Genomic DNA, 119143 nt, shown 5'->3' with positions numbered 1-119143 from the left:
GAAGTACAAAGGATCATAAGAGAATACTATGAAAAACTATATGCCAACAAAGTGAACAACCTAGAAGAAATGGGTAAATTCCTAGACTCATACCACCTACCCAAACTGAATCAGGAAGAAATAGAGAATCTGAATAGACCAATCACAAGTAAAGAAATAGAAACAGTAATCAAAAACCTCCCCAAAAATAAGAGTCCAGGGCCAGATGGCTTCTCTGGAGAATTCTACCAAACATTCAAAGAAGATTTAATACCTATCCTTCTCGAACTATTCCAGAAAATTGAGGAAGATGGAGCACTCCCTAATACATTCTATGAAGCCAGCATCACCCTGATCCCCAAACCTGACAAGGACAACACAAAGAAGGAAAACTACAGGCCAATATCACTGATGAACGTAGATGCAAAAATCCTCAACAAAATTTTGGCAAACTGAATACAGCAATACATCAAAAAGATTATACACCATGACCAAGTGGGATTTATACCAGGGACACAGGGATGGTTCAACATCCACAAGTCAATCAACGTGATTCACTACATTAACAAAACGAGAAACAAAAACCACATGATCATCTCAATAGATGCAGAGAAAGCATTCGACAAGATCCAACTCCGTTTATGATAAAAACCCTCAATAAAATAGGTATAGAAGGAAAGTAGCTCAACATAATAAAGGCCATATATGACAAACCCACAGCCAACATCATACTCAACGGACAAAAACTGAAACCCATCCCTCTCAGAACAGGAACAAGACAAGAGTGCCCAATTTCACCACTCTTATTCAACATAGTACTGGAGGTTTTGGCCAGAGCAATTCAGCAAGAAAAATAAATAAAAGGAATCCAAATAGGCAATGAAGAAGTAAAACTCTCGCTGTTTGCAGATGACATGATCTTATATATAGAAAACCCCAAAGAATCCATAGAAAAACTATTAGAAACAAACAACTACAGCAAACTTGCAGGGTATAAAATCAACATACATAAATCAGTAGCATTTCTATATGCTAACAATGAACTAACAGAAAAAGATCTCAAGAACTCAATCCCATTCATGATCACAACAAAAAGAATAAAATACCTTGGGATAAATTTAACCAAGGAAGTGAGAGATCTATACAACAAAAACTACAAGACCTTCTTGAAAGAAATTGATGACGACATAAAGGGATGGAAAGACATTCCATGCACATGGATGGGAAGAATAAACATAGTTAAGATGTGCATACTACCTAAAGCAATCTACAGATTCAATGCCATCCCAATCAGAATTCCAATGTCATTCTTTACAGAAATTGAACAAAGAATCATAAAATTCATATGGGGCAACAAAAGACCCTGAATTGCCAAAGCAATCCTGAGAAAGAAGAACAAAGCTGGAGGCATCACAATCCCTGACTTCAAAACATACTACAAAGCCACAGTAATCAAAACAGCATGGTACTGGTACAAAAAGAGGTGCACAGATCAATGTAACAGAAGTGAAAGCCCAGAAATAAAACCACACCTCTATGGACAGCTAATCTTTGACAAAGGAGCTGAGGGCCTACAACGGAGGAAAGAAAGTCTCTTCAACAAATGGTGCTGGGAAAACTGGACAGCCACATGTAAAAGATTGAAAATCAACCATTCTTTTTCACCATTTACTAAAATAAACTCAAAATGGATCAAAGACCTAAAGATTAGGCCTGAAACAATAAGTCTTCTAGAAGAGAACATCAGCTTCAAAAGAATCTTTTCGGACACCATAACGCCTCACATAAGGGAAACAATAGAAAGAATAAACAAATGGGACTTCATCAGACTAAAGAACTCCTTCAAGGCAGGGAAAACAGGATTGAATGAAAAAACAACACACTAATTGGGAAAAAATATTCACAAGTTATTTATCCGACAAAGGGTTAATCTCCGTAATATACAAAGAACTCACACAACTCAACAATAAAAAATCAAAAAACCCAATTACAAAATGGGCAGGGGACATGAACAGACATTTCTCCAAAGAAGATATATGGATGGCCAATAGACACATGAAAAGATGCTCGTCATCACTAATCATCAGGGAAATGCAAATCAAAACTACACTAAGATATCACCTTACACCTGTTAGAATGGCAAAAATATCCAAAACCAAGAGTGACAAATGTAGGAGAGGCTGCGGAGAAAAGGGAACCCTCATCCACTGTTGGTGGGAATGCAAACTGGTGCAGCCACTATGTAAAACAGTATGGAGATTCCTCAAAAAGTTAAAAATAGAAATACCTTATGACCCAGCCATCCCACTACTGGGTATCTATCCTAAGAACCTGAAATCAGCAATTCCAAAAGTTCCATGCACCCCTATGTTCATCGCAGCAATATTCACAATAGCCAAGTCATGGAACCAACCTAAGTGCCCAGCAACTGATGATTGGATAAAGAAGATGTGGTATATATACACAATGGAATACTACTGAGCCATAAAAAAGGACAAATTCGTCCCATTCACAACAGCATGGATAGACCTTAAGGGTATTATGTTGAGTGAAATAAGCCAGACAGAGAGAGACGAACTCTGTATGACTCCACTCATGGGTGGTAGTTAACGTATGGACAAAGAGAACTGCTTGGTGGTTGCCAGGGGAAAGGGGGGTGGGGGAAGGGCACTAGGGTTGAAGTGGTGTACCTACAACATGACTAATAATGATGTACAACTGTAATTTCACAAGGATGTTAACTTTCATAACCTTAATAAAAAAAAATCACAATGAGGGGGCCGGCCCGGTGGCCAAGTGGTTAAGTTTGCGCGCTCTGCTTTGGTGGCCCAGGATTTCGCCGGTTTGGATCCTGGGTGCAGACATGGCACCACTCGTCAGGCCACGCTGAGGCAGTGTCCCACATACCACAACTAGAAGGACCCACAACTAAAACATACAACTATGTACTGGGGGAATTTGGGGAGAAAAAGCAGAAAAAAAAAGATTGGCAACAGTTGTTAGCTCAGGTGCCAATCTTTAAAAAAAAAAAAGCACAATGAGATACGACTTCATACTCGCTTGGATAGCTAGAATGAAAAAGACGGATGATGAGTGCTGGCTCATGAGGATGTGGAAGCTTGGAATTCTCATACGCTGCTGGTGAAAGTGTAAAATGGTCCAGCTGCTTTGGAAAACAGTCTGACAGGTCCTCGAAAAGTTAAATATAGAATCAAACATGACCCAGCCATTTCACTCCTAGGACTAAACTCAGGAGAATTGAAAATATATGTTCAGAAGCTTGAACAGAAATGTTCATGGCAATATTGCTCATAATAGCCAAGAACTGGAAACAACACAATGTCCATCAAATAGTGAATTGACAAACAAAATTGGGTACGTCCATACAATGGGAAATTATTTGGCAATAAACAGAAATGAAGTTGTAATTCATGCTACAACATGGATGAATTGAAAACATTATGCTAAGTGAAAGAAGCCAGACACAAAAGACCATATATGGTGGGTTTTCACTTAGGTGATATGTTCAGAATGGACCAATCCATGGAGATTAGTGATTACCAGGGAGGAGGGGAAGGAGGAAATAGGGAGTGATGGCTGACGGGTATGGGGTTTCTTTTGGGGATGGTAGAAAGGCCCTGGAATTAGTTAGTGGAGATGGTTGCACAACCTTGTGAATATACTAAAAATCACTGAATTGTATACTTAGAAATGGTGACTTTTACATTATGTGAATTATATCTCAATTTTTTCAAAAAAGGACGCTGGGAGGCGCAGGGGCTCTCCCTGCCTAGCCTGTCTACACTTCTACTGTGCCAGCTCTAGTCCCAGCAGTCACCCTGAGCTGAAGCCATGGCCAGCAGACTAGCCTGCCACTCCCTTTCTTGACCCACACAGTGCCCAGCGTACTCCTTTTAAGATGTCAATCTCCTTTCCTGGCTCCCCTAGGTAATGTGCTCCAGTGGCTTCTGTTGCACTAGGCATCAAATTCAATCTTCCTGTGGCCTATGGGGGCCTGTGTGGTTTGTCCCCTGCACACCTTGGCCACTTCCCCTTCATCACTGTGGTCCAGACATACTGACCTCCTCTCTGTTCCTTGAGCTCCCAGGCTTGTTCCCGCTTTGGGGCCTGGCCTTTGCTGTCAGCTCCGCCAAGATTAAGGTCCCCACAGATCTCTGCATGGCCTGCCCCCTCAGTCAGCCATCAGTCCCCAGTCCACTCCTCGGAAAGGCCCTCCCCGACCAGCCCTTTAGAAGTGGACTTGTCCCCCGTCTCCTCCTCAGGGCACTTTCCCAGGCTGCAGCAGCGCCGTGGGCCTGTGCGTCTGCCTGGCCCGTACCTCCCTCCCCTGCAAGGCCATAGCTCCCTGAGAATGGGGATCCAGCCCAGCGCACAGTAGGACTGCAGCAGATGTGTCGAGTGAATAACAGAGCTGGTATGCGCCTGCCACCTACCCGGGGTGCGTCCTTGGCGCCCAGTTGCGCCCTGTCCTGAGTCTCTGTTCCTTGTCCATAGAATGAGAGCCCAGAGGACCACCTGCGGGAGCTTGTGGGATGATGCACATAGAGCCCAAATAGTAGCTTCTTTTCTTACAGGTTAAATCTCATTGTACAAGGGATATTTTCTGCAGTCTGAGGGGACTATGTGAATACTGGACCCCATAGGAAATTGTGGGTTTAGGTCCCTGTGATCAGAGGCAGCCCCACGAGGGGCCCAGCCGCTTGTGCACTTGGGGTTACGTCACAAATCACAGCCCAAAAAGAGAGGCGTCAAGGCGGGAACCACGTCTGATGCATCCCCATGACCCGGTGGGGCCACCACAAGCCAGGCCGAGTCCTCAGGACCCCGGCCCAACGGTCCCCAGAAAGGGAGCCCTCCAGGGGGCATGGAGGCTGGGCGCTTTCCTGCAGGACCAGGCAGACAGGGAAGCAGGGCTCCCACTTCTGGGAAAAGCGTCTACCTTCGTGGCCCCACCAGGGACAACAGTGAACCCGCTGTCTACAGCCGAGCCCCAGAGCCCTGAGGCCAGTCTGCACCCGGCCGGTGCAGCACTAAAACAGCACTGCTGGTCAGGAAGCTGGCCCTGAGTGCCCGTCTCTGGTCTGTGGAAGAGGAAGGACCTGTGGCCACAGGAGCGCGCCAGGGGTGACGTCCGGGAGTGCGGCAGGCAGGCAGGCCTTATCAGCTGTGCCCGCTGGGGCGAGTCACCAACCTCTCTGAACCTCTGTCCTCAACTACACTGGGGGCGTGAACCTCTGCTCCACAAAACTGTCTAAAGAGCTAACACGTGGTCCATAACGGCTCCTGCGGGAAAAACTTTAGAGGGAATTATGGGAAAATTTCCTTCAACATCAGGATAGGAGAAACTTTTTTGAATAAGATATAAAAAGCACAAAACTACAAAGGAAAGGAGTGGATTTGATTAAGATTTCAAACTTCTGGGTACAAATGACCAACAACAAAGTGGAACAATTAGTCAAAGGCGGGGAGAAGTTATCTGCAAGACGCTCAACACGCAAAAGAGTGACTATCATTATTATAGTATTATGTAAATTATGGATGTAATATAATTTACTGTAATATAAATATAATATATACATTTAATATAAATTATAATACTATACTATAAAACTATAAAAGAATTCCTCTTAAGAAGAAAAAAGCAAATAACCAAATGTAAAATGAACAAGAAATTCACAGAAGAGGAAACATAAGGAACCAAAACACAAATGAAAGAGCGTTCGACCACCTCAGTTGTTGAGGGGTGTGAATTAAAGCAAGATACTAACTCACACCTGTCAGATGAACAAAACTTAAAGTCGGACCATACGAGTATTGGGAGGGTGTGAAGCAATAGGAGCTCCTACACGCAGGGGAGGAGTGGACATTGGTACCCCACCCCCACTTTGCAACAGTTTGGCATTATCTAGGACACTTGAAGGTGTGTATATCGTGTGAACCAACAATTCCACTCTTAAGTGTCCACCCTGGAAACCTTGGGCACCACATACCGGGATGCACGGAATAATGATGGCTGCATGGAGTAACCGATAACACCAAACAGGGAGACAACCAACTGGCCATCCACTGGAGAAGTTAGCAAATTTTTTCTGCAAAACGCCAGATAGTAAATATTTAGGCTCTATGGGGCAGACACTCTGCCACAGCTACTCGACTCTGCTGTTGTAGAGCGAAAACAGCCCTAGAGAACATACAAAAGAACGGGTGTGGCTGCGTTCTAATAAAACTTTATTTACAACCCATAGGGGTCGAGTTGGATTTGGCCCGTGGGTTGTAGTTTGCAGATTCCTGGTAGAATGACTGTATACATTGTGGTATACTCACACAATGGAATAATACGCAGCAACAAAAATGGCAAAAGCTTATTTTTGAGGGGCCGGCCCCATGGCTGAGTTGTTTACAGTTCCACACGCTCTGCTTCAGCGGCCTGGTTTGGCGGGTTCGGATTCCAGGTGCAGACCCACACACTCGTCAGTCAGGCTGTGACAGTGACCACATACAAAATAGAGGAAGATTGGCACAGATGTTATCTCAGGGTGAATCTTCCTCATCCAAAAAAAAAAAGTATTTTTGAGCTAAAGAAGTCAGATACAAGAGGACAAACACTTTTCACTTTATTTATGGAAAACTCAAAACCAGGCAAAATCAAACTAGAGTGTTTAGGGATGCATAGCTAAGTAATAGAAATGTGAAGAACATTAATGAAGTGATTACCACAAGAGTCAGGACCAGGGTTGCCTTTAGCAGGGACGGAGAGGGGTGGAACTGAAAGTGGGACAGGAGGCTTCTGGGGGCACTGACCATTTGTTATTTCTTGACCTGGGTGGTGGTTACATGGATGTTCATTCTAGAACAATTCATTAAGCTGTGCATTTGTATTGATTGCATGTACTTTTCTGAAGATGTGTTATTTTTCACCAAAAATAAAAGTTTTAAACATATAAGAACTCTGGTGTTTACTCTCACATCCCAATGCATTTTCCTCCACCGTGGGAGAGGTGTTTCAGGTGCCAATTTCCCTGGTGAGGGCACCAGCCCAGTGCCCACTGGAGGGTTTGCGGGGCTCAAAAGCCTGGGAGGGAAATGGTCCTTTAAGCCCTAAGGGAGCTGCCTGGGGACATGGCACTGTGCAAGGGGGAGGAAGGAAGGCCTCAGGCTTCAAGGCCACATCTGATTTAAGGGGGAGGCCTCAGCGTTAAAGCCGAAATCTAGTGTCCTTGGGGGGACTCACGGCAAATGCTAAACGTGTGCACACGTGTGCATTTGTGCACACGCATTTGTGTACATGTCAAACATTTGAAATAGGCCTGACAGATATCTACAAGATCACGTCATGTTAAAATTATTTTGAAAAACACATTGGCAACGAAGAACTGAAAACGTGTCCCAACCCTTGTCCCAATATTTCTACATCCGAGATTGTTTCTCACGATGTGATTAGAAATATGATGGAAGTTTTCCTGGAAAATTTTTCATCCCTATGTTGTCAACACTGGAAACTACTTAGTGTTCAAAAATAGCAACTGATTAAGTAAACCAATTCGAGACACATGATGAAATACATTACGGTCATTAAAATTCTCTTTAGGGTGAGGTGGCAATAACTGGGAGGGGAGCAGGATATGAAATTGCAATTACAGGATGATTACAACTCCAACAACAAGAAAACCTGTACACAGAAAATGTGATGGAAGGAAATCTAGGAAAATGGTAAAGAGTTGTTTTCAGGGGATGGGAAGGAAATATGGATGATTTTTTTTTCCTTATAACTTTCTAGAAAGAATTTTACTAAATTACCAAAGCATTTGGATTATTTAAAAAATTGTAGGGGCCAGCCTGGTGGTGCAGCTGTTAAGTGCACACGTTCCGCTTCGGCGGCCTGGGGTTCGCCGGTTCGGGTCCCGGGTGCGGACATGGCACCGCTTGGCACACCATGCTGTGGTAGGCGTCCCACATATAAAGTAGAGGAAGATGGGCATGGATGTTAGCTCAGGGCCAGTCTTCCTCAGCAAAAAGAGGAGGGTTGGCAGCAGTTAACTCAGGGCTAATCTTCCTCCAAAAAAAAAATTGTAGATAAGTAGGTGAATACAAATACATGTAAGGAAGGCAAAAAATAATGAAGTTTGGCGTCACGGGAAAAGAGAATGAAAAGGGAAACTGAGGCAAAGAGTGGGCAAAGAGGGAAAGCTACCATCTGTTGAGTCATTTTTTATGGTTTTCTCAACATCAGGCAACCAGTGCATACCAAAACCAGGGTTTATGTGCAATTCTGTCAACTCCAAGTCTGTGCTCTTACCGACTGTTCACCTGCCCCCCAATCACCACCATCATCATCATCACCATCATTAATTATCATCATCTTCATCATCATCAACATCATCATCACCATCATCATCATCACCACCACCATCCTTATCATCTTCAGCAGCAGCAGCAGCAGCATCACCATTGTTCATTTCCTCAATTCAAAGACACTTCTTTTTTATGTTTTAACATTTCTGAAGTCAGAGTATTTCCTACAACTGACATAGCAGCTTTTTTTTTCCTTCCCCAAAAGCGTGTTAAATCCATGGTTCATCTACAGTCAATGCTGTCATAGAATCAAGGAAATATTGTAATTGCTGCTTTTTATTGAGTAATTATTACGTGCCGGGGACAACATAAGTTCATCTGCTCCCTATGGCAACTCTCTAAAGGAAACATTGCAAGTCCTACTCTCGAGATGAAGAATGAGGCTCAGAGAAATGAGCAACATGCCTAGAGCCGCCCAAGAAGTAAATGGCTGGGCCAGGACTTGACCCTCTAAGCACTGTGCACTCTGGTCTGTCTCCTTCCAAATGTTCCTCCTCTGCCGCCCCACTGTCTTAACCCGCACCCTCCCCTTGTGCAGCACCAGGTTTCCTTGCATGGACGGGCTCCCACCTCTGCTTCATCCAGTACACACAGCTAAGAGCAGAGCAGTTCTCCGTAGACATTGACTACATCATTCTAAATTGACTCATCAAACCTCCATCTAGGAACCACCTACCCTCCATGGGCAGCCCTTTGTTTCCAGTAAAGTTGACTCTATCCCTGCTTCCCCAGACATGTGACTTAAGCCTGGCCAATCAGAATGTCATATTCCTTTAGTCAGGTGACTGGTCAGAGATGAGCACCTGATCCAGTTAGAGCCAATGAGATGCCCTTAGACTCTTTCTGCAGATTTAAGAAATATACTGTAGCTCTTTCCATGTAGAGAGGAACAAGAAAGAAGGTGGAAGGGCTGGAGTTGCTGTAGCCATCTTGTGATATGAGGCTTGGTAATGGAGTCAACAGTGAGGAAGCAGAGCCTAGAGAAGGGGAGAGAAAGAAACAGGGTCCTGGATCAAGCCATGCCAAACAGTAATCATACCCCACTATGCTGGTTTAAGTAAGGCGTTCTTGGCTGAAAACTCTTCAACAAGACCCCTGTGTCTAGTAATAACGTCCAAACTCCGCCAGTTGGCACCCCAGGCCTCGCTGATCTGGCTTCATATCACTCGTCCTTCTCCAACAAACCAGCAATTTTCCTTCTTAGAAGCTTTTGTATATGCTGTACCTTCTGCCTCGAATGGCATTCTCCCCTCGACGCACACACAATAGGAATAAAACTTCCTAGCAGTCTTAAATGTGCAAAGACAGTGAGCTCCCATCACTGGGGGTATCACAGGCGGGAAGAAAGGCCTTCAGAGGTGAAGTTACGGAGAGAATTCGAGGCATCAGATACGGTTTGGTTTAGCTCAGCATTTCTCTGGCCGGAGGGTCACTGACCACCTGTGCAGAATCAACAGGGGGCGACTGTCAACATACAGATTTATGGGACATCTGTGAGTCAGCTCAGACCGGGGAATCCCAGTCTCCGGGGACCGGCCCTGGGCATCTGCCCGTTGATCACCATCTGCAGGTGGCTCTACTGCTGGCTGACATTTGGGAACCCTTGACCTGGAAGAACAGCACGTGGCTTTTACCCCGCAACCTTAGAAAGTCTGGACATTTATCACATCTCAACCTCCCCTCCCAGCCCTTCTCCTCTCCTGCGAATCCATGACTCCCATCTTTTTTCCCTGTGGACTCTGATTCATGGAAATCATTTCTATAGTGCTGCTTTAGATGAGAAGGGAGGGTTTGTTGCAAAAATTTTATCAGATGGAACTCTATTTCCCGCAATACTGTGCGTGTGCATGCACACTCTCCTCGTCCCGTAAAAACAGTCGTGCTTAGTGCCTCTCCAAGAACAGGGTGTAAATCTGCTCAATACAAACCATGCCTCCACCCTTTTCCCTGTCCTGTTCCCTCTGCCACGAGTGCCATTCACTTCTGCATTCTTTTAACACACATTCATTGAGCACCTACCATGCGCCAGCTATCTGCTGGGTGCTGGGGATACTGAGACTAAAAACAGACACAGTCCCTGTCCTCAAGGAGCTCAGTCTGTAGGAGAGACCATTGCACAAAATAATCTGGTGAATGCAAAGCACTGAGATACGTGGTATTGATTTGTGTGCTCACTCACTCGTTTGCACAACAGAAATATTTGAGCACACACTATGTGCAGGTGACATACACAGCAGTGGACAAACAGACAAGATGTTGCTCTGCTGGAGCCTTCATTCCAATGGGCAAGACGCTTGTTCAGTGCCTACTGAACAAGTGAACAGCAATGTGTCTGATGAGAAAAAGAAAACTGGACAATGTGAGAGAGTCACTTGGAGGTGGAGAGAGAGGTGCCTGGGGTGACCAAGGTGGGCTTCACAGAGGAGACAACCTTTGAGCTGAAACTCTGATCCAGAATGATGAGAAGGAGCCACCAGGGAAAGATGGGGGAGAAGCACACCCACAGAGGGCGCTGCCAGTGCTCCGCAGCTCCAGGAACAGGAAGGCCTGTCTGGCGATGGCCTGGACATGAGGGAAGAGGGGTAGGAAGTGAGGCCAGAGACGGGGGAAAGAGCCAAATGGAGCAGGATGTGGCAGACCACAGTGGGAAGTTTGAATTGCATCTCAAGTGCAATAGGATGCATTGGGAGGGTTTTAGGCAGAAGGCCATAGAGGGGGGTGGAGTCTCAGATTGTACTTAAGAAGCTATTACAGGGGCCTGGGGCCAGGATGCCTTGGTCTAGGTTGGTGGAGTCAATATGGAAAGAAAAGGACAGGTTCCAAATGAGAGTGAGGGCGGGGTGTAGAGCCAGCAGGACTGGTGGATGGATTGGGATTAGGATTGGGCAGTAGAGAGAGACCAAGCAGACAGAGGACAAGGAGCTCAGGCTCAGGAGTCGATGGTGAGGCCGTTCACTGAGATGAGGGGAGCAGTTGTTGGGGGCAGGGCAGCGGGAATCGAGGGGCATGTCTCGGATGTGTCTTAGGCATCCGAGCAGAGCACCCATGCTGTGGGGCAGTTAGATAGACAGTTCGGAGCTCAGCGGAGAACTTGGGGATGGGATACAAATGCGGGGTGTGGGCACATGGCCCTGAGAGAGGTGTGGCTGTGGGATGGTGGTGTCAGCGAGGAAGGAGCAATTCTTTCTCAGGGGGAGTAAGGAGAAAGGCCCTTCACACCCAGGGTGTCACTTAGGGGTTTTTGATTATGAGCAAAAGAAACCAACCCCGGCTATGGAGCAGCTCAGACTGAGATTCGGGAAGGAAGGAATCCAGGTTGGGGCAGTAGAAATTCAAGGACCATCTTGGGATGTCTCAGTTCCAGCTGTCTTCTGTCCTGTAAGACGCCGTGGCAAATAGAAAGTCCTGGGAGTAAGGTCTGAAGGACCCACACCCTGTCTGTGGGGCGTGGCTGGGGCTCAGCTGGCTCCAACCACCAGGGCCTCTTGGGACGCGGGATGGGGCAGGGGAGTTCTCAGAGAAAAGCTGGGCCCCATTATCAAAGAAGGGAGGAGGGAAGCTGGCAGACAAGAGCACCAGCAACTGCCCTACCCAGCCTGCCAGGAAACTCCGCACGTCTTTCACGACCCAGCTCAAAGTTCAGATTCTCTGGGCAGGTTCCTTTGACCGTCACAGATGAATTTATATGCTCCTCCTCCGTGTTCCCACTCTCTGAATCGTAAAAGCACTTGTGGGCTTGTCCATCCACTCCTGCCCCTCAACAGACTATGAGCCCACCAAGGTCAGAAACATACTCCTGTTCATCAGCGAAACCCCAGCAGCCCACACAGGGCCTGCCATATAACCAGAGCTCAGTAAACACTTGGCTGCATTGACTGTGAAGCCATGAGTTGAAGATAATCTGGATCACAATCCTGACACTTTTTTAATGTATCATTCTGTATTCATTTGAAAGCCCAGGGAGAGTCGAGTGACAAAGTACGGAGGTCTCTCCCAAATGCCTTCCAAGTCACACAGCCAAATCAGCTCAGCAAATTCTAAGCAATCAGTGAGGAAATCAATAAGCACTTGCAAGTGCATTAAAGGGTTTGGCAGGTTCATTATGCGTTTAGCACATCCAGTCTAATTCACAGGCAGTTCAGACAGCAACAGGCTTTAGCATAAACAGTGTCTCTGACTGACTCTTTGGAAGGTCCTGGCTGCACAGCCTCAGAGGCGAGGGCCCATCAGGAGGCTGGGGCCTCACACCCCCTCTAGCACAGTCAGGCCAGGCCAGCCCCGGGTCAGGGGTCACCCCCGAAGGCAGAGAAGAGCATCTCACAGCCGCTTTCTGCTCGGAAGTTCTGTGGGTGACGAAAGAAGGGTGGGAGGGAGGGAGGAGAAATAGAGTATTAAATTTATTGGGGTTTTGGCCTTTCCCTCAGTATCTCAGCAGCCTCATGCCTCTGAAAAAGGGTCATCTAATAATTCAGTCCACAAACCTTGTCTAAACACATGCTCTGTGCCAGGTCAGAGGCCAAGCTCAGGGGCATGAGCTGAATCAGACCTCCACTGCCTTCAGGCAACTCACAGCCTGGCAGGGGGCTGGGAGGGAGATGCAGCCATGGGACAACATCAGCCCAAGTGGAGCTTGGATGCCCTCTGCCTGGAGAGGAGGAGGGGCCATTTGAGTAGGGTGCTGAGGAATGATGAGAAGTGTGTGAAGGTGGCATCTCACAGGAGGACAAACATCCTCAAAGGCACAGATGAAACACAATGCATTTGGGAATGACAAGTAGTCGATGTGATGTCACCAGAGCATTAAGTACGGGGGCAGGACAGCACGGGCAGTGCCTCTTGCACACAAATCACAGGGCCTCCTCCAGTCCTGGTTCATTCTCTCTCATTGCAGACACAGCCCTGGTGCCCAGAGAGGGGAGGTGATTTGCCCAGGATCACTCAGCAAGTGGCCAAGGCTGAATGGAGCCTCTGATCACTGCCCCAAGTCCTTTTCGGATTCCCATCCACCACAAGTGCCACCGTCACCTCTGGCCACAAATCTTCTCATGCTCCGATTTCTGAATTGGGCTGAGAAGTGGCACCAATTTGGGAAACCATGGAGCACACAGCCATCATAACTCCCTTTTATTGATTTGGAACAACTGACATCAATAAAAGAATAATTCACACTGGGACAGATGTAACATGCATACTTGCACTAGTTTACGGCTCCCATGGCAGACATTGCTAATCAAGCCCTGCTTTGTTTCCCACTGATTTCCTAAGGCAGCATTCCAGCCAGCCAATTAGAAATGAGTCGTTACTTGGGTGAAAGCAGCACGCCTTTTCCTGCACAAGCATTTAACTACCAGCAGTAAGGAGTGAAATCATAAAGGGAAAAAAAGAGCAAATATCTAGCGTAAGTTCTAAGAAGCCAAAGAAGATCCAGAACAGAGATCAAGTGCTGATGGCGAAGCAGCGATAACACGCTTGGCAGCAAACAGGCTTCAGCTGGTGGCGGCTGGTTGTCGCAGGCCTTCTATTCCTCGGAAAACCCACCAAGTTTAACTTCAGCAAAAACGGGGACTGACAGGCGCGTAATGCTGGAGCGGACGGGCTCTGAGGCTGGACTGGACCCAGGGGTTTCCAGGATGTCCTCGGACGTTGTCTCGGCCTCTGCCCACCCAGCCCTGCTTTCCCCAACGCTGGCTCCCTTCCCGGGCAGAACTGCCCTTTGTGGGAACAAGCTGGCCACCCGCCTACATCCCCACCACTCCCAGCCAAGGAGGAGAATGTCCTTCCTCTGGGGGGTTTCGACTAGAGCCCTGGTTCCCGCTCTCACTGGCCCATCCTGGTGGCGGGGTGGGTGGTCCACCCACGCCCTGGGCTCTGCTGGTAGAGACAGCTCCCCCTAGGAAAGGGGATGGGACAATAGCTGAGGGGGCAGGGGGATAGATAAGGTAAAAACTGATCGCATTTAAACAACATAAAAACAGCTGTCATCCATCACGCTGACGACCACCCACTTCGGAGGGGGACGCGGGCAGGGCCTCAAGGAGGAAGCGGCTTGTCCAGGGCAAGTAAGGAGTGGACCCAGCTGTGACTCCTCATCTTCCCGGCACGGGCCATCTCCCCTCCCACCTCCCCCCACCTAAATGAAGCAGAGAGTTCAGAGAAGACCCCTCTGTAGCCCAGGGGTGCCCTCGCGGGCGGGAGATGCCCCTGGTGGCCTCAAACTGCCTTTCAGACAAGAGCCCTGCAGGGTCCAGCGGCCACCTGATTAAAGAGCCTCCACAGCTTCTCTGCCTTCCCTGGACAGCCACGGGGAACAGACCCCGGCCCATGCTCCGAGCTGCAGGGCTGACATCAGGCAGTCACCCAAAATGCAGCGTCAGAGTTACCCGGGTGTCTGCCGAAATGCAGAATCCTTGGCCCCACACCCAGAGAGTCTGATTCGGAGTTCTGGAATGCAGCCTAGGAGCTGAAAGTTTAACATGCTCCCAGGCGATGCTGGTGCAGGAGGGCCCCGGGCTGCACTTCGAGAAAGCCTAAAAATGGGGTTTGGAGTTCAATAGAGGCAGCACTCAGAAGGTGCTCACTAAGGGGCAGCTCAAGGCTCTGGCAGCTGGCCCTGTTTTGCTGGAGTTCCCAAGGTGCCAGCGCAGATGGATTACCATCCATAATAGACAGGTTTGGCGGTGCTAACAGCCCAATCTAGACAACTGCCCCTAGGCCCCCAACCTCCTCCACTAACCGCCAGCACTGACTGGCCAGGAGTGGATACAGTTCCAAGGACAGCTCTTCTGTAACCAGGTGAGCTGGGCCCATCACAGTCTCCTTTAAAAAGGCTGTAGTTCAGAGTTATGGGCCTGTAAACAGCCTGACAGGGTGGGGCAAACTGGAGAGCAAGGCCCAGCGAAAGGCAACCTCTCTGTTCCAGCCAGAGGCTCCCATGCAGACTGTGAGCCCAGGATTGTCAGCCCCAATGTTTGTAAGAGAAGCCGGAAATCTGGATTTTTTAAAAATGTCAAATCTTATAATATTTAAATGTCTGATCATGATTTTTTTGGTGAGGAAGATTGGCCCTGAGCTAACATCTGTGTCACTCTTCCTCCATTTTATGTGGGATGGCGCCACAGCATGAATTAATGAGTGGTGCTAGGTCTGTGTCCGGGATCCGAACTTGTAAACCCCAGGCTGCCAAAGTGGAGCACGCAAACTTAACCACTATGCCACCAGGCCAGCCCCCTGATCGTGTTTTTAAAAATTCTAGGAGCCAGCCCCGTGGCCAAGTGGTTAAGTTCACGTGCTCTGCTTCAGTGGCCCAGGGTTTTACTGGTTCGGATCCTGAGCACGGACATGGCACGGACATGACGTGCTGAGGCAGCATCCCACATAGCCCAACTAGAAGGACCTACAGCCAGTATATACAACTATGTACCAGGGAGCTTTGGGCAGAAGAATGAAGAAAAAAAAAAAAAAAAAAAGGAATATTGGCAACAGATGTTAGCTCAGGTACCAATCTTTAAAAAAAAAATCTAAATTGTCAAGGCCAACCAAAATATATCTGCAGGCTGGATTCCAGCTACGATCTTGAGTTTTTAATTTTGCTGCAATGAGCCTCATTTCCCAGGCTCCTTTGCATTTAGATGTGGTCGTGTGACTAAGTTCTGGCCAGCTGCAGTGTTGTGTGGGCAAGACACATTGTGTGGGACTACCTGGAAGTTTTCTTAACAAGGAGGAAGTAAGTCCTTCTTTATTTTCTCCTTCCTGATGCTTGGAAGACAGAAGTGATAGCTGGAGCTTTAGCAATCCTATTAGACACTGAAGTGACTTTGAGCATAGAAGTGTGCTGAGGATTACAGAGCAGAAAAACAGGAGGAGCCAGAGTCCTCTCTGACTTTGAGAAGCTGTCATCCTGGTCCTGAGCTTCTGACTGCTATAGCTCTTTTGTATGAGAAAGAAACCTCAGTTTATTTTTGTTCCATGCAGCTGAACTTTGTTCCCCACCCCCTCCCTAGCTTAGGTGAGGCCTGGCCATTCTGCCTACCCTGGGTTTCATAAGAGGAGCCTGGATCTTTCCAGCAAAACCCTTTAGCTGGACTAGATTGGATGGGATTTTATCCCTTGCAAAGCAAACGCTCTCTGTGTCCTCTCCCTTCGCCCTCACCTCCATTCCTTACCCGTCACAGACTGCGCCAGCCATCATAGTAAACAACTGTTAGTGGATCTTTTTTTAAAAGATAAAGTCAGGACTGCCATACAAACACAGAATGAACAAATGTCGAAGATATATTTAGCTCAATAATGGTGAGGGAGCAGGAAGATATTGCTGCAGCTTTAAAGAGAATCCAAGGAACAGAGCCTTGAAGAGGTGATCACGAATGCTGCCAAGAACTTGTTAGTGGGTGACCACCTGGCCTTCCGCAGAGCAGGAGTCTGTGGAAGCTCCAGGGCAAAGTTCGTCTGCATTGCTATCGACAGGAATCATTTGCTTCCCTCGCAGTTTTCTGCACCTTACAGAGCTGTGAAACAGGTCCATCCCAGACCATGAAGGGCACAGACCCCTAGAGGATCGGATAACCCCAAAGGGTCTGCTAGACATTATGTTTACACCCAACACCTCTCCCCATTCTCTGAGCGTCCCCAGCTACTGAAGGAGGGACCGTGTCTCCTGTCTTCCCCGGACACCCTCCCCTCACCCCCACACATCTGCCCTTGACTTTCCTGCCTCAAAAAATACCTAAGGACGCTTTCCCAGCTCAACTGGGCATCGAAGGAGGAGCAGAGGTTTGCCAGGCAGAGAAAGTTCTAGACCACTGGCCGTACTTACTAGAATGACCTGAGCAGCTGATAAAAATGCACACGCCCAGGCCCCACCCTGAACTTTATTGAATTTGCTGTGTCTGCCGAGCAGGCGAACGTTTCCACTGAGGCTGCGTGCGGTGTGCCGAGGTCGTGGGGAGCGGGTGGAGCTATGAGAGTGGAGGCTGGAGATTCCCCCCTCCACCCACCCACCCACACTCCCGCCGGCCGCACTCAGCCCCCGCTTGGCACCATCACTGCTAAATCATGGCCTCCATATGTCTATCTTGCAAATACACCCCTGGTGGTTCTACTGTGTGGATCTCACTTCCCCACCCACCCCACCTCCAGCTACCTCTCCGTTTCTCTGCTCCTCTCTGCAGCGAAGCTCTTGCTCTCTGTGCTCGGGGTTTCAATTCTCCCGCCCACCTTACACCGCTTCCGTCAGGCTTTAACCCCTACTCTCAACAAAACCCTTCTGCCAAGGTCACAAGGAACTCCACGTGGCCAGGTCCCAGCCTGCATCTCCAGCCTCCTCTTGTGGACCCGTGGCCTCGTCTGGCAGGAAGTGTCACCCCGGCCTCCTGGAAATGCATCACCGCTCTCCTGGTCCTCTGAGCCCTCTGGTCTCTCTTCTCAGTGTCCTTTGCTCTAAGGACCTCCTTTCCCTCCCTCCAAATGTTCCTGGACTCCAGGGCTCAGTCCTGGGTCGCTTTCTTCTCCATCAACATCCCCCCAATGGAGCTCTCAGCAGGACTCATGGCTTTAGATGTCATCTGTGTCTTTCAAGTCCCAAGTTCAGGTTCAGAGCACTTTCCCGAGCTCGGCCTCACTTTCTAACCTCCCTCTCAGAATCTCCACTGGTTACCTCATAGACAAATAAACTCAAACTGTCTAAACCTAACTCAGATCTTCTCTCACAACACACGCCCCCCGACAGCCCCCTCTCGTGTGCGGCCACTCCCTCCTCCCACCGGCTCAGCCAGAACCTTGGCAGCAGCCCTGAATCCCCGCTGCCTTTCACACTCCACATCCCATCTGTCAGAACATCCTATTGCTTCTACTGAAATCTACCCAGGATCCCAGGACTTTGGGCCATTGGCCCAAGCCGCTGCCATCTTCTCTGTCTTGGATCTACAGTAGCCCCGTGGCCCCAACTACCGCTGCCCTTGGCCCCACACAGACCTTTCTTAGCACAGCAATCCTGGTGAGCCTCTGTAAATGTAAGTCTGATCAATGTAATTTTTCGCTTAAAAACTCCCCATGGCTCCCATTGCACACAGACGAAAGCCCTCATTCTAAGTCGGTGCCTACCTGGCCTATGAGGTGGGGTCCAGTGCCTGTCTGACCCGGCTGTACCACACTCCCCTCTCGCTCCCTCCAGCCGTTGGCCGCCTGGCCGTTGCTCCAACAACCCAGGCATGTGCCCTCCCTTCCCAGGGCCTCTGCCAGGACGCCCTTCGCTGACATCTGCTGGCTAATGCCTCACTTCCTTCAAGCCCTTGCTCACAGCTGTTTCCCCCACTGCTCTGTGTAACAGCAGAACCACGCCACCGCACCTGCCACGCACCTTCGTCTTCTAAAATCCTGTGTAATGTGCTAATTTATTGAGTTTTTTGCTTGTAGTCTGTATTTCCCCAGGTGGAATATATGCCCCATGAAGGCAGGGATCTTAATCTGCTTTGTTCCTAGATTTCTCCCAAATGCCTAAAACAACACCCGGCACACGGTAGTTGTTCAATAGTCATCGTTGAATTGTTCCGTGCCAGGCACTGAACTGCCACCCTACATGGCTGTCCCCTTTGAAGTTTCAACACTCCTGTGCGTAATGGCGCAGGCAGAAGGCAAGGCACCACGAGGAGAGGGACTCGCCTGCGGACGTGGAGTAGGCGCCAGTGCAGACGCTGCCGCAAGTCCGGCTAGAGCCCAGGGTGAGCCGCCGCAGGCAGGGCCTGTCCCAGATCCCGAGCCCCTGGATGCCCGGCTGATAAGGCTGGACCTTTGGGCCACTGGTTCTCTCCCTGCAGCGAGCATCAGGATGCCCTGGGAGCTTGTTAAACACAGACTTCTGGGCACCACCCCGAGTCCCTGAGTCAGTAGGTCAGGAGTGTGGCCAAAATATGCGTTTCTAACAAGTTCCAGGGCGATGGGCTGGTCCGGGCCTCATCTGGAGAACCCCTGGGGTGGGCCGGGGGGAGCCGCCAAGGGGCATTCGTCAGGAACGACAGAGTCCTCTGGTTTGGAAAGGGCTGTGTGCAGGCTGGATGGGACGTAAGGAGCCCCGGCAGGTGAGAGAAGGCTGCAGCCTGGTGGGCCCAGCAGAGGGTAGAAGGGCCGGCGAGGAGGTCGGGGCAGCTCCGTGTGCCCTCGGGCCCTCGCCCTGGCCATGCAGCTGTGGCCTCTTGCCCAGCCCACTGGCACATCTCCTGGGCAGAAGATGCAGGCCTCCTGGCTCATCACTCACTTGAAATGTTAATTATCTGCCAGAGCGAGATTTCCACAGCCAGCCCCACTAGGGGCGGGTGTGAGACAAGCCAAATAGCTCCAAAACGCACGACTTCAGCAAAAAAGCAATCACAGTCTGGCTCTGGAGAGCAGTGGTGATGACTCCAGAGGCGTCGGTCCCCCGCGGCTGGGCGGGCCAGCTGCAGGCAGTGGAGCGGGATGCTGGCAGGGGCCTTGGACAAGCCCTAGGACTCAGTTTCCTCAACTGTCAAATCAGTTACCCAAGAATTACCCGGTAGCACCAGCCCTGCCCCAGACCCTGGATGCTGGGGATGGAGATGGGCCTTCCCTTCTGGGGTGGGAGGAACCGGCCCAATGTGCCCTCCCCGGGTGTGTAGTGCACACTGACCGCCTGCACTTTAATAGTCATGCGTTTACTCCAAAGTGAATGAGAAAAATGGATAACTGGCATATCCAGTCTGTGCTGTTATGGAGAATTATTTCTTAGAGTGCAGCTAAACTTAAGTTTTTTTAAAAAGTGAACTATCTCAAGAAAATATTAATTAGCAATGTGTATCCAGCAATCGTGTAATGCTGACTTGCTCTTCATGGATTAATTCATTAAAAGCTTATAACAATCCTGTAAGGTAGGTGCCATTGTTACACCCATTTTACAGATGGAGAAACAGAGGTACAGAGGGACTAAGTAATTGGCCTGTGGTCACACAGTAGCGGGTAGAGTGAGGATTTGAACCTCGGCCGCCCAGATCCAGATTCTATGCTCTTAACACCCTCCTCACGGCATGGGCAGGAAGTGGCAAAAATCGGATGATGGTCCTCCAGACACTGCCGGTTGGGACGCACCCAGCAAATCATCCCTCCTGCCTCAGCCACTGTTAGACCCCAAAATGCATGGAGGTAACGAGGCGGAGGCTCGAGGTGAGAAGCTGTCCGGATCCTTCGACCGCTGAGCCTCCCAAGAGGCGGTGAGCATGTCTTCTCCAAACGTGAGGGCTCCGTGTGTCTGTCTGACACCCTCCGTGCCCGGGGGTGAGCAGGGAGGGTGGCTGGGAGCCTGTCACTTCGGAGGGCGGGTGGAGTGGGGCCGGGAGGGGACGCCCCGGGGGACGCCCTGCCCAGGCTGAGTTTCTATCACTGGGAGACGGATGCAACAGGACTCGCCCAGATCCAGGGCTCCCAGCCCTCTTACCTGCCACGCCCTCTTTTATCATAAACATTCGAAAGTGAATCAGGAAAGTGTGTCACTGCCTATCCGATCTGTGCCAAAATGAAGAATTAGCTCTTGGAGTGAAGGCACATTTTACAATTTTTAAGTGTTCCTTTTACCATCCTGAAATTTTAGATATATGACATACCTCCACACATGATTTAAATATATACAAATATGAAATCTCCCACCCACAGTATAACAGGAAATAATTCATGGCACAATAGTACATATTTCAACACGTAAGTGCTCAGGCCTGAGTACATGAGAAGACATGGTGAAGTGACCCGACAGTCAGCCACTGGCTCCTATTTACAGTGTGTAAATGTGGATTAAAGAGGGACTAGATGCCTTCCAGAAAGCATAAGCAGTGCAGAGAAGTGAAGGGGCCGAGGCAGAGTGGGCCTTACGTTAAACACCAGTGTTAGGGTGAGTGTAAACGGACCCGACTTATTTATGTGGGATAAGAGGAAGGGAGACAACCTTAATAGAAGTTTGATGAACATGCCAAGCAAAGGGAGAAAGTGAGGAAGTATGAGGTCTCCCAAACAAGCTGGGCCTCCTTTATAAGGGGGGCGTCCAGGTAATTCCCTGTGTTGTGACAGGTGACAGGGTTGTGACGAAGGGTCCAGAAAACATCTCCTGACTTGAAATTTCAGGGCGTACCAAGGCACGCAGGCATCTCAGAGACCTGGAAATCTGTGTCCTTGCAGAGGAGACAGACACAGGGCATGGGATGGAAAAGAAAAATAATAACAACACAAGAGCTGTAGAAAAGTTGTGTGGTCGATGGAAAGCTCTGTCAGAGGAAAAGTGAAAAATGACGAGCAACCGTAAAATAGAATTTTTAATGTGTAAGTTCTAGATTGTAGGTGTCTTCTCCTTAGGCTGCGAGAATATTTAAAATTATTTTGAATGGCAATAATTTTGATTATTTTTGAAATTTCTAGTAATGAAATGAGTGAGATTTCTGCGTTCCATGTATCTCCACTAATTTAACACAGTTTGGTTCTTCTGTTACAAGGACTATGCAGTCGCAGGGAGTGACTGCGTTTGCTGTGACTGCACGCCTGGCTGGAGCCCTCTTCAACTGCGGGTGAGGTTGGAGATGCTATGATAGGCTTTGCGTTAGATGCACGTACAAGAGAAATTGGTCAGTAATCTCTAGACAGAATTTTTCTCCCACTGAAGCCTCTATCTCCGTGGGAAGCTTCTCCTGAATTAGTAGGATTTCACATAGTGCCTTGTGAAAGCTTTTCCTTATTAAAATATCTTATTAAAAGTCTTACTGATTTGTATTTGTGCTGTCTAGCCTGAGAGCCCGCAGGGACGCAGAAAGTCTTCCTGCGCCTTGCTGTGAGGACCTTGATGCCCATGGCAGGACCCAAGCATCCTTGCCCCTCCCCCAAATGCATGTGCTGCCCCCATTTCCCAAATGCCCCCCAGGGGGTGATATGGTCCAGGTAGGAATCCCGATCAACACAGTAAAGAAAACTCAGGTCGGGTGGTCCTGACCTGCTGCTTCACTGTGTCCCTTTTATGTGCCAGGTTCTCAGGGCATCCTCACAGCAGGTCACAAAGCCATGCTATTATCCTGGTTTTACACATAAAGAAGTGAAAGTCCAGAGAGGTAAGTGCCTCGCCAAAGGTCATCCGGCTTGTAAGCCCTTGCCTCTGAACTCCAGTCAGTGTCCTCGTCGGCCTGCGCTCAATACATATTCATGGAGTGAGTGAGTCAGAAGTGAACAGACAGGGGGTGGGGGGGGGGGGGCTGTCTGGGAGCTGTCTGGGAGGGCTTTCTAGCACCCCATCCAGTATGTTTCTGGAATGTGTAAAATCAAAAGGAAATTCCGGAGTCTGACAAACAAAATTCCTACTTCATGTAAGGGTTCTGGGAACTAAACAAGGTCCACATTTGGAAAGTATTTGGCACGTGATATTCCTTTCCCTCCTGTGTCTTTCACCCCACCGTCACCGTCCAAGGTCAAGAGAAAAATTCACCTTAATAAAAACAGTCCTTCACTCGGCTGTACTCATGATCCCACTTGGTTTTCATGTGTTTGCAGAGTTGGTTCTGAGCGCCCACTAGAGATCCAGAGACACCAGCTCCGGGGGGAAGGCAGGTCCCCGTTCTGAGCGCCGCTCAGAGTCTCACAGTTCCTCCCCCCGCTCAAGGATGCTGCTTAATTAGCACGGGAAGCAAGGCTTTGGCTGAGCCCTGCCCGGCAGTCTGGCTTCTGTTAAAGATCACACTTCAACCAGCTCTGCCAGACTTATTTCCCTTCCAAACTTGCGCTTGGCTCTTAAAAGAGCTTTTCCTCTTCCCCTTCGAAAATAACCTTGAAGATACTTCTTGAATGCCTGTCCCTAAAGGGTTCACTCAGCAGATTCTTCCTTGGGGTGGCGGGTGGAAGCTGTGGTCCTATTTTAAGGAGAAGGCAACTGGTGAGAACAGAGTGCTGGAGCTGGAGAGACCAGGACCAGGCTCACAGCCGTCCTTGTTTGGAGCTGAGTGTGGATCTCAGGCCCTCCACCCCCCACCCCGACCTCACCCCCGGCATCTGTGAGTGGGGAGGGACAGGAAGTTAGAAGTGCCTAAAATAAGGACAAAACAGGGTTTCCAGCAGCTACTTGGCGATCCCTGGGAGGACATTTGAGTGTGAGGGATGTGGGTGGGCACGAGCCAGGGACTGCCAGTCCTTCGTCTCACAACAAACCACTGTCACTAGTTCCTGCCTAACTCGAAGCCAGAGCTCTTCCCGAAGCATGCCCCAGATCCCGGGCCAAGTGGCGAGTGTGCTTTTGCTGCTGTTCACGCCACAGAAGAAGTCAGGGCAAGAGAAGGCAGTCCCCGGCTGAGCTGCAGCGAAGGGGCAGGGCCACTCAGGGAGCTCAAGTCCCTCACCAGCGAGCCCAAGCTTTGGTCCCACTGCCCCGGGCAGGTCCAGCATGTGATAGGTGCTTAGAAAGTACTTGTTAGTGGAGGAAAGGAGGGAGAGAAGGCAGAAGTACGGGCTTTCTCTGGCTGGTCATCCTTTCCCCTTATATTTGTAGAGGGCTATGAAATGCATGAATGTCACACATATTATCTCACTGCCTCCCAGAAGCCACCAGAATTGAAATTTTAACTACAGTAGAGCCTTTGTGTTGTAGATTAAGCCCGTTTAAAATATTCTTTGCAGGGAGTGCAATGGATAAACCCTTATGAAATGCTAATGTTTTCAGCCCTTTGAGGAATTAACTCATAGAAACCATTTACTTAAGGAGAGAAACTCCTAATGAATTAATGGATCCAGGCCATGATCATCAATGTCTGCTCTCATTAAAAAGCAGAGACAGTCTTGCAAAAGAAAGAAAATAAAAGATGAATCCTCCTACTGACTCAGCCTCCACCGGGTCCAGCCAGCAATGCACGGGGAGTGTGGGGACAGAGGAACAAGTCAAACAACGCCCGAGGCTGCGGTCAGCAAAGGTGGACTGTGGGGGCGGGGGCACATTTCCACAACGACAAAAAAGTTGGTTTTAGAAATTGAAAGCTGGAGGGAGAAACTTAAAAGGGATTTAGGAGAACACATCAACAGTTGTTACAGTATGATCTGTGCCATTTTTGGATCCCATTAGAGCATGCATTTTCAAGGAGGAATCACCCCTAACGGAGCAAAAATTGCTCCTTGGGGGGTGGAAAAATCTTAGCTATTATAATGTTTTGTGGCCCTCCAAAGGGCCGCAGTACATAAAGAAGCATACAGTATATCTACGGCATTAAAATTCATGGGGGGGGAGGGTTACGATTGGGGAAAAAATGTCTTACATAACTCCCTAGGGGCCCATAGTGATAAAAGATTAGAAACCGCTGCGTTAGGACACAGAAATTGTGAAATATGTATATATGAGGCAACAGGGGAAATGTACTGGTATTTGAAGGAATACTGTTAATTTTTTAGGTCTGATAATGGTATTGAGGTTACGTTCTTTTTTTTTTTTTTTTAAAGATTTTATTTTTTCCTTTTTCTCCCCAAAGCCCCCCGGTACATAGTTGTGTATTCTTCGTTGTGGGTTCCTCTAGTTGTGGCATGTGGGACGCTGCCTCAGCGTGGTCTGACGAGCAGTGCCATGTCCGCGCCCAGGATTCGAACCGACGAAACACTGGGCCGCCTGCAGCGGAGCGCGCGAACTTAACCACTCGGCCACGGGGCCAGCCCCTGAGGTTACGTTCTTAAAGAGTCCTTGCCTTTCAGAGAAAACTCCTGACATATTTGCAGGTAAAATAGAGAGTAGGGAGAGACCAGGACAGAGACAGAGGCACGGAGAGATTCCTGGATGTTTCTCAGAGCCGTAGACTTCCTTCTCCTTGTGTTTCAAGAGGGAGCTTTTCTTAGACTGTGGTTGCAAACTAGCGACCCACAGGTCAGACTCAGCCCACAGATTTGTTTTATTTTACTCTCCCACTGTTTTAAAACTATTTGAGACAGCATTTTAAAATGAGAGGTTTTACTTAAACTCCCCATTTCCAAGTTTTCTTGGGAGAAATCAGACCCTCTGGGACCTGGACCTGAGCCCTGTGTCCTCAATGGTGCCTCTGCTCTTCTGGTCTCCGAGGCCACCCTGGGTCCTACTGGAAAGGCCCTGCTCACGCTCTGTTCTGTTTCCGGGCTTTTCCTTCCCTGTCAGCCCTCAGTGTACTGAAATTACATCATTAACAATGGCTGCTAATCCTTGCGTACCAACTGTAAGCCAGGTAGAGTGTGGCCACATTATCTCATTGAACCCTCCAATCAAACCAGGAGGTAAGTCCTGCAATCATCTCTATTTTACAGACGCCAACACTGAGGATCAGAGAGGTGAAGTGACTCACTCAAGGGCACACAGCTATTGGGAATTTAAACCTGCTCTTTCTGATTCCGAAGCCTGTGTTTCATCTGTCGTACCGGCTGCTGCCTCCTTCACGTAACCACGTTACACAGGGTCACTGCCCCAGACCCATGAACAGTGCTGATCTGAGGCGGGCAGGCGGAGTCTGCTCCAGCTCCCCGATGGACCTGGCCTCAGTCCGGTTGGTTCCCTGGCAGGGGTGTCCCTACCGTATTTGACACCCAGAGCGGATCATTATTTTAGCATCCTTTCCTCTATACAGGTGAGTATTAAATTATAATAATCTGGAATAAAATAATCTTCTAAAGTGAAATTGATATAGTTCATGTATACACTAAAATTTGAACTATCAAACTAAAATATTACATCTCACAGATATTTTGTTTTTTTTGTTCGTTTTTAAGATTAGCACCTGAGCTAACAACTGTTGGCAATCTTCTTTTTTTTTCTGCTTTTTCTCCCCAAATCCCCCCAGTACATAGTTGTATATTTTAGTTGTGGGTCCTTCCAGTTGTGGCATGTGGGACGCTGCCTCAGCATGGCCTGATGAGTAGTGCCATGTCTGTGCCCAGGATCCAAACTGGCTAAACCCTGGACCACCGAAGCAGAGCGCTCAAGGATAACCACTCGGCCATGGGGCCAGCCCCTACATCTCACAGTTTGTATTTTGTTCCACTGTTTTAAATTTCAAAAACAAATAAAAACTCCCAGTAGCCACGTAGAATGACAGAACTGAAGAAACCCAAGTTCAGTTTCTTTGTCTGTGCAATTTCTATGTTTTCACTTATTTCAAATCTGTTGTTCAAACACAGAAACACAGAGCATCATAAACCCCTCCCAAAGGGAACTTGAACGATCCCAAACCCTTATGAATTTATTCTCGAAACAAGAGCTTGTAGCTGAGTCTGAGTGTGTCATAGTCGACTGTAGAATGGGGAATTCTCAGAATTAATTTCAGGTAGAGTCATATTTTTCCAAGAAACGGTAATAAAAATATGCTAATTTGAAGCTGACATATATTATTAAAACTCTCAGCAATAACACAGCAGTTATTTAGAACTTGCACCAACAGACAATTTTCCCGGGGAGGGATGTTTTATTGCCAACGTTGTTCAGAATTGCAGGCACATGAGGATAATAAAAAAGCGAACTGACTTTTAGTTCATTTTGTTATCCTTGTTAAATTCTCAGACAATGCATCCCTTATTGCCTCCCTGCCCCCCCCCCCCCCCCCCCCCGGGTGCTCAGTCCCTGTGAGTCTTTCCCTGAGCCCAGCAGGGCCCCCGCGTGACTGCCCCCTACGGGAAGCCCAAAATCTGGTACCAGGAGACTTTAAGCCTCGGCTGCCTCTCCTGCTAAACGAGGTCAAGCAAACAAAACAGGGGTGTTGGGAGAAGAAAATGAGATGACACCCCAAGAGGAAGTTCTTCGTAAACCATGAGACAGCGTACGAAACCCTGTCAGCATCCTGGATGGACGAGTGCTTCCGAAGAATCCAGCACAGTCCGAAGGTGCACGGCCACCGTCTATTGAGCTCTCTCGGTGTATCTGTGAACTGCTTTTCCAACGCCCACAACCGGTTCTCATACCAACTCTCGGGACACCAACTGGGCGTCCTGAATTCAAGTAGGTTCTGACACTGACTGCCCGGAGCTAGCGCCGGCCCCCATGAGGGTTCAGTCCCACAGATTGCCCTCACTTCAGATGCCGGTCGAGAGTCCCAGGCTGCCATCTATACTAATGACCCACAGCTGTAAATTCAGGGGCTTCCCACAACGTTCTCCTCAGGTCTGATAGTTTGCTAGAATGACTCACGGAATTCAGTAAAGTGCTTTAGTTACTATTGCCAGTTTATTATAAAGGCTACAGCTCAGGACGAGCCAGTTGGAGGAGACACATAGGGCAAGGTACAGGGGACCGGCACAGGGCTTCCACGCCCTCTCAGGGGCCCCCACCCTCCCAGCGCCTTGATGTGCTCACCACCCTGACATGGGACTGAGAGTTCCAACCCTCTAATCCTGCCTTGATTGGATGACCAGCCCCATCCTGAGCCTATCGAGGGGCCCAATGCCCCCAGTCATCTCATTAGCATACAAAAGACCCTCTTATCACTTGCAGACTGTCCAAGTGTTTTAGGAGCTCTGTGACAGGAACTGAGACAAAGACTGAATATATCTTTGTCATAATCTGTCACTTTGCATATGCTATCTCAATTAATGACCTCCTCTTCATAATCCTGTGAGGTAGAGATGCTGTCATCTCCATTGAAATGATTAGGAAACCGAGACTCAGAGAGGTTGGCAGACTTGCCCAAGGCATCGCGGCTGAACCAGGATTCTAACCCACGTTCTGGACATTCCCGAGAGTCTGCCAGATCCAAAGAACAGGCGGCTTCTGCCTGCTCCACGCAGGGTGAAAAGGAAACAGATCCCCTCTGAGCATGACCCTGAAGCCAGGGGCCTGGGGGTCCAGCCGGCAGGAGCCGGGGCTGTTGCTTCTGGGTGAGAGGTTACTAAGAAGCTGACTTGAGGGCCAGGAGGGAAGATGGGTGTGCACGCTTGCTTGCTCTTGCTTGTTTAAAGGACTTTTCAGCAACTGAGTGAAAGAGGGATCAAAGGGATCTTGTGCTTCGGGCCAGCCAGCCAGGCAGCTTCCAGGTCCAGGAAGGAGATGGCCTGGCAGTCCAGTTGGCAAACTAGCAGGGAGACAGTCCAAGTGCCCAGGCCTGGAAGAGACAATGCAAAGGAGGACAGCTCTGCTTCCTAATTTAGCTTTTGGAGACTAAAGCTGAGAGAGGCAAAATGACTTGCCTAAGGTCACGCAGCCCCCAGGTGCCAGAGTCAGGCACTGAACCCCAGTCCATGTGACTGTGTGGTCTGTGACGTGTCCACAGTGTGTGGCCAGCCCAGGAGTGGCATGAGGCACCAGAGTCTGGATATCTTCTGCGGAAGCGTGGACTCTGTCATCTCCTATGGTAAGACGTTCCCACAGGAGTAACGATTCTGCAGCATCTGCCCACGACTTTTTCTATTCCGGGTGCAGGGTGTGCAATTTGCATAAATCTGAATACATTTCTCATTTTTAACAGGAACCAGAAATACATGAGAAATGAGATTTAAAAGCTCATGTTAACTAGTGAAATTGTGTGTCGCTTTCCTTTGGATTCTACCTCATGTTCTGCCTTCTACCCAAGAAGCCCACCCTCATTGTCACCATCTAACGAACTCCTCTTCATCCTTCAAGGCCCAGCTGAAAAGTCGTGTCCCCTGGGGAGCTTTCTGGAGGCCTCCAGGGCAGAGTTGGTGGCTTTTCCTCTCATACCTCCCTGGACGTGTATATCCCTTCTTCACACCCCATCACGGTGTATTCTAACTGCAATAGGAAAAACTCCGTGCAGTCTGCGTCCTGAGTAGAAAACCCCAGTTCATCTCTACTATGTCCTTCTTCCCCATGTGTCTCCTTGACTCTCACACTGCTGCCACACTCGTAGAGAACACTCACACTTCTGACACTTCTGGTCACCAAATGTGTGGAGGCTTTCCCCCACACCAAGCAATTCTCTGTAACACCAGCTGGGTGTCCTACAATTTGACTCAGTTCTGACACTGTCTACCCAGAGACGGTGTCAGACCCACAGGTGAAGGGCTCAGTCCCACAAGACTGCCCCTCTTCAGATGCCGGTTATCCTAGGTTGTCACCTGTGCTTCTGACCGCTGGCTCTAGCCCAGAGGTCCCCACGACCCCCTCCCTGAGTTGGACTGATTTGCTAGAGCGGTTCACGGAGCTCAGGGAAACGCTTACATTTACCAGTTTGTTACAGGACACAGATGAGCACCCAGATGCAGAGGTACATAGGGTAGGGGCTGGGAGGGTCCTGAGCCGGGATCCTCTGTCCCCGTGGTGTTGGGGTGTGTCACCCTCCTGCGTGGATGTGTCTGCCAGCCTGGAGGCCCTCTGAGCCCGTCCTGGTGGGACGTTTATGGAGCTTCCTCACGTAGGCGTGATGGATCCCTGGCTCCATATGCAGCCCCTCTCCCTTCTCAAGAGAATGGGGGGCAGGGCTGAACATGCCAAGCTTCTGATCATGGCTTGGTCTTTCCAGTGACCAGCCCTCATCCAGGAGCCATCGAGGAGCCCACCCAGAGTCACTTCCTTGGAACAAAAGACACTCCTATCACCCAGGAAATTCCAAGGGTTCAGCAGTCCTGTGTCAGGAACAGGGGACAGGGACCAATATAATAGATTTCTTATTGCAGATCACAATATCGCACTAATATGCTCCTGAAATGAGCTACCTGGGGTTGTCCTCCCTCAAGTCCCTATGCCTCAGGGGATTTGCTTATGCTGAAAGGCTCTAGAAAGTTCTCAGTGCTGCAGGCACCTTGCCACTGTCTGCAGACTGAGGGGCCCCACACACCGAAAGCTGTGGGACTGAGTTCAGACTTGTTCGCACAGCTTCCTTCCAACTTTGGGGAGTGTTCTCAGGGCCTGGCCAGCAGGGGACTGCTCTCCCCAGCGCGGTGAGGACACCATTCTGTCTCAGGGCCAGGGCAGTGGTTGGCCCAAGCTGCAAAGGGTCCTCCACAGAGTCCAAAATTATCCCCAATAAGCCCCCAAATATAAGTAAGATTGCAGCCCCCTGGAGAGCCTTGGGCCTCCAGCCTGTGGTGCAAGGCCTGCTTTTGTAGGTTTTTTTTTTTTTTTTTGAGGAAGACTGGCCCTGAGCTAATATCCGTGCCCATCTTCCTCTACTTTATATGTGGGACGCCTACCACAGCATGGCTTGCCAAGTGGTGCCATGTCCGCACCCGGGATCTGAACCGGCGAACCCCAGGTCACCAAAGGAGAACATGTGCATTTAACCACTGAGCCACTGGGCTGGCCCCTTACTCTTGGAGATTTAAATAAGAGTAGCTCACACTCCCATTCTAGGTCCCTGCATTTCTCCAGCCAGCCTTTGCTGCCATCTCCTCTTCCTCTGAGTTCTCACCCTCCCCCAGGACCCCCCCACCACCTCGCATGCTAGACGCCGGCCTGACCTCCTCTCACCCAAACTACCACGCACACAGGTTCTGTGCATGACAGCCTTTCACTGAAAGTTTAGGGCAATGGAGAGTGCGCACACAGCAGATGGCACAGGACACAGCTTCGACTCAAATATTATCCTAAAAGCCCACCAGGAGGAATCCATCACTGGCCGCATTCACCCTTTTGTGCTAGATTATTGACACCTTTTCCTGCCTCTTTTCCTTCTATGACAGCCTGCGCAGCGCCTCTCCACTCCCTGTCTTCCCACTCTAAGTCTCCTCTCCGTTAGGAGACTCCAGCTCTCTGGCCCCTGCTCTGCTTGGAGCTCCTAGACACACACATCCGTCTAGGGGCTCAGCTCACTCAGCGAAGGGCCTCCCTTCCTAGTTGCCATCCTTGAGCAGCACTGAGAACCTGCAGGGTATTAATATGCCATTTCCTTTCATGTGACGGAATTCTAGTTCCAGGATCCCTCACTAGGAACGAAGGGAGTCCCAGGGGTGACGTGTTGTGGTTTTCCTTTCTATAGTGTCTCGTGCACCGGGCTATAAGCAACTCAAGGACAGAGACGGTCTGATTCATCTCTGGTCAGAAGAGGGGAAGGATGCTGGAAAGAGGGAAGGCGTGAATGGGTGGATGATGATGCAGCACACAGACCAAGAGAAAGGCAGGAGGGAGCAGGGGGACACTTTGAAGTTGGGGATGGTGATGGATTTACTGGATCCTGGAGGGATCCAGTCATGTGGAAAATCATGAATCTGTCTCTCTGGTATGGACCAGACATCTGGAAGGTCATTGTGGGGGACTGGAATTGGCAACTCCAAGATAGGTCTCTTTGGCGTGAGGATTATTTTGGGCTGGTTACTTTTAAATACTGCAGACAGGAAAGAAACTCTGAAAAGTAGAAGTTACCCTTTGTAAGAGACATTTACATTTGTAAGGGAAATCTCCATCTGTAAAGGTGTCTCCCTCTCTGTACCAGGAGGAGGGAATGACCTTATCTCTAGAAACTCTTGTCAATATGGAAGGCAAGGACTTAAATATGCATAATAACCTTACTCTTGTTTACTGTGCTTTTCTGGTGATCTCCCATGACTGCCTCTCCCCACCCCGAACATCCCCCTCTGTAACTGAAGATGGTGTTTAAGATGAGATCCTCCACAATTTTGGCAAGTTGCTCAGTCTTCCTGAGCCTTTCCCATATATACATGTTATAAAGCTTTGTTCAATTTTCTCCTGCTATTCTGTCTCATGTGAATTTAATTCGTAGTCCAGCCAGAAGCACCCAGAGAGGGTAGAGGAAATGTCTTCCTCCCCAACAGTTTGGCAACTTGGACAGGATAAAATTTCACTGGCTGGACACTGCTCACTCCTGGGCTCCTGCAGCCGAGAGATTCTGGACTCATGACGAGAACCGGCAGGCGGTAAGAGTTCTTACCACGTCAGTCTCCCGGATCTCTGCCCGCAGGGTCCAATGGAAGCAAGAGTGGTGAGTTTTTTTGCTTTTCTAAATTTAGATTAGCAGGAGAAAGTTTTGATGAGGTTAGCTTCTTGGATTCAGTGACTCTAGGATTTGGTTGAGTACTCATTGGTTGTAGACCCTTTTCCTCCCAGAGACAGTATTTTTCCTTGTCTCTGTCTTTTTTTGTCATTTGTCATAAGACACAGGCATCTCTATCAGCCTGTTGTCTGGGCCTTTTGTCTTGTCCTATGTCTTGAGAGCTTGGCTTTGTGACCTTTCTGGTCCCCACCAACGGAGGATGCATGTACCGGCACGCATCTTGGCGGCCAGTCGTGTAGCCTGGGGTTCTGGGACACACTCTCTTTGGCTGTGTCAGCTCTCAGGGAAGTTTGTCATAAGGGGGTCCCAACTGCTTTCATAAGGAGCCTTTGTTGGCTCAACCTTCGTTGCTTGCTGTGCAATGAAGGGCTTTACTTCTAGACTATTTTTTGGGAATGAACTTTTTGGATCTCTTTTGGGGATGCCTCTTGCGTCCATGATTAAGCTTATTTGTATGAGTCACTGTTAAGATCCTACTCATCATTGTGGCCAGATGATGGATCATTTAAACTGGGAAAACTTCTAAATTGGGGGAAAAAGTTTGTGAGAGCTCTCATCATGATTTTTATCGGTACCTATGAAAAGGCCAAATTAAAAAGGAAGTATAGAAAAAAAAAATGACTAGCCTCAAGACCCTGACTCAGGTTGCAATTGAATTGAGAAAATATAAAAGTGTAAGTGTTGATAACATTACAAAGGTTGGAATGTTTGAGCTGGTTTTTTACAAAGAGGTTATATCTACTTTGCCTAAGTATGTTCTAAAATGTCTGGCTAGGAATACTTCCCCTGTCCAATTTCATAAGATCAAGACCTATTGATAAAGTCCTAATGAGAGCTATGATTAGAGGTGTAAGAGTTGATGGAATTCAGATGAAATTTGTAGGAAATTGATATATTTACAGGCTTTCTGTAAAGTGATTGCATCTCTCTGTCTGATTGTGTTATAAACTGTATTGTGGAGACAGACATTGTCTCATGGGGAATGTTTCCCGTGTCTGATTGTATGATGTTGAGAGGTGTGATACATCGTCCTGAAAGTTTTAGAACAGACGAACCTTTGATTCACCTCTTAAAACTTTCCCTGACATAAAGAAGCAATTGGAAGGGAGTAGCTGGAGGGGTGAGTCAGCCTCTTTTTTTGTCCTTCAGGCTCTAATCCGGTTCTTTGGGGAACCGGAAGCAACCATCTTTGTCTCACCAATCTCTGCAAGGCTGGAGGTGTGGTTCCAGAGTGCAGTTCAAAGTTCACCTGTCTTCTGCCAACCCCAGGGCCCCCCTGTGCCTCCAAATGCTCCTAGATATTAACTGAGACAAAAGATTGAGACATGAGAAACAGATAGGGCAAACATGCCCCAGAAACTCCATCTTGAAGAAAACTTAACTGATTTCTCTGCCTTTATGATGTAAATTTTCTGCTCCCCTCTTCTCTAGGACCTGAGAGCCATTCTTTGAAATGCAAATGTTTCTCAGAAACTAGTGCGTTTTGTATTTCACCTGATTCATAACAAAAATTTAACATCTCTGCATGTGTCTACCTGTGTGTTTATGTGTGTCTATATATACATTATATATGTGATATTTTACCCCTGGACGGGACGGCCAAAATCAAGAGCTCTGTTTAATTGACTTAAAGTAAGCACTTACGTGTCTTTCAAGTTAACACGATATAAAATAATCTTTGAATGAAAGCTTGTTGAAGTTGGCTGGTTTGATTAAAATGGACATGTCGGCAGTTATCAGCACTGGACATGAGGCTGACGTGCAGGCTTTATTCTCCATTTGTTGGTCAAATGAGCTGATGTTATCTCTATTACAAAACTGCTTAACAAAAAGACCTTAAAATGACGGCTAATTTTGCCAAATGTCTCATGAAAGTTTTGTGGGTAATCTAAACATAATTGTTGGGAACAAATGACTTAGTTAGAAATGAAATAAGAGTTTATAGATAAAATTTTAGCAATAATTTTAGTTTATGGCGTGTGTATCTAAAACAACATCCAAAATCTCTTTGGCAACTTGAAACTTTGAAGTCTTCCTAGGTTAATTTAAATGATAAAATTCATTGAGTATCTAGATCATTTCCAAATAAGATATTAGACATTAATTACTAAATTTAAGTTTATCTACTTTTGGCTTCTTATTACAGAAAAACTAAAAGCTGTTTGGGTCTATTGGTAAACATGTCTTGTGTTTTATTAAAAGATTGTACTGTGAAGTAACATGCTTTTAGAAATTATAAAAGTTACTTATAAATTTACCAAGCCACAAAATGCTGAAAAGTTTATAATTGCTTACTCAGTTTTTACTTAAAAATTAAGGTTTCTAAGGGTTAAAAAATTCTAATATGTGATTAAAGCTACTAGAAATTAATAAGGAGAAATTTATATTCGAGGAAAGTAAAATGTAAGTTTTCAGTAAAGAAGGTATAAAGAATTTGTTGTTGTAAGCCACTGCATTTTGGGAAGTTGTCTGTTACCCAGCACACACTGACTCATACGGCCATCTAGTCTAAACTCTACCCGATGCATAAAGCTGTACCTCACCATTTCTGCTGTCGACGAAAATAATCCATAACCAATCTATAAATGAAAATTTGGTTGAGTTTATTCTGAGTTGAAATCTGAGGATTATAACCCAAGGCCTTTCTTCCCAAAGGAAGAAAGGGCACCAAAGAAGTGGGGTGCACAGAGTGGTTATATACCCCCAGAGAGGATGTTTCACATAGGATTGAAATGTCCCTTTTACAATAGTTGCAAGACTGCTCTGTTTGCACAGCGATTGATGGAAACAGCAGGTAGGTCTTCCGTCTCAGTGAACACAGCAGGGTGGCAGTCTGTTGTCTCCAGCTGAGTGGTCACAGGTGAGTGCAGCAATCAGTTCCTAGCCTAAGGAAAGATGCTCATCCCTAGGGAAATGCCAATGTGGGGGGAAGTTGCACCTTTAACTCAAGGGCCTTTGTTCTGGCCATAGGAAATGTCTAAGCAGATATACAATGCATGCTCAATAGCCACAGTCAGGCCCTTTTGGAAAAAACAAAGTCAGGCCGAATTAGGTTTATACCAAATGTCTTCCTCATATACTCCAATATATCCTATTGCTTGCCATTTTTATTTGTCACTGCCAAGTTGAAATCAAGCCTCAGCTCGCACACCTCCAGTGATGGGGAGCCCACATCCCGTTTCTGGAGAGTTAGATCCTAACTCATCCCCCATCTGAGTTCATGCATTGGTCCCAGCTCCCTCCCTTCCTCCTTCCTGGCCTCATGGTGCAAGACAAGCCCAACGCAGCCTGGCAGAGACGGAAGCAGCGTGGTTTTGCAGCCCTCCCTTGTCTCCTCAGAGCTCCAGCTGTTCCCATACAACATGGCCCCCTGCATCTTTTCTTCTCCACCTGCTCTCCGACTCCTGTCCTCCACAAATGTTGTCACAGCCAGTCAGTGCGGCCAGGCGCCAGACCCTGGTCTCTGTTGGTCTTGACAATATGCCTCCATGGGAAACACCTGATTAGAATCGGACTCTGGAGCTGGACAGGCCTGGGGGCAAACCCCAGCCCTGCCACCACCTGCTGTGTCACCTTGGACACACCACTTCATTCTTGGAACCTCAGTCTACTCATCTGTAAAATGAGGACACTTGTTACCTCACCTTGAGAGCTGGTGTGATGATTACAAGCACAACACCTCACACACTTGGCACAGAGCCTGGCTCACAGAAGCGCTCAGTCTCCGCTGAGTGACGCCAAGGGCAATTGTTTACTCTTGACACCTGCTGAACTCACTGACTCTCATTTCTTGAATAATATTTTCCTTTAAAAAGGTATTTTAAAAATTATGTTAAAACACTTGATAAATAAATGAAGTATATGAGGAAGCCATTTGGTTTAAAACCAATTCAGCCTGACCTTGTTTTTCCAGAAAGCTCTGACGTGGCCTGTTGAGCATGCATTGTACGTCTGCTTTAAACTTTCACAATGTCCCAAAGACAAGAATGATGCCCTTGAAAATGATGTAGGTTTCCCCAGATCATCATTTCCTTAAGGATAAGCATCTCTTCCTGGAAACTAAGGATTAATTACCGACCTGCTGAGCTCACCTTGTGACCACTGACCTGCTGACCACCCACCTGCTGTGCCAGCTCAGCCTCTCATAACAGGAGTAAAAGAGATGTTTCTGTCAATGTGACATAAGCTGTTTGTTCCAAGACGGCATATAACAACTCCATACACTCCACTTCTTTGGTGCCCTTCCTTCCTTGGGAAAGGAAGGCCCCCCAGGCTATAGTCCTCAAACCTGACTCATAACAAACTAACCCCAATTTTGATTTATAGATTGATTATGGATTATTTGTGTTGACACACTCATACCATACCAGAAAGAACAAAGCGATCAAACCTGATCATGCAGAGACAATACAGTTAAATACTGGCTAACTCCCTTTTACAGAGATGTTTAATTTCTGGCGAGATACATGCTACCCCTCACCTTCCTTGCCCTGTCCTGAGGGAGGAAGCAGAGCATAGAGGACTGAAAGAGCCTTTGGGGTCATGCAGACAAGTCTTTGATCTCGGTTTTGTCACTTGCTAGTGTGTGACCCTGGGTCAGCGACTTTACCTCTTGGAGGCTGACTGTGTCTTTGGTGTGTAAAGCAATTTCTTTTATACAGCTTTATTGAGATATAATTCACATATCCATTTCACCCTTAAGGTGTATAATTCATGGCTTTTCGTGTATTCACAGAGTTTGGCATCCACAACCACAGTCAGTTTTAGAACATTTTTATTACCCCAAAAAGGAGCCCCGCACTCCTCAGCCATGGAGCCCAGGCCCCCCAGCGCTAGGCAACCACTCATCTACTTTCTGTCTCTAGAGATTTGCTCATTCTGGACATTTAATAGAAATGAATCATATAATATGTGGTGTTTTGTGACTGGCTTGTTTCCTTAGCATAATGCTTCCAAGGTTCATCCATGTCGTGTTAAGGGATTTTTTAAAAAATCGCGAACCTGGACTTTTTTACGTGCCACCCCCACTCCCAGGGAGAGCGTTGCTTTCCCTTCTCAGCTCCTCCCCACCTGCCCCTCCCCCACCTTCTCCAAGCTTCATCCAGGCTGGTGCACGGGCTGCGGTGCTGCAGGCTCTGGAGAAAGGGCGAAAGAGAGGGAGCACCGGCCAGGTGGAGCAGAGGCACGTCCACCTCTGTGGCAAGGAGAGATAGTGACTGCTGAGCTGGAGGCAGCTGTCCCCTGGGGGAGGGAGAGGCCCTGGAGCACTGTGGGCTGGAAGGGGATGGAGGGAAAATGGGGGTGAACAAATGTCCTGGGGTTACGAATTGGATCCTCTTGAACGTTTCCTAGTGTTGCTTGTAAAATTTAGAGCTCCTTTGCTTATCACTTCTGGGATTGGGCTGCACTTCCCGGAAGCAGCTGCTTGCAGAGATTGGGCTGGTCTGGAATCCTGAGGGTTCCATGGCGACCTTGGCAAGGCACCTGCATGGCTGGGAGCAATCCGGGCTGGGAACATTAACCCTGTCAGCCCCCGTGACTCGGAAAGACCAGGGGCCTTACATCCTTTTCATTCGATTCTCAGGCACACCCACGAGGCAGGCACATCTTACTGATGGGGAAACTGAGGCTCCTTAAGTGGGGACACAAGGACTTCCATCCTTGGAAGGGATGCTCCCTGCCTGCCTGCCTTGTATGCTCTGCCCACAAATGGGCCTGAGCAGGCCACAGCCACCCTGGTCCCCAGAAGATGCTCCACTCACGGGGGCTCCCAGGCTCCAACTCTTGGCTCTGGACCTCTGGGTCAGAGGGTTCCAAGCCATGCTGAGATCATTCTACATTTTAATGGGTTTTTTTTGTCTTCTAAAATAACCCAGAACTATAAAACTCTTAGAGGAAAACACAGGGTAAACCTTCATGACACTGGATTTGACAATGATTTCTTGGGTATGACACCAAAAGCACAGGCAACAAAATTAAAAATACATAAATTGGACTACATCAAAATTTAAACTTCTGTCCATCAAAGGAGACAAGAGTGACAAGGTAACCTATGGAATAGAAGAAAATATTTGCAAATCATATATCTGATAAGGGCTTAATATCCAGAATATACAGAGAACTTGTACAACTCAACAACAAGAAAATAAACAAGTCAATTAAAAAATAGGCAAAGGACTTGAACAGACATTTCTCCAAAAGAAGATACACAAGTGGCCAACAAGCACATCAAAAGATGGTCAACATCACAAATCGTTATGGAAATGCAAATTAAAAAGACAACGAAACACCATTTCACAGCCATTAGGATGATTACCATTAAAAAATAAAATAAAATAAGTGTTAGCAAGGATGTGGAGAAATTGGAACCCTTGTGCACTGTTGATGGGAGCGTAAAATGGTACAGTTGCTGTAGAAAACAGAACAGTGGTTCCTTAAAGAATTAAACATAGAATTATCATATGATCCAGCCATTCCACTGCTGGGTATATACTCACAAGAATTTGAAGCAGGGTGTCGAGGAGATATCTGTACACCACGATCACAGCAGCGTTCTTCACAATAGCCAAGAGGTAACCCAAATGTCCATTGACGGGTGACCAGGTAAACAAAATGTGATATATACATTATATTATTCAGCCTTAAAAAGGAAGGAAGTTCTGACACCTGCTACAACACGGATGGACCTTGAGGACATTGTGCCAAGTGAGATAAGCCAGTCACAGAAGGACACATACTGCATGATTCCACTTAGATGAGGTGTTTAGAGCAGTCAAATTCATGGAGAGAGAAAGGAGAGCGGTGGTTGCCAGGCGCGGGGGGAGGGGAGATTGAGTTATTATTTAATGAGAACAGAGTTTCAGTTTTTCAAGATGAAAAGAGTTATAGAGATGGATGGTGGAGCTGGCTGCACCACAGTGAGAATGTACTCAATGCCGCTGAACTGTGCACTTAAAAAGGGTTAAGATAGTAAATTTTATGTCGTGTATTTTACCACAGTTAAAAATCTAAATAAATAAATAAGTAGCCCAGAGTCTTGTATGTTTTCTTAGAGGCCACGGTCCTACAAACTCCAAGAAGACTCCATTGCATCCCAAAGAGGGGGTGGCAGCACTAGGTGGAGATTTAAGTTGTCTTTTAGGCAGGTGTGGGGTCTGCACAGGACCTGGAACAGACACGAAGAGCACCCTCATCCCCCACGTGCCCGTCAGCACACAGAGCACTCACACTCATTCACCAGGTTCTGTCTTTCCAGACTGCTTCCCAGGTAATGACTTTACAGGTGGAGAAGAGGATCAGAGAGGTTGAGTCACTTGCCCAAGGTCACACAGCGGGTAAGCCATAGAGCAAGTGCTCAGACCCACACACCTGTATGCAAAGCCTGCACTCTTTCCTGAAACTCTCAGCACCCGGGCCCGAAGCCCGAGCGAAGCTGTCAGCTGCTTCACAAAAGCTCTCAGCATCGGTTGTCCTCTCAGGCCTTCAGCCTCCTCTCACAGAAGATGACAGGTCCAGCTCCAAGACTTCTGTGAGTGCCACTCCCTCAGTCCTTCACAGGAGTTGCTGAGAACTGTCTGCCCCGCGGGTGTGGCCGTGACCCCATGGATGAGGCCTCTCGGAGCTCACAGACAACGAGGAGGCTCCCGGAGCAAAAGTGCCGGAGAACAGGCCAAGGGTACCTGGAGGCCTACCTGAAAGGGTGGAGGGCCAGGCCTCCCGCAAGGGTGTCGGTGATGCCCTAGCTGAGAACCCGAGAGTGAAAAGGAGCCAGCCAATAAAAGAGCAGCAGGGGACATTCCCGGCAGAAATAGAGCAAAAGTGGTGGGAACAAACCTGGCTTCTCAGGAGAACAGACAGGAGGCCTGCATGGGTGCAGCGGGTGGGCAGGGAGGAGACAGGGAGACTGGGGCAGGACGCGGGTGCCGAGGGCCTGAGGCCAGGGAGCGGGCTTGGCGTTTTGTTCCAGCTGAGGAGGAGCGTCTTTGGAGGAAGCGACAAGAATAGAGAAGCGTCCCGGCCTCGAGTGCTCTGTAAACTGTAGAGAGCAGCGCACCTGTGAGGTATGACACGCTTGCCCTCCCAGGGTCCCCTTCAGTGTCGAGCGGAGAGTTAATCTCCAGTGGCCCCATCTCTCCTCACAGGCCTGTCTGCATACCCCAGGCAAACGGACACACCTTGGGGCTAAGGAAGCAACAACTCATTCTTCTCATTTCCCGTCCTCTTTACCTGATCCGGCCCTGGCGGGCTCTGCCCCTGGATCCGACCTTTCCCAGGACCTCGCCACCTGAGCCATCGGCAGGCGGGCAGGGTGACATGTGTCACTTGGGCAGTGGGGCCAGGGTGGGACCGCTCTGGGCAGGCACCAAAGGAGACAAGGTCTGGAAGGGAAAGAGCAGTGGGAAGGCTCTAGAAAAAGGGGAAACTAATGCTGGGTGGAACCCGGAGATTAGCTGGCGAAACTAAGAAGCCCAGAGAGAGAAAGGGAACTTTCTAGGTCCTACGGCAAGTGGGAAACAGATGGGACTGGATCCCACGGCTCCAGCCGCCCCAGCCCGAGGCTCTCTCGCCACACCCCTTAATTCGAGCGGTCCCGGTGCGTCGTCATCATCATCGTCATCATCACAGCAGCAACGGGAGTTCGCCATCCTTCAGCTTCACTCAGCGCTGGCACGGCCCTAAGGCACTGCTGCTCACGACAGCCCTGTGAGGTGGGACCCATTAGATTCCCAATTCCAGAGGCAAAGAGGTTTAGCTGCTGGACGGGATTCAAACTCGCATCTGCTGCCTCCAGAACCCCCCTCTTCACGCCTGTATGACCAAACGGGGGCTCCGAGCAGGGGAGTCGCTCACCGAGTCACTCAGCCCACGCACACCCGTGCTGTAGTCACCGCCCGACGCCATCCTCCAGAGAATGTGTCATGCGCTTCTTTATGTGGACGGCGCCAGGCACAGGGAAGGCTTGGCACAGAAAACGCCAGTTGAATTGAGACTAATTGTGGTAACAAGCCTTGCTTAAATGTTGCAGATTCACTTGGTACACGCAGGAGGAACAGAAGGAAATTGCGGAGCGAAGCAGCTCGAACACCCCAGCGGGTGGCGGTTGTAGTAGAAAGAATAGGGGCTTCTGTGAAGTCCGATTGCTCATAGGAAATCTGTGCGATCATCAGCAAGTCATTTAGTCACACTCAGCCTCAGTTTCCTTATCTAGAAAAGTTAGGACAAAATTCCCAGCCTCCCAGGGCATGGATTAACTCAACTGATGGACATACAGTGGGAGTTGGCAGATTTTTTTCTGCAGAGGGCCCGATAATAAACGTTTTCAGTTTTGTGGAGCGTACGGTCCCTGTCACCTCTTCTCAACTGCTGTTGCACGTACAGTGCTGCGGGCGACTTTTGTGGGCCTTAGGAACTTTTGCCTTTGTGGGTCCCTCCCACCAGAATAGAATTTTGTGGGCCCTGGAAATTTCTCTTTTTCTACATGAAGAAAATTTTTCATTTTTTATCTTATGATTTTAAAAGAAATAGGCACTGTGTCCATGTGTCTGAGGGACGGGCAGCACGCGGCCCTCAACAGGCGGCCCACAGCAGGCGCTCGGTAAATGGGACTCCCCTCCCTGTCCCCTTCTCTCTGCGGGGTGGGCCTGTGTCTCAGCCGGCTTGGGCTGCCATAACAAAATACCAGAGACAAGGTGGCTGACACCACAGAAATTTATTTTCTCACGGCTCTGGAGGCTGGAGAGTCCAAGATCCAGGGGCAGTGGGTTCAGGTTCTGGTGAGGCCGCCCCTCCGGGCTGCAGACAGGCGCCATCCCACAGTGTGCTCACATGACCTCTTTTTTGTGCGAGAGAAAGAAAGGGTGTGGAGGAGGGAGAGAGAGAAGCAGCTCTCTGGGTCTCTTCTTACAGGAGAACTGAACTTATCAGATCTGGGCCCCACCCTTATGACCTCATTTAACCTTAATTACTTCCTTAGAAGCCTCTTCTCCAAATACAGGCCCACTGGGCGTTAGGGCTTTAACATACGATTTGCGGGGGATACAAACATTTGGTCCGTGATAGCCTGGAATTGGACAAGGGAGGCAGGACGACTTCCATGTGGCAGGTTACAGGATGGCACCTATGAGCTCAGGCTTTGCAGTGAGGCCACCCAGGCGTCAAATCCTGGTGGACCCTCCTTGGCGTTTATCAGAGAAGTCATCTCACTTTTCCTTCCCTCAGGTTCTTCTTCTGTAAAATGGGGATAATTGTAATTTCTGCATCACCGGGCTGTTGTGGGATGTGTGGCAAACATTCAGCAGAGGGTCTGGCACGTGGTGGATGTTAGTAACAGTGATGACGGTGTGATGGTGACGAGGGTGCCAGTGGTAGTGTTGATGGCGATGGGATGGTGATAATGGCGGTGATGATGTTGGTGATAGTGGTTGATGGTGATAGTGAGAATGGTGGAATGAATATGATGATCGTGATGGTGAGTATGATCTTATAAAAAAGCACAGAGAGTGACTGAATATTCCGGTGGCTGGGGTCCTTCAGCTGAGCATAAGTTCTTTCCATCAGTGCAAGGAAGATCCGCTGAAACGAGCGGATCCTGGCATCTCTGGGTAGGGACACTGACACGCTGAATCTCTTTTTCTGGGATCCTTGCACACAACGCTTCTGTTCAAACTCTGCCTTCAGATGGACTAATACTTGTGGCCCCATTTATCTCCGATACCCCACCACTGATTCTCTGAGACCAACTGGGTGTCTTGGAGCTAACCTCAGACTCCATAGCTTTAAGAGCTCCGTCCTCCACGCGGCTGCCTCTACTTCAGATGCCAGCCACGAGTGTCGGGAGCCACCCACACTTCTGACTAACTGACGATAAATTTGCAGGTTCCCGTGACTCCCTTAGGGTTGATAATTCTGCAGAATGACTCACAGAACTCACTGGAACTGCTACCCTTACGATCACAGTTTTATTATAAAAGATAGAGATCAGCACCAGCCAACTGAAGAGACACAGAGGATGCAGCCTGAAGAGAGGATGCGCAGCTTGCATGCCCTCTGTTTGTGATCCAGACAGATCCCGTCCTGCACACCAATGTGTTCACCAGCAGGACGCTCCGCCATGCCACAGTGTCGAGGTTTTTATTGGAGTCTCACTACGTAGACATGATCGATTAAATCACTGGCCACATAACTGAACTCGATCTCGAGCCCTCTCCCCTCCCTGGGGTCAGATTGGCCCAAAGTTCCAATCCTCTAACCACACGATTGGTCTTTCTGGTAACCATCCCCTGTCCCAAAACTATCTAGGGGCTCATCGTGAGTCACATTAGTGCATCCCAAAGACTCTCCTGTGAGCTCTGCGGCAGGACAAAACCAGATGTAGTTTTCCTTGTACCACCTCTCCCTTGGGAAGCCCCCCCACCCAAAGCCTTGCTTGAATTCCCAGGCTCTGAACTTATTGTTTTCCACCTGGGAGACGTTTTGTCCCTGGAAATGACTTCTGCAGGAGCTGAGCTCATCATTCAGCCATACGTAGACTCACTCTGCTTACCTTTCGGTACCCACTGACCCTCCCTATATCTCCTTCTGACCTGGATCCTGAGTTTCAGACCTGAACCCAACTTCCTAGGTTAAGGCTGGGGCCCCTCACTTGCTTATATCACCTCTCAGATCTTCCCAGATTCCCTGTTTCCCCAGTCACTGCCCCAGACCTCTTGCTGTGCTTTCTTGTCCTGTCCCTGCTTCTGATCCTGAGCTTGCCTAGCCTACGATTCTGGCTTGAAATGAGTCCTAAAAAGACGTAAGTTCAACTGCCAATGGCACATCCCCACTCTGCCATTTCCTAGGTGGATGACCTTGAGCAAGTGACTTCAAGGCCAGAAGGTTACATTTCCTCATCTGGAAGGAGAAAAATAACCCTCTGTTAGTCAGGGTCAGCTAGGCTTTGCTGTGGTAACAAATGCATCCTTAACATAACAGAGGTTCTATCCAGCTCACACGCTCATGCACAGCACTGCTCTGTCCTATAACTGTGTCATCTAGACACATGGTCTCCAGGGTCATCAGGGCAGAGGGAACAGGAGGGGTGGAGGAGGAATACTGGCTCTCAGTTGCCTGGGTCCAGAAGTGACCCCAAAGCTACCGAACCACGGTCATCACACGGCTCTCTCTCCACACCTGCAAGGATGGCTGGGGGATGTCTAGGGGCTGCATGGCCGGTGCCCACAGTCTCCTCCACAGCTTCTTGGACTCGCAGGGAGGTTGGAAAAATCAAGCAAGCTCATGTATTTGGAAACTCCAGCCACAGAGCAGGTACTCACTGATCAGAATTTCCTGATTCCACAAAGGGCCTCTGTTTCTCTCAGTGAGCACTTTGATCTTGATGGGGGGGGGGCGGCATCTGTGCGTGCTGTTTCACAGTGAGGCCTCCCTGCTTACCGGCTGCCGGGATTGGACAGTCCTAGTGGTCTGGCCGCTGGGGCTGTTCATCCGGGTCGAGAGAAGCCCAGCAGAGATGACCCCGTTATTTCTCTTGGGTCCCCCTGGGGTCAGACAGCCTGTCTTCCCAGTAGGCAGATCAAAGCCCCGGGCAGAGCTTATCTCAAACATCACAGACCTCGACCTTTGCAGCCAAAGGTCAAAAACAATCTGATTTAGCGCTGTGGCTTTCTGTTTTCTGGCAAAGTTTACTCATGTGGCTGTAACGGAGTTGGTTAGTGGAATGGAACACAAGACGTGGAGTCAAGATAATGACACAGCAACTCTGACAGCAGCACACAGGTGTAGAACACCTACTGTGTGCCAGCTTCTGGCCAAGTGTTTGATGAGAATAGTCATTGAACTCCCTGCTGTGAAGGGGGTCCTATTGTTCTCTCTATTTTTACAAGCGGAAAAATGGAAGCACTGGCTATTGGGAGACCCGTCCCTGTGTCACGGTTGGTGCATGGCAGGGCCCAGGTTCACACCACGGCCTAGGCAACGGGCCGCCGGTTCCATGGCTGGGGTTGACAGCAGCTTTGCCGTTCACCGGTGGCAAGCATGTGTCCCAGACACAAAGGGCCCTAACTCTTCGGGTGTGTGAGGATAAAATCAATTCACCTTTCAGCAAGCATTGAGTGAGTGTCTGCTGTGTCTGAGGCGCTGGCCAGGTTCTGGGGTACCGGAGATGGATCAGACGTGGCGTCCTTAAGGAGCTCTTGGTCCAGGGTATCATTAATTCCCAAAGCAGTAAGAAAGAGGCCATGGGAGAAAGAGGGGAGAAGCCTGGAAGTTGGAGACAGGGCGGGGAAAGGTCAGGAAAGAGCTGAGTCCTGCTGGGTGAAGAGGGGAGAATCAGGAACGCAAGACAGAGGGCATTCCAGGTAGAAAAGGGCCTGTACAAAGGCGGAGGCACGAAAGGACATAGTGGGGAGCTGCAGGGCGAAAATCCAGGAGGTGTGGCTGGAGAGGTGGCCAGGGCCACATCGTTCATTCATTCATTTGTTCATTCATCCAAGGAAAACCCAGTCAGCATCAAAAGACTCCAGGTGCTGCACGAGGCACTGTGGATACAACGGACGCAAAGCTCAGCATGGAGAGGGAGACAGGCAAGAAGCCAGCAGACAAGGAACAAGAGAATTTCAGAGAGATCCAAGCCAGGAGAAGGGCCTTGAAAGCCAGGTCCAGGGACCTCAGGGGGTGGGGAGCCCAGAAGAGCTGTGGGTAGAGGAGAGACGAGGCTAGACGATCGCCCCAGGTGGAGACAAGGCTCCCTGAGGAGGGCACAGGGCAGCACGCAGTAGGTACTCAGGAAGCACTAGGGGTCTGGGGTCTCAGTGGACTGCGATTCCTAGAGCCCCCACCTGTACCTGGAGGAGGAGAGAGCCCCAGCCTTCCGGCGGCTGCCACCTGTCAGGACTCCACCACTTCCCTGGCCTCATCTGTCCCCCGCGTGGGCAGTGGTCAGAGGTCTGACCGGGAGGCTCGTGACCTGCACGTTGAGCACGACTTCTGCTCCTGCCCCTGACTTGCTGCGTGCCCCAGGCAGGCTGCTCCCTTACTCTGAGCCTCTGTTTCCTTCTAAGCCAAATGGGGACAATAATCCCACCTCCTCACCTCACCGGGCTCTGATGGGGAGCAAGGAAGGTTATCCATTGGCCCCTCAACCCACAGGTTCTCACTGAGCGCTTCCTGGGGCACTCCATGGCAGGTGGGGGCAGAGTGCAGCCGGCAGACCCGGAGAAAGAAGCCGCTCGTGTTTTCTGAGGCGCGCCGATTCCCGGCCTCTGCTCTGACGGCATCAGAGGGAGTTGCTCCACTGAATCTTCCTAGCAACCCGATGAGGTGATGAGGTGGGCTCTCTCGTCACCCCCTTTGACAGAATAGGAAACCGAGGCAGAAGGAAGCTGCCACACCGGCCCGTGGGACAGGCCCACGAGCAGCAGCGGGGACAGGAACTGAGTCCAGAGCCCTTCCTTCTGTCTTTTTTTGAGGATTGGCCCTGAGCCTCCTCGGCGGGAGCTTGCATTTTTCTCCAAGGGCGCTGAGAAGCCATTTGGGGTCAGGGGGTGTAAGCCAATTTATGTTTTAGAAAGAATTCCCTGGACTCGAGAGACCACGACCAGACACAGGAAGGCCATTCACAGGATGCTGCAGTGACCCTGGTAAGAGGGGATGTGGCCTAGAAGGGGCGGTGGTCCTGGGGGTGGGCAGAAGAAGGCGGTTTGGGAGGATCTGGCAAAGAACCGAGCTGGGAAGTGGCACGCGGAAAAGTCACCACCGCAGAGTCTCGACACGCTCGTTCTCCAGGAAACAGAAGGAGCCAGAGCCACCATGAAACACACAGTGGGGAAGGCTCGGAGGACTCGATCAGGCCTGGAGGCCCTGGCTCCACCCCGACCAGCATGTGACCTCTAGCAAATCACCTTCCTGACCCTCGGTTTCCTTGTCTCAAAACAGAGGCATAAACACCCACCTCACAGAAGCGTTGGGATAACGGAGGTGGGTAGCTCCCGTCATGGGGTTCAACATCCTGGCATAGCCTCAGCTACGAGTCACTGCACACGGGCTATGTGCCAGGCTGTGCATTGTGCATTGCAAACAGGATCTCGTTAATCCTTCCGACATCCCAGTGAGGTAGGCAGAGTTAGTCCCTTCACTTCTCTGTAGGGAAATAGAGCTCAGAGAGGTGAAGTGCTTTGCCCAAAGTCACACAGTAACCAAATGTAGAGCTAGAATTTAAGCACAGATAGGTCTTATTCCGAAGCCTGTGCATTTCTTTACCACACTAGCTGGCATTAGTTAGGATGTAGTCAGCTGCAAGTAACAGAAAGCGCAGGCAGAGGTGCTTGTCCAGCAGGGGTTTATTCCTCTCACATATCAAGAAGCCTGGTCATAAATGATTCCAGGGTAGACGCAGTAGCTCAGCTGTGTCATCAAGGACCCACACACTTCCCAATTTCCCACTCTACCCCTGTCATTCTGTCAGCAGTATCTTCCCTCATGCTTGCAATATGGCTGCCACAGCTCCAAGCATCATGAATGGATCCCAAGAAAGAAGGAAAGGAGATGGCATAAAAAGAGTACTCTCTCTTATCATGCAGAAAAAACTCCCCAGAAACCTCCAAGAGACTATCCTTTATGTCTCATTGGCCAGAAATAGGTCACATAACCGACCCTAGACCAGTCAGCAGCAAGAGAGTGGGGATGATATGATGTGGCAGTTTTCAAGCTTCTCAACAAAAGGTTAGGTCCCCTTGAATTCCAGCCAACCTTAGGAACTTGTTGACCAACAGAATGAGGCGTAAGTGACACCATGTGACTTCCCAGGGCCAGGTCACAAAAGGAGACTGAGCCTCTACCTGGGTCACTGGAGCACATGTGCTGGAGCCCAGAGCCGCCGTGTTGTCAGGAGGCCCAACCAGCCCACACAGATCCACGCGGAGAGGCCCTACGTGAAGAGAAAGACGCCTGGCCAGCCCCAAGTGCTCCAGCCCCGCGATGTCCCAGCTCCAGCCACATCGGACTGCAACCCCAGAACAACGCAGCCAAGGCCCTCCACAGCTCCTGATCCCAGCGACAACCCGCGACAGCAGGATGGAGCTGCTGTTTCAAGCCACGAAGGTTTAGGGTAATTTGTTACACAGACAGCAGGAGGTGACGAGATCCCACGGTCAGCTTCAACCAACCGTGCTTCAGCCCCTGGGGTTAGACATGCTGCCAGCGGCATCGCCCTGGCGTTCCATCAGCAAGGACGAGGGGCAGTGACGGTGGGACAGGTAATCCCCATGTCTACGACACTGCTGGAAGTTTCTGAGATGGGGGATTTGACAACCAAACTCCGAGTAACCACAGTAACACTAGGAGCCCTCTCGTGAGCTGCACAGCCGCTTCTCGGAGACTTACAGCGGCACCAGAAGCTTACCGCCTCTCACCGCAGGCTGCTGCGTCGCCGCCATGCTCTTCCTGTGTGGCAGCTCATTTGGTCATGCAGCCCGTCCCGAGACCTGTGCACGCCCAGCTGTCTCTGGGCCCTGAGACACAGAGATGGAAATGTAACCTTCCCCTGCCCTCTGGGGGCCCTGGGAGTCCAGCACGTCCATAAATAACTAACTGCCAGATCAGACAGAAAGTACATGGTGTTCGTGGGAGAGTGCAACTCAGATTCAGGGGGAATTCAGAGCCAAGCTGTCTCTTCTGAATTTGGGGAGGTGGGAGCTGGCGGAGGAAGGGCTTTGTGGCAGCGGTAGCGTTGCACAACATGGCAGACCCCTGCCCACCTCTCCTCCTGGTCCCCTCCTCGCTCACTGTGCTCCCACCACGTGGCCTTCTTTCTGTTCCTGGAACTCCTCAAGCTTGTTCCTGCCCCAGGGTCTTTGCTCTCGCTGTTCCTTTTGTCTGGAATGCTCACCACCCCCCATTATCATTTAGGCTTCAAATCAGATGTCGCCTCTTCAGACACGGATCAGTTCTTGGCCACTGAGCGTCAGACCAGCCTTCACACCAGGGAGGTCAGAGGAGGCTCAGAAATCCAGTTTCTCTCTCTCCTGCCCCTTGGGAAGCATGTTATCTAGCCTCAGCCTCTCCAATGGGACCATCAGAAATGATTCACAGTGGTGAGAGCGATCAGGTCCAGTGTCAACAGGGCAGCAGAGGCGGTCCCAGGCAGGGCGGCAGCTTCCTGGGCCGGCTGTGCTGTGGCTGGTCTGGCTGAGGCCTTATTTAGGCCCTGCCCGCTTCCTGTGCCTCAATCTCTGTTCCTGTAGATCCAGCTGGCCGTCCAGGGCCCACTTGGTTCCTGTTCAGCGTTCATCAGCCAGAGCTGGTTTCTCTGGTCCATGCCCACTCCTCACTCCCTCCCAAAGCAGCCAGCCCCACCCCGCTCCACAGTGGCCTCTCCAATCGCCTCGAGGTGCCTTCTTCAGGGCCTTTCACACCACTGACGTCACCTGGTTTCTCTCCCGACGCAAACACAAGCTCCACGAGAGCAAAGACCTGGTCTGTTTGGTTCACAGTTATATCCTCAGGGCCTTGAACGGCACCCAACACAAAATCAGGGTCAGCATGTCAGTACAGAATTGTTGGATGGATATGTGAATAAACATGGAGGGAAGGACGTGCTGGCGGGAGGAACAGCATGAGCAAAGACTAGGAGGTAGGAGAGGTTTGGGGAACAAGAAATCCACCCCTAAGGAATATAGGAGTAAAGGAGAGGAGCGAGCGGGCTCTTGAGTCGCCCTCCCAGTGGGGTGAGTGGCCTCCTGCCTGCCCTCGAGTTTTCAGTCCAGGCCCACGGCCAGGGCTCCTGCACGAGGCAGCAGATCTACCTGTGGCCCGAATGGCTGAACAACAACTCCATGTTTGTGCCCAGCACTGCGCCGGGGGGTCAACAAGCTCCCCTCGTTTCGTCCTCACCATCGTCCTGCGAGGTGGGTATGGACATGCCCGCTGTGCAGATGAGAAAGTGGAGGCCCCGGGAGATGAACGAACGGCTTGCCTCCATCACATGTCCTCCAAGGAAGGGTGGGCTGACTCTGGAGCCCACACTGATCCCTCTGCAGGGCTTATCAGAAATGAGGGGCGTCCTAGAAACGCAGCTCCCAGAGTCGCAAAGAAAGCCCCCGAGCAGCCGCGGCTTCAACATCCACAAAAACAGGGAACTCAGCCCAAGATGTTGGCAAAAGAACCCCCCCGGCAGGTTTGGGGAGGAGAGGAAGGAGGCAGCTCAAGGAAGAGATCCCGGCAAAGGCTGACAGGCCTCGGAGCGGCTCTAAGGGGACAGGCAGGTTCCATTTGAGCTTTGGGAAAATCCCAGGGGCCAGAGGGAAGGATGCAGTGGAGGCCTGGAGGCATGGAGCGGGAGAGCAGCGAGGACCCTGCAGTGCGGACACAGGGACGGAGCGCCGCTGGGGGCGACAGGGGCACTTGGTGGTCAAAGTTGGGGCAGACGGGGACTGGATGCAGGGATTTCTCCTGGCTGACCCTGGCCCCCTAAGACAGCATTTTGCACATGTACCCTGGGTGGGGGGGGGGGGACACGCCATCGTGCGGCTGGTGCCCTCCTGCTGGCAGACAAGATCAGCCAGTACAATCACAGGGAGGCCCGTGGTTCACTAGTCTGCCCTGGCCGCCATGTCAATCATCAGTGGGCGATTAAGGGCCTCTGGAAGCTGTGCCCTCTGGCAGAACACCCTGTGCCCAGTGGTTTCTCACCGGTCCAACCAAACACCCCAGTCACCTCCTCGGGAAGCTCGAGTCTGCTGGGCTCCCGGCTGAGGACCTGGACCAGCTCTCCCCCACACGCATCGGAGCAGGGCAGATCACTGGGGCCCACTGTCACCGAGTTAGAGGGGCTTCCTTCTTGCCCCTCCGGGGCCTAGGGCAGTCAGAAGTGTCTGGTTCTGGCCCCCCTCAGTTCCGGCTTCAAACCCTGGCTCCCCCACTACTTTGAGCCATGGTTGCTCCCTCTGTCAATCAGAGAAGGGCTGGCGTGGGGACTATGTGAGCTGATATCAGACAAGGTGAGAGCTCAATAGATGGTAACCCTCCCATATCATCCTTCTGCTCCTGCCACCTGCAAGAGGGGAAACATGTTCTTCCACAGAGGCAAACGCCCCCTGTGCAGGTCCTTCCAACCTGAGGCTACGGAGGGAGGTTTTGCGGGCAGAATGGTAACCGCGTGTCCATCCACAGGATGCGTGTGGGAATGGGACTTGCGCCAGGCCATCTTTATTCTTCTTGTATCATTCAGCAAACTATTACTGAATGCCTATTCTACGTGTTAAGAGCTGAGGACATAAACGTGAAAGCATACGATCCCTGCCTTCAAGGTCAACAAAGAGGCACCATGTGACCAAATAACGCCAGTCCACCCGATGACTGCTGTCACGACGTGTGGGCCATGGTCAGGCAGAGCACTGGAGAAGGAGCAGCTAATTCTGCCCAGGAGAGTTAGGCCAGGCCCCCAGAACAGGGCAGGGACTGAGAGTCGGGAGACCAGCAGGCTGTCCAAGCTTCTGACCTCCCGCAGCCTCCCTCCGGCCCCCCGTGTTGTCCCCCCGGGGACTCCTGCGCCGGCTCCCAGCCTCATTCAACGTCCTGGCTCTGCCCACACTCCTGGGCGACCGCCAAGGCTGGGCCCCGCCACGTTCTCCAAGGTGTCCACTGGCCACGCCCACCTAGGTCTTCCAGGAAGGTGGTCCCAGGACAAGGGAACCTCCTGGTTCTGCGCCCATGAAGTTAAAAAAATGTACTTTTCTGGCTTTCTCTCTGTCTGCTTCTGGAGACTAACTCACATACCCCACCCCCTGCAGATCTCACAAACACACAAAAAGTTGACTTACGCTCCCCCTAAGAGAGGGTCAGCATCCTGTACGGTTACCTCATTACGCAGCTTTCAGAGAAGAGAAAACTGAGGCTCAAAACTCTCAGATGAAAAGAGGCCGAGACAGGGTGACCGACAAGGTCAGGACTCCAGTGGGCATAACAGAGCTGCCGCCCCTCCCACCGCAGGCCAGTCAGGGTCCCGGGCCGCTGTGAACTGACCTTCAGGGAAAGGATTCAAGTAACCAGCATTTACTCAGCCAGCAGTCATGGAGTTCTTACTGTGTGCAAGCACAGCTCTACACACTGGGCATTTGGCGATGAGCAAGCCAGACAAACAAGGAGCTTGGATTCCAGTGAAAAGAGATGAGCAATAAACACACAAGTACGAGTAAATGGGAACACTTCAGAGAGTGATGCATGCTGTGAAGACAGCAAAGCAGGGTAATGGGGTAGAGAGTGATGGGAGTGGAAAGGAGCTTGGCATTAGATAGAGTGGCCAGGAAGGGCCTAAATGATGAGAAGCATCCAGCCATATAAAAAGCTATGGGAAGAGTATTTTAGGCCAAGAAAGCAGCAAGTGCAAGGGCCCTGAGGTAGGAATGGGTTTAGCATGCTCATGAAACAGCAAGATCAGTGTGGCTGGAGCAACGTGAGGAAGAGGCCAAGTGGGACTGGAGAACTGCTTCTGAACACCTTGGGGAGAGGAGAGAGAAGTGGTACTCAGTCATCCACCAGGCTGATGCTTCTGTTATTGCCACAGGGGTCACTGTTGAACACTGGTTTTGCACAGTCCTGTGGACATTTGTCTACTGTCGCAACTCTCTCTGGCTGGTCAGACCCTCCTTGTTGATGCCACAGTTGTGGCCCATGCTTGGCACCAAATTTCAGCTCCCTTGGCACACATCCTGTCTACTCAGCTCTTCTTTCTGAAGCACCACCCCAAGCCAGGGTGGCTGGGTCCAGAGCAGCTTTCAGCCACATGAACTCAGCTCTTCCCATGAACCCAGCCCCCCCTTGCTCCTGATGGAGTCTCCTTTGGGGAACTACCAGCAGATGCAGGTCAGGGGCTTCCCAATGAGAATTCCTAGTTTTAAATATCAGAGAGCAGGGCGTAGGGGTTCCAATACCTTCCTTTCCAGAAGACCTTGGTATATTTTGTTTCAGAAAAGAAATTTGTTTAAGCCCAATGTTGCTAAATCTTCCTATTTTTTTCAGTAGTAGCCAGTATTTATCATTTTTATGCGAAATTTCCAGGTCTCAAAAATACCACAAGGGCCAAAACCTGTCAACTATTAAAAAAAAGGGATATTAATAAATCACATCATGCTTATATATGTGTGTGTGTGTGTGTGTGTGTATGTGTGTGTTCTTTTCCAACTTTTGAAACCAGTTTTTTCCCCTATTATCAATAAGAAAGCAGAAGACGACTCTGCTGGCAGCCAGACCATGATGTTCCCATCTGGGCATAAACGACGTTCGATGCTCACAGAATACAAACGGAGTGCCAGTGGCAGGGCATTCAGACTGGACCGCGCTGCCTCTGTGTTTCAAACAAGACAGAGACAAAGCCACTGGGAGGCCACAAAAATTACTAACCACCTCCTCCTTTGACTTACGTGAACAATTGCCCCTTTTTTTACTGCCTCCAAAATAAAAAGCATTAAGATACCCAATGACCAGAGAGCCCTTGCTCCTTGGCAATACCCAATCTAGAGCCCACTTCCTTAACCCCACCTTAGAATCATTCAGGTCAAGCCCAAAGTCTCTAAGAAACTCTCCCAACCCAACCCCACTCTTGGGTTCCTCTGGGGTACATTTCTCCCTTGCTGCGAAGCTGAATAAACCTGCCTCTGACCACAGCTGTGCCCCTGGTGGTCTTTGGTTGGTGGCCTTTGCCAACAGCATGTCCTGAGCACCCTCCCATACCAGTCACTAGAGATGCCAGCACACTTTGTAGTGGCTGTGCGGTAGTGCGTTGTTTGGATGGTAACGTCTATGTTACTCCCACTTTTTCAATACTCCCCATCATATATTCCCTTATCACGGCATCTCATCACACGCTGTAACTATTTTGTTTATTGTATTTATTTGTATTGTTTATTTGCTGCGTTGTAACTCTCTGCTTGTTTTCTGTCTTTCCCCCTGGACCATAGCCTCTGTGAGGGCAGGGACCCGGATAAGAGCTCAGTGAACAGCGAACAGAATCAGATGGGGACTAGAAGACAGCTCATCACCAAAGGAAACTGAAGGGGAAGAATAGTGCAAGCTGCCGTCTGGAGCACTTCCTGGTCACTGGAAGAGTCAACGATGCCCGCTCTGGACGAAGTTGCAGCCCAGGCAAGGAGGGAATGAACACTGCGGGCCGTAGCCAGCTGCCTGCGAGCCGGGACCTCTCGGGGTCTATGAGTAGCCTTCACACAGGGGAGCCCAGTGGTGCTTGAGGTCCTGGGACCAGAGTCAGTGGTATACTCGTAAAGACAGCAATGTGGATGGGCCAGGGCCGGTAGCCAGCCCTGGGACAGAGCTTTTCCTCCACAGTCCTGTCAGCGACTCTAAAGTAGATGGAGTCAGCATCCTGTCTTTGGCTCAGGGAGCGAAGAGAGCTGAGAAACGCCAGGGGTCTCTACCTTCCATGCTAACCCCATCCAACTGTGCCATTAGACATCCTGGAAACCCAGAGAAACTTCCTGACTCTGCTAGGAAAGAGCTCAGGAGGAATGTCAGCCCCAGCTTAGCAGGCGCCAACCCGGTGTGCAGCGGAGTCTGAGGGCTCTCCGAGGAGAGGCGTCCTCTGTGCTGAGCCTGGGAGGGAAGAGCCCGCTGTGAGCTGCAACAGGGCGGGAGCAGCAGGAGCACCTGCTCCTACTCTGGGTGAGACGTGAGACGGAACTTGACTGGGAAGAGAGATTTGTGAGCACAGACTAGGCATCAGGAGACCAGTTGTGGGGCCCTGGGCCGACCACTGCTCCCTCTCGCCTGCCATTCTAGAGAACAAGGCGTGGGAACATGTGGTTGCCAGGGGCTCTTTCTGCTGCGTGCTCTGCGTGCTCTGGGACAGGTCACATGTCCTTGCTGACCCTCAGTTTTCCTGCCTATAGGGAAGAGACAGGGATACAGGAGGGAACAGACTCCGAGGGGTGTTGGGTGGACTCTGGGCCAGATCTCACGCTGGGCACTGGGGATGCAGGGATCAAAGATACTTTCTGCGTCCTCAGGAAGCCCGTCATGCCGAGAGGGGATGAGTCAGAGCTCATCACACTGAGTGACAGCCCAACCTCAGAGAATGAGGAGGAGTTTCTCAGGGGAGACAGGGAGGAGGCCGTCCCGGGGGAGGAAGCTGCACAAGCATGGCACGGAGGCCTGGTTCGCTCCGTGAGGACCTGGAAGGCAGCCTCATGCATGGGTGTTGGAGATTTGCAGCAAAAGTTACCTTGTCCAGTGCCTGCAGGGCCCAGGGCGGTGATGCACAGGAGTGAGGTGGGCAGGCGTCTGAGACCAAAGGAGCTGTGTGGACCTCCGCGAAGGAGGGAACTCACGCCCTGTCCACAGAGGCACACCACTCAGATCCCGTGGAATGCTGCCTTGTAAGAATTAGCCCAGTGTCTGACTTTTTAGAAGGAGACAAAAATCTAGATTTTTAGGTGAAATATTCTAATTTGTAAATACTGACTCCAATGTGCTAGACACATAAAACAGACTGAACACAACTCTTAGTTCCCCAGTTTGCAACCTCTGGGCAAGGTGGTCTCTGAGTCCCTTCCTCCTTTCCTAAAAAGGCATGTAGCATAGTGCTTGAGAGCATGGGCTGTGCAGCCAGAAAGATCTGAGTTCAAATCTTGACACGGGCTTTTACCAGGTAATTCACATAGTTTGCAAATGTCACCACTTGGAGTTGTGCAATGCACAACCTGAACAGCTGTATATAGTTGTCTTGAATGTCACTATGAGCAAGGCCCTCCTCCTCTCCAAGCCCACATTTCTTCCCTTGTAAATCAGGGACAGTGATCTGTGTACCTCTGGGGGAAATGGACTTACACAGGTACATATGCTCAGCTCAATGTAGGACACAAAGCAAATATTTCAGATACAGTGTTCTCAGCCCCGTGTCTTTCTCAGGACTCCAGCTGGCGCTGCGGGCCCTCTGGGAAGAGACTTTCCTGTGCCGGGAGAATTGGAGCTGAGAGTCGGAAGGGAAGACCCAGCTCTTCAGAGTTGGGCTGGAGCGGAATCAGATAGAGGAGTCCACACTTTTCCTGCAAGACATGAGCCGGGATTAGAATCTGTGAAGAGAGATTTCGAAAAACCTGGACACCAGGTTCAGATTTTGAAGGAACTTTTAAAGAATTTATTAAAAGAATCAGTTTGGAATATGCTTGGAAGTATGTCATTTTTTTTAAACTTCCTGTTCACTAAGGAAAATGGAAGAACAACCCCCCCCCACCATCACCACCAAACCCAGCAAATGTCTGGGGAACTTGAGGCCAGTGACTTGGATAATAAATGCAAATAGATTCACTGAGGGCTTGTTTACACGGGGCCGAGACCTGTTGTCACACATCAGCCAGACCTGTTCTCAGCATTCCCTCCTCCCCCCCACCACCCCTGCCCACCTCCACCATCCACCCCTTGGACCCCTCCCTCCGTTACCTGGTTATGGCCTGACTCTCTGGGCTGAGCTCTTGGCACCAGGGCACCCACCCTCAGTGTCTTTTCCTCTCCGGTGTCCAGGGCTCAGTACACATTTGGTGCTCAATAAATGTAAGGAGGGAGTGAATGAGAGTGAGTAAATGTCTCAGCTCTCAGGGGACTAAAATCGTGTCCTCCCAAAAGATGTCGAAGGCCTAACCCCCAGTACCTTGAGAGTGACATTATTTGGAAATAGGGTCTTTGCAGATGACCAAGATGAGCTCATTAGAGTGGGACCCAATCCAATATGACCGGTGTTATACTCCCCTCTTAAGAGAGGGGCCTGGAACAGATCCTCCCTCACAGCCCTCGGAAGGGAGCAGCCCTGCCATCACCTGGATCTCACTTCCAGCCTCCAGAGCTGTGAGATAATACGCATCTGTTGTTTAAGCTGCCAGTTTGGTTTTTTTTTTGTTATGCAGCCATAGGAAACTAATACAGACAGAAAACACAGAAATCTCAGAGTTACAAATGCAGTGTTTAAAGCATGCATGTGCTCTTTCATTACACAAATACTGACTGAGCTCCACCCACGTGCCCAGCCCTCCTCCAGGCAGTGGCTGTGGCACACAGGCACGTGCATCCAGCTTTCCTGTTGCTGTTCTGTCAATTGTTTGCCCACCTCCTTTCCACGGTCCAAAACAAGTCCTAAGACCCTCCCCAATTCACCCCCTTCCCTTGTGAAATGTGCCCTTGGCTTCAACGCTCCTTGCCCTTCACATTCAAACACAGACACCCACCGGCCCTCCAATCCTCCTGTCCGCCTGCTAGGCTGAAGCTCCCCTGGCTGGACCCCATCCAGAGATTCGGACTGAGTGATCTGCCGGGAGCCCAGGTGTGGGTGTCGTTTTAAACCTCCCAGGGGGCTCCTAACGTGCAGCCAGGGTTGAGAAGTCCTGGACTGGAGGCCTGTGGTCAGAGAGCTGATCTATAATAATAATAATAATAATAAAGAGCAACAATAGCTAGCACTTACATAGTGCTTACGATGTGCCCGGAATGGATCTAACCACTCATATTCACTCTGTTAAGCCTCACGACAGTACCATGAGGTGGATACTATTATTATCCCCATTGCAAACGAGAAAAGTGAGGTGAGTGCAATGGACTGAATGTTTGTGTCCCCCCAAACTCTTATTTTGAAGCCCTAAGCCCCAGTGCACTAGCATGTGGAAGTGGGGTTTGGAAGGTGATTAGGGTAAGATGAGGCGCTGAGGGTGGGCCCTCAGGATGGGACAGCACTCTACAGGAAGAGGGAGAGACCGGAGCTCACACTGCAAGGACACAGTGAGAAAGTGCCGTCTGCAAGCCGGGAAGAGAGCTCTTGACAGAGCCAACCGTGCTGGCAGCAGCCTCCAGAACAGTGACAAACCAGTGTCTGCTATTAAGCCACGCAGTGTGTGGCACTTTGCTATGGCAGCCCAGACCCGGCGGGGAAGCGACGGAGTGGAGACTCACACCCGGCTGCCTCTCTGTTCCCAGGATACAGGATGACTCCACAAGAGGAGCGCTGGGGTCCAGGGCTCTGGCTGGGAAGTGGGAGCCGAAATGCTGATGTAAGCATGCACACAGTACCACGGGCCGTCAACTGATGCAGGCGACCTGATTGCTCTGCTCATCGTCTGCTGGCTTGACACTTTGCCATTGACTCACTCCGAGTACAGCTCCTGAGTACAATCCTACCCTACTAGGAGTCTCAGCATTTGCATCCATCCCAACCCTAGTGCATTTCCCAGTGCGGAGCCACCCTGGAAGGCAGCCACACGCAGCAGCTCAGGAGGCAGCTCCCCGGGGACCCCTGAACGAGGGTTGGGAGGCAGTGCAGTATAGGGCCCCAGACCTCCAGATCCCAGCTCTGCCTCTCTGTAGCTGGGTGACCTGGCGCAAGTGCCTAACCTCTCTGAGCCTCAGTTTCACTATGAGAAAAATATGGATACTGACAATAACAGCACCCACCTCAGAGGGCTGTGGGGGGATTAAATAATGCAAATGAAGTGCTGACAAAGAGCCTGGCACGCGGTCAGTATTACATGTACTCGCCCTTACTCTCCTGGAGACCAACGTGCAGCTCCCCGCTGTGGTGGATGACCTCTCTCTGTCCCTCCAGCCCTTCTCTCCACCCCAGAGGCCCACTCTACCAAAGAGCTCCCTTGCCCCTGGCTCCCCGTCGTGTGCCGCCAATGGGCAGAGCTGTCAGGAGGGCTGGGGAGAGTGGGGCTGGGTCAGTGTCCTCCACTTCTCCCTGCGGGACCCAGGAGGGTGGCCATCTCCCTCCACCAAAGGTCATAGCTCCTTCCAGGCAGTTCTCTCTGCCCAGCCCTCTCTGTGTCCAGGTGCTGGAACCTGCTAGCTCTCTTGCCCCTCCAGCCCTAGGAGTAGTGGTGCCCAGCCGCGGCCAGCCAGGGTGCCGCACCATCTTTCGTGGCTTCCCTTCACCCTGCCTGCCCCTTTGCAAAAAAGTCCCTCTGATACACTCCTCAAATTACCCAATTGGAGGGTGCCATCCATTTCCTGCCAGGACAGTCTCACGCATGTGCCCTGTAGGGGCTGTCAGGAAACTAGCTTGGGCGCCAGGGATGAGAGAATGCCCTTGTTAACACAGTGTTAAGAGGCAGTGAACTGTGTCCTCAGAGGGGCTTGGGGCTGACTTTCAGACACGGGTGTGTGTATGTTAAGGTCTTCCATTCAACCCTGAATGGTGCCGGCGGGAGCAGCCAGCTGGGGAGGGCCCTGGGACAGAGAGCCAGGCTCCCGCCTCCCTCCCCACACCCAGGCTTGCAGGGCTGCAAGTTCCCCAGAGCCGGGACTCTGCGACCAGGCCAGGCCAGGCCAGGCCCCGCACCAGTGGCCCAGTTCCCCACTCGCTTTGCCAGCCTCCCCAGGAGTGGGAGGGAGCCGCTCGGCTTCCAGGTGGGCTTCTGCCTCCGCAGGGCCTGGGAGCCTCCATGGCCTTACTGCAGCAGGTGCAGTTCAGAGGCAGGGCCCGCTGCTCTGCCTTGAGGTTCAAGGGCCCGTGGAAAGACCAGGGAGAGGTCTGGGTCAGGGCGGGGATGCTCAGAGCTTTCTTACTTGGCCGTTGTGATACTGCGATTTATAATAAGAAATATATATTTGATCTTTGTTCCTATTTCTGGCACAGAGCTCCTAAAACCCTTGGAATTTCCTGAGCAATAAAGGTGTCTTGAAATTCATAACAAACTCCTTTCAACCACACCTGAATTTATGCTAATGAGGTGACTTTTGGAAAGCCCCTAAGGTGGGGGCTGGTTGCCAGGGAAACCAACCTTGTGATTAGAAAGTTGGAACTTTCAGCCCCTGCCTGACCTCTGCGGAGACGGAGTTCAGTCACCAGTGGCCAATGACTTAATCACTCATGCCTACATAATGAGGCCTCCATAAAACCCCAAAAGGATCTGACTCTTTCCAGGCCAGAGACCACATGCCGACTGGGAGAGTGGCGCTTAGAGAGCATGGAAGCTCCACGCCCTTTCTCCACACCTTGCCCTATGAATCTCTTCCATCTGGCTGTTCCTGAGTTATATCCTTTTATAAGAAACTGGTGATCTAGTAAGTAAACTGTTTGAGTTCTGTGAGCCACTGTAGCAAATTAATTGAACCCGAGTGGGGAGTCACTGGAACTTCCAATCTATAGCTGGTCGGTCAAAAGCACAGGTGACAACCTGGACTTGTGATTGGCATCAGAAGTGGGGACAGTTTTGGAGGACTGAGCCCTTAACCTGTGGGACCTGATGCTATCTCCAGGTAGATAGTGTCGGAATTGAATTGACCTGTAGGACACCCAGCTGGTGTCGGAAAATTGCCTTATGGTGTCAGAAAAAAACACACATGGTAGCCACTACAGTGAGCAGGGGTAGAGCAGCTAGGGAGGGGTGGGATCTCCCTTCCAAATCCCCACGACACTTGACACTTCTGCTCTGCCCTCCCCTCCCATCACCTCGTGTGTGTGTGTGTGTGTGTGTGTGTGTGTGTGTGTGTGTGTGTGTGTGTCTCTCTCTGTCTCTCTCACTGCCCAGAACCTTTGCCCACACCCCTCCCATCCCTCCCAAGATTCCCTGGTCCCCAGCTCCACTCTCCACCTGGTCTTAGGCAGAGCAATTTTACTCTCTTCCAGCATTTCCACACCCAACAGCATCACTTTCAAGAATCTGAAAAGTCATTAGAGTACTCGAGACGTGTGCTTAGCGAACAGAAATGTCCCCCTGCTGTCAAAGAGATTCGGGGAAGAGGGTAAGAAATATTTTTGTATAGAGTAATGACAAACACCCAGCATGATGGTACATTGCTTAGAGTTATCAAATATTTATGTCAGCAGTGTTGCTAAGTAATCATAATAGCAGACATTTGTTGCTTATGTGCACAGTACCAGGCAACATCCTGAAAGCTGTACTGCAGCACCTTTTACTGCACGCCCGCCGAGCACACGCTACCTCCTCTCCGTTACAGACCGGGAACTGAGACTTGGGGGGTTGGGGGAGTTCCCCAGGTCACATGCCTTAAGTGGATTCGCACCCAGATCTGCTGGGCTCCACAGCCAGTCATCTGAACCACAGATGCCAGCGAGAGACGTCCAACCCAGGATCCTAAGTCTCAGTCACTCTAACGGAGAAGAGATGCCTTCAAAAGAGCAAGAGAAACAGCAAAATACCCAGGAATAGACTTACAGGCAAGCAGACAAGGCCAGTAGCCAGGAAACGATGCAGCCTTGCAAAGCACAACAAGGAGGACGGCTGGGTGAAAGAGCGCAGGCCACGTTCCGGGGGTTGTAAGGTTGTCATGCCAATAAAAATCCCATTAGTGCTTGAGAGATGATCTTGGCAAATTAACTAAAATTAATTTGGAAGAAAACAATGCTCAAGAGCAGCCAAGAAAACGTGCAAGAAATGGAATAAAGAGAGGAGCTCGCACTACTCATTCATTCTTTCAGTGGATATTTATTGAGCACCTATTATATACCAGGTGCTGAAGATACAGACACCAACCCTCTCCTCGAGAAGCTTACGGTGTAGTGACTACTAACTCTGCTGTGGAACCAGGGGCCGGTACATGGGGAAGCTGGGGCAGAGGAAACAGGGAAAGCCCAGGCACAGAAGCTTGAAAAGGGGGAGGAGGTTACCAAATAATAATCATGCGGAGGGTTACTGAGCGCTGTGCAGGTGCCACCTCATCGCACCCCCCAGCAATCCTGTGAGTCAGGAGACCTGATGACCCCCACCTAACACATGAAGAAACATAAGCCTCAGGACATGCACGTGCTTAAGGTCACACAGCAATGAGTAGCAGAGCAGGGCCCAGAATCCAAGTCTGTCCAACTCCATGTCCCGTGTGTAAGTACGACAGGCAGTGAGACGATAGGACGTCAGATCCCAGATGAGTAGGGAAAGGTGGCTTAGTCCATCAGTCATGTTGGGATACTCATTTGAAAGACGATTACTTTGCTTTTAAAAACAAATTTGAAATGGACTAGACACTTAAATGTAAGACAAAAACCATAAAAGTCATGGAGTAAATAAAGGGAAAAAAGATTTATAATTTTGAGTTGAGAAACTCAGAAACTTTTTCAGCTTGACATGGGGGTGAGTAATGACAAAAGAAAAGATCAATAGATCTAACCACATGGTGATTTAAAACTTCTTTATGGCACAAGGCATGGCCACAAAGAAGAAAATGAGAAAATATATTCACAACATAGATGATAGACAAAGGTTGATGTTCGAGGAGCTCTTATAAGTCCATAAGGACAAGAAAGCAGTCTGATAGAAATATGGGCGAAGGACACAAATGCAGCCAGGGAAGGAGATCAGTGGCTGCAGGGCAGGCTGCTGCGCCCGCGTTCAGTGCCTTACGAAGCACCTGTTCCCCTCTGGCCTCTGAAAGTGGCCGCCGCATGTGCTCACCTGCTGGCCTGGGACCCATCGGACCTTCTCTCTTGAAGCTCTGAATGGAGAGATGAGTCACAGAGCTTGTGGTCAGCTGGTGGGGAGTCGAGCTGACTGGTCATTTTAGGGCAAGGCCAGAGTCATTGCCATCGAGCCGAAGCCTCAAGCCAGATGTAATCACGAGGGACGCTGCAAAGTGACAAATTGGAAACAACTAAACGTCCATCAGTAAGAGACTGGCTAAAAAGTTATAGTTCATCTGTAAATGGAATATCATGTTGGAATTAAAAAGAAAGAGGTAAATCTGTATATACAGGAAAAAATGCACAAAATTAACTGTGATATTATTTTTTGGTTTTTAACAAAACTATGTTTCAACATCGTAATTTTATGGATGGGGGTGTGTGTTTAAGATTCAAATTGCCTGGGCTGGAATCCTGGTTCTGATGTTATCCGCCATATGGCTTTGGGCAAATGATATAACCTCAGTTTCCTCATCTATACAGAGAGGAATAACTGCATGATCTTCAAATGGTGGTCGTGACGAAGATTAAAACATGCATTATCTTAGAACAATGCTAGAAACACGCTAAACTCTTGGTAACTGGTAACTGTCATCATCATCATCCGCAGAACAAAACAGCCTAGCAGGATGCACACCACACTGTTAACTGCCCCACCACTGAGAGAAGGATTGGGGTGGGGATGGTGTTATTACATTTGGCTTCATACACATCCACATTAGTTAACATTTTCATAATGGATATGTTTTAGTTTGAAAACTAAAACAAACAAAAGCTGCGAGGAAGCTTTCTCCTCTAAGTGGAGGAGCTGATCAGTAAAGAAGGAGAAGGGAGTAGAGCTGACGGGCTGAGAGAACAGAGACCCCTGGGGTCCCCAGAGAGCAAGCGGCAGGGGGATGTGGCTGGGGGGTGTTGGGTGGGTGGCCCTCCCCTTCTCATCAGGCAAGGCAGGGATCTGTTCACGGAGCTGCTCTGTGTTCCAAGAGAAAATGCCCTCTTCCAGTTTTTAAAAAACCGGAAGCTAGTTCAAACAACTTTTTATTCCTGGTAACCAAAACATCCTGACCAAAACAAGTAGCTGATATCATATAAAAATATACTCAACCCTTCTGAGAAACAAAGAATTGCAAACTGGAACACAGCGATATCCATTTGCACTTATCATACTGAAAAACATTTAACAGATTGGTGAATGCTCAGTGTGGTGAGGGGTGAAGAGTTAACATTCGCGCACCGCTGCTGAACGTATTCATTCGGTCAGCCTTCAGGGAAGCACCTAGCCATGAGTCTATGTGCCCTTAGCTCTGGAAATTCCACCTTGAAGAATTTTCCAAAGAAAATCTTGCACCAATTCATGAAGATACAAGTTCAAGGATGATGACATTGTTTATATTGATGAGAAAACACAATGTCAGATGGTGGCCATGCCCCCTGGCTCTTGGTGTTCACATCGTTGTGTGGTGCCCTCCCCTTGAGAGTGCGTGGGACCTATAACTCGCTTCTAACCAGCCGAATACCTCAAGGTTGAGTGGGTATCGTTTCTGTGGTTAGATGACAAAAGACTGCTGTCCTGCTAGCCAACTCTGTGCCTTGCTGGCTTTGTTGGAGGGAGCAAGTTGCCATGTTGGGGAGGGCCACGTGGCGAGGAACTGTGGGTGGCTTCTAGCCAGCAGCTGCTGAGGAACTCAGGCCCTCAACCCAAAGGAAGTCAATCCTGTCAACAAACACGTAAGTGAGCTGGGAAGCAGACCCTTCCGCACTTGAGCCTCCAGAGGAGGACGTGACCCTGCTGACATCTTGGCTGCTGTCTATTAAGAGCCACCGACCAGAGGAGCCAGCTGGTGGTCCCCAGGTTCCTGACTCACAGAAAGTGTGAGGTAATAGATGCATGTTGTTTGGAGCCACTAATTTGTGCTAATTAGTTTTGTAGAAATAGATCACTAATACAGAACTGTGTCACTGTTCAGTAGGGTTAAGTTAGCTCTATCTGTATAAATATGGGGAAATGTTCATGCTACTCTTATGTTTAAAAAAAGTCGATGGCAGAATTGCATGTGTGATATGATCCCATTTTTACAAACAAATGCCTAAAGATATTTTCGCGCATAGATAAAAATCTGGGATGAGATGTAGATCAAATTATTCATAGGCTTTTCTCTAGGGAAATAAGATTTCAAGAAACTCACAACCTATACGGTCTGAATTTTTACAACAAGCTTTTTTACTTTTAGAATCAGTAATAAATAAGAAAAGTCTTTTCATTTAGAAAAACAGTTACTGTTAAAACATCAAAGAACTTAATAAAATATTTTGTCGTTTGCGGCAGAGGTTGCTTAGTGCCCAACCCAACACATCCTTTCCCAGCCCTCTTCTCCTTTGCTTGCTTCCCACCATGGAGGCTGGAAGGCTGTCACTTCACTAGCCTCCCTCGTGGCTGGACATGGCCATGCAGCAGGTCTGGGCAAATGAGACGTAAGGGGAAGTGGGCTGAGAGAGATGCATATCACTGGCTCCCTCCCTTCCCCCTTTCTTCCTGCCCTCACAGAGCACCCAGGAGAAGCAGCTTGTGGGAAAGAAGCCATTACACGACATGACGTGCAATGAAAGCGAAGGTGCACCAGGCTAAGAAGGCTCTGAGGATGGGCACATGACCCAGCCTGGGAACCTGAAGTTGAACTTCCAGAGGAAGTAGCACATAAGCTTGGTGGGGGGCGGGGGGGTGGGGCAGGTGGAAACTAGAGAGGAAGACTGTCCCAACAGAGGAAAATGGAGTCACCATCTTCTCAAAGGGCAGCAAACTGGGGATGGGCCGTATTTTCTGCACATCCGTATATTTCCTCCTTGAATCAGGATGTGACAGCTGTAAATCATTTTCACAATTCATTATCTCAGAATCGAAAGAGCTGAGAAGTTGGTGTTCCCAGAGTCGCTCTGGAAGCCCTACAATATCTGTATTCTGAGCTTCTTTGCAGTTCTCATGGTTTTTCCCTCATGGTCACAACATGGCTGTCTCAGGTGCAGGATCAAAAGAAGGCAGTAGTGGAAAAAGTGGGCAGAGCACAGGAGAGTGCCTTCTCATGTCCCTCTTTCCTATTAAAGGAGGGATATTTTCTACATCCCCTAAAGACGTCCCCTTTGTCTCATTGGTCAAACTGAGTCACGTGACAATCTCTAGCTGTAATGGAGAATGGGAAAGCAAGTATCTGAATTTCCAGTCTTTACAGAAGGTAAAAGGCAAGGATGAAGAGGGGTAGAAATCACTGGGGTAGACAAGAACCCTCACTCGGTCTGGGGACAAGCTGCTCAAGTCTCCTTCAGCCGGGCCCCAGGCTCACCTCTTGACCCTCACCTCCATACTCCTTGCCTCCTGGGATTCTTCATTAGTCACCCAGCCAGGCTCCCAGGGGCAGCCTCGCGTGATTCCCGGATCTGGCTTTTCCTTCATTCCGGGCTGTGGTTCTCCTATCTGAGTCCCAGTTTGGAGCTGCCTGTGTCAGCCAACACATCCTCCAGCTGCTCTGAATCTTCTCTCCCATCCTCGCTTTAGGAGACGGCTAATAGTTCCTACTCTGTATATTAATCAGCGTTCTCCAGAAAAACAGAACCAACAGGATGTGGACATAGAGAGAAAGAGATTTACTCTGAGGAATTGGCTTATGCCATTATGGAGGCTAACAAGTCCAAAATCTGCAGGGTGGGCTAGCCAGCTGGAGACTCAGGCTAAACACATAATTTCTGACTCTGGGTTCCCACAGAACAGTCTATTTTGCTAGTGGCCTGAACCAGGAGAGCAGAGTAGTTAAAAGCAGGGGCTTTGGAGCTGGTTAAATGAATCCCCCAGCTAGCTATGGGACGTTGGAGAAAACTCTGACTTTCTGAACCTCAGTTTCATCATCTGTAACCTTGGAGGAGTAATAGCATTTACCTCACAGGGTGGGTGGTGGCGAGAATTATTTGAGATGATGTGTGCAAAGAACCCAGCACAGTCTACAGAAGTTGGTAGATATTCAACAGATTTTGTTCCTTCCTCTCTCGTGAGCCGGCACTGGGGCGTCATGTGATCTTAGAGACATTGGGAATACTGCCGAGTCTGGCCTCCTTGGAGCAGCCCCGGTGGGGCCGGAACAGCTGCATCGGCTGGAACTCCCAGCCCTGTGCCATTTCCAACACCTCTCTCAAGACTTAGAGCACACGCTGGCGAGGAAACTCTGCACTGCGCACATCCCAACCACAGTCTCAGGAGCCCTACCACAACCCGAGTCATCCCAGGATGGAGACAAGAAATAACTGATGACAAAAACCAGTAGGTCTTGTTAAAATTTTCTGCAGAACACTTCAGTAAATGTTACTGCTATGCTATGTCATTCATAACCTTAATTGTTGCAAATTCTTTTTTTCAATTTTAAGCTATCACACTCAGCAGAGATTACTTATCTAAAGAAACCACGTTTTTTTTCTATTTTGGTCAAGTAGTGGTTTGAGTTTCCTCGGAATGACACGCTTCTTCCGGCTTCTTTTGAAAGATGGCTCTTACTACATATTCAGAGTAGGGAGGAACTTGGGGCCACCACATCTCAAAGCCCTATTGCAAGGTGGGAAGCCTATTAGTGATAACGATGACTTCTTAGATGATTAAACTGCGAAGGCAGTTTCCAAAGGTTTTCAGATCTAGTGCAGAACTGGAAACTTTTGGAGCTGGAAGCGATTGCAAATGTCATCTCAATCTCTTGTGGCCAGCCACAAACCTTTTCTAGTAATAACTCACTTTACAGCATATGAAGGGTGTCACTTCCCTATTAAAACCCTCCAGCGGCTCCATTGCATTTGGGATAAAACCCACATGCTTCACCACAGCCTTGCACCAACAGCATCTCCAACTACTGTCTGTCTCCCCTCGTACACTCAGCCATGATGACCTTCTCCATGTTCCTTGCTAGGGCCAAGCTTGTCCCTACCTTGGGGCATTTGCACTTATTGCTCCTTCCACATGGGGCACTGTTTCCCCATCTTCCTGTGCCTGGCTCAGCTCAAATGTCATGCGCTCAGAAAAACCTTCCCCAACTATCTTAAACTACCGCCCCCAGTCACTTTCAATTATATCACCCTGCTTTGCTTTCCTCATAGCAATTCTTTTTAGCTGAAATTATCTGGCTTGTTTATCATCTTTCTCCTCCCTCTAGCATGTCAGATCCTCGTCTACCTTGTTCATTGCTATAACACAGGGTTTACCCAGTGTCTGACACATAGTAGGTCCAATAGACAGGTGTTGAATGAATTTAACATCAACTCCCTTTTTCATTTGAGCCTCATCCAAACTCTTTGAGGCAGACATCACTGTTATGCTTATTTAATAGTGAAGGAAATAGCCTCAGAGATAGGAACTGATTCCTCCGAAGGCCCCTTATCTAGTTATCATTGCTTTCTAACAAGCCACTCCAAAACGTACTGGCTTACTGGCTTAGTGCAACAAGGATGTTCAGTTCTGCAGGGTGGCTGGGTGGTTCTTCTGCTGGTCTTGCCTGAGGCTCACCCATGTGGCTGTGGGAGCTGGGACAGCTGGCCATCTCCCTCCACGTGGCCCTTCGTCCCAGGTGTCTTCACAGCCTGATGGTCTCAGAGCATTATTCCAAGAGAGTGAGAGCTGAAGCACCAATGCCTCTTAAGGCCTAGCCTTGGAAGTGGAACAGCATCATTTCCAGTGGGTTCCATCAGCTAAAGCAAGTCACAAGGCAGACCCAGACTAGGAGAAGGGACTTGGACGCCACGTCTTGATGGGAGGTGCTGTTGTACTGCAAAGGAGCTTGGGCCAAACTGTTGTGGCCATCTCTGGAAATCTATCACGGCTAGTAGTGCTGGAACCAGCTTGCCTGAACCTCTAACTCAGTAAAGAGAACCAAGGGACTGTGATTATCCGCCAATATCAAACGACTCCAGAAACCTGAATGCCTACAACAAATTTATCTCTCATTCTCAATAGTGTCCACTGGGGGTTGGCAGGGGTTCTGGGACTTCACTCTGGGACCCAAGGTGAGGTAATGGACGTGGCGGACACTGGCTGGCCCAGAGCCTCTGCAGAGAAGTGATGCAGATCACCCCCAGCAATACACTGGTGGCCAGCCAAGTCACAGACATACCTTCCTCTCTTTGGGAGGGGCAAATGAATGTGAGTGGACAGTAATCCCAGCCACACTGACCCCATTTTCCTCTTCGGATCCTTAAAGAAAATTCTACAGAGCCAAAATCCGTCTCACTCCATTTCTATCATTGATCCAAGTGCTGCCCTTGCACGTGCTCCTGCTGCCCGGATAGCCCTTCATACAGACAAAGGTCACTGCAGCCTTCTCTTCTCCAGGACACACATCCCAGCCTTTCCAGCCTCGCAGCCAGAAAACCTGCCATAGCCTCACCTGGCTCACAAGATCAAGTCCAGATTCCCACCCAAGTCATGTCCATAAAGCCCTTCACGGTCCGCACCTGCCTGCCACCCCTCTGCTCTGCATTCCCTGATGCCCCACGCTGTTCACGCTCTGTGCCTGTCTCCACGCCTTTTCCTCTGCCTCACCGGCCTCTGCTCTTCTCCATGTTGTGAAATGTTGCTTTCCTTTTAAGATCTGGCTCTAAAACCACTCCTTTCTGACGACAAGCTTTTCTCGCTTGGTGAGGTCAGTCATCTCTTCCTTTTCCTAAGCCTCTTCATTACAACATCTATTCATTCACTCATTCAACCACCACTTATGGAGCATGTATCACTAAGTGCTGAGTGTTGTTCCAGGTCCTGGGGAGACACAGGGACAGACACAAATGAGGTTCTTGCTCCTTCGCTGGTACATTCTGGTGAGGTAAAGCAGGCAATACGCATAGAAACAAATGAATAAATGAAATCATTTTAAATAGTCATAACTGTTTTTGTTATAATAGAAAGGGGTGATACGAAAAACACTGTAGCAAGGAGGTGGCTGCTTTAGGTGAGATGATCAGGCCTCATGGCCTCTCTGACTTTGAGCAGCCATGGGAAGATGTGGAAAAGAGCATTCTCGGCAGAGGGAAGAGCCAGCGCAAAGGGTCTGCGGTATGATACAGCTTGGCCCTTTCTGGACACAAGCAGGAAGCTGCTGTGGCTGAGGCCCACGGAGGTAGGTGGAGAGTGGTGAGAAATGAGATCACAGAGGAGGGCCGTGGCCGGATCACGTCGATGGTCGTAAGGAGCTTGGATTTTATTCTAACACGGCAGGAAGTCATTGGAGGGTTTCAGCAGGGGGGCAGAGAGGCATGATCTGATTTACACTTTTTAGAGATTATCTACATTGCTTTGTGAATTGCAGGTGAACAGGAGTGGAATCCATAAGACCAGCTTGGAGGCTCCTGCTGTCATTCCAAGATGCTGGTGACATGGATGTCCGGCCTACAATAGCCTTCCCCAGAAGCTGTGACCTCAGAGCTTTAAGGACTGTGACTTTAGTCTCTGCATCTTAGCACATGGCACAGGGCCAGGCCCACAGGGACAGAATGGCCTAGGGTGGTGTGTCAATCATCCTCAGCAGTCTGAAATTTACGTTCAGCTGAACCAGCATCCTTTCGTTCTCCTTTGCCAAACTTCTGCAGAAACACCCCTCCAGGTATCAGGTTCCCCAAGCAACCAGGAGCAGCCCATCTGACCACCTGCCTCCTGTACACTTGGCTGACCATTCCAGGCCTGGCACAACGCCCTTGGCCATCCTGCCCACCCAGGCTCCCTCCACTGAGGTCTGCATGGTTAGCACAGCAGCCTTGACATCCTGATATTTAAGAGACAGCTTTTCCCATCTGAGCCTCTATTTTCTTATCTAGAATGTGGACGTTATTTTCCCTACCCAAAAAGTTCCTTTTCCCGAGGACTTCCTCCCTACCTCTTCTCTCTCACCATTCCTTTCTTCAACTAGAACAAATCCACTCTGGGGCTTTCTGAAGTTCCACAGATCCCAGAATTAGCCAGGGTTTTCCCCCACAAACTACTTCTTTCTCTCACTTCTAGCCTGGTTTGAAGTAGCTGGGCGCTGGGCACTCAAGGTGTGGGGCCCACCTGACCCCCAGCTGCGCCACAGCTGGGAGCCCCTTCCACTCCGCCAATTACGGAACAGGTGGAGGGATGCTGGGTCCCAGGCCAGGCTGAGGGGGGAGGGGGGGAAAACAAGGGAAAAAAGTGAGAGAAAGAGGGGGCAGTGTAACAGAAAGAAAGAGGAAGGGAGAAGTGTCAGAGCCAGAGAGGGAAGGAAAGAAGGTCTGGGAGAAAGCAGAAGAGAAAGTGGGTGAGAGTGTGGGAGAGGCAGTGCAGAGAGGGAGAAAAGCCAACGAAGAGAAAATGTGTGCGCGCGCCGTGCATGGAGCGAGGGGGAAGGAGAGGAGAGGGAGAGAGAGAGAAAGGGAGACAGAGAGACGGAGAGGGAAGGAAGGGAAGGAGCGGTTGAGAGTGAGGAGGAGCGAGTCGGGGGCGGAGACGAGGAAGTGGGTGCGGGGCGCGGGCGGGCAGCGCCGCCCGCTCCATCCCTGCCCGGAGCGCAGCTGGCGCCGCGCAGGACCGAGGCGAGCCAGAGCGGAGCCACGCTCGGCGGCTGCAGCTCCAGGTAACGCGGCCGCCGCCTCCACGGGGCCTCGGCTCGGGGTGGGATGCCCGGCGGGCGCTGGCGGGACCGCGCCCGGCGGTTGCTGCGGGTTCCCGCGGCCGTCGTCACCCTGACCCCGGCTTCGAGCCACGGCCCCGCCGCTCGCTGGCGGTGCCTGACCTTGGGCAGGTCCCTCCACCTGCGAGCCTCAGTTTCCTTCTCTGTGACCCGCCGGGTCGTGCCCGCGCCGAGGGGGCGTTGCGAGCGCGGGATGCCGCCCAGGTCCGCTGCAGTGCTCGGGCGCGGGGTCGGGTGTACGTCCCCTCTGCTTGCATGGGGGTGGGTTGAGAAAGTCCACTTGCGCCGAAACAGTCCCTGGTGTGTCCCGGGTGTGGGCGGTGGCGTTTTCTCTGGGAGATGTGTCTGTCGGAGCATGGAGGATTTTGCTTAAGGAAAGCCCATAGAGGGCCTGGACGGGCGGGGAGGGGGCTGCTAGCCCCTCGGGAGCCGTCGTCCTCCCGGGCTGCTGCCCCGATGCCCGATGCCCGGGAGCCGGGAGCGAGGACAGGGCAGCGCTCCGCTCGGCAGGAGTCCTCTGGGCACATCTGGACAGCCATTCGCCTCCGAGATAAGGGGATGAGCCCAGCAATGCCCTGGGCTCGGAAACCCAGTTCTGCGCCGCTGAAGTGGTGCAGTTGACCTTGAAAATGCGAGCCTCAGTTACCTCCCTGTGAACAGGGGCATGCTAATGCCCCCTTTGTGGTGGCTGTGAGGATAAGGAGGTGGCAAGAAAGCACCTGCACCTGAGGGTTGTGGTGTCCCCAATGGCAGTTGTCACGCCCTCACTTGGGTGGTCAGAATGCTGGCACTGGTTGCCTCCTGGGACCTCATTTGTATGCGCCGGGTCCTCTCTGGTCTCCTTTGCCAGAGATGGTCGGTGTCCTGGCTGGGCCTGAAGCAGGGCCCAGGGAATTTGGGGGACCTGGGAGCTCCACCCCCCAACCCAGACACGCATCTTGATGGTTCTCTAAGATGTGAATTCTGTGGAATGACAGTTTATGTCCTGTGAAGACTCCTGGCTGAATCTCTGAGAGTCTGTTTCCTTATTTGTAACAGAAAGTTATGAATTCCTACCTACTAATCAGGTCCCTGTTGCTGGAGGTTATGAAAGGCAACTAGGTAGATTATTTTTATTGACATCTCTGACCCTGAGACACGACAGGAATTGAATAGAATGAGAAAAGCACATTTCTCTGGTACCTGTCCTGTGCATGCCTGGTCCTCTGTGCCTTATGTCTACAACGTTGGCTATCATCCTCACAATAATCATGGGAAGCCCGTGTCATCACACCCAATTTACAGATGAGAAAACCAAGGCTCCCAGGACTCAGCGACCCCACAGGGCACTTTGGAAGGAAGTGGCTGCACTGGGATTGGCCCCAGGTCTGCCTGACTCCGGAGTGCTTCTGACAGTACCACACCGGCCCCAAAATAGGACTGTGAAAGGTGCCTAGCCCAGGACCCGGCACCTGTGGGTGCCCGATCAGCGTTGGTTTCTTGTTCCATGTGTAGTAAGAAGAGCTGCTGCCTCATCCCAGGAGAAAGTGAGTCTGCAGGCTGGCCGTGGGTCTGGAGACCTCTGCCGAGGGACTTCTCTAGGGGTCTGGAAGGAAGGAAGGTCGCTCTTCGGCATCTCATAGGAAGCAGAAATCAGGCTAATTCCCCCAGCCTGCCGACTTCTCTTCCTTCCTCTGCCGCCTTGTCCTGGTTACCCTCACTTCCCTTAACCTTGGCCGGGGACCCTTCTCCTGGCTTCACAGGCACCTTCAGTTCTCCATCCTCCACTGATGACTAACTGAACTGACCCTGCCAGGCGGTGTGTCTGACGGGAAAACAAGGCCAGCTGTGGTCCATCTCCACCAAAGTCCCAAAGAAGGAGAAATAGGATTAAGTCCCAATTCCAATGATTTAGCACACCCTTGAGCAGGAAATCCCTGATGATGGGAAAATGTACGTCCCAGCAGGCTAGAGAGGTTCCTTTGCCAAAAATGTTTTAAAAGAAGAGGAGAACATCCAAATGAATGATGGGAATATGAGCGAAGGCACTTTCCAATGCAACGATATTCGTTAATAGTCAGAGAGCACCTAAATGTCCAACAATAGGGGATCAATTATGTAAATTACAGGACAGCTATGTGGCTACTAAAAATGGACAGTTTTTAATAAATGGGGGCACACTTGTGCATATGCATATGTATGACATGGTCACAAGTTTGTGGCAAGCACTTAGAAAAAAGACTGGAAGGGAGTAAGCCAGAGTGTTAACAATGTTTGCCAGTGGGCTGTGAAATTATAGGAGATTTGTTCCCTCTTTATAATTTCCGAACTTTCTAGATTTTATGCAATTAGCGTATACTGTAGTAATTAGTAGACATAGAACTGTCTGGCTTCTAGTGACAATATAACCCACCCAACCCCACCTCCTCCTGGCCAGCACCCAGGACAGGGCTGGCATGTGGATGCTTGTCAATGATAGGGCTACCTGGAAGGCCCCTTAGAAGAAAGAAGGAACACTAAATTACTAATACCAATAACGTCTGACATTTGTTGTATTCTTACTATGTGCTCACAAGAATCCTATGAGGTAGATCTTATCAATATCCTCATTTTACAGAGAAGGAACCAAGAGTCAGATAATTCAGTCACTTGCCCAGCATCACCTGGGTTTCAAACGCAGGCTGTCTAAACCCAGAGCCTACAGTCCTACCCAGAGTCAGGAGGGTGACAGATTCCACTGCCAACATGTGTGCACCTGTCGCAGAGACCCTGGGGAAAGCAGTGCATCTCCACACTTTACAGGCGAAGAATGGCTCAGCAGGAAGCTCTGAAGTGTCAGGCTCTGTGCCAGATGCTAGGGACCCAAAGGGACACAAGCTGCCATCTCTACAGAGGGCTGGGGTGAGAGTGGTGTGTAAACAGTGTCCTCGGGGCTCTGACAGGGGGAGGGGGTAGTTTAGGAAACTGTGGGGCTTCAGAGGAGGAAGGGTGAAGGCTCCCCAGAAGAGAAAATGTCTGAAATGGTTCTGGAAGGATAAGCAAGAATTCACTAGATGAGCAAGAGAATTTAGAGCAGGGTTCTCAACTGGGAGCAGTTTCATCCCCAGGGGACATCTGTCAATGTCTGGAGATAGTTTCGATTGTCACATGTCGGGGGGTGCTGACATATAGTGGGTAGGGGGCAGGGATGCTGCTAAATATCCCACAAGGCACAGGACAGCCCCCGCAACGGAAGGCTGTCCTGTCCAGTGTGTCCCCAGTGCCGGGCTGAGAAATCCGGTTAGAGAAGGGCGTTTCCCGATGGGCTCAGCCCAACAAGGCACCCACGGGGATTCACTGATGTGCTGGGCACCAGAGCCTGTGACTGCACTGTTGGCCGCTGGCCTCCCTGCTGCCACTCTGCCCCCACCAGCAACCAGACTGGTCTTTAAAAAAAAAAAGTTAAAGCTTTATAAAGGTATAATTCCCATCCCATGAAATTCACCCATTTAAAGTGCATAAGTCAGTGATTTTTAGTATATTCACGGTTATGCAACCATCACCACTATCTAATTCCGGAACATTTTCATCTCCCCAAAGAGAAACTTTGTACACAAAACTGTCACTCTCTATCCACCCCCACTCCCGCCCAAGGCTAGGCAACCACTAGTCTATTCTCTGTGTCTGTTGATGTGCCTATTCTGGACACGTTATATCAGTGGAATCATATAACATATGATTAGTGGAACAATATATGACCTTTTGTGACTGGCTTATTTCACCCAGCGTAATGTTTTCAATGTTCATCCGTGTGGTAGCATGTGTCAGTACTTCATTCCTTTTTATGGCCAAAATAATATTCCATTTTATGGATATACTGCATTTTGTTTATCCATTCATCAGTTGGTGGGCATTTGGGTTGTTTCCACTTTTGGGGCTGTTATGAATAACGCTGCTGTGAACGTTTGTGTACAGGTTTTTGTGAGGATGTGTATTTCCATTTCTTTTGGGTACATACCCAGGAGTGGAATTGCTGGGTCCTGTGATCATGCTCTTTAGCCTCTGGAGGAACTGCCAGAGAGTTTTCCACGGCAGCTGCGTCTGGTTACATTCCCACCAGCCGTGCGTGAGGGGTCCGGTTTCTCCACATCCTCACCAACACTTCTTATCTGACTTCTGGATTCTAGCCATCCCAGTGGGTGTGCAGTGGTATCACCCTGGGTTTCATTTGCATTGGTTGCAGAAGGGAAAGCGGACCCTAGGCAAAGCCACCTGGCTAGCTCTCCTCACTGAGCGGCAGAGCTGGGATTAGGACACGCTGTGCTGCTGTGAAGACCCTTTTTCTCACCAGGGTCCTGGGCGCTGCTCTGGGGGTGGGGTGAGGGTCAGCCTTCGCACCCAAACAGCCGCTCTAGCCTCACCCAGCCGCCTGCACTCGGACGCTCCCAAATGCAGACCCGTGTTTCCTCGCGGCTCATTTCTTCTCCTGGCTCCTTCTTCATCTGGCGACCTTGGGTGCCTTCTCTCGAAGGAAAGGTGGGACATGAAGCCCAGAGGATGGCCGTGGGGAGGGGAGTAATGTTTGCCGAGGAGCCACGAAGCTTCTGGCACCATCTCTCCACCTTTACCTTCCTCTTCCCAGCACCCCGTGCTGTGGTGGGAAAACCAAGCCTCAGAGAGGAGCCCGGCTCCTTTCCCCTCCACGGCCTTGGCCTTCTGGGGTGAGTGAACCGCTTCCTCCACTGTGGGGCAGGCCGCCTGGGATCCCGAGGTGGACTCAGGGGGTCGTGTCATAGAGAGCCACAGACCTCCCATCATACGGTGAGAAGATGCCTGTTCCGCTCTCCTTCAAGCCTTCTCTCACATCACAGAAAAATGTCAGTGAGGTTTCTGTCTGTCCGTCCGTCTGTCCGTCCGTCCATCTGCCTGCCCAGCACAGGGCTGGGCTGGCTCTTGGGCAGCAGCAGCTACATGGAATATAACAACATTGGGTGTGTTTTCACTGCATTTATTTTCAGGGTGACTTATTTGAAGGGAAGTGATCCTGGTGGTTATTAAAATGATAAAAAAAATTCCTTTTGCAATAAATTTAGTCACTTTAAAGAAAAATGTTAGGTAAAAAATGGAACTAGTATTTTACGGGTTTGGCAAAAATTGTGGAGGTGGAACGTGAACAGATGAGGTTTGAGAAACCCAGGAGGTGTGGGACGGGATAGGCTGTCGGGAGTTAGAAGCCGAGAGGGTCTTCCCGACTGTGACCAGCTGTGTGGCCTCGGCCTAGGCATTCAGCCTATCTGTGCCACACTTGCAAAATGGGGTAACAGTGTCTGCCCTGGCAGTTCCACAGAGTTCTCCTACAGGACTCAAAATGAGCCCCGGGGCAGGCGGAGGGGCGGTGGAAAGCGGGGAAGGGCCGAGAGAATTATGTGAGGTAACCGGTGTGTGCGAATGTGCCTGGCAAGTTTTGACTGTGGGCTGCTGATAGTGTTAAGGTGGCCCAGCTGGCTGCAGGACTGCTGCCTGTGAGAGCAAGCTGCACCCTGCTGGAGGGCAAGACCTTCCTGGAGTGAGGCCGGCGGAAAGCAGAACAGAGGAAGGAAGATGCAGTGTTGGCGGGGGCATTCTGGTGCCCAGCTCATGAGGCAGCGGCTGCTGCTGGTGCAGATGATGGTGAATGGGATGGTGATGATGGTGGGATGATGGTGAGGGCAGTGATGATGGTGATGATGGTGGGATGATGGTGAGGACAGTAGTAGCCACGATGGCAATGGTGATGCTGATGGGTCAAGTTTAAGGACCTGAGGGCTGTTCAGTCATAGAGAAGCAAAAACTCAGAGAACATGGACCTCTCTAGGGCTGCCTGGAAAAAGGGACTTAGACTTGTTCTCCGGGGCCTCTGAGCTTTTCAGGAACCTACAAAATATCTACAAACTCTCTCTTTCTCACACACACGCACACACGTACCAGATCTAAAACATAAAAAGAAAACCACAAACTTGCAAGTAATAAATGTTTAATCAGACATCTGCAAATGTAATACTGTGGCAGCTAGACCGTGGCAGTTTATATTAAGTAGCTATATGTGGGGCTGGCCTGGTGGCGCAGCGGTTAAGTTTGCACGCTCTACTTCAGTGGCCCAGGGTTCACAGGTTTGGATCCCGGGCGCGGACCTAGCACCGCTTGTCAAGCCCGTCTCTTACAGCAGCCCACATAAGAAAGAGGAAGATTGGCACAGATGTTAGCTCAGTGACAATCTTCCTCAAGCAAAGAGAGGACGATTGGCAAGAGATATTAGCTCAGGGACAATCTCCTTCACCAAAAAACCCAAAAGTAGTTATATGCAAATTATATCTTCTATGGAATGTGCATATATCACAATATATTTGTTATGCCGTAGGGTATGGCCTCCAAAAAAAAAGAATACGTAGGTCTCCATAAATGTCTTTAAATGGCCATGACTGACTGACAAATAAGTTGTAAGATAGTAAGCCCCCTGTCGTTGGAGGTATGCCTCTCTGGGATGCTGTAAAAGCAGTTCCTAAACACCAGGTGACCCCTGTGTCTTGTTTCCACCCAGAGCCCTCCTATTTTGTCATCTGCGGGGCTCGGATTCCTTCCCTCCCACACACACAAACAAAAGTTGCTGGAAGAGGCCTTTGCCATCCAAAGCACATGTCCCCAGCTTTCTGCGGAGGAACCTGGGGTGTGAAACTCGCCAGAGGTAACACAGCAAGTCAGACTTCCACAGGGACTCACCCGCAGAGTCCAGATTCCCAGCCCATGCCCTCTCCACCCGGTCCCTGCCTCCCCGGCCAGTTCTGCCGCTGGATGGCAGAGGTTTGGGCCTCGCTGCAACACTGCAACGTCGCCTCCCCCAGAAGGACAAGGCAGATCTTCGTTTGGCACAGTCCAACTCCTGCCCTGAGACCACCCTCCGCAGGCCTTCCCACATCTGCCGGCCTGCTGCCGGCTGGGGACTTTTGCCAAGTCACACAGCACCATAAACCTTGATTTCCTCCTCTGTCAAACAGAGATGAGTAACGGCGTGCGTGTAGTCTGTGTTGCAGAGATTAAACGTGATAAGGCATGTAAAGATTGGCGCTTCCAAAGTGCCCGATAAATGGGATATGATGTTGTTACGATGGTTGTTTTCAATCTGCCTTTAGGCAATCCAGTAGGTATTAATTGAGCCGCCCTGAAGTGCCTGTCGGGGCACAAGGCAGCAGGGATCCTGGCCCTCAGCAGCGCTCACTTTCAGTGGGGAGAGAGAAATAATGAACAAATAGGGAAGCCAGGAAAATGCCAGGGAAAAATGGTGCTGCGGAAGCCAAATGAAGGGGGCTAGGACAGAGGTGAGGGAGCAGCTGCGGGGGTCAAGGAGGGCCCACTGTGGAGCTGATTTTGCAGCCTGATGTGACTGTCCATGTCGGCGTGGATCACAGCAGAGCTCCAGGGTGGAGTGAGCGGCACGTCCAGGGCACCGGAACAAGGTCAGTGCGGCCAGGTATCCACTGAGGCCCGGGGGTGAGGTAGGAGATCAGAGAGGTGGGTGCAGATCTGTGGGGCCTTGTGAGCTGAGCAGAGGGTGCAATGGGACACACAGGCGAGACATAAGCCGGTGGTGGTGTTGGTGGGTAAAGGGAGCAGCAGGGAGGCCAGTCAAGAGCCGTCACGAAAGTCCAGGCGGGACATGGTGCTGACTTGGATGAGACCAGCGTGGTGGCTGCGGCCAGGGAAGGCGGACACACTCTGGGGGTGTGAGTTTCAGAGGCAAATGCACCAGGCTTGCTCATGAGTTGGCTGTTGAGGATGAAGGAAAGACAGGAGTCAAGATGATGCTAAGTGTCTAGCCTGAGGACCCAGGTAGATGAAGGGGAGGCAGAGAGTGAAAAGAGAACCAGGGTTCTCCCCAAGTCCCACACTTCCCAATTTACATGGACTTTGTGCCCGCAATATCCTGAATAGGCCCATCCTGAGAGCCAGAAAGCAGGCTGGCGGTTGTTGGGGATCGGGGAGGGGGGATGGGCTGACTACTTCATGGGTGCAGCGTTTCCTTTTGGGGTGAGGAAAATAGAGGTGCTGGTTGCACGCCATTGTGAACGTCCTGAATGCTACCGAATTGTACACTTAAAACGGTTAATTTTATCTTATGTAACTTTCCCCTTAATTGAAAAAGAAAGAAGGAATAAAGACTGTCTCAGACAAACAATAGCTAAGGGAATTTGTGGTCACCCGATGTGGCTTCAGTTTCCCACACTAACTGTGGGCAGACGCCAGGCAAACAGCGTGGGGTCTCTCACTGATGAGAAAACATCCCAGCACGAACTGGTCACACAAGTAGTCAGGGAAAGATCTGGACTAGATGCGTGCCTTGGGGTGGGGTGGGGGCGCCTATGGACGCTCAAAGACTATGGGACCAGGCCTGGTTCAAAGCCCTGCCCACCTCTTTACCAGCCGTGTGTCCTTAACCTGTCTGAACCTGAGTTTCACCATCTGTCAAATGGGAATAATGATAATCTCTGCCTCACAGAGATATTAAATTATCTGTATTGCTCAGCAAATGGAAGTGGTCAGTGTCCTGGCTTGTGGTCCAGGTCCCTTCCTCCTCACTGTGATGCCAAGCTGATTGCATTCCTTTAAGAAAATGTCCACTTTGATCCCACCATCCCGTTCTGGGCTGGTGGAGGCATGTCCAAAGGGCGGGTGGGGCTCACACGACCTGCGCCAACAGTGGTGGTTACAGAACCTGCCCCACATTCCAGACGACATTCAGATCCATTCCCCTCTCAGCCTGTGCAGAGGGCCCGCCTAGGGGCTGCAGTGCTTGGGACGAGGCGCCTGGAAGACGGAGAAAGACCGTGCCTGGTTTTGGGCCCCAGTGGCTGCAGGCCCCGGAGACCAGGCCTTTCTCTCTAATGCCCAGCCTCCCTCGGAAGTCTTTTACCACCTTGAAGAGGTGTTGAGCGACCATCTAGCCCACGGCAGTAAGGAGCGAGAAGTCCAAGCGGCACGGATGCCGTTGCAGGAGGGGTACCTCGAAGGAGGAGGATGGGTGCCAAAGCGCAGGCGGTCACTGGGTCCCTTTGAAAAGGCCAGAGGGTTTTTGTTTCTTTTTTTCGTTGTAGGAGAAGCTAAATACATGGTGGTGAACAGGGATTCTGGAGTCGGACGGACCGGGTTCAAATCCTGACCTTTCCGCCTAATGGTGTTGAGACTTTGGGCAAATTCCTCACCTTTTCTGAGCCTCACTCTTTGCATTGTAAAATGGGGGGAAATAAAAGTCCCTCGCCTCAGGATGTTGTGGTAAAGAGTAAATGAGACGTGCAGAGTGCCCCAGGCCTGCCATGAAGTGCCGTTTTCTACATGCTGATTGGTGATGGTATCCTCATTGCTTGTCAGCTGGCTGGCATCCAGAGACCTGGGTTCCCACATCCGCTGCCACTTCCCTGGGAAATCCTGGGCCTTGCCTGAACCTTCAGTAGCTTCCTCTTGCCTTCAGCACTAAGTTCAAACTCCTCAGCACTCCTCCCCAGGCACACTTCTCCCCTGAGGATCAGCTGGAGCGGCTGGCAGAGGCCAGATCATGCAGGCTTTGTCATCTTGATGCCAGGCACAGGGGAGCATTGCAGAGGCACGGCGAGACCAGAGACCAGCACAGTCTGATTCTGAAACCGCGCAATGAGCCTGGAAGAGGAGAGGTCCCTGAGGACCATGAGCGTGGAGTGGAGGCCTTCTTATAAAGGGCTCTTGGCCTGAGCAGACCAAGTGGCAGCCCTGCCCTGGAGCCCTGACAGGCCACGTGGCTGGCCTGCCCCTGGGTGTGACCTGATGGCCCAGCTTCCACTCCTTTCCCTGTCGCATCCCTCCCCTTCACTTCTCCACCTGTCAAACTATGTGGCTGTCAGGTTTTGAACCGGTGATACGGACCTGAGGTAAAAAGATTCCAAAGGTCCCAAAGGCATATGGCACAAGTCTTCTCCCACCCTTGGCCCAGCCCCAGATCCCCATCAGCTTGGCATCACAGTGAGGAGGAAGGGACCTGGACCACAAGCCAGGACACTGACCACTTCCATTTGCTGAGCAGTACAGATAATTTAATATCTCTGTGAGGCAGAGATTATCATTATTCCCATTTGACAGATGGTGAAACTCAGGTTCAGACAGGTTAAGGACACACGGCTGGTAAAGAGGTGGGCAGGGCTTTGAACCAGGCCTGGTCCCATAGTCTTTGAGCGTCCATAGGCGCCCCCACCCCACCCCAAGGCACGCATCTAGTCCAGATCATTCCCTGACTACTTGTGTGACCAGTTCGTGCTGGGATGTTTTCTCATCAGTGAGAGACCCCACGCTGTTTGCCTGGCGTCTGCCCACAGTTAGTGTGGGAAACTGAAGCCACATCGGGTGACCACAAATTCCCTTAGCTATTGTTTGTCTGAGACAGTCTTTATTCCTTCTTTCTTTTTCAATTAAGGGGAAAGTTACATAAGATAAAATTAACCGTTTTAAGTGTACAATTCGGTAGCATTCAGGACGTTCACAACAGCGTGCAACCAGCACCTCTATTTTCCTCACCCCAAAAGGAAACGCTGCACCCATGAAGCAGTCAGCCCATCCCCCCTCCCCGATCCCCAACAACCGCCAGCCTGCTTTCTGGCTCTCAGGATGGGCCTATTCAGGATATTGCGGGCACAAAGTGCACCACCTTTCCCCTCCCGCCCCAGCCGTCTGCCGGTGTCAACGTGTGTCCACGTGAGAGACACACACATACCTTCCCTTCAGATGTCTCACTCGGTGCACGTTTGGACACCATCCCTCATCACCCAGACAACCCGGTGCATCTTTCGGATGGCCACATGGCATGCTGCGTGTGCACTTTCCCACCGGTTCCAGCCCCGGCTAACGCTCACAGTGCTGTGGGGAATCCCAGGACGGTCTCCTAGAAGTGCACCTGCCGGCTCAGCACTGTGAGTGTTTTCAACATTCATGGGGTCTTCCAGGCCCATTAGAATGTTGCCTTTGGCATATGTGTGCTCACACATGCTCACACACACACACACACACAAAACTGTTGCCGCCACGGCCTGCAGAGCCAAACTCCGTTCCTCTGAGTTCCCCCAACCCCTCGTTGCCCCACCATGGCCCCAATTACCCATCACTTGGCTGTATCTGAACTGCAGGATGCTGGACCCCCTTGTCCCCCGGCCCCCACCCCACAGCTTGCCTCAGGCTCCGGAGTTGCGGTGAGCAGGGGCCCCTGAGCTCCCAGCAGTGGATGCTGTGGGCACTTCTCAGGTGGGGCTGCACCTGGGTCCAGCATCTGTAAGGGAGAAGAAGAGCTTCCTGGCAGCCAGAGCCGGTTCAGGCCCAACCTCCAGGCCTCAAGCACTTTGCTCAGTGCCTCGTGTGAGTGTGGCCCCTCTGGGGCTTGCAGAGGCTCGGTGCTCTCCTTAAAGAGTGAACGTTGCCCCACTGACGTAGCCCCTGCTTCTCGGGTCGTCTGGGACTCCTGGCAGGGGCAGAGCTCCTCAGGGGTTGAGGCTGGGCTGATTTCTGATGCCCTCAGCACAGGTACCCAGAACATTTGGAATGGCCGATTTTTGGGGAAAGTTCTGAGAAATTATGGCTCATAAACACAAGGCACTACCTTCCTGGGACCCAGTGACAGCGGTGTCTCATGACCTGCAGTGATAACTGTGGGGGTCAGCAGGGTCGGACCCAGGCCTGCCCCCAGCTGCCACACCCCGGGCCCTGGTGTGCAGCGGAGAGGAAGACACGTAGCCCCCTGCCTTCCACTCCACTCACCCCCTGACCCCCCTGAGGCTCCCGTGGCTCTGGGTTAGAATCCACTGTCTCCTGCCGCTGAGCTTCTGCAGGGACAGTTCCCTGTCTGGAACCTGCTTGTCCCTCATTTTCGCTGAGTTTCCTCCTTCCCGCAGGTGCAGAGCTCAACTCAGATATCCCCCAGACCAGATCGGTCGCCCTCGTGGCTTCCTGTGGTGCCATATGCTCCCCTTTATAGGACTCCTAACACGACTGCAGCTCAGTGAGCAGCTTCACAGCGACCTGTTCACGTTTCTCTCCCCCGCCACGACAGGAGCTTCTAGAAGTCTGTCTCTGTTGCACTCACCGCTCCATCCTCAGAACCCAGCACAGTGTCTGCCCCGGGAAGGCACACGGTAAACATACAGACAGCGCATGAAGGCTATTTCCTGGCTGTGTGGCTGTAGACAACAATACAAATAACATTTTTATTATTATAAAATAATAACTTTATAGCGTTATTATAAATAATACAACCTACCAGGTGCCAGGCACTAAGCATGTTACAGACCTTTCCTCCCTGCATTTTCACATCCACCAAGTGAGGACACATTATTATCCCAAGGTCACAAGCTGTGAAAGGACAGCACAGAGGTTAGAACCCAGACCGGGCAATGTCAGAGGCCTTGCCCTCAGCCCCGAGGCTGCCCTTCACTTCTCTGAGTGTGGATGTTTGCAGAGTAAGGGTCACACCACCTCCTCTGCAGGATTGCCCACTGTCTCCCCAGAAGGTGCCAGCACACACTTGTTGCTGGATGCAGACCGTTTTCTGTTCCTGTTGTAAATGATCGCATGGGAGATCAGATTCATCTCTCAGGCCAAGTGAGAAACCCAGTCAAAGGAGCCTTAACTGATTCCCCCACATTGCTGGCTGCCTGTGCAATTGCCAGCTCATCACAGCTGCGCCTGAGGTTTAGGTGCTTAAATCCTGAAAGGGAAACTTCATTTCACTGCCCAGTGAAAAGGAAACAGAAAGTGGTGGACCTGGCTTGATAAGATTTGGAGGGGAGGAGACCCCGGGGCCCAGACGTGCTTTTCTGGGTGGCCTGGCTCTTCTAACTGGCAAAGAGAACGTACCACCCGCAGGACTTTTTCTGGCATTTCGTGGGTGAGGAGCAGTGAGAGGGAAGCTGGGGCCTCAGACAGACCTGGGTTTGCCTCCACCTACACCCCTGCTCGTGGGGTGACCCTCCAAGCCCCATTTTCTCTGCTGCCGCGTGGGAGGATGGAAAAGGGAAATGGTATTCTGGGTCCCACCCACTACAACTCAGTTCCTGGGGAGACACACTTTGATGGTGAATCACCCAGGACCCCAGTAGGAGGAGAGATTTCCTGGGGCCCTGAAAACTCAGAATTCTACCCAGTGGGGACCCTGTGCCCCTCAGAAAGCACAAGCCTCTGCCATAGGTGGTACAAGTGGGAGGAGGAAGTGAGAGAGGATGGAGCAACTATTTCTGGAAGACTTCCTGGAGGAGGTGATAGAGGAGGCCAGGATTTGAAGGAAGAGTGAGGGTTCACCAGGCATGGATGGGAGGAAAGGCATTCCAGGCAGTGGGAACAGCATGTGCAAAGACACAGAGTCAGAATTGGCCCGGCACTTTCCAAAACCAGGAGGAATTAAATGCCATCAGAGCTGTGTTTCTCAAAGTGTTGTCCTCAAACACTAAAGGACAACTGGCAGGCAGGAACTGAGACTAAAGAGGGAAGATAGAACCAGTCAGGAATGACCTGGATTGCCACACCAAGGATCTGTACTTAGAGACAACCAAGGCTGGTCATGGGAAGTGACTGGAGCAGACCTCCCAGCATTTGTGGGCAGAGCCCAGCATAGTGGGCTTAACACACATCTGCGAGCTCATTGAGTGCATTCAACATACTGAGCTGTAGCTGCTCTGGAGGGCTGGCGGGCCAGCACAGCCTCGGAGAGGTGCGCCGTGCAGCGGCTCAAGCTGGCCGCTGCTCTTTCTCATGGCTTCAGTGCTTGGTGATGACCAGCTGGAGGTCAGGAGCCTCCCTGGGGGCTGGGGGTGGGGCACCACAACCCATGAGCAAGTTCTCCAGATGGTGCCTTTCACAGGCCATGCAGGCAAAGACGAGACGATGCGAGAGTGAGCAGTGTGACCCGTACAGCTGCCCGCAAGATGGGGTGCTGAACTCTGTTTCCACTGAGTTCATGTGATTTTCACACACACGCACAGAATGAGAGAACAGACAATTATCTAATGTGCATGGACCATTGCATGAGATCTAATGTATGTTGTACTGTTTTTTCAACTTTTTGTTTGTGTTTGAAAAATTTCACTGTAAAATGTTGGGGAAAATAGCCTTTTTCTCACACATCCATTCAGACATACTAACCCAGCCCACTGAATCCCATGTGAGCACCCTTAGATTTCCAAGGTGAGGAAACCACGCACACATGCACGCCTGCACACACACGCTCCCTGTGCCTCATAGTTCTCCCTTATATAGACAGCAGAAAATGTTTGCTGGCTGGATGGATGGACGGAGGGACAGACAGATGGATGGGTGGATGGGGGGTGGAGAGAGGTGGGCAAGATCCACTCCCTACCTGGGACAAATGCCGAGCCATATTAACAACACAAGGCCACAGGTGCCCACAGCAGAACTCGGTACAAAGGACAAGGGAGGGTGCCTGCACCTCCAGGCACCACGGGAGCTCCCAGGGGACTGCAGTGTTGGAGCCCAGCCTTGAAAGGAGAGCAGCTGCCGTGAGCAGAGGGAGCGGGACTTTTGGGGAAGGAGACAGCAGGGCTAGGGCAGGAGGAAGAGGCCCGGCTGCATGAATGGGGAGGCCGGGGACGAACGCCGAACGCGGGGTGTTAGGTAAGATCCAGCTGGAAAGCCGGGCTGAGGTCTGGTCCCGGGACGGGTGGGAAGGCAGGCTGAAGGCGCAGGAGCTGCGCGCTCATCGGCTCTCTGGCCACTTAATGGGGTGTGACGGCACTCTGCCCCTCACCGTCCATCTCCTCGGCTGCTCAATGGGCAGTGATCCCCTCCCTCGCGGGGCATTGTGAGGATGAAGCGATACTCCATTTACTGTGCGTGGCGCCACCATGCCCGGACTGTCCTGCAGCACGGATGGCCGTAGTTTGGTGAACCGTCCCCCTGCCGACGGACACTCAGGTGGTGTCTCATTTTTTGCCGCTTGCAAACCTGCTGACACAGGCGTACATCCTTGCACAATAGTGGCTGTGTTGCCACGGCCTAGGTCCCCAAAAGAATGAGTTAGATCTCAGCGCCCTAAGGGGGCATCCACTATACAATGGGAATTTTAAAGTTAAGGAAAGGTGAGTAATGTGGGGAGTGTGTGTGAAGCAGTGCCCTGCGGGGCCTGTGTGCACCTAGGGTCAGGGAACAGGAGTGGAAGCCCCCCCCCATTGTGCCAAACGGGCAGCAGCAGTCACCCCCTCACACCGGCAGGAGGGCTTGGGTGTGTGACAGCCCAAATAGCTGGCCCTTCCTCTGTACCTCAGGATACTCCGTTTACTGCAATAAACATGTCATCGCTTTGGAAGTTTGAAAGGAAAGTTCAACAAAGTATGTTTTATGTTAACTGTGATGACGACAGTCTTGTGGCAGTGATGGCGATAGTCTTGGGTGCCATGGCCCTCTCAGCAGGCGTTCTACCCACGGGGTGCAGGATGGATTGAGCTCCATGCAACGACCCCTGCCTTCACAAAGGGTCCAGAAACTTCTGGGACCTGGGATGCAAAATAGAAACACAGTAGAAGTGGTTCTTCTTTGAAACTATGAAAAAAGGAACCGCTGCTTTCTGTTCATCGTTGTGCCTCAGCACCTGGAAGAGCATTCGGCACATTGTAAGTTCTGAAAGAAATATCTGCCACATAGAACAGAGGGAGGGGGCAGAGAGGACGAAGGAAGGGAGAGAAGCAGGGAGGGAGGAATTAATTTCTAATTATATGAGGCTGGTTCCTTCAGATTTGAAACCCCCCAAACGTTAGCTAAAACATCAGTCCAATGTCAAAATACCTATACCTGGCTGTTAAGGAAACTCAGAGAGAATTTTGATCAGAAATAGGGATTCTCAAAAAACATACCCTGGCTGCTACCCCCTACAAAGTTAATTAAGCGTGGCGGTGAGAGCCATGCTGTTTGGGCTATTTATGTAATGAAAAGATCTTCTAAAAATAATACCCAGAGGCCCAGCCTGTGAGGCAGCGTGGCCAAGCCAGCTGGAGCAGCAGAAGGTGACCAGGAGCTGTGCTCCCTCAACCACTACAGTGGTTGTGATTAAGTGAGGCTTCTCACATTCGGGTTGCAAAACCGCTTCAGGCAAGAGACTAGGAGAGGCTTAATTTATGTCACATGACACTTAGCTTGCTTCTGAGAGGGGTTCCGCTGTCGATGTGATTTCTGCACAGTCCCAAACCCCAGGAGATTGCTTGCTGTCTGCTCTCTGGGAAACCAGGATCATCTTGCGTGAAAGGATCCAGGAATCAGCAGGGCCTTAGCTTGTTTTGCATCAGTTGGCATCGTAGGATGTTACCACTAGGAGGGGATCTGAGATTTAACCAAGAAGCATTGTGTGTGCAGCCATTCTACTGAAGTGATGTTTGCAGAGGGAAAGGAGGGAGGGAGAGAGGAAATAGAAACCACCCAACTTCCCATGATAGGGGCATGGCGGAATAAACCTTGGCCAGCCACCCCAGGGACTGTTACGCAGTCATTAGAAAGACTGAGTGAGTTCCGTACCAGCTGACCTGGATGTGGGCCCACATGTGCTGCTAAATATGAAAAGTAAGATTTAGAGAGATGTTTAGAGCAAGCAGATGTGGGGTGGGGATGTGGTTGGCACACTATGACCGTGGGCTAAATCTGGCCTTCTGCCTGGTTTTGTGCAGCCCATGAGCTAAGAATGGCTTTTACATTTTTTAATAGTTTGGAAATAGTTTTAGAGAGTGGGAGAAAATCAAAAGAAGAAGAAGATTTTGCAACACTTGAAAATTATGTGAAATTCACATTTGTGTCCATAAGTAAGATCTCATTGGAGCATGCTCATTCATTTGCACACTGTCAGTGTGGGTGCTTTCGTGCGACAAAGACAGAGTTGAGTAGTTGCGACAGAGACCCTGTGGGATATAAAGCAGAGAGTATCTGCTACCTGGCTGTTTCCTGAAAACGTTGTTGGCCTCTGGTTTAGAGCATGATAACGTTTTGTAAAACAGTGTCAGACACTGTCCTCAGCAGTTTCAAAGATAATTCATTACACTGGCTTATTCATTCATTCATTTTATCATCTATCCAGCAGACACTTAATGCCTACCTGTGGGCCAGGCACTGGGAGCCAGCAGTGAGCAGGCAGATGCAGCCCCTGCTCTCCTGGAGCTTAGAATCTGTGTCTAGATCTCTCTTCCTCCAGTATAAGCAGTCCCAGCCCCTCCACCTGTATCTTGCGTGGTAACACAGTGGTCCAGCCCCTTGCATCCTGCCTCCCTTCCTCCTCCCACTGTGTATCCTGATTGCCTCTGTTGCTCCTAACGAGATGACCCCATGCCTCCTGGTGTCTCATAGGGAGGTCAAGGTCTAGAAGGACCCATCCTGAATCAGGTCAAGCTCTCGATCTGGTTTCAAAGTGCTCTACCCTCGACCTTTGCGTTTTCAGCTCCTGCTCTCCAGCGGTCCTGAGAGGGAGACGCAGCAGTCCTTGACCCCTGTCACATGGATGGGAGCAGCCGCCAGCTATGGAGAAGGATGTGCCCATGTCTCCACATGATCCCTCCCGCATAAAGCCAAAGCCACCTGCGGACACACGCCCCAGTGCCCCAGTCTCTGTGCAGACCCTGGAGAGCGGAGACCCGCTCCAGTCCGCGGAGGAGCCCATTCTGCAGGGGGCCATCTGAGGACTGGAGTGTGAACCACGAATTCCTGTCTGCTTTCCCTCTTCTTCATGAATACTCCTGCCCAACACCTCCTAGGAGACTGCTTTATTTATTTCTAGAGAAACAGCCTAGGTCATTGTAGCCTCCTCATGTTTGGACGCTTTCTTTTGGCTCTGTTCAGCCCGGAGCCCAGGGGTTGACGGAACTGACGCGGTGGGGAGCTGGGTGAAAAGTAGCCAGGGGCCGTGCGGAAGAAGGTGCTGTAGGGTCCTAGGATGGCGTCCAATGGCACAGCCCCTCCTTATTGTCTGGACTCTACCGCATGCAAGGTCACTGTCAGCGTGGTCCTCATTGTTCTCATCCTTATCACCATTGCTGGCAATGTGGTGGTCTGCCTGGCCGTGGGCTTGAACCGCCGGCTCCGCAGTCTGACCAACTGCTTCATTGTATCTTTGGCCATCACTGACCTGCTCCTCGGCCTCCTGGTGCTGCCCTTCTCGGCCTTCTACCAGCTGTCCTGCACGTGGGGCTTTGGCGAGGTGTTCTGCAATATCTATACCAGCCTCGATGTCATGCTCTGCACAGCCTCTATCCTCAACCTCTTCATGATCAGCCTCGACCGGTACTGCGCTGTCACGGACCCCCTGCGCTACCCCGTGCTGGTCACTCCTGTCCGGGTGGTCATCTCCCTGGTCTTAATTTGGGTCATCTCCATCACCCTGTCCTTCCTGTCTATCCACCTGGGGTGGAACAGCAGGAGCGAGAACAGCTCGTCAGAGCTGTTGACAGGGGTCAATCACACTGCCTCGAAGTGCAAAGTCCAGGTCAACTTGGTGTACGGCTTGGTGGACGGGCTGGTCACCTTCTACCTGCCTCTGCTGGTCATGTGCATCACCTACTACCGCATCTTCAAGATCGCCCGGGATCAGGCCAGGAGGATCCATCACGTCGGCTCCTGGAAGGCAGCCACCATCAAGGAGCACAAAGCCACAGTGACGCTGGCCGCTGTGATGGGAGCCTTCATCATCTGCTGGTTCCCCTACTTCACCGTGTTTGTCTACCGTGGGCTGAAAGGGGATGAAGCCGTCAATGAGGTCATTGAAGCCGTCGTTCTGTGGCTAGGCTATGCCAACTCGGCCCTGAACCCCATCCTGTACGCTGCACTGAACAGAGACTTCCGCACAGCATACCAGCAGCTCTTCCACTGCAGGTTGGCTGGCTGCAACGCCCGCGAAACTTTTCTGAGGTCCAACAGCTCTCAGCTGTCCAGGAATCAAAGCCCAGAACCCAGGCGGCAGGAAGAGAAGCCCCTGAAGCTCCAGGTGTGGAGTGGGACAGAGGTCACGGTCCCCCGGGGAGCCACAGACAGGTAACTACCCTCGCCGTGTGCATGCAGGTTGGGGGCATGGGGAGGAGGTCCCATTAATGGTAGCCATTAAGGTGGCAACTGTTCACAAGATGCTGGTGCTCTTCATGAGCACTTTGCAAACCTCATGTTATGCCATCCTCTCAACAGCCCCCTGAGATAGAACTTTTCACCTCCATTTTAAAAGGACTACATTAAATCTCAGAGAACTTGGCCAGGGCCACACAGCTGGGACCTGGACAGGGGTCCCCCAACTCCAGAACATGTGGGCCCTGTTTTCTAGCTACGTTGTCCTTATAATCAAGAGCCCTAAGTTTAAGGCCCACCTACCAAACCACCCAGGACAGCCCTCGGATGGCCATGCACACATGCTGCCACCTGGGGTTCACATGAGAAACCTAGCTTGTGTGCATTCATTGAGCACCTACTATGCATCAGCTCATTCCCCAGGGGGCACTCAAGTCGCAGGAGAAAGAGGACTCGAGAAAGAGGACTGGCCGAGTGGGGAAGGCGGGGCCTTGAAGGCAAGGCTGAGGGCTTGGACATTATCTCATAGGTCTTAGGCCAAGATGGAAGGATTAGAATTGGGGTGAGGGCAACCCAGGCAGATCTGTGCTTTGGGAAGAGGGCTCTGGTTCACCTCTAAGACGTGAACCAGAAACATGAGATGAGGACATCAGTGAAGGGAGATGTGGCACTGGTCCCTGAGAGACGGGAAGAGAATAGAACAAAATCAAGGTGGCATAAAAAAATAAGGTTGGAGACCACTGCATGTTCAGGATACAGGAGATGCAAGAGAGAGGACGCCTGGGGATTCCATCCCCAAGAGGTATCCAGGCTGAAAAGATAAACAGGATCAGAACGAGATTTAGATAAATTCCCTGGTGATGAAGCCAGTGCAGGGTATTATAGGAAACCCCACCAAAGACTTGAGTGGTGCTGGGGAAGCTCCCGGCTTGGAGAGGAAGGTAGAGTCTAGTCAGCTCGAGCTGTTGAGAGGAGTAGATGAAAGGATGCTGCAGAACAGCTGGCACAGAGAAGGGCTCCATAAATGGCACTTCCCTTTCTCTTCCAACAGACTATGCCTGGGCCTCCCACAATGCTGGTCTATGAGACTGACCCATTCATTCATTCATTCATTCATTCATTTGCAAACATTTGTCAGCTTCCCACCACGTGCCGGGAACTGTGCTGAACACTGGGGATGTAGAAATGATCTTTTTGGCCTTTGTTGTGATGAACAGGTATGGGAAGTCAACTGCGTGGCCGCGATCTCAGCTCTGCCCTCGCTCACTCTGTGGCTTGAGCAAGTCCTTGCCCCTCTCGGGCCTCAGTCTCCTCATGTCTTAGAGTGTGGGGTCTGTCCTCACGCAGCCTGCCCTGCTGGCCTCCCAGAGTTACCTGAAGCACGTGAGCTAAGGGATGCGAACAGGCCCTACGATCCCTCCTGGGATGCACGTCCCCTCTCGAGCAGTGAGCAGCAGCCTCGAGAAAAACGGGCAGACACTGCAGACCCACACACACTGTGGATCCTGCCCTCTGTGGAGGATTGTGGGGGCCAAACTGTCCAACTAGACACCCGGGCCTCATGTCCCCTCTGGTCCTTGCAGCAGCCAGGTGCGGAGTGTTCCCTGCTAGCCCTGGGCCCCGGGCCCTCCACCCTTGCAGTGCTGTCCTGCTGGAATAAGCTCTTACATTCAGCCTCCTCCTGGCCTCCCTGCCTCTAGAGTCTCCCTCTCAAATCCATCCTCCAAGCCACCCAAAGGTGTCTCTCCAAAATGCAGATCTGGGGACTTCCACACCCAGCCCTGATGGATAAGATGCCCATCTGACCATGTCCTTCCACACCCCCTCATTCAGGAAGCAGCCTCCAGTGCAAAGCCCATTTAGTTCATGAAGCAAACAAAGGACAAAGCAGCTATCATGGTTCAGTCTAGCCATGCATACCACTTCCTACTTGCGACCCCAGGGCTAATGGGCTGCCTTTCCCCCTAATCCCTAGGGAAGCATATTCAATAAGCGTTAACACCAATAACTAACACTTACAGAACACCCGCTAGGTGCCAGTTTTATCTGTTGGCCCTTGTTTCTCTGTGTTAATCCTCTGGGAGGGCATCCCGTCCCCAACCCTGTGCCAGGTCCTAAGGGTATGAAGGGAGATGAAGCAAAGCCCCACCCCGTGCTACCTGTGATGGCTCGCAGTCCAGCTGAGGAGTAGGCTGGCAACGGTGCCGTGCAGCATGTGCCAAGGAGTGAAACCCAGGGCACTGGGCACCCGAATGAGGCAGTGCACGGGCCAGGGAGCAGACCTCTGAGTTGAGCCTTAAATGCAGATGGTGAAGGCCCTGTAGACGCATGGCCTCATCTCTTTTTTCACACAACCCTGTGGAGTAGGTGGTTGTTTGGTTTCCGCTTTACGGGTGGGAACACTGAGGCTCAGAGAAGTTAAGTAAATTGCCCAAGCAACAAGCTAGGGAGTCAGCCAAAGCCAAGATCTGAGCATCAGCAGAAATAGCAACCCCCCTCACTGACTGTCCTCTGGGGACACACTTCTCCTCTGCTCACTTCTCCTCTGATCCTCATGGCCGCCCTGGGTGGGGGCTGTGGAGAAGCTAAGACCAGCCAAAAGGCCATGTCCTGGTCACACACAGCAGCCGTGGAGTACATGTTCCTCGGGTCCACAGCCGTGCTCTCTCCTCCAGCCCCCCGGGAGCGTGGGCAGAGGGGTTTGGCAGAGGAGGATGGGGAACCAGTCAGAGGGCTTCAGATCATGGCAGGGACATGGGGGTGCAGGAAACAGGAACAGCCAGAGGATAATTTTCCCACTGGGCTGTCAGGACGTTCAGGGCCTCGTGTGGCCCTCCATAAGGTCAGCTCCCAGCTTCCCCCATGACTGATAGCGTGTCTTTCCTGTTCTCCCAGTGGGGACAAAAGCCAGTGTTGACTTGACCGAAAGCCCTATCGTTGCCAAGGGGGCAGGAGTGTGTGCCTGAGCCTAGAATTCCTAGGACTGATCTGGGCCTGCCCTTGGCGGGGGGAAGGGAGCCTCCAGGAGAGACTGCTGAGCTGGCCAGTCCTCCCTTCCCTGCTGCAAACCAGCGGCCACCTCCGAAGAAGGATTTTCTGCCTGACCCTTCCTGACCCCGACTAGCTGCCTCTGCCCCCCGCCCCCATCACCTCTCCCCTGGACGCCCTGTCTGCTCCAACACCCCTGCCCAGCAGCTTCCTCTGCTCCTACTAGATATAGGCCCATGATCGTTTCCTAGGGCTGCTGCAACAAATGACCATGAAGTTGGTGGCTGAAAACAACACAAATGTATTCTCTTACAGTCCAGGAGCGCAGGAGTCTGACATCAAGGTGGTGGCAGCGCTGGTTCCTTCTGGGGCTTCACAGGAGGATCTATTTCCTTGTCTTTTCTAGCCTCTGGGGGCCGCCCACACTCACGGCCCCTTCCTCACATCACTCCAGCCTCTTGCCTCCATGGTCACATCTTCTCCTCTTCTATAGCCAAAGCTGCCTCTGCCTCCCTCTTATAAGGGCACATTTAAAGCCCACCAGGATAGTCCAGGATAACCTCCCCATCCCAAATTCCTTAACTTAATCACGTCTGCAAAGTCCTTTTTGCCATGTGAGGTAACATTCTCAGGTTCAGCAATGGGGTTGTGGACATCTCTGGAGACCACATCCAGCTGCCACAAGTCCCAGCTCCTTAACCTGGCATTAGAGGCCCTTCATGATTTGGTCCCTGACCACCTTCTGCCGCCCTCCCCAGGCCCACACCCACCCTCTACCCCCTCTGCTCCCGTCAAACAAGCCACTCAGAGTCCATTCACCCACAGGCACTCACCAAGGGTTCGCTGTGGGCCAGCACTGTTCAGGGCCCAACACTGAGCCAAGCAGAGGCCCTGATCCTTGAAGGATGTTATTCTGGGGCAGTGGCTCTCAAAGTGTGGGCCCCCTGGCCAGCAGCAGGCTTCCAGAAGCATAGCAGCCGGCCTCGGCCCCTCGGCCTCATGTGTGCAGAGCTAGGGTCGAGCTCAAGCCCCTGTGACCCCAAAGCCCCAGCTCCTTCCACAGTGAAGTGCTGCCTGGACTTGAACTTAGCCCAGACTCAGTGCTAGTCCCATGGATGGCAGTTGGGGAAACTAAGGCACAGGGAGACAAGCGACCTATCTGAGTCTGGGAATAGACCCCTATCTCTGGACCTCTGCCTGGGGCTCTTGGGTCCCTTTTCCACACTCTCTTGCTCTGGGTAATCTCCCATGGCAGGGAAATAACATTCACAAGCACCTGGAGATCTGCAGTCTCCCTCTGCAGAGGGCGCGCCTCGTTCCTGCAGAGCCCTGCGCCCGGGCGGCGGTGCTCCCAGGCACCTGGAGAAAGACCTCTGGAGAAGAGGTGCAAAGGGATGCAGGTGCCCCAAACCCCTCTGGCCAGCTCACCTCTCTCCCCTGGGCCTGGCCCCCCTTCTGCTCTCCTTCTCTCGGCAGCCAGAGAGAGCATTTCCAAACAGAAATGGGGTCGTGCCCTGCCCCTCCTGGTGCTCTTAAAACCCAGTACAGAGTCTTACCCTCACAGCCAAGGCCCTGGCACCCCACGGGCCCTCCCCTCAGGCCAGGCCGTCCTCTCATCCCTGTTGATGCATCTGTTTCATGTCTGCTCCCCCAGAGCCTAAGCTCCCCGAGGACAGGCCCCTGCCTCTGTTGTTCACTGCTGTCTCTCTAACACCTAGCACTGTGCCTGGCTCAGGAGAGGCCTTGTAATATTTGTTGAATGAATGAATGAGTGAATGAGCACATACCTCATTCTAAGTTCCCAAGAGCCATGAGAAGTGCTGCCCCCGCTTTAGAGATCAGGAAGACAAGTCTCAAAGAGGCAAGTTCCAGGAACCCGGCGGGGACTCAGAAATTCATGTTTCCCTTTTTAACTTGGCTGTCACAATGGGCTTCCCTTAAATGATGGCACTGGGGCAGGCCTCCCAGCCGAATTCACTGCCAGCTCTGAATCACAGTCTCCGGGTAGAAAAGCATCCTGGGCAGCAGCCCAGCCGCGTGCCCTGCCGGCTGTGTTACAGACAAGCCCAGCAAGGTGAGGTGACTCGTGCCAAAAGCACAGGAAGTGCCCTTCCAAGTTGGGGTTGCAATCCAGAGTTCCAGACGACGTGGAGCTGTCCAGTCCACCTCCACTGCATGTCTTGGTTTGGCCGGAGGCCGGTGGCCCAGGGGAGGCATGGCTGACTGTCTGTCAGCTCAGGGTCCAGTCTCTGCAGAGGAGGCTGCGGTACCACGGGAGTGAAAGGGGACGTGACTAATGCACACAGGCTTCTGGAGAAGATGTTGCTCAGAAAGGAAGTTTTGCATAACTTACCCCTTTAGGAGCCCAGACTTGCTGACTTGTGTCACTTGTGGTTCTTGTTGACACAAATAATCCATATCCAATCTATAAATGAAAATTGGGGTGAGTTTATTCTGAGCCAAAATGTGAGGACCATGTAGCCCGGGGCCTTCCTTCTCGAAGGAAGGAAGGGCACCAAAGAATTGGGGTGTACAGAGTGGTTGTATACCCTCAAAGAGGATGTTCCACATAGGATTGAAATGTCCCTTTTACAATAGTCACAAGACTGCTCTGTCAGCACAGCGATTGATGGACACAGCAGGTAGTAGGTCTGCTGTCTCGGTGGACACAGCAGGGGGGCAGGTCTGTTGTCTCAAGCTGGGTGGTCACAGGTGAGCACAGCAATCAGTTCCTAGCCTAGGCAAAGATGCTTATCCTTAATGAAATGCCAACGTGAGGGGAAGTTTCACCTTTATCTTAAGGCCGTTTGTTCTTGTCTTTGGGACAGAGCAAATGCTTAAGCAGATATATAACACATGCTCAACAGCCACGGCCACGTCAGCCCCTTTTGGAAAAACAAAGTCAGGCCGAATTAGGTTTACACCAAATGACTTCCTCATATTCTCCAATATATCCTATTGTTTACCATTTCTATTTGTCAGTCTAAAATAGTCTAACCTTTCGGCACATTGATTCCATCCTTTCTTAATGGCTTTCATGAGCGCTCCTCTTACAGGCGCCCGGGGCAGCTCGCGCCTCACTAAGGGGCCAGCTGCCCCTACATGTTGGAATCCTGCTGGCTGCGGTGGTCACACCTCAAGGCCATTGGGGTGTTCTCCCACCTCGGGCGTGGAGGTTAGGGAGCCCCAGCGTGAGTCCGGGCCCCACCACTAGTCAGGGGTTGGGTGAGGTGAGGCAGGTCACGGGACAGTCTGAGCTGCGTCTCCGTACCTATAGAGCTGTGGTCACCGTCAGACTCACTTTGCAGAGTTGTTGTAAGAACGAAGGGAGTGGGGATGCAGGAACTCGGCCCAATTCCTGGCATGCGGCAGGTGCTTTAACAGCCACGAAGGTTTGTCCTTCACCATCCATCTCTTTCCCCCTTTCTTCCTCTCGTTTTGTCTCTTTTCTTTTCTTTTCTTTCTTTTATATAACAGTTTATTGAGATACGCTTCACGTACTATACAATTACTCATTTCAAGTGTACAATTCCCTGGTTTTTATATTCACAGAGTTGTGCAGCCACCACCACATGAGTTTTAGAACATTCTCATCACCCCCAGAAGATACCCAGTAGCCTTTAGCCATCACCTCCCAGTCCCTGATTTCCACCCCAACCAAGCAGCCACTCAGTCTACTTTCTGTCTCTATAGAATTGCCTGTTCTGGACATTCCAGGTAATGCAGCTCTTTTGTGCCTGGCTGTCTCACTCGGTGTAATGTTTTCCACGTTCCTCGTTTCCTGCCTCTTCTCCCTTTGTTTCTTCCATTTGGTTTTGTTTTCTTTCCTTCCCTCTGTTTCTCCTCTCCACCTCCTTCCACGCATGCTCCCAATTCTCCTTCAGCAAGCGTTTGTTGTCCTGCGCGGGGAGCTCTAGGCCTGAGGCTGCGTCCTGGACCACCAGTCCCCCCCAGCCCACCCCCCCCCCCAGGCCCGAGGGGAGGGGGCTCCGCTGCTCTCAGGCCTGCAGGGCACAGCCACACAGCCCCGCCGAGCAGCTGCCGCCACCACCACCGCAGAGCCCGGGGGCCACAGCAGAAGTCAGTCCTTTTCATCTTCTCTCTTCAGAGAGTTTGGGGAGTGAGACCCCCTCACACCCCCAGAGAGGAAGTCAGGGGAAGGAGAGCAGAGGGAGAGGAGGTGGGAAGCCTTTTATAGCCTCAAAAGTCGAGAAGAATAAATCGTTGCCCCCCCCCCCACCCCCCACCACCAGGAGTCACTTGAAAGGTAGAGAATTCTCATTTCGCCCCTGGTGACTGGGCCTTTGAAGCCAGCTGGAAGCCCAGCTTGTGCCCAGCCACCCCTTCCTTCCCTCTGGCTTCTCCTCATCTCCTGCCCCTGCCCTTTCCCCACCTTCACTTCTAGCTCCTTCTGGGGCTGTGCTGTGAGGCTGCCTCCCCAGGGACGGTGATGGGCAGAGGAGTGGGTACCACTGCTGGTAACCTTGTCCCCGTAAGAACAAGTGCACTCCAGGTGAACAAATTCGGAGAAGGCCCCTTCTGCAGGGGACCCAACCCCAGGACACGCGGCTGCAAGCAGAAGGTCTGGATGTCAGCCCTGATGCCCTTCTGCTGGGAACAGTCTGCGCAGCCACAGGGAGGTCCTGCAGACCTTCCAGACCCCGCGGGAGATGGCACAGTATGGGACAGGGGTCCGCAAACCTTTTCTGCAAAGGGCCAGATAGTAAATAATTTTTAGACTTTGCAGCCCATACATTCTCTGTTGCAACTGAATCCTGCTGCTGTTATGGGTCTAAAGCAGCCATAGATGATGCGTAAACGAATGGGGATGGCTGTGCTCCAGTAAGACTTTATTTATGGACACCGAAATGTGAATTCCATATTATTCTCACCAGTCACAAAATGTTATTCTTCTATTTATTTTTTTTTTTCCAATCATTTCAACAAACACAGGTTTGGGGCTGGATTTGGTCCCCAGGCTATAGGCTGCCAACCCCTGGTGTAGCTCTGCGCCCTTGGGCTTGCCTTCTCTGAGCCTCAGCCAGCTCATCTGCGAAGTGGGGCTAAGGATGCCTCTGCATGAGGATGACGAGGAGGCTTAGCACCGATTTACGTGAAGCGCCTGGCACAGAGTAGATGCTTGTAAGTGGTAGTTTTTCTTTTCTCTTTTTCTTTTTTTTTCCTCCTCATGGCCCCTCTGCAAAGGAGCAGCTGAAGAGTTCAGGGCGGGCTTTGTGGACTCGTGTCCCCGCTGTGCCACTGAATTGCTCCAACCTGACCCTGACCCTGAGCCTCGCCTTCTGAAAGTGGGGGGCGTTGGACAGTTTCAAGGGGCGACTCCAGCACTCATTATACATAAATGCTTAACAAGGGAGAGGAATTATGCCAAACCCCCAACTTTGTATGTGTCAAGAATCTTCTGGCAAGGGTGGTGCGGAACATGTTTTTGATACTAATGAATCGCTCCGAGTGTGGAGGCAAGTGCAATGAAATGTGTCCTTGTCACAACCTGAGCTTCAAGGGCGGGGTCCAGGGGCAGGTGGGGGTGCAGGCTGGGCACAAGACAGGGGACCTGCGTCTCTCTCTGCCTCTGCCACTGACTGGCTGTGTGGTCTTGAGAAGATCACATCCCTCTCTGAGCCCCAGTTTCCTTATCTGTGAAAGACAGCTAAGCCTTCTGGTGGCTGCCACCGCTCCTAAAGAAGCCTCGGTGAGTCACAGGGCTTTCTGCTTTGGGGCAACGCTGGTGTTTATTAAACCCCTAAGGGCTGTTTGTGGCAGTGTCGGGGAACAGGGACGGGGCATGCCTGAGACCCGCTGGGCATTGCGGGGTGCCCACAGCCCCTGAGGCTCTCCTACAGTATGAAGACCACTCCCTTTCTGCCCAGAGATGGGGAGGTGGGTGGGGGAGTTTGTCCCAACTGCCAAAAAGTGGCTGATGGCTCCACAAAGCATCACTGGGCCTGCTTCTCGTGCAGAAGGTGGTAGCGTGCGGGGAGGGCCCGTGGGCGAGGCTCAGGCCTTTCTAGTTCCAGGACTGAGCACGTACCCTCGTCACCCAGGGATGGAAATGGGTGGGTGGCAGGGCTATCCCCAGTGCCCGGAACATTCAGGGAACTTCCCCTTTCCACACCGACTTGGGAGACACAGAATAATTATGAATACTTACATTTTGTTGAAGTGGAACGTTCACAGTGAAAGTCAGAGAGCAAGCCCCTTCCTGTTGCAGTCTTACGCAACCCCTGAAGTCACGGCTCCATGCTCCCTTCCTGTCTGTCATAAGCAGGTGTGGCCTTAACATCATGGCCACAGGAGGGCCCACACCTTGTGTCCCTACATGGGCCACGTGTGTCCCATACTAGGGCTGCCAGTAGCGCTGACTCATTCCCTCCCCCTTGGCGCCCGTTCCCAGCAGGTGTTTGTCGGGGGATGGGGCCAATAAGGGAGGCGCCAGATGAGCAGGGAGGGGCACAAACACGTGTGATGAGAGCGAGGGCCTGGGGCCCCGCCTGGGACTCAGGGAAAGCCTCCTGGAAGGGGTGACGTCTCAGCTGACTCCTGGAGCACAACAGGAATTTCCCAAGCTGAGGGACAGAGGTGGGAGCTGCGGGTCCCGGCAAAGGGGCAGCCTGTGTGGAGGCCGGGGCAGGCGGGCCCTCACCAGCAGTGGGAAGCCAGTCCATGCTTTAGCGCGGTGGGCTATTGAGAGAGCTCTGAAGGCTGACCTCCCTGTGTTGCTGGCCTGGGGGCCCTTGGGCAAGTCCTTTCCTCTCTAAAACTCTTGTCCCCATCTGAAAACCTGGGCTAGTCATGATAGCACCTCCTTCCCAGAGCTGGGGAAAGGAGCTGGGAAAGGAGCAAGGGCATCAATGCCTGTGCCTGGGGCAGAAGCTTGGAGCACAGCCCCGAGTCCACCCAGCTGTGAGATTCTTTGTTTCAGTCTGCTCAGGGCACCTACAGGCCACCATTTCACCGGTGGTGGAAACACAATTTTCTAGGTCAGGGGAGCTCGGTCACTTCCAGCTGTAAGCATGGTAGCTTTGGAAGTTGAACGCAGCCAATACAAGATTCTCTCCCCTCCCCAGCTCCTTCCCTCCAGGGCAAGCTAAGTTCCCAGAGACTGTCTGGCATCCTCTAGACCAGTCTAGAACTATTGGGCCAGCTTCTCCGTCCATGGTGCCCGCCATGCAGGGCCCAGGGGGACACAGCTGGCTTGCTCTTGGGCTGTCTCTGGCCCTGCTGAGGACCAGCCACATCCTCCTATGGGCCTTGGCTCTGCTGCAGGCCCCCAGCCCCTCTGGGGCACCCCCAGCAGGCAGGCTCCAAGGCCCAGCCACATGCTGGGGTTCACTGTGGGTGCAGGGAGATTTTAGGGACCTCCTGTAACTCCTGTGGGAGCAGAGGATTTGGGGTACAGCAGCTATGTGAAGCTTCCTCACTGCCAAGTGGGCAGAGGCTCCTCCCTCGTCCCAGCTTCCAGCTGGAAAGAGGAGCACGTGGACCTGTGCTTTCAGGCCCCACACTCACCCTCAGTGGCCCCCACTATAATGACCAGAGCTCCTCCGGTCAGAGCTCTGACCCCAAAGGAGGGGCCCGGGGCACCTCACCCTCAGCCTCCTGTTGGGGTGGTGGGGCGTTACTCTCACAGGCTCTGGAAACCCACAGGACCTTGGCCTCTCCCACCACTCTTTCCTTGTGGGCCTTAAGAAATGGTCTCTGCCCTCACCTGCAGTTGCTGCCAGAATGGCGGGGGCGGCACTGGCGAGGGGACAAGCAAGGGTGAGAAGCCACGCAACCCCTGACATCTAAAATAATGTCCTATCCCACCCCCCGAGACGCAGCACACACCTACACAGTGGCCCGCATTCAACACCCAGCTCCCCGGCGAGGGGGACTCTGAGCATTTTGCTCCAAGGTGGTTGAACCTGGCGGGGGCAGATGCTGCCTAGGAGCTGACTGACCTTACCTGGCCTCCCCATGCTGCAGTTTCTTCATCTGTAAAATGGAGACATTGCTAGTACTCACTTCACAGGGTTGTGTAAGGGTTAGAGGAGGGAATAAATACGCAGACCCAAGATTGGCATCCGGCAGGTGGAGAGCCCGCTGCACCCCGGCCACGGCAGCTCGCTGGCAGGGACAGGTGCACGAGGAGCCTCGTGATTGACTGGAATGTGTCCTGATTGTTGTCCTTTGTTGTCTCCACATTTTTTGCTATTATAAGCAACCCTGTGATGAACATCTCCATGCAGAGAACATTTTGTCTTTCAGATTATTTCCCTAGAAACTGAATTTCTAGAAACAATTACCAGTCAGAGGGGAGGGATGTTGGGCCTGTTGTAATACTTGGCCAAATTGTCTTCCAGGCAGGCTGCACGGCTTCCCTGCCACCAGCCACGTCAGAGCTGTCGCTTCCTCGAGGCCGCGTAGGGGGAGGCTCCTGGGGAGTGTTGTGAGGGGACCGACGAGGGCAGAGGGTATAGACGGCAAGGAGGAGGGGCCACCAGCGCATAAGGATGGGCAGAGGGGCCAGGGAGGAGAGGAGAAGAGTCTGTGAAGGGACTGAGGACTGAGGAGGGGCTTTCAGAGGGGAGACCCTGTCCCTGTCCAAGACCTGAGCCGTTCAGAGACCAGAGAGCCCGTAAGTCTGCATCAGAGACCAGAATGGTGCTGCAGGGGGCTGAGCCCGAGATGCGGCGCCCCAGGGTCCTGGAGGACCCGAGCCTCAGTCCACCGTCTATGAAACGGGCCTGACTCTTCACCTGCCGCTCAGGGGTGGGATGGAATGAGTGATACGAAGTGACTGAGAGGTGCCTCGGCCCTGTGGGTTCTTTTCCCGTGAGCATCCGCTGGCGAGAGTGTGCAGGGTCTTTGGGGTTCCTTCATTGTCAGAAAACATAGCACTCTCAGATGGGGGCTCCTGGAGGGTTCGAGCAGCGGGGCAGGGGGAACACAAGGCCGGGACTGGGGAGATCTGAGCGTGACCCAAATCCCCTGTGTATGGGGGTGGGGGCATGGCGAGCTTTGAGGTCGGGCCACGCTGGGCTCTCTCGAGGCTCTGCACTTACTTGCTGTGAGTTCCTAGGCAAGTGACTAAAGCTCTTTCGGCCTAGACTTGCTCATCTCTTAGCAATAAGGCTATAAGGACTATGTTACACATCACAACACATGTCACACATGTCACAACATGGATCTTGTGAAAGTGGTGTTGATGCCTGGCCGTGAGCAGTAGGAGCTGGAGACATGGAGGCAGGGGAGGGGTCCAGTGGAGGCCAGGCTCCCCATGCCTCCACGTCTCCTTCAGGCAACGAGCCCAACGTGCTGTAACATACCCAGCTCCCCTGGCTGGCTGTGACCTTGGGCAAGTTTCCTAACCTCTCTGTGCCTTAGTTTCCTCCTCCATCAAATGGGGAAAATAACAGTACCTACCCCATGGGGTTGGTGTGTGGATTAACTGAGCTAATACTTACAAAATGTTTCGAGTCGGGCCCAGCGTTCAGGAGGAGCTCAGCACGTGATGACTGTCATTGAGTTGCTCTTAGGGCTCAGAGCACAGGCTTTGGACATAGCAGACGTGGCACAGAGCCTGGTTCCTCTACCTACTAGTTGTGTGACCTTGGTCAGGTCACTTAACTCCCTGGAGGGCTATGCCCCTCATCTGTAGAGATAAGGGTGGCGGTGCCCACCTGGCAGGCCAAGCACACAATGAGCGTTTGCTGTGACTGTTGGCCGAGGGCCTTAAGGAAGACACCCATGAAAACTGCCAGACCCATGCCTGCAGCCTGGGCTCCCGGGTGCTGGGTGCATGCTCCTCGCCAGAGGGGCACCCTCCTTCCCACCCGCCCAGGGGGTCTCAGTGCACAGGCAGCTGCAATCGCACTGACCCATGTAGTCCTAAGTTCCTAGAGAAGGGCCAGGCCAGGCCACCAGCTGAGACCGCGCCCTGGTCGGTTCCTGACTCCTCTGCCCCCAGCCCTCGGCAGCACTCCAGGACCTGCCAGGTCACACGCAGACTCCTCCACCATGACCCAACCGTTCTGGCTGCTGTGTCCCTTCCTGTCTCCTCTCCCGCTGTGTCCCTGGCACCTTCTTCTCCAGCTGGACTAGATCATGTGTTCTCAGAGCACAGCCCACAGCTCGCTGCCCCTCGGCCTGAGGAAGCCTCCCCTCCCCAGTGCCCCACTCATCGCCCAGACCCAACTCTAATGCCACCTGCTCCGCGGAGCCTCCCCTGCTCCCCAGGACCAAAAATGGCTTCTGTGCCACAGAATCCTGCCCGTGCATGCCCACGCACACTCAGGCACTGGCACACACTCACGCTCTTGTGTGCACAATACCCACACGTGTGTTTGCACACACATACCACACACCGACTCACACTCATGAGTTACTTGAGACCTGTGACCTGCCCTAATCGTCCGCATCTCTCATCTTACCTGTGGGTCCCGTTCTGTCGAGTCACTTGGTCTGGTCCTCAGGAAGGCGCATGCCACAGTGGGAAGAGAGGGCACTTGGGAGTTGACAGCTGTGGGTTCAAATTTGGGCTTTGCTACTGAGTGACCCCAGGGCATCACTTACCCTCCGGAGCCTCAGTTTCCTGGTCTGTGAAATGGGGACAGCCATACTTGTCCTATAGCCACTGAGAGGGTTAACTAGAAAAAGTATGCAAAATACCCCGTCGGGAGCTAGCATGTGAGCACTCAGTAAATGCTAGTTTTTGTCAATCATTGATTCATTCACAGATGCCAGCTCTGTGCCGGGCCCCACCGAACTGCTAAAGTCACAGGCAACCCCTCCCTTGATGACCTCCCAGGCTGGTCACAGGCTGTGACCCGCCAGTGTTCAGGGATCGTGCCCTGGGAAGTCCCTCATCATAACCCTTGTAGGAGCCTGAAGCTCCCTGACCCTCAGCATCTATTTCCCTCGTCATGGGAAAAACAAAAGGGGATTCAAGGTTTTGTGGCTGTTACCTATTGATCTCAGCTAAGTCCCAGGGAGCTCTGGGGGTGCCTTTCTTGGATAAATGTCACCTTATTTGGTGTGAAAGTGAACACAGGGTGTTTGCACAGCTCCTGCAGGAAGCCTGCCCTGCGTGCACCTGACGCTGCTCCTGAAGGACAGAAAGAGGGCTCCCCCATGGCCTTGCGATGGGGTGCCGTCCCTGCCCGTCGTCCTGCCCTGGCCTCCGCCCTTCAAAACAGGTGCTGGCGCAGGCAGACCTTTGTGTTTACTTCCAGAAAATTATGAGAGGCCGTGAAAAAGTCATTTCTTTCCTGAGCAGCGGGCTGAAGTTTGGTCGTTTCAGCCTATTGGGTTCTACTGGTTTGTGGTAGGAAACAAAGGCATCTGAAGAAAACACTCTGATTGGCTCTTGGGTGACTCGGTGTCCTGAAATGTCCACCTTGTAGCTGATTTTAGGACAACCAGAAATTAATCTGGCCTGGAGAAGAAGGTTCCCGCTGATTTTGGCCAAAGCTCAAGGCCCGGAGGATGTCCCCTGGTGGGTTGTGGCTGGCTCCCAGGACGGGAAAGCCATTTCCCCTTTCTGGTAGCCTCCGCTTCCATTTCCTCATACAGGAGAGGAGACTTCCTGGTGACCCAGTTCCCTGGATGTCGGTGAAACTGACCCTCGGGTTTGGCGGTTCTCCTGTGTTGTTGGAGGAGGGCGAGGGCCTGCGTCCAGGGATCGGTCCAGACCCTCAACACAGTCCCTCAACCAGCAGTCCTTGGTGACCCTCGGGGGGCAAAGCAGCTTCTCCCGTACCCAGCGCAGGAAACAGAGGAGGAGGAGAATTTCTTAGAATTTCAAAACATTTCACTTCTCCCATCTCGTCTCACGGCTTCAACAGCCCTTCACTGGAATTGTGCCCATTTTACAGATGAGGAGAGCGACTTGAGAGAGGAGATGAAGTTGTCTGAGACCCGACGGCAGGGGAATGAAGAAGCCTCAGGCCGAACCCAGGACTCCTGGTTCCAAATCTCACACTTTGTCCCCGTTATCCTGGCACACGGCTGGTGCCCAGAAGGTGTTGGCTGACATGGGAAATGTCCCTCCTTGTCTCTCCTGGGCCCCTGCCCACGAGGCTCTTCCAGGCTAGCAGAGTGGGAAGGTAGATAGAGAAAGAAAGCCAGCATGAGACACGGCACATTGGGGCGAAGGCTGCCAGGGAGCCAGGAGAAGTGCTTCTGCTTCTGTCCATCTGTGAACTGGCAAAGTCAGGAGATCGGAGAACTGCTGTCTGAACTGAGGTCTGTTAGGGTTTTCATTCGTTAGTTCACACACATAATTGAACATCTACTATAAACTTGGACAGTGGAGTAGAAGATGAAAGATCCAAGGGCTGCTTTTAGTCTGGAAGATAGACGGATAAACTGATGCTTCATTCAAGGAGGTGAGTCCCTCAGCAGAGGGGCTATAGGGGCCAGCAGGAATCAGTAAACCTGGGAGACCTCAGAGACAGCTTCCCAGAGGAGGTGATGCCTGAACAGAATCTTGAAACAGAAGAAGTTGGACAGCAAAGAAGAAAACAAAGGATTTTCAAGCAATGGAAGCAACGTGTGCAAAGGGATGGATATAAGACATAGCAGAGTTAACATGTGCGTGTAGCTGTTCTGTGTGATAATTTGCACTAGAAGCAGTAGAGGATAATGCAAAAGGGCACTGACATTCACTATCTGTAGTCCTTACAACAGTCCTGTGAGGTTGCTGTTATTAATTTATTTCACGGATGAGAAAACTGATATTCAGAGAGGACCTGAGCAGGGCTTCTGACAGACTAGCACTGAAACTGGGTCCTGACCCTTGGTGGCTGAACGTGTTATAACACCCTCAATGTGGAAAGATGAGGTTCGGATCAAAAGAACGTTTACTTAGGAATATTACCCATCAGGACACTGTCAGCTGCCCACAGCAGAAACCCAGTTCAAAGAGGCTGGGATGGGTGGAGGTAAGGAATTGGCCCATAGAATGAAGAGACCAGGAGTAGCTTCAAGCATGCTGGATCCAAATGCTCAAAAGTCATCAGAAATTTGTCTTTCTCCAGCTTTCAACGCAGTTTCACACTGTGTTGACTTCACTCTCAGTCAGTCTCCCAGAGTGCCACCGGCAGCTCCACCATCTCACCGTCTCAGCAGCTTACATCTCACCCTAGCAGCCCCAGTGCAAAATATGTCCCTTTCCTACTGTTTCAACAAAAAGTTTCAGGCTGGAGTTTCATTGGCTGGACTTGGTCTTGTGTCCAGTACCCAGACCTGGAGCCAGGGCACAGAGTAAGAGGTCAACCCACCTGACCCACATGGACAAAGAGAAGGAGGGTTGGATCCCAAAGAATCAAGGTGCTGTTACCAAGAGAAGGGGAGCTGGGAACGGGAAGATGAAAAGGACAGGTGTTCACCATAAGCACTTGCTGGGTGGCAGACGCTGTACTACGTGCTCTCCTAAAACCCCATTAACATGCCCTCCCTCCAAGGCTCAGGGCGAAGATGGGCCATGGGGCCGTGAAAGGGGTCAAGGATGTTAGACCTCCTAGTATCTGTGGGCATGTGTAATGTGATAGAGTCTACACAGTATGGGAATCCAGCTTCGTGTTGCACCCTAACTCACACTGGCATGAAAGGCAACTCAGCACAGGAGCAGGGCTCCATGCCCCTAGACCTTGTCAAGGTAAATATGCATGACAACATTTTTCATAAGAGGGTAGAAATTCCATATGGTGAGGAGGAAAGAGAATGAGAAAAAAAGGGCAGTTTAAAACAAAGCAAGAAAAGGCAGGAATTTTAGAAAAGGTGGGACAAATATAAAACACGAAATCACGTTGAAAAACTTAGTCAAAATATATCAGTAATCAGAGTCCGTGTAAATGGAACAAACTGGCCAATTAAAAAAAATGAAGATTGTCAGATTTGACTTTTTAAATTCGAACAAATGTTTTTACAAGAGATAGACTTAAGGAAACAAAGACGTTGAAAGTGTAAGGAAGGAAAAATAAGATATACTAGGCAAATACTAAGCAAAGGAAATCTGAGTAGCTACACTGATATCAGACAAGGTGAACTTTAAGCAAAAAGTGTTACTAAAGATAAAGATGGTCACCATATTTTGAAAAAAGGTTCAGTTCACCAGAATGATAATTCTAAACTTGTATGTAACCATAAACTAACTTATAGGTCAAGTAAAATGGACAGAACTACAAGGAGAAGTTAATCATTAACATCGTAAACAATATTAAGAATAAAAGTTAGATCCTATTATACATTGCAGAGATTAATAAAGTTAATAAGAACATTGCGATCAATTTTATGCCTCAAACAGGGGAAACTCAGATGCAGTGAATGATTTCCTAGCAAAACAGAACTTGCCAAAACCGACTTGGGAAGAAATAGAAAATCTGAATGGTCCTATGATCATTAAAAATAAATAAAATAGATGAAACATCAGTAGTACTTGGTTTTGCAAAGGACTTCTCCCAGACCCGCAAGGAAGAGATCGCTGCAGTCCTGCACACACTCTATCAGGGGAAAGGAAAAGGGAAACTCTCCAATTCATCAGATGAGGCCACAGCATAGTGTCGATTCAAAAGTAGCCCGAGAAGGGAAACCATAAAAAATGAGAGACAACTCCCATGTCCATCAGCGGGGGAGTGGATGCACAAATGGGAGTGATTCACACAGTGAATGCTTTGTAACAGTGAAAATAAACTACAGGTATACGATCAGCACAGTTTAATCTCAAAAATGTAATGTTAACCAAAAAAAGGGTAGCTACAGAAAAAATCATAAAACATGATTCCATTTCCAAGTAAAATGCTGGCAAAACAACACAATATATCATTTCGGGATACAAAAATATTTGCTGAAACAAGTCAGGCGCTGAGGAAGTCCTGTTTCTTAACCTGAGAGGTGATCGCTCTCGTGTCGATTTTAATATTCCGTATTGTTCTTGAAACCCTGCGTATGTGTTTTTTATGTAGTCTCTTTGGATGTATGACGTATTTCATTTTAAAATCTTTCAGGATGGAATAGACATGTAACAGCTCTGAGTAGAGGAGTTACTAAGATGTTTATTTTCTTCATTTTGTTAATCTCTACGCTCTGAATTTTTTACCGTGAACGTGATACTCTCCTAATAATACTATCTTAAGTGATTTTTAAGCCATTTGGAAGAAGAGAGATGGTTATTTCTTAGCCCAGACCTAGCTTCCTGTCAGCAATTTCAGTGAAAGTCACTGTATCGGAGCTGCAGGCTGCGTCTGGAATGTTAATCCACAGCGGCTATCTGCCTGCTTGGCAAATATGTGCCGTGCTGGCGCAGAGCAGGTCTGGAGCCTCTGAAGTTCCTCTGAAGGGTGTGACCTTGAGGTCCAGGTGAGCGCAGGTGTTCTGCAGAGGGAGGGGCTGGCCAGGCCTACAGGGAGAGCTTGGGCCACGCAGGGCCCCAGCAAAGGCTGAGCTGGACCATACCGCGCGTTGAGGGGCGTGTGAGTTTGGCCACGGCTGTTGGCTGTGTCCTTACTCCCAAAGCCTTTCAAAGTCAGGTGTCTGAATCCACGGCTCCCGTCTGATAGATTCTAAAGGGAAGCAAGATGCTCTTTTCTCTCCCTGTGTGGAAGGGGGAAGGAGCAGTGAACTGGATTCCTCTGGTGGCCAGATGACCTTAACGGGTGACAGCTAGAGCTGAGGCCAGGCAGGAGTTTCATGGCACATCCAGAGGAATTGCAGTGGTCTCAGGACAAGCCGTGGGTGGCTCCCAGGTTGAGACTGGACGAGGAAAGCTACCATTCCAGCCTAAGAGGGAAGCAAGAAAGTAGGTAGCCTTCGTGGCCTCAGACATTGCCGAAGCCGGATTTCGTCCTGCCCTGGGGCCGCAGGTCCATCACACTGTCTCTGGGGACCCAGGCAAAGCTCGGCTTCCCTGTGTTGGGCGTAGTGTGAGCTGGATGGGCCGGGGACTCCCCCAATCACAGGTGCTTGCAAATCGCTTCCCCATCCAGCCCGCAGTCCTCTCCCACCAGCATTATGTGCACTTAAATCTCTACACCAATTCACTGTTTTCACTGAAATGCATGTATAAGAAAACTTTACCTCATCGCCATAAATGGAAGTGCAGCGTCTCATGTGGGAAAGGCACAGACTGGTGAGCTAGATAAATGACACAGATCAGAGCTAGTTGCCTGGTAGAGGCACTGAACCCAGCCTCCGCTCTGTCTCTGCAGTAAGCGGAGATGTGCAGGTGCCAGCTGCTGGCATGTGGAGACACCACGCCGACCCTTCCCCTTTGACCTCACGAGGCTTGAAAGAAAAGTGACAAAGGAATTCCTCCTCCCGGGAAGTAGTGAAAGAGAAAGCGATCTACACCCACGGGCTAGCAGGCGGCAGGGAGAGGACGTCTGTATGCCCAGAAGTGAGCAAATCCTCTTTCTTCTGAAAATGTATACATTGCTTAACACTTCCCTGCCAAGTGTTTGGCTCACTCCCCTTCAGCGACCTTCAATCAGATTGACTCAACACTCACTGACTGGGGACCTACTGCGTTCAGCCACAGTTGCAGGGCCTTGAAAGGCAGGCACCTTGCCTTCGAGGAGCACACATCTAGTGGAGAGATAGATGTGTTCACAGCTGGTTTTAATGCAAGGCTGAGTAAATCTCTGTGTCGTCTTCTCCCAGCCTTCCCCCAACTCATGCAAGGCCTGCTGTAGATGCTCAGGCATCATTTCATTAAGATTCAGAAATAGCAAACATGTGGTGGGCCCCTGCTGTGAGCCAGGCAATGTGTGGGATACTTTTAGAAATATTTTTATAGCACTTAACCCTTTCGAGAATTGGAAAGATGGTTATTTTTACTTCCATTTGAAGTCAAGAGGGGTTAAGTAACTTGACCAAGGGTGCACAGCATGTTAGAAGCTGACTTGGGATTTGAGAGCGACTCTCCCGGATGCTCCCGCTGTGGGTTGAGGGAAGAAGTCTCTATAGCACAGGGGAGGTTTCCTGCCCCCTCCCACCCCAGCCTTCCCAGGGCCTGGCTTGAAAGAAGCAAAAGCCAGTGGCTAGGCCCTGCCCCCTGGCCTTGCTCAGTGGTCACCTCAGCCCTGATCTGTGCTTGTGTCTCCGCAGGAAGCCAGCACTCTCCTGCACCATGTGCTCCAGCAACCTTCTGAGCTGCTGCAAGAGCCTGTGGGGGCTTAGGTTCCTCCAGAGACATGTGGGGGGCCCCTCGGAGGAGCAGCCGGGGGAGCCACTGTTTGAGGAGCCACTGAGGACACCGCCCCAGGAAGCGGTGAGGACACTGCCCTCCGAGGCTGTCTAGACCCAGCCTCAGGACGCTGAAGATACTGTTCCTGGCCACCAAGATTTGACTCCTGGAGCCACTAAGGAGCCAGCAGCCCCCCCAAAGTCACAGCTGAGGCTGAGTCTGGGGACTCCCAGAGCACACAGTGGGGTGCCAGGGTCCTCGGGCCCAAGACAGAGCAGCCTTCTGTGCTCGGCGTTCCCAGACAGATGTTCAGGACCCCCTGGGTCCAGGTCCGCTGAATCCCATGGGTTCAAAGCTCACGTTGGTGCTGGCCCTGAGTCATGAGCAGGGGTGGCGGGACGTTCGGGAATGCATGCACGTGTGTGCACAGATGTGTACGTGCTGGAGCACGCTGCCTTCTGAGCAGAGGGTGTTGTCAATAAAGTGTTAGCCTCTCACTGCCCCGCGGGCTCTGCAGGATGACGGCCAGGAGAGAGAAGGGAACGGGAAGGAAGTAAACAAGCCTTTAATGAGCACCTGCCCTGTGCGAGGTCCTCACCTGCCTGACTCACGGAACCCTTATGACACCGTTTGCAGTAAGGGTCACTGTCCCCACTCCACAGATGGGGAAGCTGAGGCTCAGAGAAGTATGGGGCCTGCCCAAGGCCACTCGCTAGAATGTGTGCCAGGCTCATAGAAGATGCTCGGAAAATAGTTGTTGAATGAATAAATGAACGGGTGGGAGGATGGGTGAGGAGCCAGGCCGCCAGCCCACGCTCTTGACAGGACACTTCACTGCCTCTCAGGAGGGAAGTCAAGATGCTTCCTTGACTCAGCCTTCCCTCCTCCTAGCAAGGCTCAGGCCCGGAGCCCGGGGCCCTTCATGCTGCAGTCCTGACCCTCTCTGGTGCTTTTCGTCAGCAGCAAGTGGCATGGCGTGGACTTGCTGGGGAAAGTGCCCCGTGACAGGGAGGAGAGGTGGAGGTTGGGGGCACAACAGACCTGAGTGGGGGAGTTGGCCCCACAGCGCCCTCTGCTGGATGCATGACCTTGGGCATGTCAGGGGACCCCTCTGAGCAGCTCTTTGTTTCTCTTCCAAGTGGGTAGGCTACCTTTCCTATTGACAGGGTGGTTGAAGAGACCCAAGGAGGTGGGGGTGGTGACAGCCCCAGAGTGATGACAGTGTCAAGGGACAGTCCTCTCTGGCCATTGCTCCTCCATGAGCCCACTCTTCCCTTGGTTCCAAGACCCCCTCCTGGTGTCCCCTCCCTGCCCACCTATGCCTTTCCAGTCCCCCTGGCAGTTCACTGTCCTCTCCCTGGCCATCAGATGTGGTCCTTCCCCGAGGCTCAGTCCTGAGCCTTCTCTTCTCGTGGAGATTTTTCTCCCTCCATGGCCTCGTCTGCACCCTTGTAACTCAAGTCACCATGGAATTTACCTCTGAGGAGATTCCTCTCAGATTCGTCCTACAGCCCCGGCTCCTTCTGGGAGCTTTCTACCCACTGCTGCCCAGACGGCCCCTCCAGTGGGTGTTTCAAAGGCGTCTCACCTTCAGCATGTCCACAGCTGCACCTTGATCTTGTCCCTGCACTGCTCCTCTCCCAGGGGTCCCCTCTCAGACAGAGGCCCTGCCATTGGCCTCAAAGGCTGAGGGTCTTGGCACCTCCCTTTTCCCGACTCCTCATGGTCAATCCTCTCGAGTCCTCCCACATGTATCCACTGTCTGCTTGATGCTCTCCACCTGCCCTGTCATCACGCGGTCCCACTGGCATCCCCGCTGTGGGGATAATTGAGACAGCTTCCTGACAGCTCTCTGCACTCCCCCACTTGCTTTCCTACAGTCCACTCTCCAGCCCACAGGCACAGTGGGCTGTGCAGAATGCAAACCCCATCATGTCACACATTTGGAGGAAAACATCTTTCACCCGACGTGTCCCGCCTGCCCCACACTGCCCTCCGTCTCTTCACCGCAGCCCTCCTGGCCTTCTCCTTTTGGTTCGTTTATCTCACTGCTCCTTCCAGCCGCCAGGCCATGCCCAGAGCTGTTTCCATGACTTGAAATGCTCTTCCCGACCTTTCAGCCACGAGATTTAAGCTGAAACAGCACTTTCTTGAGGAATCTTCCTTGACTCTTCCTAGTAGACCAGGCCCCCAACACTCATCCCAGAAGTGACCTTGGAAGCCACTGGCGTGGTTGTAATTTACAATCGTACGTGTGATTCCCCGAGCCCTATCTGTCTGCCCCACTCAGGAGGTCGTGGGTCTTGGCTGTTTCTGTTGATCATTGTATGTCTAGCCCCTAGAAGAGTGTTTGACACATAGTAGGAGCTTTAAGCAGTTTATCTGCCACTGCCCCTGAAGGCATGATTTGCCCCAGTGGCCCCCAGCTGGCTTTCTTCCGGAAGCCCCAGAATCCCATCTTGGGAATTTTTCCCAGGAGTCTGAGCCAGGCGGGCCTCTAAGCCATGGAGCCCTAAGACTGGTCTGGCTGATCACAGGCTCAGCTGATCAGGGCTGAGGTCAAGGTGCCCACTCACCACCTGCCACTGCATGGGGCTCCTTCAACTCTGACTCTGAGCTGCCCCCACCCTTCCAGAGGCCTGAGCCTCTGCTGGCTGCAGAAGTGGGGTGCATGCTGTCTAGAGAGGAGCATCTGCAGTGGGCCCCCAAATCCATGTTCTCATGATGTTCCAATAAAGCTATCGAAACAGATGCTGCCTCACGGTTTTATTTTTAACTCCCTGGTGAGGGAATACTTCCCAAACTTCATCATACGGTACGTCTTGATTTAGAAAAAGTTATGACAAAATGCTGGGGTAAAGGACAACTTGGAAATTACCTTAAAAAGTAAAGGAGTTTTCAGGAAACTAAGTTTCATCTTAAAACACCATGTTAGACATGAGGGATGGGCTGACAAAAAGGACCAGGCCTTCATCCTGCTCATCTGGCGAGCCAGGTGCATGGCAGATGCTCAGCACGTGTTTGCGGAATGGAATGTTTCTGAAGGTGTCGTGTTCAGACATGCCTTTTTTTAAATGGGGGAAAAAGACAGCTTAAAAATGGAAAACTTGTCAATCAAGGAATTCTGCAATAGAGAGTAGGTGGGTGAGGCACAAGTGAGAAACCAAGTCAAGAAAACATTCATGGATTCCGTACAAGGAATGATCGCAAAGGCACCAAGGAAAGGGTTTGGAAAATGAAGGGAGGGAGCTGGCCGGAGTCAACGACACATTTTGATAACCGCAGCATGTCCCCGGGCTGGGAGGAGGAGGCTGTAGGAGACTCTGGTGTTCTGAACTTCTGGCCTCGCTGCAGAACCCGTAAAAACATATGTGGTGAATTTCCACAGGAAGCGGAGAAGAGACTGTGAGTCATCGCAAGCAGAGCTTATGGGAGCTGATCTGCCTGAAACAGGTTTAAATATATTTCAGGGCAGAAAAGACAAAGCTGTGTTAAGGGAGACTTGGGAAAGATGAAGTGGAAGATTGAGTCAGTAGGTGATGTTCAGCAGTTCTGTGTAGATGGAAAGAAATGACAGGGAAATGTCCCCTGGGCTATAACCGTGGGTGCAATGAATATTGGGGTGCTTTATAGGCAACCAGCCAGGGCTGGAAGCCTGGGAGCCACAATTTCCAGACTCCCGTTCCAACAGGTTTAGATTCCACCCGTGGGAAGCGGAAGAGAAGCAAAGCCATTATTGCTACGTAGGCAAGGTGGGGAGGGCTGGGAGAAGAGAGAGGAGGCAGGGAGGCTGCAAGGGGCTGCCGCGGGGAGTCCTGGAGCAGAGTGGGCCCCAGAGAGAGCTGCATTAAGGACCATTGTCTCAACCTGTGATGAAGGGAAGGCTTTGGACGGTCTTCATCAGGATCAGGAAGTCTGTGTTATGAAAAGATCATTCAGACTCCAGTTTGGAAGATGAACTGGGGGAGCAGGGCGGAGGCACAGTGAGCGTGAGCAGCCCTGCTCCCGGGGGGACCCACAGTCACAGTTTATTAGGATCCACCCGGACTCTGCTGCAGACGTCGGGCTGCATGCTGGGAACCCAAAGGAATCAGTCCTTCCTTTCCTCGCCCAAGAGATGGCCTTGTCCCTAAATATTACCAGGGAATCAGGGAAGGGATGGGACATGGGAACAAGTGCTGGGGTCGCCAAGGCCAGGAGGAAGGGGTAGTGTGTGGAGTGTGGGAGGACGTGTGCCATGGCAGCCTGCAAGTTCTAAAGGGAAACGTTCCTGGTATTCACTGGACCCGGTGCACGCTGGCCCACGCTGCATTTAAACTCAGGTTAGAAGCGTGGTGGGTGGTGGGGAGTGCTCAGTAGCCTGGATTGAGGAAATCCCATTGGAATGCCATCTCAGCCAAGTAGCCAGCTGTTCACACTTTGCTGACTCAACTCCATCTGGAGCGTGTTGGGAGAGTTTATCTTCAGTGTCCATTTGAGGGGGCTCTTTCCAGGTCACTCAAGGAGGAAATGATAGCCGAGGACACACATCTCCCACCAGATTTCCAAAATCCCACCAGAATTCCAAGCATTCCGGTGATAACTCAGAAGCTCTCAACCATCACCAACAGCTTGCAGGGTCACTAGAAGAAGTCCTCCTTCACCCTGCCCTCAGGGGCTCAGAATTCCTGATTTTGGAGGTCATTACAGATGTTGGCACCATGTCTCTGGCTTCCCAGTTCAGGGTCACGCAGCGGACATGCTTCCCACGCCCCGAGATGCCCCCGTGCCAGCCGGAGCTCCAGCCTGGCTGCACTACAGCCCTCACTTGGCATTGCCAAGGCTCTCAAGAGTCCAGGGGGCCTGGCTGGATTCTCAAGAAAATAGGGCCCCAGCGGGACATGCTGCCTGGGCCGTGTGACTCCAGATAAACCTGTCCTTCACTTTCAACTGACATTTATGAGCCCCTCAGTGCACCCAGACGTTGTGTCGGCCTCTCCATGGGCACTGGCTCATTTCTTCCCCTGGGCGGCCCTACCAGGTAAACGTGACATCCACACTGGGGCCTGAAGAGGGACACGACGACCCAAAGTTGAAAACTCAAGTAAGTGACCTAGCTGGGGTTCCAACCCAGAGCTGCTTCACTCCAAATCCAGGTCTTTTCTTTATCATTCATACTATAAAATTAATTCTTAAAGATTAAGTGATATATAGATACAGCCTCTTTTCAAAATTGCGACATTACAGAGAAAGCCTGATTTTCCTTGGCCACCTCTCCCCATCTTTTCCCCTAGCAATTTCCCCCGGGGCACCCACTGTACCCAGTTTGCTGTGCGACGTTCTGTTTAGTTTTGTTTGGTTTTAAACATAAAAATTATACTGCGCCTAAGGCACTGAGCTCAATCTTTTGTCTCAAGGTTCAACCACATTAGGACGTAGAGGCCTCCTTCACTCTTTGTAACCTCCAGAGAGTGTTCCAGGCGACGGGTACCGCACAGTTCATTTAGCTGTCCTCCCACCCATGGGCATTTGAATCCTTTCTAATTTTTAGCTGTTTAAACAGCAATACGTTGATCATCTGACAATGTTTTCCTGTACACATGTGCACGTGGGCTTTGTTGGTGCTATGTGTGTGTGCACATGTGTTTAGCATGCTTACGAGTGTACCTCTGGACATGGGGCATACGTGCTGTCCAATAGGCCCCCAAGAGGCGTGGCTCAATCAAGCTCCCACCAACAATACTGAGGGGGCTGGCTCCCCACAGCCTCACCATCCCACCTGCGCCTTTTCTACCATGGCCTGTGGCTTCTTTTATCCCTTAGAAGTGAGAATATTCCTCCTGGAGGTGTCCTACCTCCAGTGAGTGCAGGACAGGATATGGAGGCAGAAGGAATTCTCAGAGCCTTCCCTAGGCTCACCCCAGGCTTTCCATGAGCTCTACCAAGCCCTGCCTTCTCCTCGGGGTCTCGCTGAAGGAAGCCAGCCCTGCCTGCCCAAGACACACAGCTGGTGAGAGCTGTATCAGCTGGTGATGGCCACAGTAGTGCTGCATAACAAACATCCACAAAGATCTCTCAGCATATGACAGTAAACATTCATTTAGCTCACGAGTCTGTAGGCCAGTGAATCCAGGATGGGCTCTGCTAGAGCGGTTGGGCTTCACTCCACGAGCCTCTCATCCTCTCTTGGGACCAGCAGGCTTTGTGTGGAAATGACAGGGACACACGAGGGCAAGCCCAGCAGCAGAAGTGCACCTCAAGTTCCTGAGCACCTGGCCTACAAACACACCATTAGCCAAAGTGCATCCCACGGCCAAGCCATGGTTGGAGTGAGTAAATCTCCCTACCATGGAATCGAGGTGGAGTGGGAGGGAACGTTCCCGCATGACCATCTAGTCCACTACAGAGGGGGAGCCTGGAGAGGACCTGAAAGCTGCCTGGCTCCAGAGCTCTGCAGAGCGGGGCCCTCGTGGGGAGGAGCCCTGGGTCTCCAGAGCGACTGGAAGTTCCCTGGGGCTCTTGAAGTCTCCCCACTCCCCAGTATTACAGTTACTTCCAGTCTCCTGCACACTCTATGTTCATCCTCTGCCCTGGCCTGCAGCAATATCTTTAGCACTCAAACCTGGGCCTTGGCACCGCCTGGTTGAAGGCCCTTCAATGCTCCCACCCCCGCCATTTCCACGGCCCCCTTAAATTATAATCACTGGGGCAGGGCATTCAGTGCTGCCCCGTGGTGTGGCTCTGCCGAACGATCCCGGCTCGTCTCACACCTCTCTCCCTCTGCTCCATGCTCCCACCCTGCCCACGCTCTCTCACGTCCTCTCCCTCTCTGGCTGTGTCTCTAGCAGAATTGCCTTCCCAACCTGGTTTGTCCTTAGTCATCATTCAAATCCCAGCTTGGGCATCGCCTCCATTTCAAAACTGCCCCGTCCCGCTTCCTAATAATAGCTCACCACTCCTCCTGGTGCTTGCCTCTGTCACCGGACACATCTCACACATCCCAGGGGCTCCCAGACCTGGACACCTGCAGGGGCCACCAAAGTTCCCTGGTAAAGACAACAGAAAAGACCATCAGCGGTTTCTAACCCACATCCCTGCTGTTGTCTATGCCCCTGCCACACTACTGTAAATATTCTGAGGATCACCTGGCCAAAAGGGGTGGCCAAAGGGGCAGCAGCAACTCTGCTGCACAACGATGTTGCCTCGTGGGGATGTGTTTGAGGTTCTCGTCTTTAGGAGAAGCCATGAATCTGGATTTCTTTTAGTAACATTAGATGAATTAATATTTCTAAAGCTCTCAGAAAAGCGCTCATCACATAGTAAATGCTGTAGAAGTGTTAAAATAAATGGATGAATGGATAGATATACATGATAGATAGATGACAGATAGATGATAGATAAAGATGACAGATAGATGATAGATAGATAGATAGATATGATAGAGACAGATAGATAGATACATAGATAGATAGGTAGATAGACAGATAGATCGATCGATCTTTGAAAAGTTGATGAAATTTTTTTAAAATACTGTACAGACCGAACCAAGCCTTTTCACAGGCCACATTTGACCAGAAGGCTGCCAGTTCCTAGCCTCTGATACAGGATAAGTGCCCTGTTACCTGGGGGAGCCCTTGGAGGAAGGAGTGGGGATGTGGCACTTGGCCTGCCACCCAGAGCAGACTCCACACTGCCAGCCCTCCGTGCATCCCTCATCCCTCTGGGCGAGCTGGAGAGGGAGGGGGGAGAGCAGAGAAGAAGTGCAGAGAGGATGTGGATTCTTCTGTCTCGACCAAGGTTTCTCTGCAGTGCTCAAGAAAGATCTAACGAGCCTCCAGATCCTCAGAGAGGGTCTTCAGTGTGTCCTCCTCCCACCTCCATGGTCAGCACTGGGGGACAGGCCTTGCCGTGGCTTTCTTGAGCTCCTCACCAGCTTTCCAGTCCCCATTCTCCTCCTCTAACATGTCTGGCCATCTCATTGCACCACTAAAGGCACCCCAGAGTTGAGTGGGTCACAGTGCCTGATTGGCTGTGTGGAAAGTTACTTTACATCCTTGCACACGGTTTCCTCATCCATAAGATGGGGATAACTACAGCATCTCACAGGGTTGTTGGAGGATTCAATGAGATATGCCTGCAAGGTGCTTAGGACAACACTGCGATAAAAGAACTTGGGTCCTAGTACAGGGTCTGTAAATGTCAACCATTGCCACAGAGACAATACAAGTCATTCTAAGTACTCTTCTGCTTAAACACCCACGTGGCTCTCACCAACTGTGAGCACATGCTCCTCCGCATGGCATTTCCAGCCCTGCCTGACCTAGGCCACTTCATCCCCCCGTGATCTCACATGGGCGTAGTTTCCAGCCATGAGATGTCCACACGCTGCTCTGAATGGCTGTGCATTCCTGCTTTGTCAGTTCTGAGCCTTCTGAATGCCAAGACCTGGCAGATGACCCCTCTCCCAAAAGTGGGAAGATCCCCCACCATCCTCAAAACTCAGTCCAGGATGTGAGACCAAGTCGGCTGCCCTGGGCACCCAACGTCTCATAGAGATCTAAAGACAGAGCTCATTCTGAGTTTACCCCGAGCTCTCTCCCAGGGACCCAGTGTGCATCTGATCTAGGGG

The 119143-nt window shown here is 51.3% G+C and overlaps 1 protein-coding gene across 2 annotated transcripts; it reads left to right on the top strand.

Annotated features, from left to right (window-relative positions):
* The first annotated feature begins 70996 nt into the window (after nucleotides 1–70996).
* Nucleotides 70997–113279, top strand: HRH2 (histamine receptor H2). Of its 2 annotated transcripts, XR_001401114.3 has the most exons (4): nucleotides 71133–71270; nucleotides 88753–90338; nucleotides 98304–98492; nucleotides 110457–113279. XR_001401114.3 is itself a non-coding variant. In XM_014860036.3 (3 exons), exons 2-3 carry the CDS (start codon nucleotides 89245–89247, stop codon nucleotides 110647–110649), a joined length of 1287 nt encoding a protein of 428 aa, XP_014715522.2. In that variant the 5' UTR covers nucleotides 70997–71270; nucleotides 88753–89244; the 3' UTR covers nucleotides 110650–113279. The 2 variants fall into 2 exon arrangements, 1 of the variants encoding a protein (XP_014715522.2); XM_014860036.3 differs by lacking the exon at nucleotides 98304–98492 and having other exon boundaries at nucleotides 70997–71270.
* Nucleotides 113280–119143: the final 5864 nt, after the last annotated feature.

Source organism: Equus asinus, chromosome 9 (assembly GCF_041296235.1).
Source record: "Equus asinus isolate D_3611 breed Donkey chromosome 9, EquAss-T2T_v2, whole genome shotgun sequence".
Taxonomy (NCBI): domain Eukaryota; kingdom Metazoa; phylum Chordata; class Mammalia; order Perissodactyla; family Equidae; genus Equus; species Equus asinus.
Note: the sequence above shows the minus strand (reverse complement) of the source record. Positions and strands in the feature narration are given on the sequence as shown.

Bases quoted from the DNA above. Each gene is read 5' to 3' on its own strand.
- HRH2 (XM_014860036.3), top strand. From the start codon at position 89,245: ATGGCGTCCAATGGCACAGCCCCTCCTTATTGTCTGGACTCTACCGCA. The intron at 90,339-110,456 runs GTAACTACCCTC...GTGTCTCCGCAG, and splicing joins CCCCGGGGAGCCACAGACAG to GAAGCCAGCACTCTCCTGCA.